The sequence below is a fragment of the Hyaloscypha bicolor genome, assembly GCF_002865645.1.
Source record: "Hyaloscypha bicolor E unplaced genomic scaffold K444scaffold_182, whole genome shotgun sequence".
Classification (NCBI taxonomy): domain Eukaryota; kingdom Fungi; phylum Ascomycota; class Leotiomycetes; order Helotiales; family Hyaloscyphaceae; genus Hyaloscypha; species Hyaloscypha bicolor.
Window position 1 is genome coordinate 3497524 of NW_020194684.1, and position 136099 is coordinate 3633622.

Consider the following 136099-nt stretch of genomic DNA (forward strand, 5'->3'; position numbering starts at 1 on the left):
TTAGTTTACCACAACGCTTTAAATAGCTTTTTTAATTGAAATAACATCGAGTTCTCAATTGATACTACGTATTGCTTCAGTTTTATTATAATCCATTAAGTGGTTATTAAATGCTAATTTTTGGAAATTTCGGGGAATCTCGTCAATTCATGTGCTTTTGGTGGGGTCGTGCTTTTGGTAGGGAGTTCGGTTACACCGACAAATAGAAAAATCAATGATAACTCAGCCTTAAGCCACAGGACAGAACAACAAGCCAAAGGGCCTATCCTCAGCCCTGATTGGGAAAACAACTTGCATAATAGAAGTAAACATTTCCAGTCACGGCCGCGATTCCCTCGCAAATGAAAGCCTCAACTGCAAGCCGCGTGACTGTGCAGGTACGTGGTTACGATGTATTGGTGTTCGGGTGTCCGGCCGTTCGATTAACAGGGATTACGTCCATCGATAGGGTGATATTTCGTTTCCATCGCCTATTTTTTCCTACTTCAACTCCCACCAAAACGCCCAGCTGAGGACCCATGCAGCGAGGCTGTGATGTATTCGTGAAAAGATATCGTCCCATTTAAAAGCTAAGCTTCCTGCTCTAATCGAGCCAACTGCTGGGGCCACACGCTTTACCCGTTCGTACCTTCCACAAGTTACCACTGGTGGTTCGTGAAAGCGACTGGGCCAAGTATTTCACATAGTAAATTTGTATGGGAGGTACTTCTAGCTAGTCTCTACTGGTCACTGGTCTGTGCTACAAATTTAGCGAGGAACACCAAATTTGCGGGTGGCCCAGTCGCTAGTATGGCCCAGTCGCTTTCACGAACCACCAGTGGTAACTTGTGGAAGGTACGAACGGGTACACGGTTTTGGGAGGCCTGCGGAACAAAATGTCGATCGTAATGACTCCCCGGAAAGGAGAGCACGTGGGAAGCAGCCTTGAGAATCGACGTGAGGACATGGGAATCCGATCGTAACTATGACGAGCTGGAGGACTTCCCCTTCTCAAACGATGTCTTATATCTTGATAACGAGTGGTGGGCTGACTCGGATAATGAGGAATTTGAGCCCTCACATTTTCGTGACCTTGTCGCTCTGGCACTCTGTCGCCTCGTTCAAAATCCGTACTGGACTTGCCTGTAGATAATTCAGGAACTAGCCGTTAGCCCGACCGCTTCGACGCTTGACGAGGGCAATTAAAGCGTGTCCTTTTACATAGTTCTAATACTTGCCGATATCTTTTGCAAGGTCTTAGATAGTAGCACTTTGAGTTCCCGCATAATAAACGAAAATTCGCTGTATCTATATTATTAAACTTTATTAGGCAAAAGCAGAGGTCAAGGGTCCCCGACTGTAAGCGAAGCGAACGGAGAAGGGAGACCGACTATTATCACTATGTGTAAACCTTTTTGGTATTATACCTATTCGCCTTTTTAGCTTTACTTGCCCACCAGTAGCCTACTCTTTTGTGCTATATAAGCATAAGTAATTTGAAGAAAATATACTCCCTGGGCAATAATTGCGCCAGTCCTTGGATATACACATGAGTTATTCAATATCGCAGGTCATCTCTGTAGCCTAGATCTCCAGAATACAAACTTTCTCAAATTGCTTGACCATCTCTTCTTCTTCGGAATAATCAATACTGCGGGCTTCTCTTCCGGAGTTTGCGGAAGACTCTCACTCTCCTCCCAAGGAAACTTTATAATCATCACTGGCTCTTGATCGATGCCACTAAAGATATCGTCCTCCTTCGCTGTGGGTCTGATTTTCTTCCCATACAGCACGGCTAATTCTTCAGCCTGTTCCTCTTTCAGCTGTGCATCTCTCACCCTCTTCTCTTTCTCCATCTGATCTAATCGCTCTGCCTGTCTCCGAAGTTCTTGGGGCGTCTGCTCCCAGTGCTTCTCTATTTCGTTTGCTCGCCTCCTCCCAACCTTCGCCTCGAGTTTCTAGCGTATTAATTGCTTGACCTCCAAGGCCTCTTCTGGGAACTTTCGCCCGAATGTCTCGTCGATAACGGTTACCGCTGGAATCTGCTAGCCGTTCCAAGAAAGTCGAGCTTCGGGATTCGCTCCAGCACTTACGAGGAGTTTCATGGTTTCTAGCACAGGTAGAAACAGCTCTTGCCTGTCGCCGGACTTCAGTGGACGTAAGCCGTCGTTTTCGTAGCAGTATTGTAAGACGTCTGTCCATGTCGTATTATTTCCAAACTCAAGATTAGGATCTGCACCGTATTTAAGAAGTATCGCAATGAGCTTCGGGTTCCTAGGCCGCGAACCCCAGATTTCTCGAGGTTTGGGAGCTGCAGCATAGTTGAGTAGTGGGCGTCCAAGTCGAGTTTTCACTGGTTGTGCATCCTGATCCAGCTTCCATTCCACATAGAGATCCAACCCGTAGGAGACCGCTAACGACAGGAATGATGGCTGGGAGTCGTACACAAATTGGTGAACGTGAGGCACGACTTTAACCCAAGCATAGCTACCCTCTTTGTGATATACAGTTCTGTTGCTGGTGACGGTCCAGTTGAACCACAGGTCGGTCGCGGTCTGGCAGAAGTTTTCCATCAAAGAAGCTTGCACCTGACCGGAAGTTCTCTCAGCTTGCGCTGCGTATTCCATGAACTCCCCGGCTAGTAAGCCAAAGGTTCCAACGTCCCATTGCAAAGTGTTGAGGACTTTCATCTGAACCAAGTAGGAACGCATCAGGGAGATATCTGGATTGAAACTAGGATCGGATTGAGAGGCGATTGTCTTCCAGATATCTGGGGTGTCCAGGAAGTCTTTAACAGTTCGATGCAGGAAATCGACTTTCGAATCTACCAGACGCTCTTTGTCGCTTGATACTCGAACTTCCAGAAGGCCTTTGCAACGGCTGTTTACCCGTCGTACCGTCTCCTCATATCTCCATGACAACTCTTTTTCATCCAAAGGATCCAATTTCGCTCTGATAGCGAACTCCGGGTCTTCATCATCATCGGCGAACGAGAGCGAGAGCACGGATAATGGGAGTCGTGCTCGATGGACTATTTGAAAAAGTTGTGAAGCTTGCTGCTGGTAGAACTTGTCCAGTGTGTTCATCATCAGGAGATACAAGTCTTCGAGACCTGCTGGAAGGGCTCGTAGGCGTTTCTGGAGATCCGATATTCTGTCCGAGTTTTGTAAACCCTCGAGCAATGATTTGACAACAAGTGTCACCCACAGAAACACGCCTGCTGATTTGTCGACAATCTCTGTAACGAGTTCTGGGGCACGCTTTGGCTCTCTCATTTTGAGGATCTCGAATCTGGGACTTTTCGCAAGCTCGATATCGGTGTAAAGTTTAATGTCGTTTTGCGTCAAATTCTGAAGCTTCAGGTTCGGATATTTCCCAAAACCGTCTTCAAAAGCTAGGAGAGGCCTACTAGAAAGGCACATTTTGACGTTGGAAGAAGCGGCTACCCTGTTGCATGGCAACTGTGCTCCAGTCACGTGCAGGCCCACGTGACCACATTCACTGTATTTAAGCTCTGGCCACCCGTGCCATACCTCCTTTCCTCTCTTTATCGAATATATACTACTTACACCCGCATTTACTGCAACATACCCCTTGGAACAGCTTGACAACTTCTGTGTTATTACCCTCATAATCTCAGACGACAAGTGACTTCACTAAAGTCCATTTCCGTCTTTGGACCTGAGCAGTCGCTGCTCTAACCTGAGCTAAGCCCTGAGTCCTGAGCACGCTAGTGAGCCAGCTGGATTTTGTTCAAGGGTCCCATTCCGGTTCCTTGCGGATCGGCTATAGTTTCTATTATTTTGAGGTGATCGTTCTAGACCCCCAGGTCTATTTTGATATTCGGAGTACTACAATTACGAGTGTATCGGTTTAGAATACTATAGCTCGTAGTACTTGCCTTTACAGTATAACACTTACGCATATTACAAAATGGATCATGCGCCTTACTTTTACTTTAAGCCAGAGTAGTCAGGGTAATCGATCGCAGTTTTGTGATAATCTACCTAAATTTCGGCTCCTTCATTTAGGTGAACAGCCGCATATGGACATAAAATATAAACTCGTCGAAACTCCCTTTATTACTACTAAAATGATGCCCTACATTATGATCTCCTATCACTGGAATTATAGGAACAAAGTGGAACCCTTTTGACAGGGGAATATAAAGTTCCTGTCTCAGAAGGCGTCTTTTCCATGCTCAATTCCCTATCGGAGGCCGAACGCTGTCACCTGTGGTATTGCCCTGGGTATTCTTAGGTTAACGCTATTTACTTATATATCAATCAATACCAAAGGAAATCCCACGCAAACTCGAGGTCTGGCCTTCCATATTCTGAGGGGTTTCGTTCCAGGCATTTGAGCAGTGGATAATCACTAGCGAACAGATGCGCCAGCGTCAGGGGCGCCGAAGCAGATCCTTGTCAGAAAAGTTCACCGGCTAATAAATGCCCACACCACTTAGACGCCCAAAAATCCATTTAACTACAATAATGACAAACACACAGAGGAAAATAAATTGATGCTTGTGATCTGCAACCCAGTTATAGTAACTTTGCAATTTTTCAGAATTTTCTAAGCACGTTTAAAGAATCACGGGTTTCGGTGTTCTGCCAGGGGTACAAGTCGGCTGTTGCCTGGTGAAGTCTATTTCTGGAAATTTTCTACTTATCCCTTCGTCCGGTGAGACATGGTCCGTACGAGCAGGGGGACCTGGCTCAAGGCGAAAACGCGTCCCTTTACGCAGGTGCAGGCCCTAATGTTGGTTACGAGCCTGCGACCATGGGTCTGTGCGCACAGGGCATTTTCATCAAAAAATCACGAAAGTTAGGTATTAAAGTAGCGTTTAATTAGGAGTTGACTACCCATGCCGCTACTCTCCCCCCCCTAATTAAATGTAACAGTGGGTCCCCGCAAAACCAGCCTGGCACGGTCCAGTTGCCATACCAAAAAACCCCTGCACTTGGACCCACTGTTACATTTAATTAGGGGGGGGGGAGAGTACATAAGTACTTGTACCCAATGCTCTTGCTTTAAAATCAGCTTATTAGGGCGTCGTCATTCTGGGTAAGGGTAGCTAAGGATCTTGCGGACCGTGGTATCGCTGAGCTTGTATCGTACTATTAGGGCGCAAACGGGGACCTTTCCAAACCAGCGAAGCTGGCGCATAGCCTCCTTATGTTTCGTAGGGATCTCATAGCCTTTCTCGTGCTGAAAATTGAGCGGTGGGGGTGTGTTCAGGGCTATGGTGGGTTGTTTAGGGGGCTGGTTAAGTGAAGCCTGAAAAAGCGCCTGTGCGCACAGACCCATGGTCGCAGGCTCGTTACACCGCCTTTGCAGGGGTTGCGCTGAAATGCCCTGTAGTAATGCGCTGTAGCCGACTGTTGCTTACGAGCCTACGGACCAAAGTCCGTGTTTTTAGCGATATTTACAGGTATCGCAAAACCAAAGTCGCCACATTCACTTTACAATTTCTTAACAACTATAGATTGAAACTTTACATAATTCAAGAGGATACGATAAAGGAAGCTAGAATGAATTTAGAAAGCCTTAATAACTAATTTTGAATATAAAAGAAAAGCATCCAAAATAGTTATGGGGTTCGATTCTTAGCGAAATGCCCTAAAAACACAGACTTTGGTCCGCAGGCTCGTTAGCAGAACTCAAGGCGGTGTAACAAACATTAGGGCCTGCACCTGCGTAAAGGCACGCGTTTTCGCCTTGAGCCAGGTCCCCCTGCTCGTACGGACCATGTCTCACCGGACGAAGGGATACCATCCATTGAAAATGAGCGAAATCCGTGTCGAAAATCAGGGGCTGTGCCCCACTTTTAAGTGGAGATGTAATTTCCAGAGTTTTAAGGGAGCTTGAGCTTTCCCAAAAAACACCACAATCAAGATTCAGTTCAACAATCCGAATCCTCAAAATTCTGCCAGCCTTGACGAGGACCAATGAATTGGTCGCCTTATTTGACGCTTAGGTATCAACGAATGAGGATCCCTTTCCGGAATAGCGGCTGACTAGTTCTAGATCTTGACTCCAACCAACACTTTTGAACCAAAGCGCTTCATCTCCCCTACACTCTACAGACCCACGAAGGATCAGACCCGAATTCTCCACTATACAAGCATCCGCATTCATCTTCATAGTCTCAGAAACCATGTCCGGTCAAATTTATATTCCACTTCCTACCGCCAACTCAATACGTTTGCTGAGGCTAGCGCCTGGATCCAACGATGACCCTATTACTTGTGAGCTGGAGATTTTCTCGCTCAACGAAGCACCCACCTATGAAGCCCTATCTTATGTTTGGGGTAATCCGCAGCCTGCAGCATCAATCCTGAATCGTGGCCTTGCTCAAACGGTCACTCCTAATCTAGAGAAAGCTCTCAGGCGGCTTCGACTGCCAGACCTCGAACGGGTGGTCTGGGCTGATGCAATCTGCATCAACCAAGAGGATATACATGAACGAGAGTGTCAGGTTTTATTGATGCAAGCTATCTACAATCAAGCGTCAAAGGTTCTGGTATGGCTTGGGGATGATGAGTTTGGTCAAGCAGAGAAGGCCTTAAGAGTTATTGACTTAGCTTCGGGTTGGTGCATGACCGAGACAAACGCAAATTCCTTATCGGAAATTGATTTTGACTTGGTCAGTGAGCCGACCCTCATCCAACGAGCGGGCTATGGTTCGCTGCACGCTACCAGCTTTTTGAGCGGTTTTCTTGGTACTCCAATGTGGGAGTTCGACATAATGAGGGTCGAAGTAGAAAAATGGGCTTCCCTACGCTGGCTTTTGGAACGTCCTTGGTTTTCAAGGACGTGGATCATCCAGGAGGTTGCATTTGCAGATTCCATAATAATGATTGGCCAACATGAGCTCGAATGGGACCAGCTTGCCATTGCTACAGCCTGGCTTGATCGGAAAGCCTACCCCCCGAATCGTACTGGCCAGGATACACAAAATATGAGACGCATACGAGCAATTTATGCCTGCAGTCCAAGACGAAATATGGGGGTTCGCTTAGAGCTCGCAGAAGCATTGGAGCTATTACGAGGCTTCGATACATCCGAGATCCGGGACCGAGTATATGCCGCTGTTTGTTTGTCTAATCAAGAAAAACTAAACCACTCGCTACTCAAACCAAGCTACTCTAGGCCAATTCCGGAAATATTCACAAATGCAACAGAGTATGTAATACGCAATCCGGGTTCGAGACATGCCCAGTTGGATATTTTGTCATCTGTTACCGGAGAGCGCAATGTGCTGGATGGTTTTCCGTCCTGGGTTCCTCGTTGGGATGAGAAACCACGTACATCAGAACTGTGGGTCACGAATATCGGCTCTCGATGGAATGCATGCGCAAGCAAAACAAGCGAAAATGTCTCTGTGAGTGATCGAAAAGGTCTGGTTGTTGAAGGCATACGCCTCGGAACAATTCAATTCGTAGATGACCGGCTTTCTGGCTTGTCAAGTACCGAAGAAAACCTAGTACAACAGCTATTTGAAGAAAGAGTTGCCAATCTGAGGAGTTATGGACCCTTTGAGAACCTAGCTGAAGCATTTGCCCAGACGATTACTGCGGGTTCGAGCCGAAATTTTGATGCAGGCGGCGGAAAAGGAGAATCATTCCACTGGCAGGATCTAGTATCATATTTTGCGTGGCCGAGGTCAAAGGAAGAGAGAGACCGAATGTCAGAATCACATGCAGAGCGGATGAGGATAATGCAGGAGACGTCCAATTTCGAAATGTCGATTAAGACAAACCATTCGTTCTTTGTATTAAACAACGGATTGATGGGAATGGGTCATTGTAGTATCAAAGAAGGCGACGAAGTCTGGATACTCTTTGGAGGTCGGTTACCTTATGTACTGAGGAGTTTCAGGGACCACTACCAATTCCGACGTCAGTGCTATTTAGCTGGATGCATGGATGGGAGTCCCGTTACTGCTTGGGAATCTGGTTTGTATCCAGAAGACTTGGATAAAAAAGAGATTGAAATTTGTTAGTACATAGTTATCCTTTAGTCATTCACACAATTATATGCTGACTTTGAGCAACACCTGAGCAAAACTGAGTAGACCTTGAGTAGATCGGGAGTAGCCTGAGGCACAATGATTTTGACCATGAACAAGCCTGAGTAAGCCCGAGCAAGCGTGATTCAGGCTGAGCAAAATTAAGCTGAAGTTGAGCCGAGTAAGGTTTTGCCGATGTAATGGGCCAAAAGCAACTAACCCAGTTAGGTGTATGCCAAGAGTAGATTTGACTTGGAAATAGCGAAATATTATAATGACTTAAGAATAGTATATCAAGAAATGTAAAATAGAGAATAGAAGAGTATCGATTAGTTTATTAAAGTTATTTGACTGTTAGATACGAATATTATACGAAAGCTAGCCGCCGTATTGCAACGGCTGTAACAGAGTAGTCAAGGCATTGTAACCGCACGAAACACTCAGGGCTGCGTAGAGGCATATGAGAATGCAAATCGGAGACTTGTCAGAGTATATTCATAGGCTAGCTACGAAAGAAAATAAGAATATATAAAAGAAAATAGGGAGCTTAGCCCTAGGTTACTATTCTATAAGAGAAATAAGATTATCCTTCGACTAGTATCTGAATCGGCTCCGACCCTGTTTCCTAGAGATCCGCGCAGGGACTAATTCCATCTTCGCAGTCGTTATGGTGAACTTTCGGTAGGCTTGTCCTCACACGTATTACACCCTGAATTTGCGTCTTTCACACCAACCATTCTGTCACGTGCTGTGTACAGGCATATTTATAGCTTCTTCACCGCCATTAGGGCTCCATCATTCATGCACAAACATACCAATATACACCCATTTCCACCCCCGCAGCTTGTCCAGGCCGTGACACATTCGCAGTTTCGTATTTCGAACAGTCACAAGCACCGAGGACTCTTCTCTGCCAGGCTAATAGTGCGTTTGCATGTAAGTGACAACAACATGCCAAAAATTAAGTTGTCTACTGGAAAGGCAAGCAAATTCGGACTTGTAGATGGAGATAGAGTCTAGTAGAAGAAAGAATAGATTAAAAATATGAGAAGGAGCACGATGGCATATCCTCACTTGGAAAGACCCAAAGCGATTCCATATTGTAGGAAGAATCTGCCTCGAGACATAAAGAGGCCCTGTTTGGGTGCCCTAGGGAGCCGAATTCGTGCCCCTCAATACAGTCGTTTAGACTTGCCGACTTTTGTTCTGCATAACCGAGTATTAAATTATCGATTGGTAATTAGAGGCGAGAGCAAGAACGTGACTGAGCGACCTGAGCAGAGGGTGAGGCGAGGGTGAGTAGCGCCTGAGTAGAGCGGCGATGCTGACTAACCGAGACTGGAGAAAAAAGACAAAAACATCGTCTGGGATTACCATCGTATTCATCGAGCCCGTCAACAAAAAAGCAAAACTTTGCAGAGACGCCGTCTTGTTTAAGCAAGCGATCGAATCCTTTCATGAGCTCCATTCGACTCCAGGGATTCATGTCATCTCCGAAGAAATCGTAAGACCGCCAGCGATAGGGGAATATCAGAGGAATTAACTCTTCGCATTGAATGAGTGATTCGTAAAGGAGAGACTGAAGAAGACCAGTCTGAGACTTCTGCATTGACGTTCCAGAGTTCCAGAAGTAATAGCTCGCGGTGATGAGGGGCATATTTCCTGCCCAGCGTTCTAGTAGTAACCGAGACTTCGGGTTGTTGTATATGTACTTCATCAAGGTCGACTTTCCAGATCCAGCTTTTCCACTTACCCAATAGATCCCATTTCCCTGCCGAAGCCATGTTTTGAAACAGCTCCAGCTTTGGTCGGCGGTTACGTTATAAATCCAGTCAAAAGTCGCATTGTGAGCGGCAACTATCTCTTCTTGCCTGTCGGACATGCTCATAAAGCTAAGTCGGTGCAGGAATCTCTCTCGCAGGAAAGCAATCCTCTCCTGCTCCACCATATCTGTAATCCTGACTGAGAATTCCGCCACATGCATTGGATTATCCCCGTGCCATTGATGCTCCTTGATAGCCCTTATGATTGCTTGTTGGTTTGTCTTGTTGTCCGTGCGGATTTTGTCCAGAGTTTCGTGGATATCTTGCGTGTTTGAGTCGAGCGCCTTGAAGCCGTCGGACTGCTTCAAAGCCGCGTCGTTGATGCTAGTCCTATGCGCAATATCAGCGAGTGCAACTCTAATAGCTTGTTTGAAAGACTTTTCACCTCAAAGATATCAGAAGCTCAGTGTCTAGTGCTTTCCTGCACTCTGTGAGCTTAGACACTGCCTTTTGTATTTGATCCTCGTCCCAGACGGTCTTGAGTGCCATCCTGAAACTTTTCCATTTGTTGTTATTCCCTTCCACCTTGAACATTCTTAGAATGCTGATTAAGTCGCCTGCTACCTCGCCACATTTGGCATTGATTTCCCCAAGCTCTATCTCAGCACGATTTTCCGGGGTGTAATCTCGAAGTGTGAAAGCTCTCTCTCTCTCAGCTTGTTTGCTAGAGACATCGTCTCGGAGTTTGATGGCCTTGACGGGTGGGAGTAGATGGCGGTTCATGTCTGTTCGCAGTCTTTCGGTCAATCGATTCAAATTAGCTGCAATAGCTTCTAGATCCTTGTTCCCGACCAGAGCTCCATCTGTAGACTTATAGAGTTCATGACTTTTGGACATCAATTTGACGGTGAAGTCGACGAATTGCACGATATTGCCAGCCACACCCAATGCGGTGAGTGGATCGAGCATTTTGAAATGATCTCCCTCTCCAAATATTTTGAGAAGGGGGTTCTGGAGGCAGTTTGAGGCATGGGCCGAATGACTGAATTGAATAAATTGAAGCAATGTTTGAATGGTCGTCGTCGCGGGCGACAAGGCTGCCTTATCATTTTGAATGCCGCACCTATCTTGCCTGCGCCCACTAAGCCTCCACTGGTTGGCCTGATGCCGTTCTCTTTTGCTTCACCAAGACCCAAAGAAGGCGAGGCTAGATATACGAAGAGATTACTTTCTAACTCGGACACGTACCATTTAATTCCAGGATCGAGGATTGTTTGTACCTCCGGCACTCGCTATTAACTGCTCCGTTGCGGTCATCTTTGCTGCACCCTTTTTCTCTTAGTATTGTCAGTTCAATCTTCACCCCTTGAGTCTCCTTGAGCCATTTTTTCAATGGATGGTGGTGAAGGAGAGTACTTCAGCTTGGGTGAATGATTTGGTATACCTTGCTTGCCCAAGGACAACCATGCGACTGCTACACCAGACATAATCGCCAACACTGAGCTCTTCCACAGAAGCGACCAGGTATATGCACATCTCTTAGACACAGTCAGAGAGGCGGTGACGCCCTTCACAGAGAAGTACACAGTCTAGGCAATTACAACGATAAGAATTCATTAATTCAAGGAAACGGGTTTGAAGCGGGTGCTACTCGTACAAAATAATTCCCCTCGAAGAAGAACAAGAAAATATTAACCAGTTTCCTACCCCAGCGCTGAAATTTAAGACTGGATCGACAACTCAAACCACCCTCGTCCTCTTCCCGCTATCGTTCAAACTTGTCCCTGAGCTCCGTCTCCTCTTCTCACCCACCTTTCCCGACTCCTCGTCACGAATGAAAACCCCACTAGTCTGATTGATTCCCAACACCTTATACGCTTTATTCCTCTCTTCCGGTATCAGATTCTCAAACTTCTTCTTCGTACGTTCCTCGACTGCAGCATCGGCCGCTCTCCTCTTCGTGGCATAGTCATCCCACTGCCGCTGCACCTTGATTTGCTCGATCTCTCTTGGCGTGTGGTAATACTCGAAGATCTCTGGGTTCGGGAACTTTGGGGTCCTCTTGGCCATCTCGAGGACATGGGCACGCTTTTGGGAAATTGAGACGCTGTCTGGTACCCAATGCGCCGGGATTTTGGGGAGTGGGTATCTCTCTCTGCGGAGGTTTTGATCATCACCGCCCTTGCTCTTTCCAAAATGCCACCAGCTGCGGCGTTTTTTCTCTGGGATATGAAACTCGGGTACTGCATCACGTCAGTCATTGCTCGTTTTGGTGCCGGAAATACATACCATCTTTCAACTCCTGCTCCATTCCCCAACTCAGAAAAGCTCTCTCGAATGCTGACTCTCCAAGTGAGAAATATGGCTCTCGGCCCTTGATTTGTCTCACCTTCGTCTTTCGCTGATGCTTGGCATCAACATTGATGTCTGGCATGAGAACAGGTTCTGGCTTCTCCTGAATCGTGGGTCCGGATGTCTTGATAACAGCCTTCGTCGCGGTACTCTGACAACAAGGTGGATATCTCCGCATATGGAAGTATTGAGTGAGCTTGGATATTCCCTGAACAGGCCTGCCATTGATAATTCTGGTGGTAGTTTCCAATCTGTTGGAAGCGAAATCCCAAACACGTTCCTTTTCTGGGAACTTGAACTCCCAGTTATTGCTCGCCTCTTCGAGGATCTGCATTTGGAACAATGTTGCTGCTTGCTGCTCCGTAATTTCGGCCCCGGGGTTGATCTGGAAACCGGCCTCTTGAGCAAGATCCGGTGCAATCTTGTGTAAGTCTTGTGCCATCCTTTGAAGGGTGATGCTTCTAGGCGGCGGTTTCACTAGATTGGCTACCCAAGGCTCTTCTGAACGATCCGCAGGCAAAATGTTTTCCATTTCTGCTTCGGACACATCTCTTGACTTGACCTGATCCTCGACGCGTTTATCGGGTGGCGTTTCATTCGCAAGGACTTTGGCACTCTCTTTTAAATCACGGCCTAGTCGGAAAGCCAGCCGTTGCAAGTAGTGAAACTTGTTTGACTGAAGTATAGGAGGGCCTACTCTGCCGGAAGCGTCATAACGAACTTCAAGCTTCCCTTCTTCATTCGTATACACCCCTGGCGAAGTGGCGGCTGCTGCCCTCGAGACCACATACTTGTTCTCAGGGTGGCCACTGAGTGGAATTCTTGACACAAGAACGTCCCCGGTGGGCAGGCCATCGAGACTATCGCTGTTAACTCGAAACCCTAAATCATGAAGAATTACTTACTGTATCCTGCCCATTGATTCCATTGCTCTTAGATATCTGGTCACGCTCCTCAAATCCCAGAGATGAGGTGTTCCAGCACTTCCATCGGTCTTTGCCATGCGTCTATTTCCAGTAGTCTGCCTCACTTCATCTCCAGTCATCCCTTTCGTGCTCGGTATGGTCGGGCCGTGGGGAATCTGAGTAAATATTTCGAAAGAATCCTCTTCCATTGGGTCAGGGTCAGGCAAGGGTTCCCACAATGGCAGCTCTGCTATCTCTTCCATGTCTTTCTCAAACTCTTCGAGTCTACCACGCTCGTCGGACGTGTTTTGAATCCACGGAATATCTTCATCTTCTCCGAGTCTCCCCTCATCCCATGACTCCCCAGCTATCTCATCAAGCAGGTCAGGTCCGTCTGTTGTCAATCTCTCATCATCCTTTAATTCATGGGGACGGGTGTCATGATTCAGACCCGCATCAACAAGGAGGAGTAATTGCTCAAGAAGTGGTCGTGGAGCAGCCTTCTCAGCCTCAATTAGTCCTTTTTGAATTGACGCCAGAACAGCGAGTTGTGTTCTCGCAGCGGCATGAACATCATCGACTTTTGCAATTGAAGCAGGACCCTTGAAATTCTCTGGTGCAGGTAACGATTCATTCCGATCAACGCTTGTACGGATCCTGGAAAGACTGTAGTCATAGTCTTTCCATCGCCGGAATGCTAACATTTTCCTCGTGTACTCAAAAGGGTCCTGTTCGAGGGGCCTACCTTCCGGCTTCAGGGGCAAGCAAAGAGAGACTTCTTTTTCCGGTTGCTGTATTTTTGGGGGCAAGTCGACTATTCTGAAGCGATCTTTGGGTCGATGTTGCTCCTGATTGGTGACAAGAAGGTTTAAAGCCAGTTCTATAGCCGCTCTTTGGATACCTCGCCGTTCAGCTTTGGGAGTAAATTTAATTGGATCGTCTTGACCGCGTCTACCTTGACTTCGAAATTTTTGACGTTGTAAAGGCTATGACTTTCAGTGAGAATTAAAGCGGGCGTGCATTTTCAGACTTACCGTTAGTGAAGTGACCCACCCCACACACGATTTCATCAACTGGTCCTTCATTGTGTGCAGCATCATTGCGTTTGAGGTTTTCTCGGAGTCAGAGCCTTCTTGTACCAGTTGCGCCTGCGTCATTATCTGATGTATTTGGCTGGTGATCTCGGGGGGCACGAATCGCAGCAGCAGTTGGTCCATGACCTCAACTTGATCTTGGCATCCATTCTCTACAAAATGCCTCAGAGTAACATATATTTCCTGGCATATTTGGACGTTCACGTCTTCAAGTTGATTGCTGATGTTTCCAAAGTTGGTCGAACCAGCGGGTTTTGCCACGAATTCCTTCCACTGGCGTGCACGAGAGCAAGCCTCTGTAATTGCCTCAGGAGTAGACAGCCAACTGTCCAAGACAATTCCTAAGTCTGAGATACCTTGCTTCCACTTTTTAAACAGGGGTTCAAATTGATCTTGAGCATCTGCAAATTCCAGACTGTCCATCATATCAAGCCCAGCCGTCGCAAGATATTGTCCGTCGAGATTGTCGATCCGGTTCTTCAAGAATCGAAGACGAGGGGGTAATAAGGCCCTCAACAGATAATTTAACTTCTCTTGCTGCTCATTGGTGATTGTGTTGGTTTTCTCTCCTCTGATCAGGTTGTTGATTTCGATTTCCAGTTCGTGGACTTCGGCCTCGTCTGGGGGAGTCATAAGTGAAGGTGGAGCAAGTGGTGATGACCCTGAAAGCCTTCTTGCTACTAGCACTGGAGATTGGTTGGCAGGTACAGAATTGCCGAGAATATTCCATATCTTTTTAGCTTGATCCGGAAGCTTCATCAATTGTTTCCAACATAGCCTGACAAGAGCATCCGCTAATTCTTTCTGGGTCTGACTATCACTTACCCCTTCCTCTCCGCATGATAACAGGAGCTCTAAGACTCTACCTGCAAGGGTATCAACCTCCATCATTGAGATATCCGGGATGTTTTGCGTCAGAAAGTCAAATTCCTCCCCGTTCAAGTCCATCTCTGTCCTAAGACGAAAGGCTAAGTCATGGAACATTATCTTGCTATCTTCGAGATGAGGTGGACACAGTTGATCGAACAATTGATGCACGTTGGCGGCATATTCTATTTCTGGTACCGGGAAAATAACACCTCCTGTAAAGTCGACAGCCTCGATCGCATAGTCCCCTGGAACTCTCTCCAGGATATGAATTTTGCGTGTAGCTCTCGACTGAAAAATGCGCTCTTTCAAAATTGTTTGTCCTAAAGATATTATTGCCTCCATCAAGGCCTCGTCTTCGGAGTCTTTACCCGAGCGCTTACATATCCTCATTCGATTGTGATCCTGGACTAGATAGCGGAACCTTTCCAGTATCGGGCGAAATAACGAAGTAAGTACCTCACCAAAATGCGCCCTGTTCTTATCACTTATTCCAGCGGGGTCCGATGCCATTGTATTCATCAGATCCTCGCGACTTTGGAGGTGAAGTGGGAGATTCTTTGAGCGAGTTATTAGTTGCAGACTCGACGGATCTTCAATTCGCAACTTCAGTACTCCAGGTTCATTTCCAATTTGGTCTCCTTTATCGATGGCGATACAGTCGTGCGGAAATTCATCCAACCAGGAGTCGTACCCTTTACGCCAGGCGGTCGACATGTGGTACCAGTTGCCGAGCTCAGGCTCGGTCAACATCTCTCGCCTCGCCCTTTCATCTAATGCCCTAAATTCAGAGTCGAGTTTCGCCAAGGAAGGAGACATAAAAGCTCCGAGGTAACCCAGTAGTAGTTCGCTTTCATCCCAAGTCAATTCCGAGGATCTCCGCTTTTGCAGAAGGGCGTTGATCCGAGTTTCTTGGCCATTCAGATGCGCACGAAGCACGGTACTGTAGTTGACCGCTGTACTGGAAGGCGGCGTATTATATACGCTCCGGTACACAAGTTTGGATGTATGAATCTCAGATCTCGTGGTCGTTTCCGGAGTGAGAACACAAAATGCCGGCTCGGGATGTGTTTCAGTAGCTATGAGTGATGTGCCGGGTTGGAAAACCAGTATTGCCTTGTCCGTTGGATACGATTCTTCTAACGATGTTTTAATGTGAACTCCAGTTGACTTGATTTCTATTAACCACTTGTTATGTGCTTTTAGAAAGTCCTCATCATAGGCTGCAATGGTGTCCTCGTACTCCTTGGCGGATATCTCGTGTCCACTCCTTCTGAGAAAGCGGAAGACGGTCTTGTACTTTTCAGCTCTGTTCCACCTTTGATAAACTTGATTCGGCCAGAACTGCCGAAGCAATGTCGTCAATCTATTGTGCTCATCCAGATGGCGTAACGCAACCGCTAAAGCATTAGGGTCACCCAGGTAAAATGGCATGCCGCCCCCTCCAAACAATGCAAGGAGGCGATTGATCTCCGATTCGACAGTTCGGATTTCCGGCAATAAGGGGATGAGATCCACATTGAGTTGGGTTTCGATTCTCTGTTCTTGGCTCCAACGGCTCCAAAGAGGGCTCAATGAAGCTTGCGTTCCACTTCCGTTCCCGCAGGCATTGCCGTTGGCAGACACGACCCAAGTACTAGAAATTGGCGAGTGTGGGTCTGATCTATTTATGGTTGGGGAGAGAGGCTTAGGGGACGGCGGGGCATTCATAAATGCCTGAAGATGCCACTCAAGAACTGCTCTAGACTCGGGGGAATTCGATTTCTCGTGCGCTTCTATAAGACGCTGAAGTAATGGTGGTAACTCCGACCTCAAGTCTGCTGGAAAAGTGGGCAGGGAAGAATTTTGGACTGTCTGTATTCTTTTTCGGGTGTACTCGGACAACCCTTGACATTTTTCAGGGGTGAGGAGAGGTCCGCGGTAGTACACCACACTTGGATCATCGTCTAGGTCGATGCGCGGATTGGGAATTTTGATTCGTATGGTATGGCCCTTTTTGCTTTGTATCCAGTGTTTGAAGGCCACTTCCCATTGCCGGTGAAGCCTTTCTACCCCTTCCTCGTTTCCGTCATCATAACATTTCTGGTATTGCTCCTCTGTCTTCTTTAAGGCTGGATATTGAAGGTCCTTGCAGAGATCGTAGAGTTGATTGTAGTACTCCGTCGGCTCTGAGCCTGAAGTCGTCGAAGCAAACCGTGAAAGTACCTGGTTAATTGCAGCGGCTTTGCGCGTGAAGTAGGTATCTAGATCCTCGCCAATAGCTTTGTGCGGATTTCGACAGTACATGACCCCTGGATTCTTGTTTTGTTGCTCCGGTCTTGGCATTTTGATCGTGATCTTTGCTCCAAGGCCGTGCCACCATGCGTCCCACAAGGGGTGAACGACAGCTGCCAAAGTGACATATTGCAACGCCTCGTCACCGGTAAGCCGTCCACAAGCTGCCTCCTTCGTTCGGAGCGCAGAATAAGGCGTCAAAAGGTCTCGAAGATCGGGATACACCAGTTGTTCAAGTGTCCTCCGGAACTCCCAAGACCCTTGATCAATGCTGGGAAGATTGATATTTCGTGGAAGATCTCTATTAACATCTTCTTGTAGATTTTGAACGTGCGGAGGCAAATCCAGATCAGGACGGGCTTGTATTGGGACCTGAGGGATGACAGTGAGGTTCCAAGGGAGGTAGAGAATGTTGTTTTTGTCTTCCTTCATTTCAGCAGGTCGCAGGTAACGGAATTCAGCTCCACCAGATCGCTTCAACTCATCTTCCCACCCCAATTTTTGCTCTTGTTCCGTTTTCTCAAGCTCTATAACCTTGGCTTGGTTTTCCTGGTCCAGGACTGACACGCTGTTGGCACCCTGTACTTCCAAAATTTGAAGTATCTCATTTTGTACCTCCAGAATATCGCTTGGTAACGAGTACTGCATCAAGCTGTCCAATGCAGTGCTCTCATTTTCCGTGAGATCCATTCGGCCGTTTACCAACAATTTGTCGAGCAATGCCTGTGCCTTTTCAAGGGTCTCTAGGTGTTCAGGCGTCATGATCCCATCGTCAACATAGATTGCTCCTGGTTGAATAATCTCCGGATCTCCAGGCGTACGGATGATAAAGTACACTCCATTAGTAGCAAGACTATGCAGCCAAGATCTATATGTATCGTTGTACCTTGCTTTAATCTGATCTTGGGCAGATTTTTGGTTTGCGCTCAAACGACCCAGTAGCGCAGCCTCCGTGAAAGATTCATTTTGGGCGTGTAGGTTGTGGAGGTCCATCGGTTCGAAAGGGCACAGCAGCTCATGCAAACAAGCGAATTGTTTCGGGGAAGGAGCTGGAATACTCAACAACTCATTCATCTTAACCTCGGTAGCAGTGACATGGGCTGGGAGCCATCCTCTGGAAGGTCGTCGATTCTTCCCTGTGTTTGAGCCCGGAACCTGCAGTCTACTGGAATCTGTAGCTCTAATTCCTTTTGTTGGTATACCAGTTTTCGGATGCATCCAATACGGAATCAGGGCAGGGTCTCTCATTGCCCACAGATATGCTCGACTTTCCACCCAAAGAAGATTTGTATCATCTTCGACTTCATCCGGATTCTTCCTGGCATCCTCATTCATCCTCGCCAGGAAAGCGGCGTGGTCGTTCTCAAGGTTGACTGAAAAAGGAGCGTGATCAGCTCTCATCTGAGTGCCCAGACCTTGTGCTTCTCGTTCTTGACCGAGAGCAGCAGTCGTATCTGCGCTGATGAGACGTGAAGAGAAGGGTGCAATGAGAAGTGCTTCGCAGCATCCCGTGTCGTATGGCGTAGTTTTACGGTGAGCCTCCCAATCCCGATGGACATTAAGTTTGACTTTGACATCGCGAAAGAGTTCAGGATTACAGGAAACCTGGTCACTTTCGATCTGTGCGACCAATTCTTCAACCTGCGCGAGTTTCGTGTCGAAATTCAGACATCGGTCTGGATCCTCGTCAGCAAGAAAGTTCTTGGCAGCGAAGAGACGCTCATCGACCTGCGGTTGCGGATGACCTTCAAAGGTAAATGGCTTTGAGGCCGGTTGTGTAGGTTTGGGGTGCGTGGCAGCTTCAGAGTGTTTCGGTTGAGTAGAAGTTGGCTCGGTGTCAGTGGGTTGATTCTCCTGTGTACCAGTTCGAGCAGTCTTCTTCACCGGAGGCCTCTCTGAAGGGCTCCTCCTACTTGGGTATTAGCTTTGCTGACGAGAAATTCTATTCAATCTGCTTACGAGCCCAGAGCCCTCTTCGAACCCATGTTTCTCCAAGTCGTACACGACCATCAACCTCAAGTTTTGAAAATGGCGATGACGTGCAGGCGGTGTTGCAACTTAGTTTGTCTTCTTCGCCGTGAGCGGAATCTGCGTGCAGTTTTTCACACAAAATCGTGATGTTCGCATGCTCTCGAAGTGGGAAGGAGTGTCTCGCCTCGCTCCATTCTTCGCCAAAAGCGGACACATAACAACTTTGGAATGCATTGGCCACGCAAATTCCCGCCTTCCAATTAATCGGATTCCTGGTCATTGCGGTTGGCGCTTGCCGAACGGGTGCATTTATTGCAAATATGACATCCCAGGGGGCTGTGATCATATGATGAGACATTCCGCATTCACTCGGCTCTGCCCTTTCTCAATACCCTCAATACGAACCGAAGACAGCCCAAATGAGAATCCCAGAAGTATGAAATTCTCTATAAGAGAAAATCGCTGGTCCAGCATGGATTGTTCAATCATATCAAGCACCAGCAGATCGAATTGCTCGTCAACCTTTTCGTCTTCAACGTCAAGAACTGCACCAGAAAGGGTCATCAGATAGCGACCTAAATCTAACATTATGGTCTCGACGCGAACGCGCACTCTCTAGGGCAGGATTTTAGGCGGTGAAGGGTCAAAACACTCGAGCACCAGAACACTAAAATCATGGAATTCAAAGCTACGAATCGCATGGTACTTAAAATTAGGCTTGGAATTGCACTAAAATTATACTGAGACTCGTACTTACTTACTATTAATGGGAGCTCTTTACGTATCGCAGTGAGCTGCGCCCCAGGGAGCTCCCCCCCAGAAGCTGCCTCCCCGCCCCCGCCCCCCCCTCCCAAGAGCTGCCCTCTAGGGAGCTCTTTATATATTGCAGTGAGCTGCCCCCAAGAAGCCCTTTATATATTATAGTAAGCTGTCCCTAGGGAGCTCTTTACATATTGCGGTGAGCTGCCTCCCAGGGAGCTGTCTCCTAGGGAGCTTCCCCCAGAAAGCTGCTCCCTAAGAAGCTCTTTATGTATCGCATATAAAGAGCTTTCCAGGAATAGCTTACTGCAATGCGTAAAGAGCTCCCTCAGGGCGGGGGGGTCCCAGATAGATTCCTGAGGGGCAGCTTGCTAGGTAAAAGCTATAGTGCCTCAGGCAACTAAAGTGCAGAGCCTCATATATTCTCTTGAGGCATACCTTACCAAATTTATATTATCTTCCTTCTATATCTTTTCTCTGGGGGGCATCTTATTACAATATATAAAGAGCTCCGCAAGGGAGCAGCTTCTGGGGATAGCTCACTATAATATATAAAGAGCTCTCTGGGGGGCACCTTCTTGGGGGGCAGCTTCCTGCGGGGCAGCTCACTGCGATACGTAAAGAGCTCCTATTAATAGTAAGTACGAGTCTCAGTATAATTTTAGTGCAATTCCAAGCCTAATTTTAAGTACCATGCGATTCGTAGCTTTAAATTCCATGATTTTGGTGTTCTGGTGCTCGACTGCTCGACTGCTCGATTGGATTGACCCTTCACCGCCTAAAATCCTGCCCTACCTGCCCTACTGAATATTTAAATTGATGAAAACGTCAAGACAGCTCAGCATTCACGTTGCTGCGGCTGAACTTATTGGAACTTGCCGATGACCAGGGGTCGACGCCGCATTTCTAAAATGGGAACTCTGTCTTATTAGAAGGTTTCAACATCCACCAATCAATCGCTCAAAATCAAATTTAACCACAAAAGCAGGGGAATTTGAGTGAACCAGCATTAGATCTGAATATTTGGAGTTTTCTGCATAATCTACAAAGTTTTTAGAGTTTCTGATTGCTTTGAAAATTCCGAGACTTTGGTGTTCCACCTCCACCTGCGCCTCAGGTTTCGCGGGAATAGCGGGATGCAGGACTCCAACTTTGTTACTGGCCAACCCCCTTCTTACCCTCACCACTCCCCAGTTGTTATCAACCCCCACACGACATAGATGAACACCACAAGCCTGCTCTGTATCTATATAAAGTATATCAATTCAAAGAAAAGGCATATCCCTCACCTGTTCCAACTCCTTGAAAACTATTTCAAAGTTATCTCTCATCCCATCACTGAAAACGCCCAAATGTGCATTGGCAATTTGACAGAGAACGAACTCATTCCCTCGGCGTTGAACACCTACCACAATCAAGTCCAGAGCCACTCTCATTGTGAGAGCAGAACACCGGGTTGGAGCTTACGACGATTGGCCCAAACGCTTTCAAGGTGTGCAATGAAATGTCAGGTGCATAACCGAAGTCCCTATCAAAAGCACGACCCCACTAAAAGCACGTTTTACATAAAAATAGTTTAATTAATTAAAAGATAACCACTTTATAAAATAGTCTAATTTTTCAGATATGAGATCTTTCAAGTATATAAAATACACTTTATATATTATATAATCAAAATACTTAATATTTCTTAATATAAGTTTTATATTATATATTATTATAAAGTAAAAAAATTATAAATTTACTATTTTATAATATTTATATTAAGATATATATTAAAATTCTATATATTATAAGTATAAAAAGCGTAATTATAAAACCAATAATTTAAATTCTTAAATTTTTAATTTTAAATAAAAAGGTATTTATAAGATATAAAAATAATATAAAAAGTCATATATAATATTTTATATAAAAACTCTAATTATTAAAGCTCTATATAAATAAATATAATAAATATAATAAATATATATATTATTAATTATTTAATATTAAATTAATATATATAAGAGGTTCTTTATTATATTTATTTAATTATATCTTAAGTTTGTATTTATAATAAAAAGTTTATATTATTTTTATTAATATCTTATAAATTAATAGTAATTAAGAGCTTTATATATTAAAAAAAAAAAAGCTTATATAAAGTTATAATAAAAATATTATTCAAAGAATATTTAATTAAAAGCTATTAAAATAACTATTAGTTTAAAGACATTGTAATTATTATATAATATTATTAATAAAGTTAATATTATTAGTTTTTTATAATATATTGAAATAAGATATTTTTAAAATTATAAAGTTAAATATATAAAGAATTCTTAATAAAGATTAAGTAATAAATAAAATCCTTATATATAATTTTTATACTATTTTATATATTTATTATTAAAATATATTAAAAGTTAATAAATAAAATAAAATATATATCTTTTAAAATATTTTCTTTAATTATATAAAATACTTTATTATTATATTATTATTTTATTTTATTATATATAGAGAGCCTATGAAATGAAATCTTATATAAAACGGATTTATAGTTATCTAATTATTAAGAAATAAAAAATTCGCTAAATCGTGCTTTTGGTAGGGAGTTCGGTTACGTAACTCATAAGGCTCGTCACGTGCCACAAGTTCACTTCCCCAACCTAACTCGTACCTCGTGGAGAAGGATCCAAGACGGGCACACTCTCCCCAGAAAATACGCCCGTCGCGAGGCTCGCTGACGGCGAAGACGCCCTACAACAGGTTACCAAGCACTTTGGCAGCCTGGCGTGGGGTGGGGAGAGGAAGATTCAACGAATGAAACTATGCACACCTACACCCTCAGCTCACGTCGTGCTACTTGAATTTGAATCAAGAAACCGGTGCGGGCCGCACGCATGGTATCCCGCGCTTCCCGGATGTTAGTCCACTGTAGGCACCAGCATCCGCCTGCACATCTGTCCTTGCCAGCCTCACTGACAGCCTTACTTGATACCAGCTCTTTGGCTTATATCCTCCTCGTTTCACGTATTGCGCTTTTGCGCTTAATGCAAAACTCACCTCTCTCATTTTCTACGCCATCTGTGAAAGCAGCAATGATCATTGAGGTTTGAAACCACACGCGACGATTCGCCGCCACGCAGCACGCCTTTCACACGTATACAAGTTAAGATGTCGTCTGATGCTATGGGAAAGAAAGAAAAAGGGGAATCCAGCGGCCTAACGAGCTTGAAAGTTCCCCTTTTTCGTCGGCGCGCAAAGTCAGATAGCAATATCCACGAGCTCAGCGAGTCGCAGGACCAAACTCCCAACCGCTCGCGATCAAATTCCACTGCCGATAAGGATGGGAACGAGGTCGTTTCCATTCCCTTTGGAGGGAAGAAGCCCAACTTCGTCAAACGAAAGTCTGGGAAGGAAGCCGTTCGCAGTATGATTGAGAAGGTAACGCGGTTCTCGGATGACATCGCCGCAATGGCCATCGATATCAAGGAGGACACCATGGACATATCGAAGACGGTCGTCGAAGAACGTGGCTTCAAGCGCCAGAAGAGATTATGCAAAGACTGCTCTAAGATGAACTTTGAGGAATGTCTTCCTGGCGATGGACTTACACCGGGCCGAGAGATATACGAATACGTTCGACCACTTGAGCGAATTATTTTGCGACGCGAATGGTGTATATTTTGTCGTCTTATCTTCCAGGTCCTGTGTCGTGAAGAGAATGACCCTTTGCTCCATGACCACGTACAAGACTACATTCAGACCAGTCTCAAGGGAGTATCGTTTGGCGATTGGGTTGCAAAGGCGACCCTGCTGAAAAGAATGTTCAACAGCGAAGCAGTTTGGCCCTTTGGACTCAGCCGGGAAGTACCTGACGGCGAAGCCGAAGTACAGAAATTGTTCCACCCTGTTAATAAGAACGACGAGTCGGCATTGAACGCAACCAGTCCGATCATGGCCAAAAGCTCTCCGCTTTTAGATGATATTCCAGATAAGTTCCTTCTTGGTGCTTTGGCGGCGGCGAAGATCACAATATTTGGAGGCGCAGGTATGAGGGAGAGAGATATGAGGATACTTGAAGGAGTGGACGGAGCGTTGACAGCTGCAACGATTTTCTCCGGAAACAAAAGGAAGCGACTACCTTGCTGGGTATTAATCAAGTTGCATACACGAGCCAGTAGTGAAGCTGGGCTAATTGCAGTCCATGTCGCTGCACACAACCGGGAGCTCTTGTCGCCGCTTGCTGAAATAAGCAGGTTTCATCTTAGGGTTGCTACAGGAATAGTCGAGCAGTCTGAGTCTGGATCAACGCTGCGGTACGGCAGAATCCTAGAGAAGAAGATCGATCTCTCCCTTGGAGGAAAGTGGTTGAGTGCCTGCGAAAATCATCACAGGTGTGGCCCTTTTCCTCCCCGCGGAGAGCAGCGGGGATCTCAAGTCGCGTATCTTCGGGTTATTGACTTAAAGAAATATCGTCTCTATACGTGTACCTCGGAAGTTGTTCGATATGCCGCTCTGAGCTACGTTTGGGGTGACTATACATATGCCAAGCTGGATAACAGAACTATTAATAAATACTTCAACGAAGGAGCTCTTGCACCAGAAAAAGTCACTCTACCACAAGCTATTATAGATGCAATGGAGGTAGCCCGAGGGGTCGGCCTCTAATACTTATGGGTCGATGCCTTGTGTATAAAACAAGATGATAAAGGCGAGAAAGAGATACAGATTGGACAGATGGACAAGATATATGCGACCGCGGTTGTTGCCATCGTTGCAGCTGATGGCAAGAATGCCAATTCTCCCTTGCAAGGCGTTTCCACGGAACGCGAAATCGACCAGGTGGTGGCAGAGGTCCGACCTAATGTCAACGTCCTCATTCCGGTTCCTACTAGGAAAAGTCTAGCGTGGATGCTCCAAGCGAAACTACTCTCGAATCGTCTGATTGTATTCAGTGGAGGCAATATGATTTGGCATTGCCACGAGGTTGTTCATTTCGAGGACATGACTGCGAAGGATGCGGTGGCAATCTTGGACTCACACCTGGGCCATCCTCTATTGAAATCCTCAATCAGAACACTGACGAATACAGTGAGAAGTAGTACCGTTTCGGGGCCTCAGTCAACTGCTCCGACATCAATAATTGATGTCGTTCCATCAAATGGTCCCAAGGTTGTGGCATTGCAGCGACAAATTACGGAAGGCACTGCCTTACCTGCTATTAATGAGGATCTAGCGCAGGTGGTGACGCAAGATACCAATGGAGACGGCCAGTCGACGATTTCCTTCGTGACTATGCTACCTTCAGCTCAGAGGAAAGATATTGTCAGAAGGTTCACCGAGGCTATCCTGAAGTGCCTTCCTGGGCAATTACTCGGATCCCATAGCAGCCAACAATGGAGGGTTCCATTTCGGCATCGCTTTCAGCTTTTGCTCAAGAACTATTCCGTGCAAGTTAAGAACGATGCAGGCCAACGAAGCCAAAGACAAGCCGCGAAACAGATTAGACTTTTGCGCCGCGATATTTTAGAGAATTTCGAAGAAGCCCTGGAGGGTTGTGAAACGAGGCGAGCACAACAAAACCTCGCCAAAGAGAACTTGAAGGGACTCGCACCCGAGTCGACATGGGCGGAGAAAGTAGGATCATGGTATACAGTATTGCCCGACGAAGCCTCACTGGATGACGAACTTGCCGGCGCTCAACACGAGCGAATACCCAATCGCATAGACCTGGATGCTGAAGAAACGAAATGGGTTTCAAATTTCGGATCGCTATCCGATTTCGATTGCACAGACTCGAGCAATGGTAGCGAGATGGAAGAACTGATCTATAGAACCCTAGGACAGGACAAAGATATTGAGACGTTTCTTATCAATCACCACGCTTTCCAAGATCTCATCGCTGACATTCGGACTTTGCTCGAACATTATCACGAGAATCAGCTGAATCTTATTCGCAAGCGTATAATGCTTAGTCTTCGAAGACCAATGAAAAAATCTAAGTACGGCCAGTAAACCCTTTTCAAGACTTTCCGTTCCATTCTTCCTATCCGCTCGAACACCAAACCAACGCTAATCGGATGACAGCAACCGACAGCCAAAATGTCATGCCGCCATGTTTGATTTCGATTGGGATATAATTAGTTTCATCCAAGAGCAGTACCCCCTTGGTCTTGACCAGGAGGTGGATTCGATTCTGACAATCACTGGTCGGGGAACAGATGCATACATGTCCACGGTTCGCACTTATCTGCAGCGCACATGGCCTGCATACTCTATGCACTTGCTTAACTCGCTTCAAGGAGCGATCAATAGTTATCCACGACAGGATGACTCAGGAAGTAAGCATTTTTCTATTTCATACTCCATTGTGCTCAAGAACCATCACGCCAAGATTCGCAAACGTGGCGTATATTGAGCTCATTTCCTCCCGGTTCTTGACGACAACATAACAAGACGAGCTGATTTAACCAAATCTTCAACTGAAAGCGCAAGTGCTCTTACTACCAATGCCCAGGGTATCCTGTAACAGCATGATGCCCTGTCTTGTCTCTTACCTGTTCACCAACTATGGCGCTCATCTTCGACTCATTTCTTCCAGTGCCTGCTCCTTCCGCTAATTCTGCCATAGCTATCTTATTTACCGCCCCAGGAAGTGGTATCGTTGTCAATCTCGTTGAATAATCTCTCCTAGTCACCGGGAGTGAAGAGTTCATTGTCGCTATAGCACAGCAAATTGCCTGGATCACCTCTGCTTGTCGAGTATCACCACTTGGACTGGGATATTCTTACGTGACGTTTCAAGAAACTTCATCGAGATTCGATGTGCCTTTACGTACCTTTCACATAGCTAGCGAGCTGTGTCCCCTCACATCGGACGACCCTGGTAGTTGCTGGAATGAAATTGTCGGAAATTCCACCATAGCCACCGGATTCCCTATCCCAGAGCGTTCGAACAACGAGAAAGGATTAGAGCTTCCACTTGAGGTCATGGCTGGCCTTGGTGGAGTTCCCCTAGCTACACGGTTCCATAATGCCTACATCTTGACAGGCAGATGTATAGCATTTGTGCCAGTGGCGCGCAATGGTGACTCAGTTCAGTGGCATGTCTTGAAAAACGGACAAGCAACAATCAGATATGAAGACATCGCTTCTCTTTGTCCAGTTCGCTTGCCAGCTGAAATATTAAATGAAGAGGATTTACTGTCCACGAGGACGTTTCTAGGATGGTGTTCTGAATCGATGAATCATCTTGGTAAGCCATACGTACAAAGACATGGACCTGACTGTTCCGACAATCAACTGCATGTATCACGCTAACACTACTCCGTCTCCTAGGAGCATCCAGCTTGCAGTCCAATAGTATCGGATTTTCTAATGCAAAGTCGCCAGCGAAACTGAGCGTCAAGTTAACCTCGGGAAGTGTCGGGTTTGGAAAGATTGGTACAGGCCAGTTGACTTTCTCTTTTGGGAAGCATAGTGGTTCATTCACCTCCGAAAAGCCAAATTACTATTTGGAGACTCTCGACTATGCAAAACAGATCCACGTCATTCTCCAGGACACGGCACATCGACGTGCGTGGCTGACTGATGGTGAAAGGGCAATTCTTCACATCATCTTTCACGCCCAGAGGATGGGCTCATGTGGCATTGGAGGCAAGGATATTGAGCTACAAGGTGCAGATCCGAAGTCACAATCTTCTGTACGTGCAGCGATGGTTGCCAATGCCAATGTCGTTGTTAGGCGTGACTATTGTATGGGCAAGGATGAAGTCGGCACGCAACGTTTCAAAGATTTGGTTGGAGATCTATACAGTCGCCTTGAGGTCTGTCAAGCCAATGCCAAAGGTGAGACGGGGGCTGGAATAGAGCTCAAGATGTCGCGGAAAAGGCAGATTCGAGGCTACGAGTTCATGGATCTGGTTACGAAGAGACGAGAAATGTTTCTGAAGGAATTCAACTTGAGAAGAGCTGTGGAAATTGGCCTGAGTTCGCTCGAGACATTAACGCTCTCGTGCTTCTAGGGACAAACTTTGGGGAAGTCTTTCAGCCACATGATCCCGGCGCGCTGTGTGAAGTATTCAGAGAGATGCCGTCGGGCAGCGATTATCTTGCCGTAAGTCAAATTACTCCATCTGTACTATTTTCTCTAGATATGGCAATCAGAATATCTCCACTAAACTGGAGTATTGCAATCCCGCTCGTGAATTTTTCGAAAGGTATATACTGACTTTGCGGACATTATAGGTAGAGGTACCGACTCTGCAAGCCCTATACCTCCAATGTGGTTCCCAACAGACCCAGAAGGAGATCACTCCATCTGGTATACAGTGGCATCGTTCTGATCATCTTTTCGAACCTTGCCTTCGTCAGGGGCAAAAGCTAAAGGATGAGTGGTGCAAATGCGATCGTATACAACAATTTGCAACGAACAGCGTATTCCGACATGCTAGGAAACCGGGACGCTTGAAACAATCTGGTGCTGTGATATTTGGCCAGGGACAAGTTCAGTGTTTCAAAGAGTCAACTAGCGATGTGTCCGGGCTTGGCGAGTCTTCTCAGCAATATACCAGCCCGCAATCTATTAAGGAGGTGCCCGTCGATGATTGTCTTGCTGTAACATCTAAGGTATCACCCCAAGGGCTCGAGATGGATGAGTCGTTATTGTATACGGCAACAGCTGGCTCAACAATAACGTTTAACAACCTACAGAAGCTGGACTATGGCATTGGCGATTCAAGACCCGCCCCTCTGCACCCTCGCAATCCAACATCTCAACTTTCCGCTCGTACTAACTTGAGCACTGGGAGAAGGTAGAACGCCACGGACTCTTACAAAACACTAGGGACATTTTGTATTGGCTCAGAGGGCGGAGAATGGCTATCGGCCTCGGGCAATGTGGCTTGCTCTTCACAAAGTTCCCCCAACATTTTGCGAGAACAAAATGAACAGGAACTCTCGACTGTATCTGAATTACCTTTAGGGAGTTCTGCTAGCCGCAAGCAGGGGAACATCTCATACACCTACACTGCAAAATCAGGATCAAGATCGAAATCCCCAACCCCCTCATCTTTCATACCGGCCATGGCAGAGCCGTCGAAGATAAAACCGAATCTTAATATTCAGGGTCATGAGATGAGTAGCGAAGCTTCATTTCTCAAGTTCCACGACACACCCCAAAAGATACGCCCTCTAACTCGTAGCATCCCGGCATTGCCTCCTGTCTCAAGACAGCCGAGTTTGCAGTTTGGCAGGCCGGGAAACCATACTTTGCGTAGGATGCCGGGATTTCGTCGAGATTTGGTTGGCGGTTATGGGGCTGGGGATGGGAGGGTTGGGCAGGTAGCTGACAAGGGAATGGGGTTTGGAGATTTGACATTTGGCTGAGGCCGAAGTGAACTGTCATGTTTCGACGGATGGCATAAAGCAGCGCAGGGCATTCTGTGAGGCTGAATCCTCCTCACAGCTCTTTAAAATACTTCGTTTCCCGCTATTAGGCCGGTTACGTCAATTCCGTCATCACCTCAGGTTCAAGATCGTCAGTCCCACTTTCAGTCAGTAGCCACTCAATCTCGCAGAAATGGCAGAGGTACTAGGCGTCTTCGCTAGCGGTGTCGCCGTCGTCCAGATATCCACACAGGTCGGCGGCAGTATCCTTCAGCTCAAGCGGCTCTGGGACGACGTCAGGAACGTGCCTGACACGATCAACCTGTCCCTTTGCATCCGCTGGATGAACGTCTGAAAGGAATCTTGTCTTTCTGCCGGCTAGTCCTGACTCGGGAGCAGGTGCGGTCGGGAAGCGGCGTTCAAGGCGAGGAGGATGGGAGATCAGATGCAGGGGTGAAACGGGAAAATGTAAAACGACACCGTTCCCCTCCCCCCCCGGTGTCGATTAGGGGTGTCGATTACCAGGATTAGGGTGTCGATTGGGGCAGGGATATTTAATTGGCTATCTGAGCTCTTTAAAAATCTGAAATTAGATTTTTCAATACAAGTCTAAGCTAGTATATTATAACCATTGTATTATAATCACGTGCTTTCTAACTTATAATAAAAAGATACCTTAAAATAGTATTTTAATTTTAGGGAGTATATACTAATTAAATAAGTTCTAGTTTTTGAGCCCTATAAGGCCTTATAAATTATGGGTTTATAGGGCTCTTAAATCTGGTTTTAGGGACTTTTTCGCTAAATTTCTAGGCTTTCTTGAGCTTACTTATAGGTTATAAAATATAAAACTTTTAACGAGCCCACCCTCATAGGTCTGTGCACACAGGGCATTTTAGTGATAAATAAAATTTCAAACCTAGAAATCTTTAAAGATTAATTAATCAAATCGTACTTCGGTTCCTTTAGTCCCAAATTCCCGAATATGAAGTTGTAGTTATTCTTTATTATCTTCTAACTTTCTAGTAATTAAGAGGATTTTGGTTCTCGAAAGCCCCTAAGCGAATTCGTGAAGCCTGAAAATTCTCGCTTAATGCCCTGTGTGTACAGACCCATGAGGTTGGGCTCGTAACTTCTTTAATTTAAAGAGCTATTGCTAACCCAAAATTTATTAAAAAAAAATATATTTAAATAGCCTTTAATTAGCGCTATAAGGAAATAGAACAAGTATTAAATTATATTAATTCATTATAAAGTTAAATTAAAATAAAGAAAAAGCCAGAGTTTTGGTGTTCCTGTCCGAGCGCCTAGCCTGCTCCCAATCGACACCCCTAATCGACACCGGGGGGGGGGGGGTTTTACATTTTCCCCGCGTTTTGTCAACTAGCTCGCTAATGGCCTCGCCTCAGTAGCAGCCACGGCCATGAGGAAATATCCACCTGGCAGTCTGTCGAGTGTCGCTAGCTATTTGAGAATTCCGAGGGACTCAGTTCGTTACTCCTAAGCCCGTCACTTCACGATGCTCGGAGTCTTTTGGAAATAGCAAATATTCATCGGAGCGGATAGTTACGACGTGCCCCCATACAGACAGACATCATGATCTCACATCTGGAAGTCGTACGAAGCAAATTCATTCAGGATTGACTATGGACATATTCTCTGGACAGCAATCCTCGACTCTCTTCTCATCCCTCACCCAATATTTGGTGGATCCTTCTCCTACCGCTTCAGCCCTATCAGGCCTGCGATTGTATACTGTGCATCCCCTCTCAGGAATCCGGCCGTTCCGAAGCTGGATCATATTAGGAAGAGACTTTTGCAAGGGCAATGGCGTATCTAGACTGAAAATAATTTGTGGTATACGCAAGGCAATAGCCTTATTCTTTAAAAGACGGAAGTATTAGCCCGGGCAACTCATCTCGAGTTTTGTGTAATCTCTGTAAAACGTGGCAAAACAGACGGTTTTCATTCCTGTCCACGAACGAGCCCTTTAATGCTTGTAGGACTCTCGGAAGCCACACAATCGCCGCAGCTATATCAGGGAGGTTTTGTGTTAGCGGTGAGGCGACGTATGTTCCCTTTGCAACGTTTTCCGCGATGCGAGATAAACTATACCAGGAGGCACGAAGCGTGGACCGTAGGCTTCCAAGAGCCTTGCGAGCGTCAGAAAGAGGCAGAAGCCTCCCTCCCGAACCCGTTATTACAGAGCTTCGGGTATTACGAGACCCAACCTGCCCACAGTCTCCAAGACTACCTCCAAGCTTATTTAGAGGCTCTCAAGGATCTCGTCTATAACCTCATCCTCCGCCTTCTCCCGTTCATATTTGCTTTGCGATAAAGCTACAGCCATTCGAGCAAGGTAGTAAGGTGATTTTGACGAGATCATGCCAAATAGCGATAGGAAGTAATGTGAGCCGAGCCCCATCACTCGCAAGCATTTGGAATTGGGCCGATCTTGCTCACGGGAGCAGAAGATTTACTGGAGAGTGTCTCTTATCTCAGCCAATGGGCTTCGATTTATGGTTCGTTGCCATGTTCGTGAGATGAGATACGCACCTAATTAGCAGCCAGCTCACCTAGATAAACATTATTGACTGTGAGCAGAATACTAGAAAAGGATTCCTTAGCGATGTAACTCAAGAATATGATTAAATAGGGCTATTAGTATAATTTATGTGACCACGAAGATCGACAGAGTTCACCAAAATTGGATGACCCGCCGTCTAGAGCGACACATAGCCATCAATCACCCAACCCTCCTCGATCTCAGAACCCAGGCATATGGTCTGGGTTGAGAACTAGAGGAGCCTTGCCATCTCAAAAGCATCTTTATAGAATAATCCCTGCACCCTCTATACCCAATGTTGATCCGAAAATCCATCGAGCGGGTTCAATAAAGGTAGGTCTGTATCAAGCACAGTGACGAGAAATTGAATCACTTCCTGATACTCGTCTCCGAAAGTTCCCAGAACTGGCACAAATGAATACATCATGCGCTACTGTATTGCACAGTGAGAGATGAAAGTGGCGCCGAAGAAGCTGAGTCACCATGAAGGATTCAGAACGCAAGTTCTGCAAGTAGTGTACGAGTGATTCACCACTTCAAAGCCGCTGCGCTCGGGCAGCGTTGAAAGGTGACGTGCCGAAGCATAGAAATTCAAATTGACCTGTCATGTCTCGTATTCCCAAGAACCCAAAGGTTTAGGGACAATCTCGCCTTGCCCTCATTCCTATTCATAGAATGAAGCATTTCGCTCATCAGCTAGTCATGCTCTACTACCATCTCCGTCGGTAATCTCACAAGGAACACTTGAAAGTCTATCAAGAAGAATCTGTGGTCATTCGACTTGAGCAATTACCACACAACCTCTTCCCTTAACCAAGTCCACTCGCCATCCACCCCATTTTCCCTCCTCCCTGCCCTAATCTCCGTCTTCCTCCCTTTCAAATTCATCTCCCACCCATGGTCATGTAGTCTCAACCATTCCGGAACTCTGCTTCCACTCTCGCTCATTCCGCGATTCCCACCAATACCACGAATCTGCTCTTCTTCCATCTCGACGAACTTCTCCGCCATCGCGACCATCATCTCCGCATTCCACACCCCTTCTTGCCAAGTGATCTTTCTCAGCATACCAATCGCACGATGACGGATCGAGTGACAGCGGCACTTAATCGCAGTCCAAAACAGTGCTTCGATGATGCCCATATCAAAACTCAGTACCACCTTCTTTTTCTCCCTTTCCCCTCTACTCTTCCTCTCAAACCCGTTTGACAAGTAAATCAAATACTCCGCCAAACAAAGAATCTCTTCAAACTCTTGGTCAAACTGATCAAATAACGTTTCCTCGGCATAGAAACAAGTAATAGCTTTCATAAACGTAACTTTCTGCTGGATTGAAAGCACATTTGCGCCTTGCTGTTCTTGACGTGAGAGTTTTGTCGCTGGATCGGCGAGAAAGGCGGAGAATGAGACTTCCCATTCTTTGAGTCGTGCTTGGTGGAGATTGACTTCGGCGATGATGGGCAGAGGGATGGGGTCCATGTTGGTTTTATAGGCATCTTCCGTGGAACGCATGAAGGAGTGAAGTTGGCTAGTGAGACCGTAGAGGAGCTGGCGTGCTTGGGTGATGGAGGCGAAGGCTGTTGGTATTTCCAGTAAAGTTTCTGATACGCAGAGTCCTGGAGAGCGTTTGCCCAAAGTGCACGATGCTTCGATATCGAGACGTGCGAAGGCTTGTACGATGTCGCCATCGATCTGCATACTGTTGTCGGTGGTATGTGTGAGCCAGCTTCTTTCGCTTGGTAACAGTGACTGGAGGACCAGTAAACAGTTCTCTAGATGGACCTGTGAAGTTTCGAAGTTCGCTTGCAGAGCTTCGTAGTACATGCACAATAGAGCCCCAATCAGAGCAAGCTCAATTGATCGATGATCTGAGTTGGTGAGGAGGGAGCTGAGGAAGATCAAAGCTTGGGCATATTGTTGGGTTGCGTATTCGATATCCTTGTTTCCTTGAGGGGTGGAGTTGTCTGCAGAGGTTTTCCCACTTTCGAGATGTTCATGAAGTGCACCAATAGCAGCAGCTGCGTGTCGGAGTGCAGGTTCTGAGCTGCTGGCTTGGAGAACTAATCGAGTCCAGCGTGGAGAGCCGAAGTGAAGGGATATATTAGGGAGTGTGCAGGCACAGAAGAAATTAAAGCTTCGGCCCTGAGGTGTCTGGCTTGGGAGGCTGTTAATCGTCACGGCTGTCAAGTTTGGATCTGGTAGATTCGAGGGTGGACCTTGGCCGGCATAGCCGTCACATTTGCGACCGGTGCTTGTACATCGGAAACAGAGAGGCCTCGCCTCATCACATTTAATACGCCTAACTCTTTATAGATGGTCATCATCAAGTTTCTGATGCCCTTTCACTTGGCGCAGGGAAAGATATCAACGCTTACTTGCAGGTGAAACATCCTCTTCTAGATTTTGGAGCTCCCTTTCTCGGTACAAAAGCGCGTGTCATAGTGCTATTGGGCAGTTCCTGCTGTTCTATATTGCCTCTACTTTCGGCTAGTGATGGCTCTGGCCGTGGAAGCTGCCAGGTTTTCGGCCCCGAGGGAGCAAGGTGGAAAAGGGGGCGGGGTAGATCGTATTCGTATTCGTATTCAGGGGCTTCAAAGACGATGGAAAGCATAGAGATGGAGGGTGAAACAGCATTTCTGGGATTGAAAAGGTAGAGAACGTTGTTTAAGACGGTCGCTGGTCCCTGAAGAAATGAAACAGTGACGACTCGTTTAGGCACGGAATATTCTGCCCTTTCATTGGTTGGTTCGTATTCGCTTCGGACTTGAGGGAAGAACAGGCAGGGTCACGCGATTGAGGGTCAACGAAGGCAACATGAAAGCAGAACAGAAGTCGTGATAAGGGCGAGGATTGAATAAATAGATATTTCTTTCTTCACGCATCGCTGAATTAAACTGCTAACAGCGACCAGTTGATTCACCTCGGCCCTGGCGTGAGACAGCGTATCAACGCTTGATCATTACGCTTGGCGAGGGAAAGGAAGAGTCGTTTCCTCGTCGTCGGCGCTAAAATTGCAGTGACCTGACAAACGCATTAGCCACAGGGCGTTGCACCTCAACTTTGTAACTTATCTTCAAAACGTGGCTTCTGGAATTTTATTGGGTGCCACAGCTGTGGCTAATACGCTAGTAATGTCTCACCAGACGAGAGGATAGGATGAGAGGCATACTGCGTAGAGGTTCATGTTGGAAAACTCAACAGTAATTCACTCGTAATAACGATGCACTTTCTCTGCACGGCGCTTCAACTTGGCAACTTCCAACCACTTTCGAATTACACTCCGCGACCACAGAACCCCTTATTCTTGAGCTTGAAGTTTGCAGCATCCCAATATCCATGAAAAGCCATACCTGGATGCAAGATCGTGAGGCAAAGGCTTGCCAACGCAACCATTGTTCCATCACATACCACTGGTGAATATGAATTTAGCACGACTCATTAACAATAGCAAAAGCGAAAGATTTCCTTGAAGGTCACACTTACTGAAGTCCACTTCACTGTTCCAAAGCTTGCCATGGAACCCACCTTGCAATTCGAAAATTCTGTATGTTGAGCGCGTAAGGATGGCAAGTGTAGCAAAAAGGAGTCCTTTCTCCAGTCAGCCATCAAGTACGCAACCTCTCAAACTTTCACCAACTCACCACCAAGAAACGATCTAAACAACCCTTTTCGTCTGATCCTCTGATGGGCATCCACACTCGACAACACCTTCCCCATCCCCCTGCACCTCCTCACAAAATCCGCACACCCTAGTAACAACAGACCCAAACTTGCAACCTGCAAGCCGAGTCCCGCAACCGTAAGATGGATCCCAATCCTTTCCGTCGCGACGTCATTCGCAATTTCCACCACCGCGCCACCACCCGCTTGGAGAAGTAGTGAAAAGAAGTCCGAGACCATGAAGGAGATAGCAATTGTGCCAGGCAGGAGAAGAGAGAGGTGGGTCCCGTAAACGACGATGATGCGCGAGAGGCCGAGGTAGATAGCTGCGGTGAAGAAGACGGGGGCGATTGTTACGCAGATGAGTTGCCTGTCCTCCCTTTAATACCAGAACTCCAGAGCGAGGTGTAGTTGAAGGGAAAGGGGGAGGGAACTTACATCATGAAAGGCTGTTGGATGAAGGGATTGAAATGCATTTGCACTCGACCAATGTAGCCGATTATTTCGAGGATGAGGCCGCAGGACATGGCGATTGTGAAGCCAATTGTTCGGTAGTAGCTTCCGAGGATGAGTTGGAGGAGAAGGAGGAGGCTGAAAATGGAGGCAACGAAAGCGTTTCCGGTGAGGGAGGGGTCATATGTGTATTGGGCTTGAAGGAGGGAGCAGGTTGTGAGAGTGCATTCTTCTGAGCTATTGACGGTGTAGTTGTATGGGTGATCGCGGATCAGGAGACCGGGTGTGGTGTAGAGCGACATCTTGAATATAGTCAGTGGATTGGATTGGATGGTGCGTGAATGCTGATTTGGAAGTCTGTGAGAGAACAAGATAATGAAAAGACACCCGCATCAGAAAAAAGTGGTGGATTTATGTTCTCTTAAACCGAAGCACCGTCTGTAATTAAACAGTTGCCTAGAGACCGGTCGTCGTAGTGTTGTATCTGAATGAGGTCCCAATATCAAATTTATCCCCTTTGATCATTGGCCAGTTCGTATTCAGGGGTCGGAGGGAAGCGAATACTGTCCGCCATGAGATTGATCAACTTTGATGCTGGCTCACAGCGCCGTCTCAAGCCTACTTACGTATCCGGGCTGTGAACAATGCAGCGTTCCAAATATCCTCGCACCATGAAACCCTCGGGCGTAAAATGGTAGTGCCTTTGTAGCAAGAGTATGGGTTGTTTAATCCATTAACTAAAGATCGGTTAGAAATTAAGACAGTAGCGGGAAATTCCCGGGAAGATTGTCCAAACGACTGAACGCTCTTCCGTAGTCCTCTGTTCCTCTAATCCCCTTTGATCGCTGTATCGTAGTCATTGATCAAATCGAACCATCTCCCGTCATCCAGTGAGAGCAAGTTCAAGTAAACACCGCATTAACACAAGGACCTCCCACAGCACACTTCTTGTAGAGACTCAACCACGAATCTCCACCACAGTATTGCGTTGTGTCTCCTCCGCACTTGAAGCTACACCCAGCCAAACTAGCAACTGTCGTCCCTGGCTGTCTGCCAGGAGCGACGGAATTCCCACACCAACACTCCCTGCGGTACTCCGTGCCGGCAAATGCGTACCCTTTCGATGTACAGAAATCCATACACTTCCCGTTCGTCATGGCGTCGTCTGCGTAGAGGGCTCCACTGAGTGTTCGTCCGGGGCCGTCGGTGGCACGTCGTTGCTCTGGAGAGCAGCCTACAAAGGCGTAGCCTTTGGCGGTCATGTCTGTGTATGGAAGATTTGTTGCGGTCGATGTGGGGGCTGTTGTGGCGGTTGTAGGATTTGTGGTTGTCGGCTTTGTGGTTGTCGATGTGGCTGTGGTTGTCGGTATTGTCGTTTTTGTGGGAACAGTGGTGACAACACTGCCAGATGTCACCAAAACCATTGTCACCGGCATGCATGGATTCGTCGGGTCAAATGCTAAGAAACTTAGTGTCATGACCTTCAAGTTTCACTCTGTCGAATTCAATGACTTACCAGGATTATTCGGAGGGGAGTATCTAAACTCATACCCCCTGTTTCCTGAGGCTACACGAACGCAGATGAGCCCCCCGACGGGTGACTGTTCGCGAGTTACAAAAGCTAGCTGAACTTGTAAAGCGTCGTTATCCGGATTGCAGCCATACACTGGTTGAAAACTCGCCTTTGGATCACCACGCTCCGTCATGAACATCTTCGTTGTGTTGTCGACGGCAGAATACTACAATTCAACGTCAATAACTCAATTCGTGGTATTGGGTTCGCGTAGGGCAAGTTATGGCAAATCTTACCTCGCCGTTGATCACAGCGTGAATAATATTTTGTGCGAGGACACCGGCGTTGAGTACGAGGTTGAATGTACGGGCGCCAACAGGATCCAGGAACAAATGCTGGTCACCACCACCAGCGGCATCCAGATTCATATAACGGTCATGAATGACGGGGAATGCAGGATTCTGGACTAGAACGCCGAATCCGGTGGTAATGGTATTAGAGAGGGTGCCAGGAGGAATCACGCATGCTGTGGTAACAGCTGCCGCAGCCAGCAGGGTGCAGAAGAGCGAGTATAGCATTTCTCGTATTGAAACTTCAAGGTTGGAGGCTCAAATTTGCGTTCCGTTGCTAGAGCATCAGCAGATGGATTGCGGGGAAGCTGTCGCTTATCAAGATATCAGATTGTTGAAAGCATCTGGCCAGCCCCTCAGCTGAAAGTGCTCAGATGCACAATTGCTGTATTATGGCTCGTGATCTCGTAAGTTCAGCATGCATTGCCTTGCTTGGCGTGGTAGTTTCTTACCACGATACTGTTTCCGTACGCTGCTGTGAAGAAATTGGTCTTCGTGCGTCGAGGCAGCTGCAGTGAAGACCATTTGGGAATTCAGCTCGAGGGTCCCGCTTTCCGGCCAGGGGTAGAAACCAGTCGTGAGGGGGGAAGTGAGGGGTAAATGTTCAACCCGTGAACAGCTCATCTCTTGTGAGTCTTGGCAATCCTTCGTTCGGACGGCCTGGGCCGAAGAAATATTGGAAAATGGGCGCCACGTCGTCGCGCGGATCAGATTTGTGGATATGTCCTTTTTTCTTCTTTATTTCTTGGCCAATACCAAGTGATACTTCGTTTATCACAACCAATCGCTTCTGTGGGCAGGATTCGTGGGTCGTTGCAAAGCCATGATACTCCACGATCTCTTCCGATTGTGCAGATCAGATTATTGTACTACGGCTATACACCTTTGGTATTCGTTGTCTATTAAAAGACCCTCATCGGTACCTCGCCAATCTCACTCCCCCAACCCAGTTTGAGGCCTATTAAGTAGGAATTTCGATTAAGCATTCAAGCCTGCATACTCCCGTTTGTTCAAAATCCTCCGAGGTGTAAGCTTTCAATTATTTCTCTTAATTCTTCGTTTGCAGCTAGGATGTAACAGCAAGCGCATGTGAATTGCCCAATCATTCTCTGCGCTCCTCACTGCTATTAACAATCACATACAAGTAAATGATCCGCTAATTTTCTGGACGTTACTTCCAACACTTCAAAACTTCAGCGCTTCCTAGATGGGAACCTTCCATTTGTACAGGTCTGAATAAGGTTAAATACAGTTCGAACACACTACATCTCTATTTTTCATTCTTAAATCTATCTAGCCGTTGATTGGACCTTTAAAGTGTTCTTGACGTGTCAGCGAAATGTTCCGCGGTTCGCGGTGAACAGAAAAAGCTCTCAATGTCCGATGGCAAGCCGGACAATGCAAATACTTGCGCTATTGGACACTCAAAGTCTACTCTCATTGTGTACTCCTGGAAATTCTAGAAAATCTGTTTTCTCCCCTCTAGAATTTAAATAGATGTTCAAATTTGGCTTAGGACATTGAATGTGAGTCCCGCTTTTTCTGTCTACCAGGAGCGGTGGAGCTTGAGAGCTCGGCCCGAAGGCAATATGCTATCCACCTGCGAAAGAGGGAAGAGCAATAAGTAAAGTCAAATTTTCCGTTACGTTATTATTTGATTATTTCAACTATCAATAGTACCTGGACAGCGGCTTTAGTGTTCGGGAAGCACTTTCTGGCGAGTGCGGGGAAGCGAGCCGCTAAAACATTAGGCCCAACCTACGGAGGTACAGCCCATAATGATAGTAATAGCGCTAGCAGGGGTCCGAACTTTTCAACCTGGTATCGCAACAACAACGTATTGCAAAAACTTGAAAAAAGGTAGTACTACTATACGGCACTGTTATGGATATTTACAGCGTTTAAATGAACTTTTTATGTTTTGTGTAGCAAAAGTTATCGAGTATTGAAATCACGAGTTTTCTATTGACCCCTGCTAGCGCTATTACTATCATTATGGGCTGTACCTCCGTAAAACAACCCCGCCATCTCGACGCTCTTCCCTCACTCGATCACGACATCTCAACTCAACACCTCACTTCCTTCTCACCACGTCAACCTCCGCCCTTGAGCGCCACGAAACATGGGTTCAAATCCCGATGAACCATTGACTCACGAAGACGAGATCACAGTTCTCATAACGGGCTTCGGTGTAGGTCTCTCCCTAACCAGTCGCGTGCCAGGTCGCACAATCCACCAGCCTACAAAAATCCTCCTCTGTGCAACTGTTGGCCACACCAGAACCAGCTAACATAGGTCATCCTCTAGCCTTTCCGAGCCCAGTATCCCGTGAATCCTTCCTGGGAGATCGCGAAGTCTCTACCACCCTTCCTCCCCCCACCGGCATCGCCAACAGCTGATCTCTCAGCGATCGCAAGCAGTCCTCCCGTTCGAATACTGGTCCATACTGAACCCATAAAGGTCGCGTACAAGACGGTAAGGGAATTGGTGCCAAAGCTATGGGAGGGGAGGAAGATCGACTATGCAGTTCATATCGGGATGGCGTCAGGGAGGAGGTTCTACAGTGTAGAGAGGCGAGCACACCGGGACGGCTACGGCATGGAGGATGTGGATAACGAGCTCTTAGGAGATCATGTAAGGAAGAATATTGAGGGCCAGGAGTGGATCTGGCACGGATTGCCGGAAAAGCTGTTGACGGCTGTTGACGTCGATGACGTGTGGAGGAGATGGCGGATCGCAATGCCTGTGAGGGTGTTATACTGCGAGTAGAAGCTTATGCTAATGTGAGCCAGACAACTGATGTTAGAATATCCGAGGATGCGGGCAGATATCTTTGCGACTTCATATATTACTCAAGCCTGGCACACCTTACAAAGAAGGACGAGAAGCGGCGAGCGGTATTCCTCCACGTTCCTGTTGATAGCGACGCTGCTGCGGTCAAGACTGGGGTTGAGGTTACGATCGAGTTGATAAGAGCAATGGTGCGAAGTGGCAGATTGAAGAAGGCGACCAAAGAAGATTGAGATGTTTCTCTATTCATCATTTCCGAGGGAGCATACTAACATGGATCATGATTTACGATAGCGTTGCATATCAGCTGGTGGGTATATAAGAGAGGAAATTGCTTTCTTGAACATACTGCTCGTAACTAGTACGCTCGGAACAAGGCCATTTTGAGGAATATATTAATATGGGAGTCGATCGAAACGTTATGCATAGCGTATGGACCTAGGATCATTTTAATCGCATCATCCTTTCCTGTTACCTTTCCTTGGTGAAGTGTTCTCCCGTATCCATTATTTCACTTCCGCCACGGGACTACTCATTCCTGTTGAGCAGAGCTCATTTTGCAATAATGTTGTTGGCAGGAGTTTACAACAGTAACTCGATTCAAGTGCATCGCTCTACTTCAACCAATTTCAACCAATTGCAGGGATAGAAAGCACCTAGTCTGCCTTGTCGTTTTAGGGAATAGTAAAACGATAGGAAAACGACTCTTGCCCGGGAACTTGTCAAAGATTCACTCCCAAGACTTGCCCTCTTCTCTGTATGCCAGCAAGAGCCGCTTGTCCAGGTCAGACCATCGGCTCTGCTTGCTCGTGCTCAAACGGCCCTACTCGGCCTCGCTCGAACATCCATCATCGTCGCTGCTAGACTAGGGATGACCATCACCACTTCGTACATTTTTAATGGTCCTACGCGAAAGAAAAATCATTCCAATGGGGTTCATTATCGCTACATCATACTCAGAAGCTCAAAACTACGTTCAATCTTTCTATGACAATCCCGCAGCTAACTCAGTCAACAGAAGATAGCTTGCCTCCATGCCACGCATGCTACAGGTGCTCTGGATACTGCCCACCATTTCACTGATCGTGAATAACACCGGGGTTGAACCTTCAGGTGCCCACTTCTGGACCGACGCCGGTGGAAGCAGTTGCGCGACGTCAAAAACTGGCATTTGCCCCACTGGCGCATCGGGTAGTACAAGCGCCGGACTGGTAGTACCAGGCAACGGAACTGGCAGGCTGTCACGACCCGAATCCATAATGTCGTCCATAGGCTCATAGTTGAATAACACCCAGACACTGCGGTCGACGGGGTTGAGAACAGCGACGTAATTCGTGTCTTGCCAAGGAGTACTCGTATTCGTTGCTGCTCGGTCACCTGGTGGGAATAGCGTCGGTGATGTGACGACTAGCTTGCCAAGTTGGAGGCCGATTGACGGGGTTGAACTTTTCGACTTTCCAGCTTGTAACCGCGTTGTCAATTTCACGAGATACGGGGTGTAAAGTTGAGTGTCTTCTTGGCCAGCCTTAGTATCCCTCCTCTCGAAGATACCCTCGTCCATTGTTGGAGGTCCATTACTCTTCGCGTCGAGATCTTTGATGTCGAGCTGCGAAAACGAGGGCTGTATGGCGACGATATGAGTATCAGAGGAGCTGAGGACGAGAGTTGGGGCTTGATTGACGTAAAGGACATTGGTCAGAGCAATAATGGAGTCCTCAGAGGAGAAATTGGTTTTTTGCAGGGTCGAGATAACGTCGGTCGCCGTTGGTGGTTTGATTGCTGCCATTTCGACAGCATATTGCTTTTCTTTCCAATCGAGGTAGGCAGATGGGTTTCCACCGGTGGCATCACCTAGTGCATCACTGTAGGTAGCGGTATCTGTTCAAATTTTCTAGTTAGTTATGATCTAAGTCATGATGTTCTGCAAAGAAAGCGACAGACCTAAGGGGTCCACAGCGCTCATTCTCTTATCAATTTCCTCCATAGCGGCCTCAGTCACTTCGAAGATCTAAGATGCTTGATTTGGAAAATAGGTTCGTCGCGAGTCAAATGAAGAAAGTTTTATGTTCTGTTCATTTCTGACCGGGTGCAAAATCGAGGAAGGAATTCTCGAGACCTACTTCCCGTCGCGCTGATAAGTTTGCTGTGGTTTACTCTCTTATCCTCCCCGAAGAAACTGTTTTTAGCTGGTAGTTCATAAGACCTTTTTCTCGTGGTCTGTGATTGAATCCAGGTGCTGTTGCCGGTGGCGAGGCATCCGAAAATGTGGCTGCTTAAAAGCGGCATTGCGACGCTCTTCCGGTCCGTATATGCAAGCCTCAATTTATGTCTGAACTTGACTGACCGCCTCAATGTTAAATACAAATAGTCTATGCAGTAGCGAGGTCACCATATAGCCAGCCACAAAGAGGGGTCAATTGAAGTCTTGTTCTACGGATGATATTCCGTCCACATACGACCTTCGTGCAGGCCTTATCCGAAAAGAGGCTTGCAGCAATGCAGCATGGTTTCAACAAATTATCGTATCATGGCGGAACACGTTCGGGATGTTCTCAGGGACCAAAGCAACAGGTTGCTAAACTGTTGTGCTCTGCATGCACTGTGATCAGCTTACTTTATAGTCTCAGCTGTGGATGCGAAACACTTCGTGGAGGGTGTCATGGGTACAATCTCAGCTTCTAGATGCCTACAGGTCTCGATCAAATGAAAATTTCAGCTACCACCATTTTCCCTCTGTTCCGCTTTCTGTCTGTCCAATTTCGATGAAACATTCAGCTGAACTTGGCAGTGGAATCTCAGAGTCTCCCATACGGCGGTCATACCCAGCACAAGAGCTAGGAATGGAAGCACTTTCAACCCAGGTTCATCACAAAGTCCTCCCTTCAGTACTACTTCTTTTTTCCTTTGTTTGAGAGTCTGATTTGCTTCACTTTGAGGTCATATCATCCCCAGGCCCTATTTCCCATTCAACAATGGATTTCCAAAACACCAAATTCCGTATATGGGGCTTTTCTGAAAGGAGGACGGCCACAAAAGTGTACGATGTGGCGCATGTCCGAGATGCAACAGTCGCTTCAAGAGTGTTCAACGCAATCCTCAAAGACGCATTGGCATTGGATAATACCACGAGGTTTCGTTCACTTCGAACGGACCTTCTCGAAGTCATCTGGTACTATACACTGGGCTTCCTCAAAGACGTTGTAGAAGACACGGCCATCAACCGCAGCATCACGGACAAGGATCAACTCATAAAGGCTTGGGAAATATTGCAAAATACTTTATTAAAAGCGACAAATTGGGGAAATACTAGTATTAGCAACACATTGCAGGCGATGATCCCACAGAAACGTCTGCCGCCACATAGAGTGATTGAGGACAAGAGTCCTGTAAGAATCTCGGCACTTTCTCCCATCGAAATTCTTGCCAGAATTATTTTCCAATGGGGTAGTGGCGCGGAAACAGGAAAAATGAATGATGATCGTCTTTTCGAAACTATCGGTGAGCATACTTACCTTGCTTACAGACTCATGCTTGTAGATTCTTCGCTTTTAACAGATTGAAATCTTTCATTTCACCTCGAGTTCATTCTAATTTCTCCCAGAGGATTACATCGAAGTGTTTAAGAAATGCACACCCTTCACTCAAGCCATCATGACCGAGCTCCAGAAGCATCCCGGCCAGGTGATCACTGGAATCCCACTAGTTCTCTTCATCTGCTCGAGACACCGACCCTTCGTCATGGCCACCTCAGCCACCAAATGGGGCGCCCTCAAAGGAGCGGCAGACTGGACACTCATGGCGCGCGTCAGCCGATTCACCGAGCGCGAAGCAGATGAGAACAAGAGTATCATCCATGCCAACACCAAAGACTTTTACAGGCGCGTGATAGAGGACTACAACCACTCCAAGCAATCCAACTCTCCGGACATCGACAAAGATGACACCAAACTCTTCCGTAAACACAAACATCCCGACACGCACGCTGACTTCTTAGCGCTGCGCAGGGCCATGGACGACGGGTACTTCAGCCTTATGGCATCGCGCGAAGCAGTGGCAAAGCATAACGTCACAGACCCGAACCTTTATTTCAATCACATGACGGAAAAGGCGGCAGGGTTTGGCTTTCCGGAGTTTCAGATGAGGGCTAGGTGTTATAAGTGTGCCTCTATCTATCGTTATGATACGTTTGAGGGCGCGGATGTGTGGGAGGATAATCAGTATCCGCCGCTGGCGTGTGCGGAGGCACTGTGCCACTCATTTTGTGTACGGGAGGCGAAGAGGAATAACACGTAGGGATAAGGATGGTGATGCTGGTGGACCGTATCTTCTCGGCATGATATGCAGTGCTGTCTCAGTGCACGGGTTGAATTACTTGGGCTATAGTCGTGGGTATTTGTGTTATTTCTGTTAGAGTGCTGAATCTCGACGCGTTTCTAATTGAAGTTATTGCAGTAATTATCAGCGCTTTTGAAAATAATCAAGTCACTTGACTTCATGCTTGCTTCACTTCACCATTGTAACCGTCACTCACATACGAAATGGAAGGAGTAATCCACATTTGCAACTTGAAATCATGGTTGCATTACTAGCGAAGTTCTAAAGAAATATCGAAGCTCGTGCAGCAAGAAAACACAATCGCCAGGAAATCATTCCAAAGTAATACTAACAACCTCCACATCATCAAACCACAAATCCGTCGTAATCTCCCCCATCCCAACTCTCTGAAAGGTTTTCCCTTCATCAGTCGTGGCCTTCAACAAAAGCACATTGAAAGTAGGAGTGAACGTCGTCGTCGCATTAGCATCCGCCGTCGCATTACTGCTAGCAGCCCTCAACACCGGCGAGCTCGGGGCAGATGTAGGAGCCGACGACGACGGCGCAACCGGGACATTCTTACTCACGCAAAGGGCCCAAACATCCCTGGTATCAGTATCAACATGACTGAGATCCACCGTATCAAAGCTCCCCCACCCAACAGGCGTCCCATCATCCTGCACCAATGCACTCAACAGCTCTCGATCCTGGAAATACTCATGCATTTGCGTCGAGATTCTATTCCAGAACTTGTCGTCCGCAATTCCGCCTTCCATCTTCGTAACCGGCTTCATCTTGCCTGAGAGTTGGATGCTGCCAGTCACGGCTTTGCCATGTACGTCGTCTTTCTGGATACTGGTGTTCTCAGATACGATGGTGTATTTGTCGTCTTTGACGGCGTTGAAGAGGTAGGGGTCGTGGAAAATGGGACCATGGCGAGAAGCCCACGACCAAGTTGGCGCAAGTGGGTTGTCGGGGATTTGCAGACGGACAGACTTGGCTTGCCACAGGAGGCCGATTTGGAGGTAATCTTGCCAGTGGCCAGCGAGGTATGTGCCGCCTGTGCGGTTGGTAATTTCTGTTGCTATGCCGGCGAGAGCGTCAAGTTTGTCGTTAGCGTTGCTGAGGGTACGTTGAGTGAATTCTGCGACGAGGAGACACCAGCGTTGGTAGCAGAGCATCGCGTCTTGGCCAGCTGGGTCTTTAGTCTTGAGTAATTTGACTTGGTCCAGGGAGCCGTAGAAGAGACGTTTTGGATTGCCTTTTGGGACGACGACGCCGTCTTCAGAGCGGGTCATGGAAGCACATTCCCAGTAGAGTTGTTCTCGAGCGAAATGGAGGGTACGACGAGCGAGAATGCGTTCTTCGAGGAGCCAGCTGCGGGATGCCCAGATCCCCGCATCAGCATCTTGTGCGAGACTTCCAGCTTGCACCGTGATGTAGTAATGCGAAGCGGAACCATCCTCGTTTCTATTCGTAAATTGAACGGGCTTTTGCTTCGACTTGCTTCGTGAGAGATAGCATCCGACGTGATCGTTGGCTGCGCCTGTAGCGGCAATAACAACAGCTGCATTCTCGTAAATCTGCCCCATTCGAGCACACTCCGCATCATAGCCTGGGCCATCTTGTATGATGCACAGTGAATCAATCCACAGATATGGAATTCCGAGAGAGCGCGTAATGGACATGGCATCGTTCAATGTTGTGGACTCGATTGAATGCAGATCAATATTCTGTTGCATGTGTATCACATTGTTCATAGTCGTCTGAACTGTGTATTGTCCGTTTCCCCAGACGTGACTGAGTGCAGCATATTGTCCACTGATACCATTCTTTGTATGAAGGAGCTGTGGTCCTTGTTCCGGCAGATTGTTTCCGGCGGCTCTTCCCACATCAATCACATACGTTGGCATGATCGGCGCGCTATCGTCCATAATGCTGCCGGATATGAGCTGCCGGCAGTTTGAATGCCCGGCAATGCAATCACCAAGCCAAAACTTGGCAAGGTCGGTCACCTGCTTCGAGTTTGCGTTTGGTGCAACTGCACGGCCATCGATTGTATCTGCGGCTTGATCACCTGAAAATGTTAGAGAAAGCTTGAAAATAAGACAGATCTCTACTTACTCTCAGTAGTATATATAGAAAGCCAACCACGCATAAAAGCATTACCGGCCAGAATGCTTGACAGCTTTGCTGGAACTGCCTTTCCATCTGCATCAACTGTTGGAAGCGGGAATCCGACAAGACGAATGGTACTAGGATCATTGATTACATTCTCCTCTGGCAGTATAATTTGCCCTTTTGCTTGCATTGCAGTAACAACCGTCGCGCAGAGGGGACAAGTTGCCGCCGACGACAACACTTGCTTGAAGGCGCCATAATGCTCAAAGCCATACAGAATAACGCCGTCCCCCAAGTCTTGTCTATCCGACAGGTTGGATACCGTAATTTGGGAGCAAGTATTGCACAACTTAGACATAATGTAGAACTTTGGTTCTGTGATTTGGAGGGGTAATGGAATTGCTCAGGGCGCGGTGACTCGACACCTACTCTGAAATAACCTACTTCATCAAGCTCCTAGTCTAGACGGGAACCACATCAGAGAAACTGTCTTTGCCGAAATCGTGGCTCAAAGTCCCCTCACCCACATGAAATGCTCACAGCGCTTGAGTGGCTTAGCATTAGGTAGCTATTCGGGGAATCCAGCAGGGAAAGGGAGCTGTGCGCACGAGACAACGGCTGCCACCATCTTCTGGTTTCTTGCATGGTGGCCTTGGGTGGAAAAAAGACACGAATCGCCGCTAGATTAGAACGAATGTAATGTTCTTGGCAAAATCCATCATCTTGGTTTCCGGCCTTCTGTACGGTTGTGTATCTCCTGCAGCTATCCACATGCATCTTCTCGGATTTGAAATCAGCTCCTATCTGTGCATGTAAAGTCATCTTAATTTAGCAGTGCTTGTGATGATCCAGATTGATGCCGCAAGGCTGGCTGAATACTTTAATCATACGAATATTGCGGCATAAAGTCATGCGACTTCAGCGTATGTGCCCTGTAGTGGCCGTGGCTATAGCGCCACGCTGTTGGCCCAGTGACTGTAGCGCTCAGACGCTGGAACTTAGAGGTCTTAATAGGGCCCTTTAGCGATCAAGCCCCTATACTTGCAGGGGCATACCCTAGAATTGTCTTTCAATCCCTGAAACTCCTTACAGGGCTTCAGCCTATGGCATTAATAAACCTCGCTTTTACGGGGGCAGGTAGCCTATAATTTAGGTACGGACCCACTAAGCTACAGGTGCTTCCAGGGCACTTTAGCGGTGGTGGCTTTACAGGCTAGTTTCACTGATCACAGCGTGTGATTAGTGGCTGAGACATCATGTGCCCTGTAGTCGCATGACTTTATGCCGCAGTATTCGTATTGAGATATTTATCGGGGGGCGACTTGGTAGATCAGGATTGGACCAGAAGCAATCTGCTGCTTTACTATGCGGGTTGTGATTCATCGTTCAAAGGCTTGAGGAGCTCCAGCTCCAGCTTAAACCCCTTAGTAGGCCGCCACATTAGTAAATCAACGCTGAAGCTGTATAGCCGCCCTAGCTCGCAGCAACCTCCTCCGAAGCTTGGACCAATCACAGCTGTAGAATTAGGAGGCCCAAGCATTAAGCTAGATGCACTCCTGTCGGCAGTACTCAAAACTTTCGAGCCAATGCTTGACCCCGGAGCACAACGCATTTTCGTTCAGCTTCCGCCTTGGATACTGGCGCTGCCACTTGTGGCCCGGGTAATTTTCTTATTAGGGCTGAGCCGCAGGGTTGAGACGAAATGCCACAAAAGCGGAAGCGCCGTGCCGTCCTGCATTAGAGAAAATGGCCTGTCGCGCAACCAAACAGCCAATATTAATCGCTTGGTAAGGTTAGACTATTAGAAATAATGACAACACACCTGCATGCCAAGGAAGCGATCTCCAGATAAGCACCTTCAGCTTCAAATGTGAATGTTTAGGGCTTTTGAGGCTTTTCGCAACGTCGAAGTATCTATGGAGAGTGGTCCAGCACTGCAAAACTCCCTGTGGATTGTCCGTGAGTAACATCGAAATGGCAAGCCTAGGTGTGAGTCTTGATTCCGCTCGGTCTAGTAGCCATCGCTCAATCCGAAGCACCGTGCCCGCAAATACGATATGTATTTCGCGGACAAGATTTCGTTCTTAAACCTACCATTCTGCCCCTCTGTTAAGCTGGAAATCTTCATTCTATCCTTCATTCCATCAGACAACATTCCAAACATTCTAGCAATCTTTACTTACCAAAATGGCGACCTATACTCTGAATATTATTATCGACGATGCCATGCTAGCAGCTGGCTCGAGCGACTCTCTCTGTATTGCCAAGAAGGTATTAGCTTTCACAGACGAAATACAAGCACCACTCAGCTAATTTCCCACAGGTTAATGGATCATATAACGTTATCTTCCAAGGCGCTTCTCCGGTCCCCAAGCCTGACCAAAAGCTCCTGGTTACAAACAACACCTTCGAGTGGGAGGATGATTACCAAGTCTTCCTGACGACTTCTTTCGGTAATGGCGTCTTTGTAAGCTGCTCTGTTCATAACCTCATTCATTGTTCTAGCTGTCCACACATTTTCGACTCAGGAGGATTCGCGAGGGAAAAAATTCATCGTCCAAGAAATCCTCCACGTTGTTTTGGACTTCCTCCTGCGCATTGTTCGATAACTAACATGGAACATTATAGATCCATGCCTCAACCAACACTGTCCCCATCAAGTTTGGCGAGCTGGTTCAATTTGAAAAGGGAGTTCTCCAAGATGCTGTTGGCGCTGGTAGGCCATCTCGACAATCATCCTGCTCTTCATAAATCCTGACATATTTCTACTAGATACTTCCACGTAGGACTCTCAATCTGGAGCAACCAGCACCTTCGCTGTCGACGGCGGTCCAGTCCAATTTCACACTGCGGTGCAGCAATCCACTGGTGGCGGCTCTTTCAGCACCATCTACGTCGACCCCCACGTACACATGGGAGTTTCGCGCATCGAGCTGACTCCAATCAACAAATATCTTTTGTTCTGGAAGGAGATCCAAACAACTGAGGCTATGCTGGCTATCAGCACCGGCGCTGGCCATGAGTGGTCGTTCCCCACCGGGAAGACCGAGAAGACCATTCGTTTCGGGTATGCAAAACCCAACCAGCCTTCCTCTGCAACAGAAGCCCCTGGATGGTATGACCAGAAGAGCTCTTGAAGGGATTTTTGAACTACTTTTCTGTTGTTTGGCCGGAGATAAGGTGGATGACGAGGAGATTGTTTTGTCGAGCGAATATAATAGCAGAATCCAGCCCTCCTAGCTTAATTCCATTGCTTATGTTGAAGTTGAAGACCCTGAATAAAACACCTCAAATGCATCGCTTCTTAAATTCCAAAGATTTTGTTCGGTCTGATCATGATACTTGTTTTCTCCGGCGTTCTTATGGTCGGAAGTCTGATTGCGCTGTGCCTGCCGTCGATACCCTGGACAAATAGATGGCGACCTATCGCGGAGTGGAAACGAGATGGTGTGCTTGCATTTTGGAAAAGACGAGAGATGAGGTGAGAAATATCTTCTCTGAAGCGGGAGGCTTCGCAATGGAGCCCTATAACCCGCATCTTGTAAGCCCCGTCTGGAATATGCTCAATATGGATCTCTCAAATCTCCGGATATGAGGGCTAGAGAGTATTCCACAAGCGGTGGCTAGGAAACTTGGAAATTCCAGAAAAATTCTAACGCGAATAGCAGGGGGTACCTGAGATACGAGACCCGGACATCAAGTACTCCTTCATCGAGGTTGATAACAAGACTCAATCATCACGGCAGCTGGAGAAAGCAATATCGATCCCTTCCAGATGGTTCATTGAGAAGAATATCTTTGGTGGAAGTTGTGAAAGTTAGAGTTCGAGGCTTTGAAATAACATTCATAAAGCCAAGGCAAAACAATATATCAAGATTTCCAAGCAGCAAGGCAACAAACTCTATCTGACTGGTTGTGACACAGTTAACTCGCTATGTCACCGCAGAGTTTTGCTTACCTCCAGATGTGTCTTTTAACAAACAGACTTATACACTTGCTTCTCCAATTGCATCTCGCCCATCTAAGACATGGACGGAGAAATTTGGAATGGTTCTCAAGAGTCGTCTCAATTTCGCACCTCCGAAAGATTTTGCCGAAAGGCTGCTAATGTCCTAGACGAAAAGAAAAAGTACTAACCGCAATGGAAGTATGAGAAGTTATGTCAACCCCTTATTGCGCCAGTTGGCATGGAACAATGGTACCGTGTTTTTCGACGACTTTGTCAAGTCAAAAGCGATAATCGAGACGCGACTAGCGATTAGCAATTGAGCACTGCCAGCTAGTGCGCCTAGCCGAGTCCCAGTCATGTGATTCAATTTCTCTTTCAAAGCGGCTCACCAGTGAACATCTCTAGGGCGAGACCCTCTTGTCGAGAACTCGATCAGTGGATTCGTGTTTTGTTGCCTTTCTTCAGGGGCTTTAGCGAGAATTGAGCCCCTCAACCCCACATCGCGCAATTCTTCACCGCCTTTGACGCTGACAAATTGGTCTGCACCTCGGGGCAGAATTCCGAGATCTTTTATCTCCCCTCCCCTCCGTTCTCCACCTTCTCACTCCTTTTGTTACTGTTATTCCTTTAATGAATTTTTGATCCTTTACTCTAGAGTTTATACATATATTCATGTATCTGCCATTACAATGGGCTCTGTATCTGCACCCAGAAACGAGCCCGCACCCAACACTCCCTACTTCACGCCCATCCAGAACCCACCAGCAGGAACCGCTCTCTCCGAGAATCCACCCACACTCTTCACTCCCCTCAAGATCCGCGATGTAACATTCCAGAATCGTATCTGGGTGGCTCCAATGTGCATGTACTCCGCAGATAACGGACACCTCACAGACTTCCACCTAATCCACCTGTGCGTACTTTTCTCAACCCCTCTCCCAACTCCAATTACAAGCCGTCTCAATTCCCTCCCCAATCCCCCCTCTCTCCTGTTTCTCCCCACAATCTCCGCAGAGCATTTGCTAAAGTCCACCCACAGATCCGCATTCGCCTACCGCGGTGCTTCCTTAACAATCATCGAAGCCGCCTCCGTGCTCCCCAACGGCCGTATATCACCCGAAGATGCCGGTCTCTGGAGCGACTCCCAAATCGCGCCAATCCAGCGCATCTCTACCTTCCTGCACAGCCAGAATCAAAAACTCGGAATCCAGCTCGCACACGCGGGCCGCAAAGCCTCCACCTGCGCGCCCTGGCTCCTCGAACGCGGAAAAGCGATAACGGCTACCGAAGAAGTCGGGGGATGGCCGGACGATGTGATGGGCGCGAGCGCGATACGGTGGGGCGAGGGGTATGCGGTGCCGAGGGAGATGAGTAGGAGCGATATACAGGGGGTGGTGGAGGGGTTTAGGGAGGCTGCGAGGAGGGCCGTGCAGGCGGGCGTGGATGTTATTGAGATTCATGGCGCGCATGGATATCTCATTTCCTCTTTCTTGAGTCCGATAAGTAATCGACGGACGGATGAATATGGCGGGAGTTTTGAGAATCGGATAAGGTTGTTGGTGGATGTGGTTAAGGCGGTTAGGGAAGTGATACCTGAGGGAATGCCGTTGCTGGTTAGGGTTTCCAGTACGGAGTGGATGGAGAAGCAGGCGCAGGAGAGCTGGGACGTTGAAAGTACGATACGGCTGGCGAAGTTGCTTCCTGGATTGGGAGTGGATTTGTTGGATGTAAGCTCAGGAGGGAATAATGAGAAGCAGGCGGTCACTCCATTCAACAATTATCAGGTTGGAATTGCGGGACGTATTCGCGAGGAGCTTTACAAGGCAGGGATTAAGGATTTATTAATTGGTGCCGTGGGGATGATCACCGAAGCTGAAGCAGCGAAGGAAATCGTGGAGAAAGGGAAAGGGGATGGGCTGGTCGAAATCGAGGATGAGAATGGAGGGATCGCGAAGGCGGATGTGGTGTTGGTTGCGAGGCAATTTCTAAGGGAGCCGGAATGGGTGTTGAGGGTTGCGTATAGACTTGGTATCAAGGTGCAATGGCCTTCGCAATATGATCGGGGGCGGTTCGTGAAGGGCAGTAAGATATAGACGTCATTCAGATCTCCAGACATAGATCTCAGCAAATAGAAACAAACGACCCAGAGTAATTCACCGTTTTCATAGCTCAGCGCATAGATATTGCAATCCTCAGCTATGACTGGACCACTTCGCCAAATGGCTCAAACTATCAATCACACTCTTCACCGCGTGCCCAACACCAACACTGTTTTGCTCTCCCTCCTTCCCCAGATCATCGCCCTCCCCACCCCCCCTTCCGTCCTCTTTCTTCACCTTCTTTCCTTTAAAAAACAGCGAGTTATGGGTTACTCTTCGACATCGGCGGGTACTGCTTCCCGTCCTTCTCGACTTTGGGCTCACACTGCTCTTTGTCAGCTCACGGGTATCCATGGAAATTTGGAGCTGGGTAGGGATAGGGTGGGAGGGATATGAGGAGCGGCAAGAGGTGGGAGGGGAGGAACGTACGGTACATCGCTCGTCTTCCGAAACATTGTCCATGACGCTGGGAACGTGCTTGCCGCAGCCCCACCATGTTTTTTTGCCTGTATCGTATTATCAGCAATGGCCTGAGAGGAAAGGTAAAGTGAGAGCTCGGGGTGGCGAAGCTGAGATACATACTGCAAGTATCGCACGTTGCTGCTTTGCACATCTTGCTTGCTGTTTTAGTTGATAACGGGGTATTCTGGACTCCGATATTGGTTGTGCGTTCTTGATTGTTGATCACGGTTCCTGTGATATCGTTGTTGGGTCGAGGGTTGAGTGTGGTGAAGGGAAGAGTTTGTAATTGTATTCAAGATATGAGAGAATAGTTAGGCATCAGATGACGTAAAGACTACAGTCGGTCCGACACAACAACGACAAAATAAAACAAATCCACTACAATACTAGTTGATATTAATCGTATTAATCGGAATTATCGTATATCTTATAGTAATTAATTTCCCGTTCTCCGATTTTTAATATCTTTAATATTATGGGAGCTATAAAGTACGTGATTATTTTTATGCGGGCTTAAATAGAAATTTTGGTGTTCGGCGAATCGGGGGGCTAGTGGGGTCAATCGCCCGGCTCTGGCGCAGGGCGTCTCGCCTCGGCGATCGCGGGGTTGAGGTCGCCGAATAGGGGCTGCTGTTGGCCGAGGTTTGCAGGGAACCCCCGGCCTGATTCGTGATATCTACTATCCCCCCCCTTGAATACTTACGGTGGGTCCAATATTCGCCACACTCTCATGCTTCACTCACGCCACGCCTCACCCCATTTTTAGCCAATCAGAGCACGGAGAAGCTTCTAGCTCGCCTGCGCAGTGTACCATAAGTATGGCAGAATACACAGCTTCCACTGGCCTTACTTTACTTATTTATATCCTCAATTGCAATGGACTCACAAGATTCACGTTTCACTACACCACCACCTGATTATGGTAACCTTTATGACGCAGATACTCCACCGTCTGCGCAGCCTCGCTCTCCTCCTCTCTCTCTCCCTGATTCGCAAAAGACTACGCAGTCATGGGACTCCTATAATGGCCCTAGGCCTCGAATGAACGAATCACAGCAAACTATGCAATCTCAAATCTCACGTGACGATTATCGTCCCGTAACTCCAGAACTCCTTATACATTCTCAGCTTTTACCAGACTCTCTTATCGCATTACAGCCTTCTCCTTCTCTCTTCGTTCCCGACTCTCAAGCAGATTCCTCTCAAGAGAGTAATACCTCATCCGATTGGCGAAGGACCGATTATACCCGTGATAAGCGTCTCCAGATCCAAACGGCCCTCCTTTTCAAGATACCTTTACCCCAAATAAAGGAGACTCTCGATGTTACTAACGACCAAATCTACTATACAAAGTACCATCGCCTTACTCCACAAAAAACGAGAGCAGGGAGGCATGCAAAGCTCCATATTCCTGAGAAAATACAGCTTAAGGAGTGGTTACTTTCCTCTCCTTCTCACCGTCACGTGGCATACTCAAAGATTCCACACTTCCTTCCTCAATTAGGGGGTAAGCAGGCTATTCGCACAGCTATCGATGGAATTAATTACTGTCGTCGTATATCGCGAAAGAAGGGGTTCTCAGATGATCCTAAAGTCTGTCAGGAGAGGCTAGACTTAGCAGAGGATGGGAGTACATGGCCACGCTTACGCGTATAGCAGGTTTGCTTTACGGACGAGGTATGGGCATTTGGTAGAGCTTATACGAATTCGTATATTACCTGCTTAAAGGATGGAAGCGATCGCTTACTTCCTGAGTGTATGAGGCACAAGTACTCCAAGCTTCCTGTATAGATATTCTGGGGAAGTATAGTCGATAGGAAGAAGGGGCCTTCTCTCTTTTGGGAGAAGGAATGGGGCTCGATTAATTCCATATGATATAATCACAAAATTCTCTCAATAATGGAGCAGTTCTTTCGCAACCACCCACTTAGCCGGTATAGGTTTTGGCAAGACAATGCTTCTTCCCACCGCTCGTACGAGACAAAGCTAAACTTGCTCCTTCGCCATATCCCCACGATTCAAGCTCCTCGGTACTCACCGGACCTGAATCTCATTGAGCATATATGGAATTGGATAAAGAATTGGATAGAGGAGCACTATTGGAAAGCTCGCTACCAGCCGGATAAGATCCACTTGGATTAACTTCGCAAGATTATACAAGATGCATAGGACGTAGTACCAGACGAGTATATTCAGGGATTATATGATAGCTGGTGGAGACGCTGTGATGCTGTAAAGGAAGCGTATGGTGGGCCTACAAAGTACTGAGGTACAAACTGTATAGTAGAAAAGAAAGTGGGAATAGCTTCAATTGAACTGGAAAGCGGTGAAGACTCGATTGCGTGCCTTTAGTGGAGTGATGTGTGTGTGGAGATGGTGGCGAATATTGGACCCACCGTAAGTATTCAAGGGGGGGGATAGTAACTCCATCGCCTCCTCAAAGCTCTCCCTGCACCTCTTCACCTCGTTCCAAAACGAAAGACAATATCTATTCTGCATCTTCTCTGTCCACAGACACCTCGTCAAACATTTCTCCCCTCCGACCAATCCTCGACTGTCACGGGATAGACATCCCGGGGCCCTCAACGATGGCAAAAGCCAGAGTAGGGGCAGAAAGATGATGTATTCTTCTATGGGGAGTAGCTAGCTAAATAGTCCCTCTCTAGCCTCGGCTACTGACGTAATAACACCCCTCCCCCCGAATATGCCAACGCCCTCGTTAGCGAAAAAAAAGAAACAAGGAAAACTTGCTGAGAAACTGGTACCCTTATCGGTAATAACTAAAGAAGAAAAAAAGGAAAAAACAAAAAAAAATAAAACTATAAAAACATAAAAGTGCCCATTTATAATTGCTATAATCTCAGAGTCCTTTCTCGTTAGCGCTATTAACCCTTTCTTCCTTACTTTCCTCCTTTGCTAGTAGGGAACTGGGCTTCCGGGCTCTGGCCTTAGAAGCGGGCGGCTTCGGTATTGGCTTATGGTACTTGGAATAACAAGGCGAGATATTACTATTATTAGCAGGCTTGTTGGCAGGCTCTTCAGCGGCAGGCTCTTCGGCAGGCTCGTCAATAGGCTCTTCAGTAGTCCTGACCTGGAGATTAATGTCTCAGATACCGGGTATAGTAAGAAATTATTCGTTACTAAAGAGTACCGATTATAATATTGGAAAAGAGTTCAAAGTAATAATAGACTTATTAATAACCACTTCTTTCTTCTTAAATACCTTCTTAAAAGCTTTTATATCTGGTTTACTAGTTACTAGCAAGAAGTTTCTTATTATAACTAGTCTTTTTCTAGAAAAATAAATATTATTAATTAAGGAAATTGCGAAATTCCTCTCTTTTATTAGGCGGTTATAAGTATCTTATAGATATTGGACCTAATTCTCTAATATAATAACCTATATTATTAAATTTTTAATTACTTGAGATATTACTTTGTCTTTTTTAACTAGTAATAGGAAAGGTTTTATATTTTTATCTAAATATTGCATGGCAACTGCAGGCTAGTCACGTGTCCTTAGCGCACGTGACTATATATACTGTATTTAGCTCTGGCCGTTCGTACCATACCTCTCTCCTCTCAAAAATCTAATTATATTATAATACAACTACTTTTAATATAATACTAAAGATATAACTAAGGATATATTATATTTAAAAACTAATAGAAATATAATATTAAACTTGTTTTTAATTACTAAAGATATAATATTATATTTATCTTTAATTACTAAAAATATATTATTATATTTACTTTTAATAACTAGAAATATATTATTATACTTGCCTTTAATAATTAAAAAGTATTTTTATTTCCTGAATTACTTTCTAAAAAGCTTATAAATATATTTTTACTATTTCTATTAATCTTTTTTATTAGTTTATAATACTATTTCCGGCTATTATTAGTATCTTTAGTATTAAGAATAATTTTTAGCTATAAATAATAGTTTTTTATAAATTATGCTTTTATTATTTTTAATTTCTAATTATTTTTTAGGTTAAAAAATAATAAAGTATTATTAAATAAATATATATTTCTTTAAGAAATTATTAATTTAATATTTATATAATATTATGAGTATAAGATCTAGGGCCTAAAAAGTAGAATTAGACTATTTCTATTCTAATAATTCAAAGCTAAAAAAGAAAAGAGGATCTCAAAAAAGCCTCGGATCTAAATAATTACAAGCTATATACAGGCCTATATTTTAGCTAAATAGGGTTATAACACGTGACCTCGACTTATATTTCCTGATTTCGAATATCTAGCTAGTTCTAGTCTAATTCCTATTAATAATATATATTATAATAATTATAATATTATTTCTTTTCTTAAAATAAGCTTATTCTCGAGCTTTAAAAATCTCTATTAAATTTCCAAGTTATGAGTTATATATTAAAGGCCAGGGGCCTTTTATATATAATTTAAAGAATTTCCGTCTATATTATATAGTTCCGGTAATATATTATTCTTGGTATAGTTTAATTAATAAGAAAGGTTCTGGGGCAGTTCTAGCTATTTGAGGTTTTTATTATAGAAGTCCTAAAGAACTAGGGAACTATTACTTAATAAGGTTACCGGATATTATTCTAGATCTGAATTCTATTCTTTTTATTAGACTTAGTACTTGAGTTTTCTATAGAATAGCTTTATTACTAGTATTTCTTAAATTTTATATTTAGTTTCCCTGTTTTATAGTTCTAATAATAAAGGCTCCGGGTTTATTTGTCCAGAAAAGAGATTATCTGGGTTTTTATATAGCTTCTCTATATAGAAAACCGGATATATTCTTATTAATTCCGGAAGCTTAAGCCTAAAAGAATATCTAATTTATTTCAGAATCTTATATAATTCTTTTATTTAGTAAGCTAGCTTATAGCTCAAATAATTATTCTTCTAGTATTTAGTAGTAATTTATATCTTATTTCCTATTCCGAAATCTATTAATTAGTAATATTTATTAGCTTAGGTAATATAATATTCTTATATTTATATTATATTCTTTTATATCTTTTATTAGAATTTATAAAGCTATATTACTAAGGATTTTATTTTTTATTTATTTAGTTTTTCTTTTAGGATATCTAATTATATTTAGGTTTTCTAATTAAATAATATTTGCGGTTTATAGCCCTTTTTTATAAGAAATAAGAACTAGCTTATAGTTTTATAAACTAGAGCTATTTATTAATAATTAATTATTATTATCTATTTATTCTAATTATTCTAGTAATAGTTTATATAGAAATATAACTATTAGTTAAAATACTAGTTAATAATCTTTATCTAGCTATTAGTTTGGAAATAGTTAGTAATTAATAACTTAAGCTTTATATTAATATATTTATAAAACTCGCTCCAGAAATCTAATATAAACTAGGGGCCTTAATTAGATATTATAATTTCCGAAATACTAATCTAATAAATTATATAAATAAGAAATATTAATTCTTTAGTTATAATTATATTTCGAATAAGAATTATAATAAAATACTTATCTAAGTAATTAATAAAAATTATTATTATATTATATTTATTTCTACTTTCTAAATACTTTTTAAAATCTACTAATATATATTATTAGAGGTAATTAGGAACTAGTAATAGATATAAAAAACCTGGCTTCTTATTTCTGGAAATATAAGATTATTAGTAAATATAATAGTTATTTCTATACTAATTAATATTTATATCCTAGCCTAGCTAGTAATAGCGGGCCTAAAGAAGCTACTAAAGCTTGGTTTATTCTAGATATTTTATTAGAAGCTATATATATACTTCCTAAATAAGGGTAATATATAAGAATATTTCGAATATTATTATATTATTAAATATAAATAATTTATTATATTATAAGAAAAGGCTATCTTATAATATTTAAATATCTTTTTTCTTGTTTTTTTTATCTTATTCTATAGTTTTTCTAATTCTAGTAATTCTCGGTTCTTGCTTAATAGCTTATTTATAAACTAGATACTATTATATTAGGTTTCTTTCTAAGCCGGGTTTACTAAGGCCTTAATTAGAGCTAACTAGAGATCTTATATAATATTATTATTAATCTTTTATTATAGAAAAAAAAATGGATTTAATAAACTATTATTACCTTATTCTAAATAATTATATTCTTATATTTCCTATTTAGGGCATTTACTTATTTATTTAACTTATTTACCTAATATATAAGCTTAAAATAATAGTAGGAAAAATACTTTATCTAATAAGCTTATTTTACTAAAAGATTTTTTATAATTATAAAATATTCGAAAGCTTAGTAATCTAAATAAATTATAAAAGATATTTCTTATAGGCCTTCTAATTCTGCTTACTATTTAATTAAAAAGAAAATAATAGTAAGTATTTCTTTATTATAAATATTATAATTTAGCTTTATTAATTATATAATTTTAGAGAAAAATACTACTAGATATTAGAGTTCTATTTAGGAATTCTATTATAAAAAATACTAGCTATAAGTTTATTTAATATATTTGTTTTAATTATAATAAAAAGATTTAAATTATAATAATATAGAATTAGTATTAAGAATATAACTTGCTTTAGCTTATTAAAACCTTCTTAATACTAATTTATTTACTTATATAAGACTTTCTTATATATTAGAGCTATTAGGGACTTTATTATATAATTATATTTCGTATTAAAATACTAATAAAAATAATAAAAGCCTAAAAAGCTTTATATTTCTTTAATTATTATTAGTAATTATTAGTTCTTAATAATTACTATCTTATCTAGATCTATTTTAATAATTTTAATAGAAATAATAAAGTCTAAATACTTTATATAAGTAATCTTAAATTCTGATTTCTTAATATTTACTTAAAAGCTAGTATTTTATAGCTATTAAAGAACTTTTTATATATAGTCTTTATATTTAAGGGAATTATTTAAATAAATTAGAATATTATCTAAATAGGCTATATAAAAAATATTAAGATAATTAAAGAAAATATTATTTATATATCTTTAATATATAATAAAGCTATTAGTTAGATTCTTTCAAAAAACTTTATATTTATAAGCCTTATATCTTATATAAAATATTATAAGTTTTTCTAATTCCAGATTTATTTAAATCTAATAGAATATTTACTAAATATTTATATTACGGGCCAGGCCTTTATATAAAAAAGACTAGTAGTTTAATTAACTAAATAGAATTCTTTAAAGAAAAAAGAAAGAGAAAAATAAGAGAAGTAGAATTATATTCTTTAAGGTATTCGAGTTCCCTAAATAATATATAGTTATTCTATTAATCTAAAGAAATATATTATATAATAGGGGCTCTAGCCTTTATTATATAACTTAGTAAAGGCTACTAGCCAAGTATATAAATCGGGTCTTAACCTCTTATATTATTTCTTTTTTTATTTATAAATACTAACTTTATAAATATATAAATAAAACTTTTCTTTATTAAATAATTTCTTTCTAAGCTTCTAATACTATTATCTTTTTAAGTACGAAATATGATTCCTATATAGAATATATATAACTCTTTTATTTTATAAATAGCTTTTTTAAGAGCCTCTAACTATATCTTATATACTTCTTATTAAGGATTCATTTGATTTCATACTTGTTTTTATTACCTATAAGTTATAGTTATAATTATAAATTATCTTAGAACTAACTTAATAGCGGGTTTATTATACCTAGCTAAAAAAGCTTATTATAAAATATATTATATATTTCTAGAGAGATATTAAACTAAAAACTATAGCTCTCTATTACCTTAACTATTATATATTTAGTATACTTTATCTTAAGCTTTTTAGTTAGCCTATTTATCTGAATATTCTAGAGATTAAACCAGACTCTATTTCTAATTTTAAACTTTAAGGCCTGATTTCTCTTCCGGTTTACTATTTTTTTTTATAGAATTACTAGGCTATTATTATTATAGCTTATATATATTCTCGTATATTATAAAGCCTATATATAATATTATTTATTACTTAAATAAGTAATAATTCTCTGTTTTTTTTATTAACTTTATTTTAGAGCTATACTAGCTTAATATAGTATTTATAAAACAGAAAGAATAGGCTAATTTCTATAAATAAGGCATTTCGGTTATTAATTACTAGCTTAATATATAGTAAAAGAGTTACCTAGTTTATTTAATTATAATTTATAAAAGTATAAAGGAAGATCTTAATTATCTAGTTTATTCTTTTTATAGATCTATTTATTTCAGGATAATATATAATAAATAATTAATAAATAATACCTAATAGCTTATATATTCTAGTTTATAGTACTTTTATAAACTACCTTTCCCGGTTAGAGACTATTACTTTTAGAAGCCTATACTAGTAATAATAGGTTCTTATAAATCATTTCGCTACTATTTCTATTATAGTATTTACTATAGCCTCGAGTATTACTTCTTTTTCTAAATAGTTTATAATAACTATTATATTAGTATATTCTTTACTTAATAGAAGTTTTATTATAAAGTTAATTAAGATTTCCTACTAGATTTAACTCGGGATAAAGAGAGGCTTTAAAAATCCCTAATAGTAATTCCTTTATATTTTATTTCTCTTATAAGTATTATAGTTCTATATAAACTAGTATATTTATCTTAATATATTTGACTAGAAAAATTATTATATAAAAAGAGTATTTATAATATCTCGTCCTAGATAGCTATACTAAATCGAGTTATAGGTTTATTAAATTAGCTTTATATAAAGCTCTTTTAAGTTAGAAACTTATTATTATTTCTAGAAAAGAAATTATCCTAATTAGGATAATAAATATTTTCTTATTAATATCTTAATCTTTAAATTAGTTAGAAATATTCGTCTCTTTTCTTATATTACTTTAACTATAGCCTAATATAACTTGTTCTTTTTTAAGGTATTATTTCTTACTTATTACTTTATTTACCTATTACTATTATAGCTCTTATTCTATTCTTGGCTTTTTAAACCTGGCTCAGGAAAATCTTCTTATTCTAAAAGAAATCCTATTTTCTTTCTCTTATTTTCTTACTAATTCATATCTATAAGTTAGGCCTCTATATCCCGCTAGTTTTCTAGCTAGGTATTTCTTTCTTATTTTTAATTTTTCAGGCCAGGCTTAGGAAACTAAATAGACTTTTTCTTAATCTATTTTTTTTACTTATATTAGTATTATAAGAGTTATATTTTTAGAAAAATTACTAAGAATTTCTGGCTTTAATAGTTATAATATCCTAAACTAATAATAATTATTTCCTTTTCTACTAAAAAGGTCCTATTCTTATTTTAAGAATATATTTACTTATTTATTATTTTTTCCTAAAATATATAAGATCTTGAAATTATATTATAAGAGAATTAGAAATTATCTTATTTACTATTTAGTAAATTTCTATATTATTATAAAGTATTTCAGGTTTTTATAGTTTATTTAAATCTCGAAATAGTAAATACTTCTTAGTTCTATAATTTATTTCTCTAAACAATAAATAATTACAAGTATTTCCTTATTATAAATCTCGTAATTATATTTTATAAGATTTTTTTTAAAAGAAAATATAGGATTATAAGATTTCTTTTCTATTAATTTATATAAGAATACTATTTATACTTTATCTAAAGAAGTTTATTTCAAGAATTACTCCCTAGCTATAATTAAACTATACTAGTATTAGGGCTAAAATAAATATTTTCTTAAGCTTTTAGAAAATAGCCTTTACTTTATTTATTTATAAGAATATCTAGTTCTTATATATAAGGTTAGATAGTAATTAAATAATCTTTAAGAACTCTCGAATAAAATATTAGTAGAAATTAGTAAATTCTAGGAAACTTTATATATCTTTTACTAATTTCGGGGCTTTCTAACTTAGAATAGCTTTAATTTTTACTAAATCTATATAAATGCCCTTTCCGGCTTCTATAATAAATCCTAAGTATTTTATTAATTTAACTTCAAATTCGTACTTATTAATATCTAGCTATAGATCTATTTCTTGAAGTTATTAGAAAACTCTCTATATATACTTATAATATTCTTTCCTTAATTCTAATAAATAAACCAGAATATTATTTATATAGGCAGAATAGAATTCGTTTAGGAAATTCCTAAAAATCTAATTAATATATTTCTGAAATATATTCGGGATATTTACTAGGCTAAAAGAAGTTACTAACTACTTATAGAGTTTATATCTTATATAAAAGGCCGTTTTTTACTTATTTTCTTTAGTAATATAAATCTTATAAAAAGCTATTATAATATTAAGCTTTATAAATTATTTTGCTTTTCTAATATTTTAAAAAGTCTTATAAATTAATAAAAGTAAATACTAGTTCTTTTTTATAAGCTTATTTAAGCCCCGGTAGTTTATATAGAACCGTAATTCCCTATTAGATTTCCGTATAAAAAAATAAGAATAATAGTAAGAAAATAGCTTATTTAAATAAATTCTTTATTTAGTAATTTTATAAGCGTTTTCTATAATACTAAAAGCTTATCCTAAGATAGATTATATAATAAACTCTATAATATAATAGGTTCTTTTTTATTTACTTCTTCTAATTTAATTTAATAATTAATTTCTTAGCCCTAAATAAGTAATAATTTCTTTGCCTTAACTAGATAAAATATCTTTTAGAAGCTCTTATATTATTCCGGAGCTTTATATAAGAATTAGTTCTCTTTTTCCGAGTTAGGGCTTTTTAAATATTTACTAGACTAGCTAAGAAAACTTTTATATTTTTTCTTTTGTTTTTCTTTACTAGATAAGAGAATAAAGCTATTAAGACTTATATATAATTTACTATTTACGGGCTAAGAGCTAGTAACTTACTTATCTTATTTCGTACTAAGATCTCTAATAATAAAACAAATAACTCTAATCTCGAATTATGAATTTGTATATTTTATAAATAAAGCTACTATATATCTAAGATTATATTTAAGCTAGAGATCTTAGGAATTATATAAAGAAAAATACGAGATTTATAATAGCTATTAATATTTATATTAAATACTATTACTTTTCTAATTATATCCGGTATTACTTTATTAAAAGCCTCTATTTATTTAGAAATAATTAATATATACTAGAGGTTATATTAATTAGTAAAGCGAGAATTAATTATTTTATATAATATATATCTAGTATTAATAAGAGTTTATATAAAATATTTTTTATTAATTCTTACTAATATAAGAAAAAAGAGCCTAACTATATTCTTCCGAAATTACTTCTAAGTTAACTAATCTAACTTTATTTCTATATATTTTTAATAGTAACTTTTATTAGAAGCTAGTTTTTTCCCGAATTAAATAAATTTAAATTCTTTTTATTTTTATTTCTATTCTTATCTAAGATATTATTATTTTTTCCCCAAGCTACTTTTGCCTTTCTTAAGGCTATTCTTAATATTTTTATACTTTTTGCCTTTACTTTTAGCTATTTTTTCTTTTTTCTTCTTCTTTATTTACTAGCTTAGAAAAAGAAGCTTAAATATAGCTTTACCTAATAATTATATATAAAATAGTTATTTTAGCTATACTAAAAATAAAGTCTTTTCCTTTTTTACTAATTAATTTTGTCCGGAAAGGCCTAGTTAGAAGTATTTCTTAATTATTATCTTATATTACTTATAATAGGCTCTTACTTTATTAGCTAGATAGATAAGATAACTCTAGGCAGGAAAGGGCTCTTGGGCCATTTATTTAACTAGTTCGAGTAGTAGACTCTTATATTTTTAATTTTAGCTAGCTAGTTATTAATTATTTATAACTAAAAATAGTATTTCTTATATAATTCTTTTTTCTTTATTTCTATTATTTCTTTTATAAGCTTAGTTATAATAATAGCTTTAAAATATTCTTTCTTAATCTTATTTTATTATTTCTATTTTTCTATTTCTAGGATTAAATAATTAAAATTACTTAAGAATTTGCCTAAGAAAATTAACCTTTACTAAATTCGGTTTAATTTCTCTAGGGCCTTTTACTATTTCTATAAGTTATAGAATGCCAGGTTTATTTATTTAAATAGTTCTTTAACTATAAACTTTTCTTTTTTCTAGATATATTCAAGTTACAAGTATATTTAGCTTATTATTTCTTTAGATAAGTATTTGAACCCGTATTAAATCCTCTCTTTTTCTTTATTAATTACCTCTTTATTAATCTCTAGCTTTACTTATAAGAGTTCTTTAAACTAGGGATATAGGGCTAAGTTATTTCTATTAAACTTATTAGGGTTCGAGAGGCAGGCTTTTAGTTATTTTATAAAAGAAACCTAAAAAAATATATAGAATAAAAAGGATATTTATATTTATAAAAAGTTCGGAATTATTATATATTTATTAATTAAATTAATTCATATAGCTAGGTTTACTATCGAGTTTGCTTATTATATAGCTAGCTCTAATAGCTATTAGAACTATATTATAAAAGCTTCTTATAGCTATTAAAGGGCTTTATTTACTATCTTGGCTTTATATAACTATTTATTTATTTAACTAACTACCAGGAATCTTGCTTCTAAATCTTTATATAATAAGAGAATCTAGTAGTTTTCTTTTCTTGAATTAGGTTCAGGAAAACCCAAATAATTCCTGGTATTAACTAGTTAAGTTAGTACTCTGGCTTCTATATATAGTTTTAGATATTTTTTATTACTAGCTTTTATATACTCTAAAGTCTTATTAAGGTATTAGCTTTATAAGTAGTTTTAAATAGAGTCTATTTCTAGCTTTATTTATTCCGAGCTTTATTTTCTATATATAAGTTTAGGTACTTCTTATTTCTAGCTTTATATATATATAATCTCTAGTTAGTAAAGATAAAAAAAAGAGAATTCTAATATTATAGGCCAGGCCTTTATATAAAAAAGATTAGTAGTTTAATTAACTAAATAGAATTCTCTAAGAAAAAAAGAAAGAGAAAAACGAGAGAAGTAAAACTATATTCTTTAAGGTATTCGAGTTTCCTAAATAATATATAGTTATTCTATTAACCTAAGGAGACATATTATATAATAAGGGCTCTAGCCTTTATTATATAACTTAGTAAAGGCTATTAGCCGAGTATATAAATCGGATCTCGACTTATTATAATTTAGCTTTATATAGATTTTAGTTTAAGCTAGTTATATAAGAGTTTTATAAATAAGAAAAAGAGAATAATAATTTTTTTATATTAAGTTATTTAGCTTAGAATAATTAATATAGAATTATAAAGCTCTATTAGCCTTTTTTATAAAAAGAATTAGAAATATAAAAAGAAACTAGCTTTACTTAATAAAGCCTTATTAAAGGTTCTTTTTAAGAAAATATTTGATTTCTTATAACTTATAAGTTAATTATTAATAAAGCAGAAAATACCCTAGGCTTTCCGGGCTCTTAGAATTATTAATTTAAATCTTATAATTATAGAACTAATATAGAAATAAGATATTTAATATTTCTTTTAAAAAAACATTTATAAAATCCTTAAATTCTTTTAGTAAAACTTTTACTAGCTATTATAACTCTATTTCTTTTAGCTATTATTTACCCAAAATAAACTTATTTTCTTATTATAATTCTAGCTCTTTATTAATCTCAAAAAATAATATTATAAAGAAAAGGTTTTTCTTTTTTTATAGATTTATCTAGAAAATAGCTAATAAGATACTTATAATATTAACTATAGGCTTTAACTAGCTTTTATAGCTTTTTTTTTTAAATAATATAATTTTAATATTTCTATTTCTGGCTTAGAAGAAATTTCTATATTTTCTAAGGCTATTTATATTTCTCTATAGAATTAAGCTTAATTATTTTATTATATATGGCTTACTAAGCCCGGCTTAGAAAAAAAATAAGGGAGTTTCTTTTTTATAATTTGAAGTTTCTAGAACTTATCTATAGCTATAGCTTTATTTCTTCTATTTGCGTTTTCTTAATATTAATTACTTTTTCCAGATTTCAAGTTCTTATATATAATAGAATCTTATTCTAGTTCTTTTTTCTAGACTAATTATCTAGCTAGATTAATCTTTTATTCTTATAATTAATTAGAATACTAGTATTTATAAACTATTATTATCTCAAAATTATATTATATTTATCTAGTCCTATAACTAGTATAAATACTAGAACTTTCCATTTATTAATTAAGAATATAAGCTTAATATAATAAGTAATAAATATGGCCTATTTATTATTAAACTCTTTATATTATAGGATAATATTAATTAAATAGACTTAATATCTAGGAATTAATTAATTATTTTTATAAATTTGAAATTAATAAAAATATATTTATTTATTCTAGTATTAATAAAAAAAGAAATATTAATACCTAATTTATTATTACTAATTATATAAGAAAATATAAATACTTTATTTCCTAATAACTAGCTTAAATTAATTTCTATTATATTAATATAAAATAGCTCTAAAAAGAAAACTTTCTTTAGAAGTTCTTATTTCCTTATTTTATATTCTTAGATAGCTTAGTTATAGTAAGTATTACTAATTTAACTATTAAGACTTATTTTATATATTTTATTTTAGATTCTAGATAGTTCCTAGATATATAACTAAATCTATTATAGTTATAGTAATTAAGATTAGAAAATTCGGGCTTTGAAATAATAGGCTTATTTATTACTAGGGTTTTAAAAGTAGTCTTTATATAAGAAATACTTTCTAAACTTGGCTTATTTGGGCCTTTATTAGCTTTCTTAAATACCTAGTCTTTCTTTTTATAATAAGCTTGGATTTACTAGTTATTTATAGTCTAATACTATATAAATTCTATAATATAAATAATAAGATTATTATAATATATAGCTATAGTCTTTTAGAGCTTCTAGGTAAACTTATTATTTAGATTATTCTTAAGATCTTATAAGTTAATATTTCTATTTATTATATATTTCAGAAATAAAATATAGAATTTTTAGAAAGTCTAGTTCTTTTTTATAAATAGTTCCTTAAATACTTACTAAATATTATACTTTTTATTCGAGTTACTATATAGCTTTTTTAGATAAATATATAGTTCTCTAATAGTCTTATATATATATTAATTATCCTAATTCAAATAAAAGAAAATTAATATAAGAATATAGCTACTTATATAGCCAGATATATAAATAATCTTAAAGTTCTTTATCTAGTAAATATTAGAATTACTATAGAGCTTATTCTTAATTTAAACTAATTAATTATTAAAAGTAATACTATTCTTAGTTATATTTTTTAAAATAAAAGAATTAAAAAGTTTAACTAAATATCTATTTTCTAAAGCAAGAGAACTAGTTATTTTAGTAAGTAATATAATAAGCTTTTTAATAATAGCTTTATTCTTTTATAAGGCTTATTTAGTTTCTTTTAGCTAATTATAATAATTCTTACTATAGGCAAGAATATTATATACTTTTAAAATTAGCTTAATAATCTCTTTATATAAAGCTTTAGAATTCCGGAATAACTTTTGGAACTCTATTTTTAATAAAATAGATCTCTTTTCTTTTTCTATTTTCTAAAAGAAAGTATTTTTCCTATTATAAATATTAATGAATTATTTAGATTTCTTAGAAGACTTAATAAGAAACTCTAGTTTATTTTCTAGTAATATACTAGTAGTATCTTATATTATAGCTTCTTCTAACTTACCTAGTTATTTCAGGACTTACTTTCTTATATTTTCTTTAGTAATAAGATTACTAGTCTATTTATTTACCTGGCTAGTCTAGGGCTTTCTTTTATTCTAATATTAGTTAACTAGTACGGGAATAGCTATAGTATATTATATTTATACTTATTAAAAACTAATTAGATAAGTATTATTTAAATTCTCTATATGTTCACGCCCGTTTATTAATACGAGCGGTTTACTAATCGGGCGCTATAATTAGTTAATTGGCCTTCTAATTAATTAATTATAGCTCTTATTAATTAATAGGAAATGGAATATAATTCGCAAGCCATAGTGGGTCCCGATTAATTAATAAGGAGGCCAATTAATTAATTGAATAGCCGATTAACTAATCGGGTAATATTAGGATTTCGGGGCTAAGAAGGCTAAAACCCTTTAGTTCTTAGTATATAATAATATATCCTCAAGACTAATAGCTGAAATCCTTTAGTTCTCAGTATATAATAATATATCCTTAAGACTAATAGCTAAAACCCTTTAGTTCTTAATATATAATAATATATCCTTAAGACTAATAGCTAAAATCCTTTAGTTCTTAGTATATAATAGGGGTAAAGACACTTCTCTAGAGCTTCTAAATATATATAGGGCCTCTGCTTCCTTTTTATTACCTAGATATAGTTTATAGCATATAGTTTATAGTATATAGTTTATAGTATATAGTTTATAATATAAGTACCTACTTTCCAAGTATAATTACTAATTCTATATATCTCCTAATTAATTACCTTATTTCTAATATATCTCTTTTAATCCTTTATTTATCTCTAGCCCTATATATATCTCATTAACGTATCTATGGCCGAGCAGAGTAATATTTTAATATTACTATATCAGAAGTATATTTCTCTGGTATTTAGTTTTTGCCCTCTCCTATTATTAAAAACCCTACTAATAATTAGTCCGCTAAAGACGAAGCTACGTGGGATTAAAGGCTTGCAAAGGGTAGTAGTAGGAAAATTCTTATTACTAGGAAGCATATGGATATTAGATAGTAGTTGCAAAATCCTGATACTTTACTTCCTAGTAAAATAAAAGCAAAGAAGTACTACCAGGCTAATATTAAGTACGAATCCCAATTATACGAGCTTTAGGATAATCAGGTATATTATAAGGAATACTACGATACTTGCTATAATAAGATTATTCTAGCCCAATATACCCTTTACTATAATAATGCCTTTGAGGTTTTAATTACTATTTATGAGAAATTAATATATATAGGTAAATATCTCTTGAATTTACTAATTTTTATACTAATAATCTATATAATAGCCTTTAATACTATATTTGAGTATATAAGACGTATTTAGTATGGCTCATTCCGTAATGACTATACTTGGATAAGTGCCCGCTATACTTACTATAATAAGGAAAAGGCTCAGAAGAATCCTAAGGGAATTACACCTATCTAATCTTATTATTCTGGCGAGCATATGGTTCTGGATTTAATAGATTTTCGTATAAATGTCCCTTAAGTTATGTAATTTACCTCTATATTCCTGCATTTCCTGTATTTCCTATATTTCCTGCATTTCCTGTATTTCCTGCATTTTATACGTTTTTAAGCTTTTCCTGCGATTTTCGTAAATTCCGAACCTTTTTATCTACACTTCATTAATACTATTATAGTATAATCGGAACGGAGAATATACGTAGATCTGGCAATTGAAATGCCACTTTTCCAAGTTCGTATGGATCCGTGGGCTTAAGGCTAAGACTACAGATAAAGCTGCGGACGAGCTTATTAAATAACTAAATAATAATAGGTATATTTCTATTTTAGCCTGTAATAATGGGAGTAAGTTTAAGGGGAAAGTAATTAAGATTTATAAGAAAAGAGGAATAAAGATTATTTGCAGATAAGCTTATTACCCTTAATTTCAGGGCTTTATTAAAGTGGCTAATCGAATCTTCAAAAAACGATTACAGGCCGTACGAGCGAATACTAGTATCTAATTATAGATATAGTTACTTCCTTTAATCGCATGGGTAATTAATACCATAGCTATACTAGCTCTTCCTAAGAAAAATATACTATACGAGGTCTGGTTTGGACGAAAGCCACCTACTGATTTCCTAGACTATAAGGAAAGTACTTGCTATATATATATGGCCCTAGGGGCTATAGGGCCTATAGAAGGTATTACTGAGAGTAGCGCTTCTAGAGAGGATAAAGAGAATAGAGAGAATAGAGAGAATAGAGAGAATAGAGAGAATAGAGAGAATAGAGAGAATAGAGAGAATAAAGAGAATGGAAAGGATAGAGAGGATAGCTTTTTTATAGATAAGGAAGTAGAATAAGAGGAAGTAGCTAAGGAGATGATTTTATCTAAGCTAACTAGGAGGATTACAGAGTATATGAGAAAACAGAAGGAAAATATAGTAAAGAAAGCGAATTCCAAAGCTCTTAAATATAATATTTAAGAGATTATAATCCTCTAGATCCCAAAGTAATATAGATTTGGTATGGAAATGGCTAGAATTCTAGTAAGAGTTCTAGAAAAGACTCCAAAGATATATGGTTTATAAGCCTTACTTTTAATAAAAGCTAATTAAAATAGGGCTATCGCTTAGCTACTAAGTATGGCGAGCTTACTATTTTCTGGCCATATAGTGCCCTTAATAAAATCATTTCCTAATTGACTTATCCTGATTTACTTATTACTAGTATAACTTATAAGAGGAATAAAATCACCCTCCCTAAAGTAGTAGTAAAGGAGAATAATCGTGGTTTAATTATATTAGTTTAGAAGGCTAGAAGAGTATCTGAGAAAGTAAAGAAGAAAGTAGCTAAGGAGCAAGTATATAAGAATAGAGCTAGAGAAGAAGGAGAATCAGGTAATTAAGTAGAGGGGAAGGTACTAAAAAGGACTAGGGTAGCTATAGGAGCGCCTAGATATAGTAGGAGACATATATAGTAAAGCTTTTACTATTCCCGAGACCTTAATATTACCTGATTAGTTAATTAGTCATTCGATTAATTAATCGGCCCTCTTATTAATTAATCGGGACCTACTATAGCTTGCGAATTATATTCCATTTCCTATTAATTAATAGGAGCTATAATTAATTAATTGGAAGGCCGATTGACTAATTATAGTGCCCGATTAGTAAACCACTCGTATTAATAAACGGGCGTAAATATATAGAATTAAGAAATAAGTAAGCTTTAAATTATATTATAAATATAAGATCTAGGGCCTAGAAAGCAAAGTTAGACTATTTCTATTTTAATAATTTAGAGCTAAAGAAAAGAAAAGAATCTTAAAAAAGCCTCGGATCTATATAATTACAAGCTATATATAGGCCTATATATTAGCTAAGCAGGATTATAATATATAACCTCGATTTATACTTCCCGATTTTAAATATCTAGCTAGTTCTAGTCTAATATCTATTAGTAATATATACTATAATAACTATAATATATAATATATTTTAGATATTTTTTTTTATTATTAGTAAAATTCGCAAGCTAGTATTTATAATACTAATTATTAATAATAGTTTTTAATTATATAATATTAATTCAAGTAATAATTTAATTAAATAAGAAATAATATCTTAGGATTTTATTAATTATAATTAGTAATTAAAAGAAATTATAAACTATTTTTATTATTTATTATTATAAATTAGAATTATTACTAAAATATATTTTATTATTATTAGTCTATATTAATATTAAGCTATTATAAATATAATTTTAGTATTCTCGAATTTTTTATAATATTTCTAGTTTATAAATTATTATTATATATTATTAATAATATATATATATTATAAATAAAGTTATTAAAAATATATAAAGAAAATTATATAATTAATATTAGTAAATAATAATAAAAATAAATAATAAGGCTTTTAATTTTATAAATTATACTAGCTTAACTTTATTTAATAAAAAGATTCAAGTATTATTTTTATTAAATTTTTCTTTAGCTCTTAGCTTTACTTATTATAATTCTTTTATTTTATTAAATATTTTTTTTATTTTTTTAGTATTTTATATTAAGAATCTTATTAATTTTATAATAGTTATTTTCTTTAAAATATATTATCTAATATATTAGTTTATAATTATATTTATTAGTAACTAATATCTTTAATTTTAAATAAATTATAGAAATTACTAGATATATATAGCTTAAGTTTATTAGTAATTCTAATTCTTTCTAATATTAAAAAAAGCCCTTATTTAATTAAAAAGAAAACATTTATTTTTAGGATTTAGTATTCGGGTTTTCTAACTTTATATATTATTTATTAATATATTTATTAGCTAGTAATAAATATTAAAATTTAGTTTTATTTGAGCCTGGATTATTTTAATTATATCTAAAACTTCTTAGTAAATGTTTATTTAATATTAGATAAATTTTTTTATTTTTAGTATTTTGAAATAAAAAGAAAAAGCTAATTTTATTAATATTTTATAAAGGAATTTTATAGAAGTCTTATTACTAGTAAAGTAAAGTAAATAATTAAAAGCAAACTTTATTTCTAATTAATATTCTTATTAATATCTAATAGTAAATAGTAAATAATAAATTTTATTTATTAATTAGATTTCTTAAATTATTTATTTATTAATAAATAATATATAATTATTATAATTAATTGCGTTTTTAATAAATAAAAAAGCTCTTATTAAAAACTTTCTATAAATTCTTTATTATTATTAGAGATTATTATTACTAGTATTTTCTAGAAATAATATATTTATATTTATTTCTTTATTATTTATATTAATTTTCTAAATATTAAATAAATATATTTATTATAATAAAAAGTATATTAAAAAACTATTTTTAAATATTAATAATTCTATAATAAAATTAATATAAATTATAGCTAAAGATATAAAGAATATTTATATAGAATTTAGATTATTAAAGAATTTATATTATACCGGCTTTAATATCTTATAAATAAAATAATAATTAATATAATTCTCGATTTTCTTTATTTTTTTGCAAGAAATAAATATTATAATAAAAAAGCTTATATAGCTTTCTTTTCCTAATATATATATACGAGTTTAGGGCTGCTTTACTAAAATTATTACTAGCGGCTTTATATAAGCTCCGGGGCTAGTAATAATTTTGCCCTAAACTTATTTCGAATAGTTTTAAATAATACTTCTTAGTAATAAACTTCTTAAAAACTTTTAATAAATTATATAAGAAAGAAAATAAATTATAAATATATAAATTTATTTATAAATAAGCTAAAACTATTCTCTTAATTCATATTTTAATAATTAAGATTTAAAATTAATATATATATATATATATATATATATAATATTATTATAAAATTAAGTCTTTTTTAATTATTAAATTTTAATAATATAAGTATTTTAAATAAGTTTTAATAATGAAAGAATATTAATTTAAATTATATTTATATAATATTTTTATTTATTTTAATAAACTTTTAGTTTTTGTTTTAATTTCTTTCTAAAATTCTTTTATTAATAAGTATTATATAAAGAAAGGTTTTAATAAAAGTAATTTATTAATATTAAATAATATTTATATAAGTTTATTTTAAAAAAGTTTTTAAATATAAAATAAAAATTATATATATAAAAGACTTTAATTAAAAAAGCTCTTTAAAAACTTTATATTATTAAATATATTAAAAATATAAATTATTTTTAAAATCTTTCTTAAATTAAAATATTTAAAGATATATTATTTAATTTAAGAATTATTTTAATAAGAATTTTAATATTTTTATATTTTTATAAATTAAGAAAATTTAATTTAATATAATTTACTTTTAATAAAAGAATTCAATTTCTTATATCTCTTATTATTAGTATAGCTATTCCTTTGGGAGTCACGTGCGTAGTTACGGGATACGGGATACGGGATACGGGATATGAGTAATAGAACATGAGTAATAGGACATGGGATACGGGACATGGTTATGTAACCTCGCGTCTCATTAGTGACTCGACTAGTAGACTAGATCCCTTTAGGCTTAGCAGATTTAGAGATCGCATATTAATACCACGATATTATAATTCTTATTTCTAAATAATAATAATTTCACTAATCTTATATAAATAGTATTTCACGAATATATAATAGTATTATATATTACTAATAAACTAATACTTATATATTATATTATCTTATTAAGTTATAATAAACTTTCTTTTATTAATTTAATTTATAAAACTCATTTTTATATTATATAATATTTTTAAATAATTAATTTTATAAATTCTTAAACTTTAAACTTAATATAAGTTCTTTAAATTATTAAAATTATTTATATATATAAAACCTTAGATTTATAAACTTTTATTTAATATATTAAATTTGATTTATTTTAATTTTTTATTTCTAATCTTAATTATATAAAAAACTTAATTAAAATTTATAAAAAGCTTTTTTATTATAATAAGAAATAATAGTATTTTTATAAAGCTTTCTTAGCTTTTTCTTTTCTTTTATATTCTTTTTATATAAAATATTCTCTTAATTTATATTTTAATTAAATATATAATATTAATATTATAATTCCCAAATATCTAGCCAGATATTAGATATTTTCTAGATATATATAATAAGGCCGTTTTACTAGAGCAATATATTTGAAATATACTAGAGATATTTAGAAGACTAAGCTTCTTTAGAACTAGTATACTATAAAGTATATATACTTCTTTATAGTCTTTTATATTCTAGTTTTCTTTTCTTTAGCTTTGAATTATCTTTATAAGAGATCTTCTATTTTACTTTCTAAGCCCTAAATATTATACTTATAATAATATTTAAAGCTTTCTCTTTTTAATTTTATAAAGAATTTCAAATAAACTAATTTAGAACTATTAGAAATATAGGTATTACTAAGATAACGGAATCTTAGAAATACAAGTAATAAATTCTAGAATAATAAAAGTAAAAAGCTTTAGAACTATTAGAGAAATTAGATATTTATATCTTTATAAATATATACTAGTAATATATTAGAAACTTTTCTAAAAACCCGAAAATTAAAGAACCTCGAATAAAGGCTATTCTTTAATTAAGTTCTAAAGTAATAAATACCTATAGGCTAGTAATCTAACTATTATTCTTAAGCCCTATTCTATAATCTTATAGGCCCTATATATATACCGGTAATAAGATTACTAGAAAAAATATAATAAAGAAAAAGTATAATAAGTTAACTTTTTAGGATATTATATAATTTATAATAATATTAATTTCTTCTAAAGCTTTTATTAGTTCAAGTTATTCTATTAATAGTTCTTTTTAAACCAAATGCCCTATTAATATTTCTAGAAGTTTTTTTAGATAAATTTATAAAAGAAAAAACTTCTCTTTTTATTAAAAAGCTCCTATATACTAATTAGTTTATTATTACTAAAGAACTATATAAATAGGCCAAGAAAGCTAATTACTTGCTTTTAGATATTAATTTAATTATTACTAGTTATTAGAAAAATCTTAAAAAAGCTATTTTATATAAAACAAGTTATAAAGATATTAAGGGCCTTTTTAAAAATACTAAGCTTTATAATATTAAACTCGAGAATAATATTAAATATTATATAATTATAATAAATTAGTTTATAATAGTTTTAGTTATTTTTATTCTATTTACTCTTATTATTTCTATAGTTCCAGCTATTCTAAACCTTTTTTAAAAGAATTTCAAACTATTTCCTACTTATTTCTATTTAGAATTCTTTATATCTTATACTTTTTTTTTTTAGAAATACTAGAATTACTAAGCTTTTAAATCTAATTCTCTTTATTAGAAATTATACTATTTTTAATAACTAGCTAGTTTAGATTAAGAATAAGCTATAAGGAAATATTAATTCGTATTTCTTAAAGAATCTTAAAATTATCTATATTTCTAATAAACTTATAAATAATACTCTCGCTCTAGCTAATTTTTATATAAATAAAAATAGCCCGAATTAGTATTATTAGCTCTTAGAGCTATACCTTTATTTAAAGAAGCTATATTCTAATTCTAATAAGATATAAAATACTTACTATAACTTTAGTAAGCTTTAAATATATTTTAGTTAAGTATTTCAGGAGTTCTATATTCTTTTCTTATAATTATTTATAAAAGGCAATATTAGCTTTTAAGATATTAAATATAAACTAAATAAAAAGCTTTTACTAAAACCTTAGAAATTAGTATATATATATTATAATAATTCCTCTATTAATATTATTTGCTTTATTTAGTATTATATTACTAATAATTAGTAAATTAAGGCTATATATAAGAAGATTAAGAAATATAAGAAAATAAGAACTATTCTAGTCAAGTTTATTTCTGGTATTATATTCTTTTATATTTCTAAAAAATATATTTTTAAAAAGAAACCCAAAAAGCCTATATTAATTATTCTTATTAAGTATATATTTTCTTATAAATATAATTAATATCTTATAAAGACTAAAGATCTTTTAATTATTAAGTACTTTAACTATAACGAGTTTGGCTATTATATTTATTACTATCTAGTTAGATATAGTAAGGAAACTAAAATAGCTTTTTCTAGAATTAATATTATAATAATAATATATAAATAGATTAGAGGAAAAGAAGATATAGTATAAGTAACTAAAGCTTAAATATAAGAGTATAGTTATATAGGCCTATATATAACTACTAGTATATAATTACTATATAATAATTAAGCCAGGCTTAGTTTCTATTCTATTAAAGTACCTAGTTCCTATTTTAGTAAAATATTTAGAGAATTCAAGCTCTAATTCTAGTATAAAACCGGAAAACAAGTACTTTTAAAGAAAGTCTTTATTTTAGGAGCTTATAATATAGATTTAGTAAAAGTTAATTTAACTTATTTAATAAAAGGAAATACTTTTATAATATCTTATATTATTAGTATAAATAATTTAGGAATTAAGTTTTCTTTTTTTATTAATACTAGAGCTAATAGTTATACTTTTATTAATATAAAACTTATTTAGTTTATAAAGTAATTTCTTTCTTTATTTTATATTATATATAGTTTTAATAAAAAGCTAGCTAAGTTTACTAAAAAATAATAAATAAAGTATTAATATACTTATAATTATTCTAAACTTTAGAGATTATAATATTATTCTTAGTAGAAAATAGATTATATATATTAATATTCTAGTTAATTATAGAAGATATAGGCTTATATAGCTAAAGAATAAGCCTAAATCTATATAATTCAATTATATTATTAGTATTTCTTAATAATAGCTAGAGAAATAACCTAATAAAAAGTATTAAAAAAATACTAATTAATAAGATTTTATTATAAGCTATTTCTAGAAATCTCCTATTCTTAAATAGTTTTTTTTCTTTTAAACTAATTAAAGAAAATTATATAAAACTATAAAAAAGAAGCTTTTATAGCCTAATTAAAATATAATACCCAAGTAAAAGCTAAAGAAGTAAAAAGAAATCCTTAATAAAAAATAAATATTAGATCTAGCTATTTTTATTTCTATAGTATTTAATTATATAGCTAAGAAACAAAATAATATTATTAGTTAAATCTCTATTTATGAGATTAATAAAGAGCTTAAAGCTCGGAAAAAGAAGCTATTTCTAGTCTAGAGAATTAATAACCAGAAGAAATAAAGCTTTAATAGCTCTAGAAAATACTATTTTCGAAACTCAAGAAATATATCTTTATTTTTTCTAAGAAGAAATCTAATATTCTTTTTTCCTATAAACTATATAATTATAATATTTAGATTAAAGGCCTAAAGGAAACTAAGAATATTAGATATTAATTTCTCTAGTAATAGTTTATTTAAAAGCTTCTAGAAATTAAGTATTTCTTAAAAAATAATTTAGCTAAAGGCTTTATTAAAGCTAGTTAAACTTCTTTTACTTTACTAGTTCTTTTTATAAAAAAGCAAATAAAGGTTTATACTTTTATATTAATTTCTGCTATCTAAATAATATTACCCGGAAAAATTAATATCTTCTTTTATTTATTAATAAGACTTTAAGTTAATTATTTAAAACCAAGATTTATATTAGATTAGATATTTACTAAGGTTTTTATTATATAATTATAAACCCGGACTTTTAGGAACTAATAATATTCTATATTTGCTATAAAGTATATAAATATAATATTTTATAGAAAGGCTTTATAAATAGCCCGGTTATATATTAATACTATATAAATAATATATCTTTTAATTATCTAAATAACTTTTATATAATATATTTTAATAATATTCTATTAGTTTACTAGAAATATATAATATTATTATATAGTTATAGAATACTATTTATATAAGTTAGTAAAGTTATTATTATTTAGAAATAAGAATTATAATATTATAGTATTAATATATAATTCCTAAATCTACTAAGCCTAAAAGAAACTAGTTTACTAATTGAGTTATACCTATAATATAAGCTTATATAACTAGTTATATAACTAGGAAATTCGTAATATAGCTATTCTAATATATTCTTATTTATTTAGAGAATCTAATAAAATATAAATAATATATATAAAAAGTACTAGACTATTTATACTTTATTAGTCTCTAAATAAATATTAAGAAATCGGAATTTAAAGTTATATATATAAAGTATTTAGGTTTTATTATTTCTATATCTAGTATTAAAGTAAATTCTAATAAAGTTAAAATAATATATAACTAGTAATTCTTAAAAATAATTAAGGATATATAGTTCTTTTTTAACTTCTATAACTTCTATAAATACTTTATTAGAAAATACAAATAAATTACTAAATTTCTTATCTTATTTATAAAAAAGAATATTTCTTTTAAATAATTCAAATAATATTAAAAGGCTTTTAATTACCTAAAAAAAAGCTATAATTTCTATTCTAGTTCTATAATACTATAATTTAGATCTACTTATAATAATAAAAATAAATGTATCTAAAAAAGTAATTACTAGTTTATTCTTTTAATAAAATCCAGAAATAGGCCTTTTATTATAATTTCCAGATACCAGATATTAGATGCCTTCTAGATATATATAATACGGCCGCTTTACTAAAGAAATATACTTGAAATATACTAGAGATATTTAAAAAGCTAAGCTTTTTCGAGACTAGTATATTATAAGATATATATATTTCTTTATAGCTTCTTATATTTTAGTTTTCCCTTTCTTAGCTTTGAATTATCTTTATAAGAGACCTTTTATCTTACTTTCTAAGCCCAGAATACTATATTTATAATAGTATTTAAAGCTTTCTTTCTTTAATTTTATAGAGGATTTTAAATAAACTAATTCAGAACTATTAGAAATATAGGTATTACTAAGATAATAGAATTTCAGAAATATAAGTAATAGATTCTAGAATAATAAAAGTAAAAAGCTTTAGAACTATTAGAGGAATTAGGTATTTATATCTTTATAAATATATACTAGTAATATATTAGAAACTCTTTTAAAAACCCGAAAATCGAAGAATCTCGAATAAAGGCTATTTTTTAACTAAGTCCTAGAATAATAAGTATCTATAGGCTAGTAATCTGACTACTATTCTCAAGCCCTATTCTATAACCTTATAGGCCCTATATATATACCGGTAATAAGATTACTAGAGAAAATATAATAAAGGAAAAGTATAATAGATCGACTTTCTAGAATATTATATAATCCGGAATAATATTAACTTCTTTTAAGGCTTTTATTAGTTTAGATTATCCCGTTAATAGTTCTTTCTAAACCGAATATCCTATTAATATTTCTAGAAGTTTTTTTTAGATAAATTTATAGAAAAAGAGGCTTCTCTTTTTATTAAAAAGCTCCTATATACTAATTAGCTTATTGCTACTAAAGAATTATATAAATGGGCTAAGGAAACTAATTACTTATTCTCTAATATTAATTCGATTATTACTAGCTATTAAAAGAATCTCAAAAAGGCTATTTTATATAAGACAAGCTATAAAGATACTAAGGGCCTTCTTAAAAATACTAAGCTTTATAATATTAAGCTCGAGAATAATATTAAATACTATATAGCTATAATAGATTAGCTTATAGTAGCTCTAGCTACTTTTACTCTATCTACTTTTACTATTTCTATAATTCCGGCTACTTTAAACCCTTCTTAAAAGAATTCCGAATTCTTTCTAGCTTATTTCCGTTTAGAATCTCTTATATCTTATATCTTTTTTAGAAGTACTAGAATTACTAAACTCCCAGATCTAACTTTCTTTACTAGAGATTATACTTTCTTTAATAACTAGCTAGTCCAGATTAAGAATAAGCTATAAGGAAATACTAATTTATATCTATTTGAGAATTTCAAGATTATTTATATTTCTAGTAAACTTACTAGTAATATTCTTACTCTAATTAACTCTTATATAAATAAAGATAATTCGAATTATTACTATTAACTTTTAGAGTTCTATTCTTATCTAAAGAAGCTATATTCTAACTCTAATAAAATATAGAATACTTATTATAATTTTAGTAAGCTTTAAATATATTTTAGTTAAATATTTCAGGAGTTCTATATTCTTTTCTTATAATTATTTATAAAAGATAATATTAGTTTTTAAGATATTAAGTATAAACTAAATAAAAAGCTTTTACTAAAGCTCTAGAAATTAGTATATATATACTATAATAATTCTTTTATTAATATTATTTACTTTACTTAGTACTATATTACTAATAATTAGTAAATTAAAGCTATATATAAAAAGATTAAGGAATATAAGAAAATAGAAGCTATTTTAGTTAAGTTTACTTCTAGTATTATATTCCTATATATTCCTATTAAGAAGAAGCCTAAAGAGTATATATTAATTACTTTTATTAAATATATATTTTCTTATAAGTATAAATAATATCCTATAAAAAATAAAGATCTCTTAATTATTAAATATTATAATTATAACGAGTTCGGCTATTATATTAGATATTATTTAATTAGATATAGTAAGGAAACCAAGATAACTCTTTTTAGAATTAAGCCAGGCTTAGTTTCTATTTTACTAAAATATCTAATTATTATTCTAATAAAGTATTTAAAGAATTCGAGCTCTAATTCTAGTATAGAACCGGAAAACAAATACTTCTAAAAAAAAGTCTCTATTTTAGAGGCTTATAATATAGATTTAATAGAAATTAATTTAACTTATCTAATAGAAAAGAATACTCTTATAATATTCTATATTATTAGTATAAATAAATTAGGAATTAAGTTTTCTTTCCTTATTAATACTAGAGCTAATAGTTATATTTTTATTAATATAAAGCTTATTTAACTTATAAAATAATTCTTAGAAATAGAATTATAATTCTTTCTCTTATTCTATACTATATATAGTTTTTATAGAAAGCTAGCTAAGTCTATTAAGAAATATATAAAAGTTTTGCTTCTAATAAATAAATAAAGTATTAATATATTTATAATTATTCTAAACTTTAAAGATTATAATATTATTCTTAGTAGAAAATAGGCTATATATATATTAATATTCTAGTTAATTATAAAAGATATAGGCTTATATAGCCAAAGAATAAGCCTAAATTTATATAATTTAATTATATTATTAGTATTTCTTAGTAATAGCTAGAGAAGTAACCTAATAAGAAGTATTAAAAAAATACTAATTAATAAGATTTTATTATAAGCTATTTCTGGAAATCTTTTATTCTTAAGCGGTTTTCCTTCTTTTAAACTAATTAGAAGAAATTATATAAAACTATAGAAAAGAAGCTTTTATAGTCTAATTAAGATATAATATTTAAATAAAAGCTAAAGAAGTAAAAAGAGGTTCTTAATAAAAAGTAAATATTAGATCTAGCTATTCTTATTTCTATAATATTTAATTATATAACTAAAAGAAAAGATAAGATTATTAATTAAATCTCTATTTATAAAATTAATAAAAAGCTTAAAGCTCAAAAAAGAAAAGCTATTTCTGGCCCAGAAAATTAATAACTAGAAGAAATAAAGCTTTAGTAGCTTTAAAGAATATTACTTCCGGAATTTAAGAAATATGCCTCTGTTTTTTCTAAAAAGAAATCTAATACTTTTCTTTCTTATAAATTATATAATTACAAGATTTAGATTAAAGGCCTAAAGAAAACTAAAAGTATTAGATATTAATTCCTCTAGTAATAGTTTATTTAAAAGCTTTTAGAAATCAAGTATTTCTTAAAAGATAATCTGGCTAAAGGCTTTATTAAAGCTAGTTAAACTCTTTTTATTTTACTAGTTCTTTTTATAAAGAAAGTAAATAGAGGTTTATATTTTTATATTAATTTCTGCTATCTAAATATTATTACCCGAAAGAATTAATATTTTCTTTTATTTATTAATAAGATTTTAAATTAATTATCTAAAGCCAAGATTTATATTAAATTAGATATTTACTAAGCTTTCTATTATATAGTTATAGACTCAGACTCTTAGGAGCTAATAATATTTCATACCTGCTATAGAATATATAAATATAATATTCTCTAGAAAGGCCTTATAAATAACCTAGCTATATATTAATACTATATAAATAATATATTTTAATAATATTCTTATTTATTTAACGAATCTAGTAAAATATAAATAAATATTAAGAAATCGGAATTTAAAATTATATATATAAAATATTTAGGCTTTATTATTTTTATATCTAATATTAAAATAGATTCTAATAAAATCGAAATAATATATAACTAGTAATTTTTAAAAATAATTAAAAGTATATAGTTCTTTTTTGGCTTTTATAACTTTTATAAATACTTTATTAGAAGATATAAACGAATTACTAGATCTTTTATTTTATTTATAAAAAGGAATATTTCTTTTAAATAGTTTAAATAATATTAAAAAGCTTTTAATTATTTAAAAAAAAGCTATAATTTCTATTCTAGTTCTATAATATTATAATCCAGAGCTACTTATAATAGTAAAAATAAATATATCTAAAGAAATAATTACTAGTTTATTCTTTTAATAAGATCTATAAATAGGCCTTTAATATCCTATAGCTTATTTTTCTAAAACTATACTTCTAATAGAACTTAATTATAATATATATAATAAGGAAATACTTATTATAATATAAATATTAGAGGAATAGAAAACTAAACTAAAGGGCTTTTAGGATATTTCCTTTAAGGTTTATTCTAATTACTATACTTTAGAATATTTTATAATTACTAAGAAGCTCTTTTCTTAATAAGCTAAATAGGCTAAACTCTTATTTTACTATTATTTCAAGCTTATATATTATTCTGGAAAATTAAATAAGTAAATAGATATCTTATTATAAAAACAAAATAAAATAGATATTTAGAACCAGGTTAAAAAGAAACTATAAATTCAAGTACTTTTTCCCAGAAATAAGATTAATCCGGAGATTATTTATAACTTATAGCTTATAGTAATACTTTATAAAATCGGCTTATTTAATCCGGAATTCGGCCCTAAAAACCAAGTATATACTAAAGACTTTCCGGAAAAGAATATCCCTATTAAAAGTATAATTTCTCTAAAAAAAGATATTTTTTTAGAAGCTTTACTAGTAAACTTTATTATAATTACTTTTATAGAAGTACTATTAGAAGCTCTTATTAAATATAGTAGTTTATAACTTATAGATAAGATCCTATAAGATAATTATATATTACTAGATCTAGAAAAGCTATATATAATAGCCCAAACCAAAAGTAATATCTAAATATTATAAAATAGCCTTTTTTTATATTATAAAAGACTTTATATTATAGAGAATAAAATAATCCCCGGATTATCTTTATAGATTACCCTAATTTATAAAATATATAATAAATTTCTTTTTAGATATTCTAGATATATAAAGTTCTATTAGTTATTAAAGAAATAATATTACTAGCTATTTATAGATAAAGATATTAATTAATACTATAATAATTATTATATTTATAAGAAATTATATATATCTAGAAATAAAAAGCCTAGTTTACTTTATTTTCTTCTAGTTCCTAATTACTTCTAATAATATATTATTATAGATTTTAAGAGCGATCTAGAAAGCAAATCGAACTATAATATAATTATTATATTTATAGACTATTTATTTAAATACCTAATTATATTAGATCGAGAATTTTAATATATATCCGATTTTTGAAGCGAATTCTATACGAGAATTAGTATAAAGCTTAAGCTCTTTATAACTAATTATTTCTAAATAAATAGATAAATAAAAATTATTTATTAGTACTTTAATTAAAGATTATATTTATATATTAACTATTATTAGAATAACTAAAACAAATAGGTTATTATAATTAATTATTAATAAGCCTCTCTTTAATATAAAACTATTAGCTAGTCTCTATTTATAACTAAAAAAGCTATAAGCTTTATATTTCTCTAAACTAGAACTCTTTTATTAAAGCTAATTTACCTAAAGAGAAGCTAAATAGAAATAAAGCTAAAGTATTAGTAAATTAATTATATAAATTATAGTAATTTATCCAAGGCTATATAAAGTAAATATAGGAATAATATATAGTATAATCTAATAAATACTACTATTTAATTAATTTTAAAATCGGGAATAAAATATAAATTACTATAAAATACTAGAAATCCGATTATCTAAACCAGAAGCTAGGGAACTAAATAGAAGGCCTATTTGAGATTCTAGAATAATATAGTTATTTATTTATTTCTCTTAAAACTACCAGAAATTATAAAGATATATCTAGTTTTCTATATAGAGAAGCTATAAAAAGATCTCTAGAATTCTTTACTAGATTAAGTAAATCTGGAACTACTTTTATTAATACTAAAGAATAGTAAATAAAAATATAGTATTAAATAAATTATTATAATTAAGCTAGTAAGAAATAAACTAAAGTATAGAATTTAATAAATTAGTTAGAATAAAGATCTAGTTTAATATCTAGCTTTAGTACCAAATAATAGCCCTCTGGTTTTATAAAGCTTTTATAATAATAATATTAATATACTAGAATTCTTATAAAACCTATAATATTAGTTAGATTATATAAAAAATAATATTTATCTAGAATTATATAGAAATAATAATAAACTCTTCTAAATTATATAGTAAAGGCATTAGCCTTTTATATATAATATTTATATCTGAGATATTAGTTTATTTTAGGAAAGAAAATAATATAAAATTAAATAAATTAATAGCTTTTATAAAGCTCGGAAATAAGCTTATTTTAAAAAAGAAATTAATATTATAATTTCCAGATATTAGATACTAGATATCTTCTAGATATATATAATATAGCTACTTTATTAAGGAAATATACTTGAAATATACTAGAGATATTTAAAAGGCTAAGCCTCTTTAGGACTAGTATATTATAGGATATATATATTTTCTTATAGCCTTCTATATTCTAGTTTTTTCTTTTTTAGCTTTAAATTATTTTTATAAAAAACCTTTTATTTTATTTTCTAAACTCTAAATATTATACTTGTAATATTATTAGTAAATATAGCTAAAGTAATAGGTCTTTTACTAGTATTACTTTTATATTTATCTAGTTTTTTTTCTGCTTTTTTATATTAGTTATCTTTTTTAGTAATATATTATTAATATATATATTATTTATAAAACTACTTTATTTAATTAGCTTTATTTATACTAGTAAAATATTTATATAAATATATATATAAGATTTATAAATATTCTAATTTATAAAAATATTTATATAAGTAATATTAGTTATTATTTTATTTTCCTATTAAGTTTTATAAATAATAATTACTTTATATAATAGCTTTTTTAAGACTTAATAGCTATTATATAATACTTTAATAAACTAAACTTCTTTATTACTTTTATAGCTAACCTATATTAGCCTAAAATTATAGATTATTTCTTAAATAAGTAATAAGCTATTAATTATTCGGATTTTCTTTATTAGATCTTTATATTAAAAATAAAAGAGCTATTTATAAACCCAAAGAATTATCTTTTTAGACTATATATAGGCTATATATATATAATTAAATACTAGAAATATAGCCTCCTATATATATACCTGCTTTTATTTCTTAAGAAAAAAGCCGTTTTCTTAATTCCTGATTTAGCTAATAAAATTATTTATATTAAGTTTCTAGACTTATTATAAGATCTTATAGGCAAACTTATAATTATAGTAACTAGTTAGATATTTTATAGACTATATAGCCTTAAAAATAATTCAAAAACCCTATATATAGTTTATAAAACGCTTATAGCCCTATTTATATACTAGAAGAAATTTCCTAAAATATTTATAACTATAATAATAATTTACGAAAATAGGTATTGAAAATATTAGTACTAGAATAATAGCTATATATTTATAATTTATAAATCAGGTTTTCTAAATTAGGAAATTATTTATAATAATTATTATATTATTTTATATAACTTATATCTTTTCTAGAAATTCCGCTCTTATATTTCTATATAAGTAATTAAATATATTTATAAGAAAACGAATTATATAATTATTATTATTTCGGAAATAAATAATAAAATTATCTAATATTTCTAGGCTTAATATATAGGTCCTATAAAGGCTTTCTAGTATTTATTTAAATATTTAATATACTAGAAGTTTCTCCTAATTTAATATCTTATAATTTACTTTTCTAAATAATATATAATTTATTTTATAATTGATTTCTTACCTGAATAAGTTATAAATAAGGCTATAAATACCCGTTTAACCTTAATAGCTTTTTTTTAAATATAATATAATATATAAGAATAGCTACTAATATTTATATTACAAGTTCCTATAATACTTTATATAAGTTACTAAAACCCGGATATAGAAATACTATAAGCAAGAATATAGTATTAATTATATTTATTACTATAGTCTAGTTTTAAATAAGTAATTCTATTTATAGCTTTTATTAATAGTTATATATAATTCGTAATTTTTTAATAAACTTTATTTAATTAAAGATATTTATTATTTTATATATTATATTATCTATATTACTTATAGCTTAATAAAGAATAATTAGAAGTAATTCTAGTACTTTAATAAGGCTATTTTGTTAATAACTAGTTATGGTTTATAAATACTCTTTTTTATAGGTATTTACTAGTAGCTAATTATAAATATATAAGTAATCTAGAACTAATATAAGAAGTATTTCTATAATAACTTGGCCTATAAGCTAGCCTATAACTCATTAATTAATTTCCTGCTATCTTTAGTTAATTCTTACTATAATTATAGCCTTTTTTTATTTAGTTTTAGCCTTATAAATTTCTAGTAAATATTTATAAATATTATCTTACCTGAGAATATTTTTAACTAGATTATAAGCTATTATATAGCTAATTTATAAGTTAATTATATTTATAAGATATTACTAGTAATTATAATATAAGTCTAGCTAAATATAAACTAGTATTCTTGCTTTAGATAATTATAATAATAATTACAAATAATTTATAGGCTATTTATTTCTACTTATAAAGTCTAAATAATACTAGTAAAATATTTCTTTATAAGACTTTTTATTATTATTACTATAGCTAAGATAAGATAATTTTATATATAATATTAATAGGTATTATAGCTTTTATTTTTCTAATATAATAAGTATATATAATAGTATATAGATAGGTATTAGATATTATAGATCTAGTTCCCTATTTTGGGTAAAGCTTATAATTGGAATTATACGGATTATATTAGTTTATATTTCCTAGTTAAGTAAAGGGCTTCGTATACTTGGCTAAGTACTAGGGAATATATAGGGAGATATTTCTAGCTTTAGAAAAGGGTATTAATTAGTTTTTTATTAGAATTAATTCTTGGAATTAGTTATACTTATAAGTATTACTCTATAGCTTACTTACCTTAACTATTTATATATTACCCTGCTATTATATATCTTATATTCTAATTAATCTAACTTTTGGAAAGTAGTTTATTATAAGATAATTAAGCTATTAATAGATAAAATATTAATAGCTAGAATATTAACTAGAAGAAGCGCCTCTATTATTACTAGGATAACCTAACCGGATATCTAGGAAAGTATCTAGTTAAGTACTTTTTATATTACCTAATTAGGAAAAGGAAGTAGAACTCAGATATTCCCAGAACTAGTAAATAGAATAATAATAATAGAGAAATTAGTAATGGCTTACTATTATATTACTAAGTTAGAAATAGAGATATAATAGAGAGAAGATCTAGAGAAGCTAGAAGCTTAGATCTATTATCTTAAAGATATTTAGATACCCGGTATAGAACCCGTTATATCCCTAATAGTACCCTTGGTTTAGAGGGCTCTAAAAACCCGAGAACTACCTACTTACCGGGAAAAAAGTATTAAAGAAGCCCAGGACTTCTTCTATTAGGCAAAGTTAAAGTAGTATAAAGATAGTAGGATTACCTGGGCTATTAATATAGTAAAAATTATATATTATACTTCCTGTTTTAAGAATATAGCCAGGAATATCTAGAAATATAAGAAGTAATTAGTAGATATTAATATTATAGATTAGGAGATTTTTATTAAATTTATAAAGAATTCTATCTTAGATCCAGAGAACTATAATAATAATATTCTTACTAAGTTTAAGAATACTAAATAATAGCTAGGCCAGAGTATCTAAAGCTTTATATCTTATTTAGATAGCCTATTAGATAATTTGGAATATATAGGTTTATTATAAGAGTAAGATAACTTATTTAGTAATTTAAGGCAAGAGATTTAAGACGAGATTAATTATTAAGAGAATACTTTATAAGAAAGAAAAAAGCTTATTTTTATAGCCATAAAAGTTAAGAATAATTTAAACCTATTTACTTAATAAGAATATAATAATAAGCTAATAGGATAGTAAAAGAAAGGAAATAAAAGAAAAGAGAAAAGAAATAATAAAGAGAAATAGAAAAGAAATATATTCCTATTACGAGATTTACAAAACCAGAATAATAAAGATATAGTAATAAAGTCTAATATAATACCCGTATTAGGATTTATAAAACCGGATATAATTTACTTTATTTACTAGAAAAAGAATTACTATATTATTACTTACCCTAATTAAGGGAAACTAATTTACTATAATTATAATAAATCTGGCTATAAAATATATAAGTACCCAGAACTAAAGAAGCCGGGAAACGGGTATATCCCGTAATAGTTATACTCGTTTATATTATAGAAAGTAAGGCCCCTAAAATAAGAATAGTAATTAAGGTTATTATTAAGATAATAAAAAATAAGTAAAGGGTTAAAGTATTAGTAAACTCGGGTATAAAGGCTAATTATATAAAAAGAAAATTAGCTTTAGATATAGGTATTTTATTAATATTAAGGGCAATTCCCTTATTTTTACTAAAAAGAAAAAGAATTTATTTATATAAAGATTATATTTTTAGGGTTATTACTAAGGATATACTAGGGAATTAAAAAGAGACTAATATATACTTTATATTATGTGATTTTAATCTAAATTATATTAATATAATACTTAGATTCCTATAGCTTTATTAGGTTAATTCCCTGATTTCCTTTAGGAAAATAATATAAAAATACTAGATTTAATTATAAAAGATTAAAGTTCTAAATACTAGGAAGTTTACTAAAATAGTAAAATATAAGATATATGTTTTTCTATTAATTACTTATTCTATAATAAATAGCTAAAGAATTACTATTATTATTACTAATGGGATAATTATATTTCCCAAGAAGTATTAGGACCTTTTCTAAGTATTCTTTATAGAGGCTATAGGTATATTACCTAACTATTATATAATAAAGTATTATATAGATCTGAAACTAGAGTCCTAATTATTATATAGTCCTATATATACTTTATTAGAAAGAGAGCTTAAAGTTTTTCGGAAATATCTTAATACTAGCCTAGAAAAGAGATAGATTCATTATTTTACTAGCCTAACTAGTATTCCTATTATGTTTATTCTAAAGAAAAAAGGCGGCCTATATTTATATATTAATTACTAGAGTCTAAATAGGATTACTATTAAGAACTAAATACTATTACTATTTATTAGTAAGACTATAGATAGGCTTTATAGAGTAAAGATATATATGAAACTAGATTTAAAAAATACTTACTATTAATTATAAATATAGGAAAGTAATAAGTAAAAAATAGTATTCTAAATATATTATAAATATTTTAAGTATTATATTATACCCTTTAGATTATCTAATACTTTAGTAATATTTCAGGCATATATTAACTATATACTAGTAGGCCTTATAAATATTATTTATATAATTTATCTAAATAATATTTTAATTTATTTAGAGAACCCAGAATAATATATAATAGTAGTCTAATATATACTCGAGTAATTATAATAATACTAGCTCTTTATAAACTTGGTAAAATACGAGTTTAATATAGAGAGAATAAAGTTCCTAGGGTTTATAATTAGCCCAGATAATATGGAAATAGAAGCTAGTAGGGTTATAGTTATTAGGGAATAGCTAGCTCTAAAGAATAATATCCGAGAAATCCAAGTATTCCTGGGTTTTACTAATTTTTACTAGAGATTTATTTATAGATACTCTAGAATAGTAAAAGAATTAACTAATTTATTAAAAACTAGTAAAAACCCATAATATTATTTTAGCTAAATAGATAAGGCAGATAAGACTTTTAAAAAGTTATAAATTATATTTATAATAGTACTAATTCTTTATTATTTTAACCTAGTTTTAAAAATTTATATAGAAATAAATACTTTAGAATTTATAATTACAGATATAATTTCCTAGCTCTTTAGTAAGGGGGCAGAAGCCAGGTAATACCCTATTACCTTTTATTTAAAAAAAATAACTATAATTAAGAATAGATATAAGATATATAATTCTAAATTCTTAGTTATTATTCTAGTATTCCGTATTTAGTAGTATTATCTAATATATACCTGGTATACTATTATTATTAAGACAGATTATAATAACTTGAAATACTTTATAATTAAGAGAAAACTAAATAGTTAATAGATAAAATAAGTAAAGAAACTAGCTATTTTTGACTTTATCTTAGAATACTAGCCGGGATATAGTAATTCTGCTAATAGGCTATTAAGAAAACCAGATTTTATAATAAGAGTAAATAAAGATACTTTATTACTTATACTTTATAATAAGCTATAGAATATAGAATAGAGAGCCCTATAGGTAGTAATAATAAGATACTATACTATTTCTATAATACTGTAATTTAAGGCCCAGGAAAAAGGAAATAGGTATTCCTTAATTAGTGAAATACTAAGGAATTCCGAAAAGGAAGTCTATTTTAGTAATAAAATAATACCAGAGATACTACTACTTGAGCCTATTACTAGTATAGCTAGTTATAAATAGTATATACTACGGATTCTAGCTATATAAATAGCTAGATCTAAAATAGTATATAAAAAAAATAAAGAGATATTACTTGAATTACTATTATAGTACTAAAGGCTTAATTTATTAGTATAATACCGGTAGTATAAATAGTTCTTAAAGAGGACCTTTACTAGAGCTATTAAGACTTGGGAACTTAATATATCTGAGTTATTAAGATATCGGGGTACTATTTATATACTAAATAAGCCGGCTTTTAAAAAAGAATTACTATAAGCTAACTATAATAATCCTATAAGTAGGTATTTTGGTACTAGTAAGATACTAGAGATCCTCTAGAGAAAGTACTTCTAGTAAAGTATAAAAAAGGACGTGAAAAACTATATTAGAACTTGCCCTATATATTAATAAACTAAGGTAAAAAGATATCTACTATATAGTATACTTAGTTCGTTTTTCTTTCTCTCTAAGCTATAACAAGAAATTACTATAGACTTTATTACGAGACTACCTTCTTCTAGGTTTTATAATAAAGTATATAATTCTATACTTATTATTATTAATAGATATATAAAAATAGTATAATATATTCTAATTACTAAGGAAATCTCGGCTCCTGAGTTAGTAAAGCTATTTATATATTATATTATTAAAGACTTTAGTATACCTATAGGTATAACCTCTAATAAAGGATCTGTTTTTATAAGCAAGTTCTGGTTAAGTCTATACTTTTACTTAAAAGTTTAATAATAGCTAAGTATAGTATTCTATTTATAAACTAATAGATAAACGGAGAATCTAAACCAAACTCTAGAATAGTATTTAAGATACTATACTAGTTACTAGTAGGATAACTAGGTAATAAGGCTTATTCTTATAGAATTCATATATAATAACTTTATATATTTAATAATAAGAATTTCTCTATTTTATATATTATACGGATTTTATCCTAGTATTAAACTATATATTAAGAATAATATTTTAGAAAGAGAGATACTAGTAATATAAGAAAGAATATAGAGAATTTAAATAAAATAGGAAGTACTAGAAAAGTAATAGCAAGAAATAATAAATATATAGAAAAAGTACTATAATAAGAAATATATTAATAAGCAATTTAATATATATAATAAAGTTATGCTTTATATAAAGAATATTTAATAGCTATAACCTAATATAAAGCTAGTAGATAGATATCTTAGCCTTTTTAAAGTTTTAGAAATTATAGGAATATATAAATAAGTATATTATTTAAAATTACTATTATTATATTAGATCTATAATATTTTTTATGTTTTTTTTTGGAACTATAATACTTATAAGCTAATATTATAATAGAACTAGAACTAGTTAAGATTAAGGATAAAGAAGAATTTAAGGTAAAATCTATTATAATTTATAGGAAAAAAAAAAAAAAAAAAAGAATATCTTATTTATTAGAAAGGCTATTTACTAGTAAATAATATATAGGAATTACTAAATAATCTAGAGAATATAGCTTAAGAATTATAAGAATACTTGGAAAAGAGTAATATTATAATACTATTAGCTAAATAGAAATATAAAAAATAAATACTTTTATTAGGAAATTATTAAAAACTATATATTTATTCTTAGAAAAATTATATAAAAATTATTAAAAACTTTAAAAACTCTAATTTCTATATCTTATAAATATCTTACTTTTATAATTACTTTTTACTATTTTTATTATTATTCTTATTAGGATTCTCTCGAGAAATAGATAGTAAATTAGCCTATAAAGCTATTAGCTATTAGTAAGAAATAAGAAAGAAGTAAGCTTATTTAATACTAAAGAATATTAACTATATTATTAAGAGTACTTTATATTTATACTAAGCTAGTAAGAATTATTTAACTTATTTCTTGAATTATTAGGGGAATTCATTAGCCTCAAATAATAGCTTTAATACGAGAAGTATATATTATTTAGTATAGAAAAAGGGTAATAATAGTCTTTTTTCTTTTAGATAAAAAATAAGAAAGATACTTATATATATTAATAGCTTAAAAAAGGCGGTTTAATTATATTATATATATTTAAGAAACCTTAGATAGTATTAGAATAGGAAATAAAAGAAGAAATTTATAACTTATAGAATTATATTTCTTATTTTTAAAATAATAGTAATTATATACTAAGTAATTATTATTCTTAATATAAATAAGATCAAGAAACTTAGTAATATTCTTGGAATATTAAAAATAGTAAGGGTAAATTAAGAATATAGGAATATTAGCCAAATAAGTAGTAATAGGCTAATAAGTACTAAGAGAAGTATTTATCTTAATAAATAAAGAAATAGAAAAGGGAATTAGAAGAGGACTTAAATAAAGCTTAAATAAGGCTTAAAGAAGCTTAAAAAAGCTTAAAAAAGGCTTAAAAAAGAAAGGCAAGAAATAAGAAGAAGCTAGATATAATATTATAGTTAAGGAAAAGAAAGATTAGTTAGTAAGAAAAGAAAGGCCTTTTTATAATACCTTTTCCCTAAATAGTAATTATGAATTCAGAACCGGTTCTATATTAGGAATACCCAGAAAATTCTAAAGAAGAAATTTATAAATAAACTAGAAAATTAAATTAATATTTCTAAGCTTTTGGACCTATAAAGTAATAATTTATTTATAAATAAAAGCTAAGTTAGGATTTATAAACTAATTAGAAGACCGGAAGAGCTTTATATCTAATAATATATACTATACCTATATTACTTTTATAAGAGGGAATTACTAGAGATAATTTATAAGTTAACCGGGCAGGATTAGTAAACTATATCCTTAATTCTATTATCTGATATAATAATAGGATAATTATAGGAAGTCTTTAGGAAGAACTAGTAGCCGGGAAAGTTTTAGGGAATTATTTATAAAGCTATTTATAGTTTTCTCAGGCCTTTTGGGAATAAGGGCTTAGAAAGAGAATTAATATAATAGGTATATATAATAATATATAAATAGATATTAGATATTATAGATCTAGTTCCCTATTTTAGGTAAAGCTTATAATTAGAATTATACGGATTATATTAGCTTGTATTTCTTAGTTAAGTAAAGGGCTTTATATATTTGGCTAAGTACTAGGAAATATATAGGGAAATACTCTTAGCTTTAGAAAGAGGTATTAATTAGTCTTTTATTAGAATTAATTCTTGAAATTAGTTATACTTGCAAGCGTTACTCTATAGCTTACTTACCTTAACTACTTGTATATTACCCTACTATTACGTGCCTTATACTTTTATTTTTCTAAATAGATATATGTTTTATTTTTAGTTCTGGATTTTACTTGAACTTAATAAATTATTTATAAATATAATTACTAAAATAAGCCAATTCGGGGCTCTCTTATAATCTATAAATCTAATTATCTGAAATAAGGTATTTATATAATATAAGTATTACTTTAAAGTAATATACTAGCTAATAATCGATTTATAATTAGTAATAAATAATATTCTTTTTAGAAAAATACTTATAATTCTCGGGAAAATCTTTATTTAGATCTTATTAGTAATTTTATATAATTTATAAACTAATATAATACGGGCCTACTTATAATAAATATAAATCTAGCTATAATTCTATTAGTTATTATTATAGATTAATATACGGGTTTATAATAACCTATCTAAATAGGATTTTATAAACTAGATTAGTAATCTTTTATATAACCTGTTTTTAAATAAATAAATTATATTCTTATCTTTTATTTTATATATTTAGTTAGTTATAAATCTAATTAATTATATCTATTTATAAGAATAACTTTTATAGGCCTTATATAATTACCAGGCCTTTAGTAAATAAGTAATTCTATTAATTCTAAATAATATAGTCTATAAGCTTAATTAAAATAATTCTAGATATATTTCCTGGCTAGAAATAGATATATTTTATAATAGATTTAGCTAATATAAATAAGGCAAATCCTGAAATTATAGAATTATTTCTAGAGATCTTATAAAGTATTTATTTACTAGATCTATTTTTCTCTAAACTATAACTCAAGATTAATATATCTATAATACTTTTGCGAAATCTCTATTTATAGAAAAGGCTTTATAACGGATTATAGATATTAATTTATAACTTTAGGAGATTCTTAATTCGGGTATAATTACTAGATAATAACTTTAATAGCTAATTATAAATAATTTCACGAATCAAGTTCTAGTTTATAGATTAGTAATTATCTTTTATATTTTCTTATAAGTAGTTTCTACTTACTTTATTTTTTATAATAACTATTAATAAATTATAAAGCTAGTTATTTGAGATAATAGAAATGGATTTATAATTACTAGTTTTTTCTTATAGTCAGTTCTATATAGCAGCCTTATAAGTTATCTTATAAGCAGGACTTTATATATTTATAGGCTATTTTTCTTCTTATATTATTTATAAAAAGTTTGTATTTAATTTATATATTTAGCTAAAAGCCTTTATTATATTCTAATTCTATTCGAAATAACTTTAGGGCAAAATTATTATTAGCTCCGGAGCTTATATAGAACCGCTAGTAATAATTTTAGTAAAGCGGCCCTAAACTTATAGAATAATATAAAAAAGAAATATTATATATTTATTATATAATTATTAAAAGATATTTCTTAAGAATATATAATTACTTATATTTATATTTTAAATTTCTTAAATATATAAGCTTTATTTATTTATTAATATAATAATTCAAGAATATTATTTTAATTTTATTAATAATCTCTAATAATAACTTCTTTAATTTTTAGATTAAGTAATTATAAATCCTTTTTAAATTCTTATTAGTAATAAAATTCTTTATAATATTCTTTAATAACTTATTATTTATATTTATTATATTTATTATAAAAGAGAATTCATATATTATCTCTAGCTATTTCTTATTTTAATTAACTTTTTTATTAATTTCCTTTTTTAATAATAGTTCGGAAATTATAAATAGTCTTAATAAGCTATTTATATTATAGTATAATAAGCTATATTTTATTAAAATCGCTTTGTTTTACTAGTTTTAAGGTTTTAGTTATATAATAAAAACTAGGGCTTTTTATATATAATTTATAAGAATTATATAAGAAAATAATTCCTTTTTTATATTTAATTAATTAAATTCTTATATATTATATATTATTTATATCTTTATTATTTATATCTTTATTATTTATATCTTTATTATTTATATCTTTATTATTTATATCTTTATTATTTATATCTTTATTAAAAAAAAAATTATTAAAGAAATTATGAAATAATTTATATAATTTATTCTGAATTTTCTCTAAAGGAAATAAGATTCGAAGTTATATTATTTAGATTAATTTTTTTAGCGGTTAATTAAAATTCATTAAAGAATTAATTAATGAGAGCCTTAAAGGAAATTATATTCGCGAAATTTCTTGAAACTAAACGGATTATTCAAGGACTCAATAATTATATTAAGAAAGTCATATCGGAATTAGATTACAGAATATTTTATTCTCTTTATGTTATTCTATTAAAAGGAGAAAGGATTATAATAATTCTTATATTATTATAAAGATATATATAAGTATATGATAAAGTTCTTTATATCTTTATTAATGAAAAAGATTTTGATATCATAAAATCCTTGGAGGGATAATTCGTTATTCCGAAATTTTGAGTGGCTATGATCATATATAAATAAGAATCAATATTAATTAAAATTATTAAAGAAGAAATATTGATTAATATTTCAAAAAATATAAACTCTGAAAATAATTATTCTAAGGATTTCTTGATTAAAAAAATAAATTTATATAAAAAAGATCAAAATAAAGATAATGAATAAAAAGTTAAAAGATAAAATAATCAAATTATAGATATTATTATATTATTATTATTATATTATATTATTATTATTATTATTATTATTATTATTATTATATTATTATTATTATTATTATTATTATTATTATTATTATTATTATTATTATTATTATTATTATTTTTTTGGTAAAAAGATTAAAACGAGAAAAAAGATTAAAGAAATTTAGGAGAAATAAAATAAATAAATTATTAGAGAGAAAAAAGATTTCCGAAGAGATTAAATTAAATAATATATTAAAGAATAAAGGCTAAAGAAAAATTAAGAAAGATTAAAGATAAATAATAAAATAAATCTTTGTTCCCGTAAAGAATTAAATTTATCGAAAAAAAATTTAGAATTTCATTTCGAAATAATGATTCTAATTTTGATAAAGGATAAGGCCGGAAATGATATTGATTTTTATTATATATTTAATTATTATATTAAAATAAAGATATATGATTTTAGATAAAGATTGATTTCAGATTGAATATAATAAAATCATATTATAAAAGAATAAAAATAAAGAAAAAATGAAAAGAAAGAAAAAATATTAATCGGAGATAAGAATAATCAGAATATATAATATGATCATTAATATAGAATATTGATTGAATATAAATTTAATGATTTATATAATCTTTAATATATTCTATAATTTTAATTATAAATATATAGAAATTATAAAATCGAAATCCGAATTCCATAATATTATCGAAAAAAAGATCTTTAAATAATTCGATTATTAAGCGAAATATCTTTAGAAAATCTTGAAATATTTTTATAATGGAATTAATATTTCGAAATTAGAGGAATAAATGAATAATATTTTATATATTCTCTCTTTTGATATTATTTTATATTTATTATTTCTATATTTATTATTTCTATATTTATTATTTCTATATTTATTATTTCTATATTTATTATTTCTATATTTATTATTTCTATATTTATTATTTCTATATTTATTATTTCTATATTTATTATTTCTATATTTATTATTTCTATATTTATTATTTCTATATTTAAAAAAAAAAAAAAAAAAAAAAAAAAAGTTCAAATCAGAAAAACAATTATCTTTTTACTAATTCTTTATTATACCTTTTCTAAGCTATTATGAAAGTATAAAATACACAAAAAGGGGCCTAGCTAATTATAAACATATATATAAAGTAATATATAAGTAGTTAAGCATAAGTAAGCGATAAAGTATACTTATAAGGATCTAGGACGGTTTCTAAGAATTAATCTCTAATAAAGACCTAATAATGCCCCTTTTTAAAGCTAGGGCATTTCCTTATATATTCTCTAATACTTAGCCCAAGTTATAAAGCTTTATTTAATTAGGAAATATAATCTCATATAATTCATATAATTCTAATATGCTTCTATTTAAATGAGAAATAATCTATAATATGCTAATACGCCGTGTTATATATTACATATATATACTTTATATATATATATTTATATATATTTATTATATATATTTATTATATATATTTATTATATATATTTATTATATATATTTATTATATATATTTATTATATATATTTATTATACTAATAGCTAATTATATAAAGCCTATTAAAAGTAATAAACCCAAAAATAATAATATTAATTAGCTAGTAAAAAGCCGAAAGAAATTATTTATTATTATTATAACTAAAAAGAACTTATAAAAATAGTTTAATATAATTACTATTATAATTTAAAAAAATATCTATAGCTTATTTATATAAGCTAGCTAATTATATTATAAAAATAATAGAATTAATAATCTAATAAATATAATTCGGGGTTTTAAAAGAAATATATTAGAAGTTATAATAAAAATCGTGAAAAATACTATAATAACTATAATAAATAAATTAAAATAAATAGGAAATCTAAATAATTATATTTTAGAAAAAGTTAATCTCAAGTATAATTAAAGAATATTACTTAAGTTAATATAGCCTATAATATAGACCCAAAATTAAGAAAACGAATTTGCTATAAGTACTATAATAAAAATAAGAATATTAATATTAATTTAAAATATATTTATATTTCTTAATTTTATTATTTACTAATAAAAAAGCTTATAAATTATGAATATACTTATTAATTTAATAGAAAATAATATAAAGGCCTATTTAAGCTTAAATAAGAAAATATATCTTTTTTCTTTATTAATAAATACTAGTAATTTAACTAAATTTAAAAGAAAATATTTAATTATAATTTAAATATTTAATTTAAGAATATCTAAAGAATAATAGGAAATACCTAGTTTATTAAGCAAGAAAGAAATAAAAGAACTAGCTAATAAGAATTTATATATAAAAGTAAAAAAATTATATTTAGAGAATTTAAATAGCTGCTTTATTTTAGAAGAAATTATATTAAAATTACTAATATTTCAGGTTCTAAAATTAATAAATAATATTAAAATTTGGCTATAAATAGTATTTTTATTAATTCTATAATAGGTTCTTTATTAAAGAAAAAGAGAAAAGAAATAGAAATAACTAAAAAGGTTTTTCGAAAATAAGCTAAAACTAAAAAAAAGCTATTTTATATAAAAGTTCAGAAAAATACTATTTTAAGAAATAATAAATAAAGAAATAGCCTAGCCAAAAATATAAATATTAATACTTTCGGAAATAAATAAAATAAATAAAAAATCTAATATATTCTTAATTATAATAAATATAAAACTTTTAAAATTAATAATATTCTAATAAGATTATTAAAAAAAGTAATTATTTTATTTCTAAAAACTTAAAAAAAAATTATTAATATCTTAAAAATACTAGATCTAGCTATTATATTTTAAAATTAATAAATTAAAAATAATACTTTCTATTTTATTATTTTATAAATAAGAAATACTATTATAATAAATATAATTAGATAAATTAAAAGATTTATAGAACTAGTAGCTATAGTTTATATAATAAATAAAATATTTAAGGAATTCGAAATATTAGTTTAAATATCTAATATTAATAAAATTATTTAATTTAAAGGCAATAATATTAATATTCGGATATTATTAACCTATAAATATATTATATAATCTTTATATCTCTAATTCGTATTTCAAAAACTATAAAATAATATTAAATATAAAGAAATAATTAATATTAGAGCTAAAGTTAATATTTTTCCTAAAAAGATTTCTAGAAATACTAGTAAAATAATATATAATACTATAGATTATTAAATATTTATTACTACTAATACCAAATTTAGATTTATAGAAATAATAAAGCTTAAAACTAAAGTTATAAATAAAATAGAATATAAAGATATATTTTTCTTAATTAAAAAAGCTCTAAAAATCCTATTTAATTAATTATTCTTAATAAAAATAAAAATAAATATTATATATAGAAATAATAATTTATAAGATAAAAGGTTTACTAACTTTAAAAGTAACTAGAATATTTATATTATTATAATTATTTTATTTTTAAAAAATATCTAGAAATAGAAAAAAGTAATAATATAAGAATATTAAGTTTCTAGAATTAAAGAACTAAGTAATACGGAATTAGAATTTAAAGATAAAGAAGAAAAATAGTATCTAATATTATAATTAGTAGTAATATTAGAGGATATAAGAAAATGCCGGGATTTCTTATAGATTTTTTTATTTTGAGTTTAGAAGTTTAGGAAATAAATAATATTTTTAGAGAAACTAAAGCAGAAAAGGCTCTAGTTAGAGTATTATTAAGAATAATTCCGGATTTAATAGAAAAAGAAGTAAAAGAAATATTAAGTAAAAATATTTCTAAAGAGAAAATAAAGTAATATTTCCTAATAATAAGAAAATATATTCCCGAGGCTATAAAACTAGAAACCTAAAATTAGAAAGAATTCTGGAATTTATAAAAGCTTAAAAAAAGTATCTTAGAATACCGAATAAAAAGACGCTTTTTATATCTAAATAGAAAGAAGCTAAATAAGAAAATTATAAATTCTATAAATTAAATAAAAATAATATTAAAGAAAATAGCTATAGCTCTTAAAAATAAAGATAATAACTATAGTTTATTTCTAGTTATAAGAGTATATAAGATAAAAAATAAGAAGATTTAGTTAATAAATACTAATAATAGAACTAGAGAAGGCTTTAGCAAATATTTGAATTAGTTTAAAAGATTTAAGACTAGAAAATATAAAAACTATTTTTTATTAAGAATATTAGCTATTTTAAGAGATTTATAACTTATTTTAGAATATTTTGAATATCTAAATATTAGTAATTGGCTCTAGAAAAAGAAACTAGCTATATTTCGAAAATTAATAATTAATTAAGAAAATATAATTATATTTAATTAAAAAGAAATAAGAAAGATTTATAAGAATACTAATTTACTTATTCTAATTAAAACTATTAAGTATAAAGCCTAATAAAAGAAGAATTTCTTATATCTTAAAGCTCTAATATTAGTAATAATAAAAATACTATTAAAATACTTAGATTATAAAATATTTAAGAAATATAATAGGCCTTACTAGAATTTATAGTTCTTAGTTACTAAACAGGTTACTTGAACTTATAGGCTAATTAATACTACTATAAAAATAAGTTTAATAATTCTATAAAATATTAATTTATTTTCGTTTATTAATAAGATCTTAAAGAAATTTATTAAATATATTTATACTTTTTTATTTAATTTCTTTTTCGGGTATAATTAGCTTATATTAGATATTTATAATAGGGATTTAATTATATTTATAATACTTCTAAGGCTATTAAGAATATTATAGTAAATATAGGTATATATAATATAATATTAATCCCAGAGCTAAAGGCTCGGATGTGTTTAGTAAACTAAGTAAATATAGGTCACGTGAGACTAATATATAATAAAGAATAATTATATTATTTTAGGGAATTACTAATTTTATTATATAGTTTATATGAATTATTATACTTATTCTAAAAAATTATTTCCTAAAATCGCTATATTATTTATTAATAATATTAAAATAAAGGAACTTTATATAAATTATAATAAATAATTTATTTTATTTAATATTTGGTATTTTATATTCGAATATCTTTAAAACTTGAATATAATCTTAGATAAAATTAATAAGCCAAAGCTAATATTAGAAAAAAGTTATAGTTTTATTATAATAAAATAATTATTATTAGTTTTATTTATAAAGTATTTAAAAGAAGTCTTTTAAATTCAGGAATTACTAAAATCTTAAAATAGAAATATTATAATAATATAATTAAAGGCAAGGTATTTATTAAAATTATTATATATTATTATATTTGAATTAAAGGCTTTATAATTATTACTAAACCCATTTATTACTTAATAAAAAAAGATATAATATAGAAATAAGGTAATAAATAAATATAAGCTATATAAATTCTTTAAAAGAAGCTTATTATTATTTTAATATTCTATAAGTTATATTATAATTTATTAAAAGATTAAAGAATAATTATATTAGTAATAAATATTAGCCTAAATAAATAAGACAGAGTTTTGAGCTAATATAATAATAAAAGGAAAAAGAAAATTACCTAATATAAGTTTGAAATTTGAAATAATATTAAATAAAGATATAATATTATTAAAAGAAAATATTAAGGGCTAGTAAAGTATTTATAGAAAATATAATTCTGGCTATATGAAATTTATTTTATTCTTGAACTAGATATTAATATATTTATTATATAGCTAAATAAAACAGCTATAGATTTTTCTAGAGCTCTAATTATTTATTAGCTAATATGAATTTAATTATTTAATTTCAAAGTTAAGTATATTAAAGAAACTAAATATATTATTATTAATGAATTATTAAGATACTTATAGTAAAAAAGTAATACTAAAAATAATAAGAATATTAATAAATAGCTAATAATAGAACTTAATATTATTAGAATAGTATTTATTAAATAAAAAGCTTAATTAAAAAAAGTAGTTTTTATTTAGTTATATAATATTATTTTAAGAAATTAGATTCTTAAAACCCTTATTAAATATTTAAATAATAGTATTTAGTTACTAAAAATTAATAATTGAAGCCTTATTATATCTAGAAATAAATTAGTAATATTAATAAATAATAATATCCGGAAGTTATATAGTAAAAGCTATAGCCTTTTATATATAATATCTAATAAAATAGTAACTAATAATACTAATTCTTATACTTTATTTAATAACTCGATTATTTTATTAAATCCTTTAAATAATAGCTATTTCGAATAATATTAGAATATTATATAATATCTTATAATATTCTTTAAACTAGAAGAAATATTAAGAACCGAGTTTTATAAATTAAATAAAAAAGCTTTAAATTATAATATAAGAAATTAATTACTATAAAGAGTTATATTTAAAGTATATTTATTTCGGCTTATTATTAATAATCAAGAATATAAGAAGATTATTATTAAAGAACTATATAATAAGATTAGATATACTAGAAAAAAGAATACTTTTTATTTAATAGCTAGTTATTATTATTAGAAAAATTACTATAATTATATATAAAAATATATTAGCGCCTATAAAATCTATTAATATAAAAGTAAAAGAAGATAAAAAGAAGTTCTATATTTAATAAAAGCTATATTTCTTTTTTATTATTTTAGAATTAATATAATTAAATTACTAGATTATAAAAGATATAACTTAATAGTTATTACTAGAGACGATTTTTTAGAATAAGTTAAAGCCAGATCTTTAAAGAACCCAATTAGTAAAAAGATTATTAAGTTTATTTAAGAAGAAATTATTTATAAATATAATTTATTTAAGTAACTTAAAATAAATAGCGAATTAGAATTTAAAGAAGTAATAATTCAGGAACTTAATAAACTAGAAATTAATAGAATTATTATTTCAGCCTATAATTTCAAGAGTAATAATATAATTAAAAGAAAATATTAATTAATTATTTAAATATTTATTACCCTTATAATAAGTAAAAAGAAGCCTTAAATAGATTTATTATTATATATTCTATTTATTAATTAAGTTATTATATATAAACTAACTGAATTTATTTTCTTTTATATAATTTATAATAGAGAAGTTATATTATTTATAGAAATACACTTTCTAATCTAAAGAATACTTGAATAAACCGAAATCTATAATAAAGAAATACTTTTAGAGATATATATAAAATAAATATAAATAAAAAATAAAAATATTAAAGAAGCTAGAATAAAAAAGAATTAAAAATATTAAAAAGAAAAAGAATAATTTAGTATTATTTATTAGATTTATTTAAAGTCTATTTCCGAAAAGAATCTAGTTTTTATATATAATATTAAATTAATAAATTAGAATAAGTTATGAAATATAAAGCTATTATATTACTAATTAGGTTTATATAAAATAAAGTATATGAATTAATTAAAGAAATATTATATACTAGAAAAACTTAATAGTATTATATTTTAATAAATATATACCGGGAATTAATATAAATAATTTATTAAAAGAAATAAATTCTAGTATTTCTCTAAAAACCAAATTAATAATAAGTATATATTTATAAACGAATATTTTAAAAAGGAAATAATTATAAAATACTATAAGTAAAATAGTATTTATGATTAAAAAAGCTATTAATAATATTATATATATTCCAGAATTACCGGAATTAGAAAAAGTAAAATATATTTCTTTTATAGAGAATTAAATAGAAATATCTAATAATAAAAGCTTTTTTTTAATTTAAAAGAAAGTTTATTATCTTTAATTTTTTATATATCTTTTATTTCTTTTTTCCGACTATTATTTATAGCTTTTAGAGAATATTATTACTAGTTATTATTCTAGAAATTAGACAAGTTTTATTATTACTTATTTCTTATTATTATTTAGTTATTACTATTATTATATACTTTACTAAATAGTATTACTAAAGCTTTAAGAACTAGAAATAAGGCTTTTATTTTAATATAAAAATAAATAGAAAACTACGGAATTACCTTATAAATTTATAATTCCGAAATATTATTCTTTTTTAAAAATCTTAGTAATATAAATAATTAATAAATTAGAAAAAGAAAAAAAAGAAAATCTTTTATATATTTCTAAAAAGAAAAAAATATTAAACTAAAAGCCTTTTAAGAGCCCTATTTAATTTCTATTAATTACATTTATAGTTTATACTAGTTTAAAGCTTAATTATAATATTTATAGATCTTGATTTTAATCTAAATTATTATTATAAGCTTATTTATAATATTTAAATAAACTTCCTAATTAGAAGTTATATATAAATAAAATATCTAATAAGAAGTCTTATAAGAGAAAAGAGAAACTTTATTAAACTCAATAATTATTTTAGAAAATATTTAATAATATGTGATTTTGGGAATTTCTTAAATATTAAATAAGCTAAACCTGCCTATTTAAAGCCTATTTTATATTAGAAAACCTATTTTCTTTTTAATATAATTATAGCTACTTTAAAAGCATATACTAAGGCTTTACTAATATATTATATGTTTTTATTTCTATATTAAAGGAACTTCTTTTATATAGAATTCATTCTCTAATTATAATATTATTTCTTTATCGAGAATTTATTATTTCTTTAAAAAGCCGAAATAATTTATTAATTCTTACTATTACTTTATTTCTTATTATTAAATATTATCTAAATAATTAAAAGAATACCTTTAATTCTTATATTATTAATACTAATTTGAAATATTTAATTTTTTTATATATTATATTAATTTCTATATTAATTATTTCAAACTTAAAAATAATATTATAAACCTTATTTATATTATTTTATAGCTTTTCTTTTTATAATCTTAGAACCTTTTAATATTACTTTCTTTAATATAAATATTATTTTAAGTCCTAATTAACTAAATAGTTTTTTATTATATAAAATCAATTTTAATAAATATTAAATATATTATAATTAGCTTTTAGAAGAAATAAAAATTAGTTTTAGAAAAAGTATAAGGTATTTATTAGTAGATAATAAAACAATAGAATAAATTAGTAAGTTATAAAACTATAGTATTAAATTCAGTATAGAACTAATCTCTGTCCCTTCTATAAGGTTCAGGAAAGCCCTCTCTAAATAGAAGGCCCCGATAACTTATATATAATTAGTAATTTATAAGCCTAATACTTATAATATAAATAGTAGTTAGTTATAATATTAAAGGGCCTTTAATTTCCCTAATTAATACCTATAATATCCGAGATTTATTATATATTCTTAAGTTACATATAATCTTATATATATTATAACTATACCTTTCTTCTAGAATCTTATTCCCAAGATCTATTAATCTATCCTAGTAAAATATTTAATTAATTATATATTTAATTAAAGTAAACTTCTAGTATCTTGGGAAGTGGATTTACTAATATAATCTAGGTAATAGACATAAAAATCGTCTAATTAGATCAGGGCTAAGTAAGCGAGAAGGAAGAGTAATTATACCCCAAATATAGGGGCTAGCCGGTAATTATGATTTCGTTTAGGATCTGAGTATTCTAATTAGCTCAATCCAAAGTACTAAGGCACTATCCTACAAAATTAATACTACCTATTAGATCTCGTATTAGAATAATCTAAATAGCTATATAGAAAGAATTTAATAAATATTTATATAAAAAACTTATATAAATATTTCTGAGATTCTAGAGATTATTTATAGGCTCCTAGAAATATATATTAATTAGTTATACTAGTTTCTAATTAGGACTAGCTCGAAAACTAGTAATTAATCCAGGTAATTCTCTATCTTTATAAAAGAATCTCTTTATATTACTATATATTCTTTTCCTTTCTAATAACTATATATATAATAACTTTTTCTATTATTACTTTCTAGTCTCTTCTTTTACTCTTCTCTAAATTTTCTTTAATTATTTTTAATTAATTTTATAATATCTTCTTCTGGCTTTATTATCTATTTATATAATAATAAATATAAAGATAACCTTATAGCCTCTTTTTCTATTACTAGTAGATACTTAAAATATTTTAAGTATTTACTTATTAATTTCTTTATCTTATATACTATAGTACCTAGTAAGAAGAATTATAATTATTATAATAAGAGTTCTAAGTCTTATATATTAGTAAGTTCTTTAGCTTTAATATCTATTAAAGCTAATATAATTTCAGATTCCTTATTATTTATTAGAGGCTTACCGGTTCTAGGAAAATACTATTATAACCTTTAAGAAATTTCTTAAAGTATATCCTAAATAGTATTATACTAATAAGAATAATACTATTAATTAGGTTTTTAAAAACTAGAAAAATACTAATAAGCTTTGGAATTCTTTTTCCTATTTTAATAAGGCAAATAATAATATTACTTGAGTTAGTATCCTAAAAATAAGTTTTTTCTAATATATTTAGATACTTACTAATTTCTTAAAGAAATACTATAATATTTATCTTTAAGATATTAACTTTATTACTAAGCTTATTACTAAGATTACTAAGTAATTTATTACTAGTACTTCAAATACTAATAATATAATACTTATAGTTATTTGGGACCTAATTTTAGAAGTTCGGGCTTTCTATAAGGTATATATAATTATTATAAGTTCCTTACTTACTTCTCTTAATATTCTTAATACTAATATTATTATAATATAACTATATCTTATTAAAAAATAAGCAAATTCCGGAAAGTATTAGCTAATTCTTTATTAAATCCTAAATAGGGCTAGTATTTAGTATTTTTATTTTGGGAATTAGAAATTTATAGGAATTAGAGTTTATTTATTTAAAATACTTATAGCTAGTTTACTTATAATAAATCTTTCTTAATCCTAAATCTTTTTCTAATAATTTAAATATAATTCTTATAAGCTTTAATAAAACCCTAAAAAACCTTTATAAATAAAAAAATCCCAGAAAAAAAATATTTTTATTATTATTCTGGGCCTTTTCTTAGCTATCTAGATTTTTTCTTTCTTTTAAATAGTCTTTTTCTTAGTAATTTAGAATTCTTTTTAATCTTAAGAGATTATTAAAAAATGGTTTCGGATTTTAAATTATAATTTTAATTATATAATTTTAGAAATTCCTTAAAATTTTTAAAGTTAGAGAAAATAAGTAATTAGGTATTATAATCTTTAGGCCAGGCTTTTTATTTAATTAAATACTATTACTTCTTATTTCTATTATCTTATTAATAATTAATAATAGCTTTTATTTCCTATTTTTATTCTTTATTATTATTTACTAATTCCGGAAGTTCTCTAAAGAAATATAGATATAGTTTCTAATTCTTTTTTACTATATACTTTTTAAGAAGAAAAATATAGAAAGTTAAATATAAATAATTATATATATTTAGTAATTCTAACTTATATACTAAATTACTAATATATTTAAGAATCCTAAATAGATTTATAAATTTTAGCTTAAGCTTTCTTATCTTAAGTTTAATATTTTTTATTTATAGTATTATCTAGGCTTTTTTAGAATAGTATTTAGCTAACTAGTACTTATTATAGTAGATTTCCTGGTTATTTTATATATAATATTATAAATCCTCGAGCTTTCTCTGCTTTATTTTAAGAATTTCTAGTCTCCTATATATAGCTAGTACTTTTCCTATAATTCTATTCTCAGGATTCTATAGAAGTTAAGAATAGTATTCATAATATATATAGAAAGATATATTTTATAAAATCTAATATTTTAAGTTATTATATATAAATTTTATAAAAGACAATTTTTTAAACTAGTTATTCTTTTAGATATTATAATAATATTTCAGATAATATTCTAGGGCCTGATTCTACTTTTCTATCTAATTATTTATTTAAGAATAGTAAACTATACTCAAATACTATTTATATATTAAATAAAAGTAAAAAGTAGACTAGAACTAGCTAGTAAATACTATTTCTTAATCGGAAATAATTTTATTAGGGAAGCTAAAGATTAAGAAAATATATTTCTATATAATTTTAGTAAGCTCTAGAAAGTTAATAGTTTTATAATATATAATATACCTTACTATTTTAGAGTACTAGTTAATAATTACAAGAATTATATTAAAATTAGGACTTTTTACCAGGTTCTTATATAGTAGTAAACCTATAATAAAATCTATAGAGATATTATTCTAGGATTTCTCAGGCTATAATAAATTACTAAATAGACTATATAATAAATATCTCTTTGCCTTAATTCTCTAGTAAATATTATATTCTTAATAATAATTATAAATGTCTTTTTCTATATTCTCCTAATACTAGGACCTTCTAAGAAGCTCGAGAGTCTTTTTTACTTTATAGTATCTAGTTATTAGGTTATTATAATAAAGTTTTATAACTTTTTAATATAAAGCAAAATTATTAGATATAATAATTCTGAAATAATATCTAAATAGGCCTGAATTATTTTCCTAGATTTCTTTTCTTTTAGTATCTTTCTTACTAAGTCTTTATTTTATAATATTCTAATATTAAGAATTATTTCTCTAAGTTACCTGAATAATATCTAGAAAGAATTTAGATAGAGGAGCTAGTACTATAGCTCTTTTAGTAGCTATATATATTTATATATAGGGAATTAGGTATTTATAATTATTTAATTTAAAAACTCGGGAGATTAAGAAATCTTTAGTTTTATTAAATAATATAATCATAAATATTTCTATTATCTTAGCTATAGTAGTAAAGCTTTTAAGACATTTCCCTATATCTTATTTTTTAACTAATTCTATAATTAAGAGATTTATAAAATAATCTATTTACTTGTCTTATAATAAATATTTCTTCTTAGCTATTATAAATATAGCAAGTATTAAATAATACTTATTCTAAAAAGGGAACTTTTTAAATATTTATAAGAATCTCTGAATTATAATTATAAAAGCTTCTTTTAACTTATTCTAAAAGATTAAAAGTCAAATTATATTAATAGGACCTTTTTTATAATTAGGTTTTTTACTAGGTCCGTTTACTAGATTCAAGGCACTTTTATAATAAATAATATTAAAATTATATATTATAAGATATATTATCTAATATACTTAATAGCTTTCTAGATACTTTATTTCTATAAAGTATTAGAGATTATTATAGTCTATAATTAATCTCGATTATAAATCTGGACCTTTTAAGATATAAGTAGGTAATAATATATAAGCCTTTAATAATAATTACAAGTAGTTTCCTATTATAGGGTATACTATAAGTATATTGGCTCTAGAGAGTTTCCGGACTAGAATAGTTACAAACTAATTATATTATTTTTTCGGGCTATTACTAGAATTAAACTTATTAAAATCGTTATTTAGTAATTACAATTTAAATATATTAGTATTTTAAATATAAATCTTCTTAGACAAAGGTGTAAAATTAAACTAGGATATATATTATAGTAAAAGCTTTTTTTTAAAAGTTTTAACGCTTTTAAGCTACTTTATTTATTTATATAAAAAGACCGGATTTCCGGCTCTTTTCTATTTCTTTTAAGAGATCTATTAAGCCTATAATTCCTGAAATAATATAGTAAAAAACCTATAATAGAAATTAGTAAATCCAAGAAATATTTGAATATTATAGAATAATTCTGGTTCTGGCTATTTAATAATATTAGACCTATTTAGGATTTATATAAATATTTTCTATTCTAATAAGGAAGCCCAAAAATTCGACTTTCTTAATATTAAACTCGTATTTACTAAATTTATAAAACAGGTTATTTTTATATAGCCTAGTAAATATCTAGTAAATATAATTATAGTATTTACTTTTATTTCGGAAGTAAATAAGAATATTATCTAAATAAATAATTATAAAATAATCTAGGAGCCCTATAAATATAGTATTAATATATACTTAAAATATAGCAGGTATATTAGCTAGCCTAAAAGGTATTATAAGATATTTAAAATAGCTATAGTAAGTTCTAAAAGCCGTTTTTTACTTATATTCTTTACGAATTCTTACCTAATAATATATATTCTTAAGATCTAGCTTTATAAAGATCTTGGCTCCTCGGAGCTAGTTAAAGGTCTTATTAATAAGAGAAAGCAAATACTAATTCTTGATTATAACTTAATTAAGTCTATAATAATTAATATAAAGATATAGTCTTCTATTCTTCTTAGGAATAAAAAGAATAGGTATTCCTACTAGGCTTTTACTAGGCCTTATCTAATATTTATAAAACACATCTTATAAATATAGATATAATACTTCTAGTTAGGTCTCTAATAGATTATATAAAGGCCTATACGGGATTATATTATCTGTATTAATAGAGTATTTAATATTACTAAGATTAGGAAGTTCCGAAACTTTATTAGAATTAAAAACCTCTGAGAAGTCTTTATATTTATTATTCCGGAAGTAAATAGATATTTCTAAGGCTCCTTTCTAGAGAATATTAATTTGCCGTATTAAAAACTCTTATTTAGTATTACTAGAACTATATAATAAAGCAAAGATCTAGTAATTATTATAAATATATAAAGCCTATTATCTGGGATAATTATATTTGCTTTTAATTAAGAATAAGACTTAAGGTACTAGCTCAGGATACTAGTTAAGCTTCTTACTAAATTCTTTTAGTATTAGGATCTTAATATTATTAGGCTATATAGATATATATATTTATTATTTCTTAATATAGTTTATATATTATATAAGGGTTATTTTATAAAATTTCATATTAAAAACGAGGCTATAAGAGCTAATATTCTTATACTTATAGAACCGGAGCTTAAAAGAATGCATTTTACTATAATTATCTATAATAAATATCTTAAGATTATAGGCTTAATAGCTCTTAAATTTATTTTTATAAAAGATTATAAATTCTTTATTATATTTAGCTAAGGTAATAAAATCCCGGCTTTAAGCCTAATTATTATTAAGAAAGTTATAGTCTGACTTAATATTACTGAGTTTATTATATATTTCTAAAATACTTATTTCTGGCTATATTAATCTTACTTAAATAATTATATAAAATAATATATCTTTTTTATTATAGCTAAAATTATTAATATTTAAGATTTGGCCTTTCCTTTTCCCTATTTTTTAGGAGAGTTTCCTTTAAAGTACTTCTTTATAATAATAGTATTAACCTGCTTTTATAAATACCTTAATTATTTTATAATTTTGGCCTTATTAGGGTTTTACTAAGCCTATTTAGTATACTTGAAATACTTTATATTTCCTGAGAAATACTTTTTCTATTTATAAATCTAATAAACTATACCTAAAAAGGAAGTAGTACTTTATTAAAGCCTTAAAAAGGCCAAAATACTACTTAAAGGTTTCTTATATAATTTTCGGAACTTATTCTTTCTTTTTTAATAGCCTTATAAATCAGAATTCACTAAGTTAAAGTCTTTAGGAGCAGAGTTGCCCTTACTAAATTCCCTTGCCTTTACTTTCCTTAATTTGGGATAATAATATATTCTGTTTTCTAAGCTTTCTTAAATTACTCGGAAATAGATATTGCTTTACTTCCTAAGAAAATAGATATAAATATCTGGTAAGTCTTATAGTTAGATAAAGTAGTATTAAGAGTCCGGACCCGGTTTCTTTTAGGATATAGGTCCTAGTTAACTTTAAAACTAATTATTTAAATATATAACTTAGTAACTATCTTACTATTCTTCTAATAAAGATCTTGAAGCTTCTTAAAAGTATCTTATTAATAGGTTTAAGATACTTGAAATATATTAGCTAAATAGGCCTTAAATTACTTCTAATAAACCTTATATAATAATAGGCTTTGCTTTATTATAGCTTCCTAAATATTATAAGGTTCGTCTTTAAAAGCACTTATAATAGAGTTAATTCTAGAAGAGTATTTATTATAAGTCTAAGATTAGGTCTTAAAGACTACTTTTTAGGAAAATATAAATATTCTCTATTTTTTAAGGAACTTTCTATAATATAAGTCAGGTATCCGGACTTTAAAAAGCTTCTTTTAGTCCAAATATATCTTTAGGATATTATATAGTAGCTCCTAATAAATAGTATTAAGATTACTCTTAAAGCTTATTATATTAGGAAAGGGAATTAGTTCTAATCTTATTTTAGAAAGTTCCCTAATAGGAATTACTAATGAAGATAGGATATATTTATAAATAGAGTTTCTATAAAATATAGTAAACTATAAGATATTCCTAAGAATACTCTTATATTATTCTAACTATAGGATATATTAGTTAATAGTATTTACTAATTCTTGCTTTTATTAGAGCGCTTTAATATTAGTATATAATCTCTATTCTATAGTTTAGGTAATAGTAATTTGGGTATTAATCTCAATATCTTAATTATTACCGGAATTATTTCTATTATTATTACTGGCTCTCGGAGGCTCCTAAGGGGCCCTATTAAAAGTATTAGACAAGCCTTTACTATTACTTATATTAGGATTAATCTGGTTAATTTCTTTTATAGAAATAGCTCTAATAAAAAATCATATATTTCGCAGATTTTGAGATATAATTACTTATTAAACTACCTTCTTTAAGAATAGAGAGATTAGCTTATAAGGTATTTATTAGTAAGTAATAAGATAATAGAATAAATTAGTAAGTTATAAAACTATAGTATTAAATTCAGTATAGAACTAATCTCTATTTCTTCTATAAGGTCCAGGGAAGCTCTCTTTAAATAAGAGGCCCCAATAACTTATATATAATTAGTAATTTATAAGCCTAATACTTATAATATAAATAGTAGTTAGTTATAATATTAAAGAGCCTTTAATCTCTCTAATTAATACTCGTAATATCCGAGGTTCATTACATGCCCTTAAATCACGTATAATTCTATATATATTATAAAAAGTAATATCTTATTTTAAGTTATTTTTTAATTCTATTATCCTAAATTCTTTTTTATTAATACTTATTTTATATTTTCTTAATATCTTTAATATAGTTATATATTTTATCTTTTATATTATTTTTAAGTTAATAAAGACATTTCTAAATAAATAAAGAATTAAAATATTTTTATATTATAAAATTTATATTATTTTCTTTTATATTTTAATACTTTAAATATTATTACTATTATATTTATATTTCTATTATATTACTTTCTTATTTTTTATTATTCTTATTTAGTTTAATTTACTTTAATTATTTTCCAAATTATATTTTCTTAAATATATATATTAATATTCTTTTTTATAATAAAGAATTAATTCTATATTTTATTTTTTATAATTATTTCTAATTTATAATTATATTATTTTAAATGTATTTAATTATTATATTTACTTTTCTTATTATATATATTACTATTTTAGCTTTATTTCTTTATTTAAAAAAAAGAAAACTCGAATATATATAATACTTTTATATAATTCAAGTTTATTTTAATTAATTTTTTATTTTTAAAAGTATTTAAAAGAAATTCTTATAATCTCAAAAACCTTTAATTCTATAACCTATAATTATTATACTAATATTACTTATATAATTCTTTTAAGAATAGTAAAATGGCTAAAGAATAGATTCCTTAAGTTAATAAAGTATAATAGCTAGTTCTTATAAGCTATAATATTACCGAAAGCCTATAAATTAATAATATTAAAATTTAGAGTATTAAAGAAACTTAAATAGTTATAAAAGGCCTACTAATACTGGAAAAAATAACCATAATTATTGAATTTAATATAAATATTCTTAGTAAGCTAAGTAATATTATATATAATAAATTCTTAAAATAGAAAACCTTTATTAGAAATGGAACTAGACTAGAATTAACTAAAAAGAAGCTAAAGAATTCGAGAATAATATTAAAGGCATTACTAAAAGTAAATAAAAGAAGTTTAATAAAATTAAAACTATAGTAAATAGTCTAAAAACTAAGAATTAGAATAAAATCATATTATATAATAAAGCCTTTAGCTAATATATTAATAATATCTATAATAATCTTAATAAAAATATTTATAAGAAGTTATATTTTCTTTTTAAGATAAAAGCTTTAGTATATAAGGCTATTTAATTAATTAATAAAGCTACTTTGAAATATATTAAGAATAAGAAATATTAAAATACTAATATATTTACTAAATTAAATATTATTAAGGTATTTAAGTATATTAAAGCTATTTTAGAACCTAAAGAATTGGGTTTTAAGCTACTATTAGCTAATAATCTTAAGGCTAGATAATATACCTTTAATACTTCCGGAATTCTTATTAAAAAATATTATAATAATAAATCTTTTTTAGTCTTTTATAATAAGCCTAAAGAATAAGCTCTTATTATAATCTCAGCTATAATTTAATTAGATCTAGCTAGTAAAACTAGAACTAATTTAATAAAACCTACTAATAATACTATTAGTAAGACTAGTAGAACTAGTATAGCTAATTAAGAACCTAGTAAAAAGAGAAATTAAACTAAGCCTAAAACTTCTATTAAATAATAAAGATCTGGATACTAGTTTAAGTATAAAATTAGTAAGATATTAAAAAATAAAGTAAAGGAAAACAAAAAAGAGATATTATTTAAAAAGACTTTAAAAAGCATGCCTAGAACTAAGAAAAAAAAACTAATAATATTTACGAAATACTTAAATACTATACTTATAAGATATTAGCTAAATAAAAGCTAATATTTAGTTATTAAGATAATTATATCTTTAAAAAGTTATATAATAGTATTTTGGGATTTATTTATAAGCGAGAATATTATAGAATTACTAATAAATTCCTTAAAGCTTCTTATAAAGCATATCTTTAGTAATTTATTAATACTTTCTTTATTAATATAATAAATATTAAGCTTATAGATATCTTAAAAGTAATTATTAAGATTTACGAAATTACTAAGAATAAGAAATATATTTCTATTACTTAAATATAGAGATTATAAATTATAAATACAAGTATTAGATTTCTAATTAATTTCGCTTAAATCTATAGCTTTAATTTAATATTATAGCTCTTATTACTAAGTCTAGTACTTCTAATTTAAATAAATAGTTATATTTATAAAAAAGATTATTTAAAATAGACTAAAAAGCTTAATACCCGAAAGCTTTTAATAAATGAAATAAAGATACTATAACTTTATCTTTAAAAAAATAATATATTAAAGTAAATAGTTATATTTATAAAAAAGATTACTTAAAATAGACTAAGAAGCTTAATATTTAAAAGCTCTTAATAAAGGAAATAAAGATACTATAATTTTATCTTTAAAAAAATAATATATTAAAATCTAGAAATCTAGGTAATAGTTATTTTATTTTAGTCTCTTAATTCCTAATAGCGAATTCCTTAATATAGCTTGGATTTTATAAGGTATTAGCTAAGTATCCTATTTATCTAATTACTTATCCTTAATTAATTTAATATTATATTCCTGAAAATATTAATTATTATTAATATAAAGGTAATACTAATAATCTAACTATTACTAAAGCTCTAAATAATAAGTTCTTTCTTAATAAGGAAAATCGAAATATTAGCTATATTTTCTTTATAAATTATAAAAAGGCAGCTTCTTTTAGTAAAAAAGTTCTTAAGAATATTAATTACTTCTCTATTTATAATAATTTTGATTTGAAAGATATTAAAAAATTAAGTATATATTTAGTAAAGGAAATAAGAGGAAGTATTTAAGTATAATTTACTTAGCTAAATAAATAAATATCTTTAGCTAGATAATTTATAAGTCTGGAATTATAATTAAGTAATAATTTTTAAATAAAATAGTAATTAAAAAATAGCTTAATAATAATTTATTATTTAAAAAGCATTTTACTATAATCTTAATAAATCTAGTTATTATTTAGAATAGAATATATAGAAATAGAGTCTCTTATAAAATTATTAAAGCTTTTTACTAAAAGCTTTTTTCTCTTACTAAAGACAAATTTAAGAATATTATAAATAATACGAAATTCAAAGAAGCTATTTATTTAAAATATATTAGTATAATTTATAATATGGTTTATTATAATAAGCCACCCTAATACCTAGCTATAAAGGCTGAGATTAACTAATAATTAAACGCAAATACTAAGTAATAAGGAGAATTGTATTATATTTAGTATAAGAATGTAATTAAGCGGGTTTAGATTACCTTTAAGTAAGTTTGGAAGTATGAAATAAGATTATTTGAGGGTAATAAATTATATTTTAGATATATTAAGGAGAAATTAGAATTATTAATAGAAGAAGATCCTAATTATTTCGTTATTTTATATTCTAAATAGGGATTTTCTATTAGTTTTTGGTACTTAGGGAACAAGTACAAATGAATAGGGGGTCGGATGTAGTATAGCAAGCCGTACTCTATTAAAATTGCTTTATTTTAATAGTTTTAAGGTTTTAGTTATATAATAAAGGCTAGGGCCTTTTATATGTGACTTGCGGGAATTATATAAGAAAGCTGGCTTTTCTGTAGTTCTAGAGAATAATCCCTTCTTTATATTTAATTAATTAAGCTTTTACATATCGTATACCATTTATGCTTTACTATTTATGCCTTTATTCCTATTATTTTACTATTAAGTTACGTTTTGTACTCTGGTATACTTTATGTGGGTTTTTGTCTTATTACAGTTTCCCTCCCACACTATTTAGTATTAGCCTAGTTCCGAAATTACTGGAATCCAAGAGATAAAGTTTTCGGTATATTGGGGGTATATAATAGTAAGGGTATTGGGGAATTTAAGGTTAATTATTCGAAATCTTTCAAGTATATATCCAGAGATACGGTTCGATATTTAACTTAAAGGAACCAAAATCTGGATGTTTTATTAGCATGCAAATACTTTAATAAGGACGAAATCATTATTGGGCATTTTCGGGGAGAGTTTGAATGGCTTAGGAACGAGTCTGTATTGGGACAAAATAAGTTCGACCAGGCCCGTGCATTGTTCTCCCGCAGGAAAGAGTGGCTACTGGGAATTGAAGCCCAGCTTTATCCTCATGGGTATATTCCGTCTCTGGACAAGTTAGAGGTTAAGGTGCACAAGACGTGGCAATCGGCTTCAACGAGTCAGTATATAATCTCGAGAACATGAACTGGAGCTTACTATTCGCCACATTTCCAGACAAGCTGTCGGCTTCTATATGAGATATGATCACCTTGTCTTTCTATATCATATCGGTCTTATTCGTGGCATTTCCATCCTTCAATCGACATACGATACGATAGAAATCATGTATAATATCTTTATCGACGTACATTATTTCACCCTAATTCTAACCAGGAAGTGCTAGCAAGGAATCTCCACTATGCTTGCCTTCTTTATTATCCAAAAGACTTGATGTCTGACCATTGTTTTTCCATCAATCTGATCTTTGTAGGTTTCTTGACCAACATGCAGTGGGTTGTTCTAATCATATGGCACATCACACATAATGCCGTAAGATGCCGGGAATATCCGGCCAACCAAAATATTCTTTCTCGTCTTGATGTTCTGCATTCGATCAATGATGAGGCCTCTGCAGACAGCTAATTGGCTGTTGAGTTTCATCGTTAACACTTCAACTACCAATCCGATATCTATACTTACGGCTCAGCAGACACTAGAATCTCGGGATTTGGTGCATGGAGATGCGTGTACCGTACAAATTCTTGGTAGAGTCGGGAAAAAAGGTATGATGAACTCCCAAGGCCACCTGAGAGAATGAGATATTTCTGAAAAGATTAGTTCCGGATACCACAAGAAGATTCACGTGCTGGAAAGTAGAGAAGGTCTAGACGCCTAGATACGATTGCAGTGTTTCGGGTGGGGGAAATGGGAGAAGCCAGAAAAGCGAGGAGAAGGAGGATTTTAAAGAATAGGAGACGCGACAGAGGACGTTGCCCTTCGCGTCCTCATCTGCGATAGCGCGATAAGCTTGCTCTGCCGTCCTTCAGGGGGAAGCGAGCCCCACGCGAGGTCCGCACCCTTTTTCTTCCTTCAGTTATTGACTTACAAATTGAAACCTCTCTTTCATATCGCCCGAATCCATTTATCATGAAGTATCTCTTGGTCTAATTACTATGAAATGTTCTGCATGGGCTATCTTATATTCCATCGACTGCAGAGTACTGCAAAAGCTTCTATGAAGAAGATCGTCAACACTTGACATCGCGTCCTAACTTGCAGCTTCACACCTGACACACAATACTCCGGGGCAAAAGCCCCTTGCATATGTGCTCTTAACACTTTCAAGTATAGCAGCAGAAGTGTGAACAGAATTTAGCCCTCCGAACTCGGCAACCTCCAGCCACCACGAATCTCCTTTCTCACCGGCTATGGAGGTGTATATCTCAATAGCCACTTAATTATGTTGCCCTGCCACTATGATTTCTGGCATGTGAGGATGGTTGCCTGAATTTCAGCTCAGGTGCTGAGGGTAGGCGAACACCACGACGTATCATTTACACGATGCTTTGGTACTGGCTGCCCCACGTGTGCGCTGCCCAATGCGATGCATGATTCAACAGTGGCGCTCAGCCCCCCCGAAACTGGTAGCTTACAAGCCACCACTAACGTGGAGCAAACGGAATCTTCATAGCCCAATCAGTCGGGCACTGTCGCAGCCACTACCCGATCGTCTTGACACGTCCGCGGGGGCCCGAATCTTCGGTGTTGGCTCAGGCACTGATGTGTTGGAGCATTTTCCCTGTCGCCCTGATATTCACGGCAGCCTTTGCTGTCAGTTCGCTTCATTTCTTCCGACCTACGTCCAACCAAACCCTCCTCAGCTAATGCAAGATCCATCGACATAATTGGGCGAACTTGGAAATTTATTCGAAAACCTTGAAATCGCTAAATCCAGCCTCGTTCTTCAAGACTTCTTCAGGCAACAAGCGCTCTGTATTCTTGTGGGTTCAAGTGATAATTGCCTGATCATTCTTTGTTGAGTCGTTCCCAAGTTCCCAGCCTACATTAATGTCAGAGCCTCAGAGGCGTCTGCCAACGCACAATATCGATCCAACAATACCACAAAAGAGTTTGCCTTTTGCCCTACAAGGCTACGTGTCTGTTAAGCCTCATCCTCACTCAAATAGAACGAAAAAGAAAGGATGCCATGAGACCAGACAACCCACCGATGTCGCTACAATGTCGCAAATTTAATGTTTGAGACACCCAGGCAGCCCGAAGCCATGCTCCAGTAGCTTTTGCTTCTTGTTAACCAACTACCTCCCACAGTACAGCCATGGCGGACTCTTCTAGAGATTCCACTACTACTCTCCATGAAGAGCCCGAGGGGATTGCGCTCGATAGCGTATTCAGATCTGCATCCACAATTCCAGGCTATAATCTCGTGGATCCGAGAGTGCAATCTTCCAGTACGACTCAGGCCATGTGCTTGGACATAAACAACCCGGAAAAAACGAATGAGACCCTAGATGAATCTAGCCTGCTGCAAAAACTAGAGACCATTGTGAGTTTTCACTGTCGCCTTCTCTGGAGTTTCTGCTCACTCGAGGTCGTAGGACTTCACTCTGGCAACAGCTCCCGCTGAAAAGCCTCAATTCTTCCTGATGTTAGCCCTCTTATTGGGATAAAACTTCAAATCACTTTTGAATTCAAGGAAGCATTTGCTTACCAGTTCGGTGACCAGAACATCGATGGGAGATCCCTCTGTCGAATGCAACTTTCTCGAGATTTCTCCCAATTCTCTTGAAAAACTCTATCATACACTCCGATTCCGCAATGACTACAGCTCATTCTATACTACTCGACTTTTCCATTGTTCCTATCATTCTCACTATGATATAGACGCCGATCCAAGTGGGCCTCCCACATCCATTAGTAAGTCCGCTTCTCTTTTAATAAACAGATTATCTCCGTTTACACGTTCTCTCTTCTAGTTATCGTTTTTCGATGTCCACGAAATAGCCGATGTATTTCTTGCATCATGCGAGTCCAGCTTGCCGATCGCAGCTCCGTAATATTCCTCTGTGGACCAAATCCCCACGACTTGGACGAGATGCGAACTCTGTGCATTCAGAAATCGGACCTCCTAAGAGTACACCCATTGTATTTTCTTACATTGATCAGCGATCAGAGATATCCACTTTGGGCTAGTTCATTCGCGGGCCTCTGGCTAGAGGTGGTAGTGGCCGAAACAGCAACAGGAATGAACCGGCCAGATTGGATGACCACGGTTCTGAAGCAACAGATCCCAGATCGAATTCAGGCCTTATCAGACACTGACATTCTCCTGTACCAACTTCATGCAACGAACACAGAACTATGTCAATGTGATACCGTCATGTCCTTTGCAGTAAAATATGGCAATTTCTGTCTACAGGCTTTTGACGTCGTGGAAAGCTCTAGAGAACGCAGAGGACATCTTCCATTGCCAGTTAGATACAAGTCGGATTTGAAAGACAAAATAGGGTTTTATATTGAGATGTATGAGGGGGTAAGGAGTAAGCTTTCAGAAGTGAAAGAGAGAATTCGAGGACAAATAAATGTGGTAAGTACCTCCCTCCGCTTCAACCCGATTGAGAGACGACGAAAGTGTACTAAAATATTATTAGTCTATCAGTCTCATCGCTCAGAGAGACAGTAAGACCAATCTCGAGAATAGCAGAAGTATGAAGACTATTGCAGTAATGACACTAGCCTTTCTCCCACTAACGCTCGTGAATGTAAGTGGTATTTCGAAGTATAGTAGAGAGCGTCCAAACTCACAACTCTTTAGTCAATATGGTCGGCAAATCTTTTCCATCTTGATAACGCAACAAACTGGAAGCTGTTTGTCGGATTGTCAGTTGCTCTCACCATCATCGTCTTCTCCTGTTGGTGGCTATACATATACATTTCTAGAAGACGCCGGGATGCAAGGTTACCTCGACTCGTGAAGGATCTCGAGTTCGAATTGTCTGACGTCGGCAGCGTGCAAAATCTTGTTTGAACTATTAGTCTAATGCTTAGATTTTATCTATAAACCCTCCTTTTCATGTCTCAATTTGTAATTCTTAAGCTCCTTACGAGGCAGTAATTAAGAGAAGCGAGATTACTACTTAATAGATCTTTAACCTTTTATTTAATACTTAAGTCTATTCTTTATTAACTATATAATAGTAATCTTAGTCGTAGTGTTTATTCCCTTAGGTTTAGCGCCTGCCGCGTTAGGTAAGGCGTATATACAAGCCGGCTGCCGCTTTTAACGTTTATAAAAGATGCGTTCTCCTTACTACTTAACTATCTTCCTCTTTAATCTTTTCCTAACTCTTTCCTCGCTCTGTTTATATACTCTTGAAACTAACCTTAGTATACGCGTTGAGAGGACCTAGGCGATTAGAGATCTTGATATAAAGAAGGCGGCCAAGAAAACCTACGGATCCCGTATAAGAGGCGTGGTAATTTAGTCTTCCCCTTATATACTTTACTCCTATCTTCTATAAAGATATACTCCGGCCCAACCGTGTCAAATGACAGGAAGACCACGTGCTCTAAGTCTTGTTCTAAATATGCCTTAGAATACATTCCTTTCCGGTCGGGAAGCTTCTCAAGGAATATGAGCGATGACTTATAATTCCAGCCTATTACCCCCTAGATCATTACCGTGAACCGTCCCGACCTATATACCGACCGTATATACGTAGAATACTTCTTTTCGTTTATCCGGCGTGTGACTCACGTCCGTCCTTCCCTTCCTGTCTCCCATGTGCATTCGTCTGAGAATGTGACTTTCCCTCTAGTCCCCTCCTCCTTCCCTTATAGCTACGTAGTCGGAAGATCCCGATCACTGGTGGACGCGTGCAAAAGGCAGTCTCTTCTTTGCTTGCTCGCGCGAGATAAAGGGCCGAGGACACGAAATATAACGTCGGTAGCTAAGCTTACGTAGTTCTTGTCATATAATACTGTAATGGGGATTTGATTATTATATGGTTTTCGGACCATATATAGGCGTTTGGATGCGTGGAAGAGGGTAAAGGGGAAGTAATAAACTAAGCACTCAAAAGTGATACTTTCAATAGTAGTAAGAAGTAAAGCAAAGGTCAAAAATAAGGGGCTCCAAAGTGTGATGTATTGGGAAGGCTAATCGTACGTATGGGCGGAAGTCTTATATAACCCTTAAACTAGCTCTAGCATGCCTGGGAAGCAGGACACGTGACGGTAGTTACGGGACAAGAGAGAAAAACCCCCATTATATAGCTTTTCCCCATTATTCGTAATTATTCCCTAATTATAGCAAAGAAAATACCAAGCTTATACGAGTATAAAACCCATTAGAACCTAGAAACTTAAATAGTTTTCAAAGGAACCCGTAGCCCATATTCTCAAGACTTTTCTTGCTCTTTTTTGTTACGGTTATTACGATACGCGATACTAGTAGGGGTTAGACTAGAACTAGCTGGGCATACGAAGTTGAGTTGGGAGGCATAAGTCGAGGTTACAAGTTACGAGCTTAAGCTAGCATGTGGGCCCGTATATAGCTTGCGATTATTTAGATCCGAGACTCCTTCGAGATCCTCTTCTCTTCTTTAGCTTTGAATTATCGGAATAAAGACAGTCTAACCTTGCCTTCCAGGCCCTAGATCTTGTACTCGTAACATAATTTAAAGCTCTCCCACTTCTCAATCCTGCGGAGGATTTAAATAATATCCACCCGATTAGTTTTCGACGGGTGCAAATGCGATATGCCGTGGCTACTCCCGTACCGGTTAACCAATATCAGAACGAAAGAAAGCCCTAGAACGACTAGGCAAGAAAGCCCTGGACCGGCCAAGCAAGCAAATAAGCCAGTAACCTTACTACTAAAGAAGACATAAGGAAGTAAGTTCCGGAGTAACTGGGCAAGTCAGAAGGAGCTATAATACGATACGCTACTAGTATATTACCAGAAAGTAAACCAGAGCCTCTTATTAAGTCTCCTGAGGGATCCGAGTATCCCGTTAATATTTATAGTAAAAGAAATACTCTCTTTTAGAGAATAGAAGAAGAAAAGGAACCTGCTTTATTAAAGGCAAAGGTCCAAGAATTACTTTAGAACTCAGAGGCTTTATATAAAGAGATTATTAAGCTAATTCTAAAGATATATAATATTCTTGCCTATAGCGAGAATTATTATAATTAGTTAAAAGAAACCAAGCAAGTCTTATTAAAGAATAAAGCTATTATTAAAAAGTTTATTATATAGCTTATTAAGATAACTAGTTCTTTTACTTTAGAAAATAAATACTTGATTAAATTCTCTAATTCTTTTATTTTTAAAGATATAATTAAGAATAATATTACTTTTAATAATTAATTAGTTTAGATTAAAAATAAGCTTTATAGTAATTCTAATATTTATTAAATAAAGAATCTCAAGATTATTTATATATCCGGCTATATAAATAGCTATATTCTTATATTAATTTTCTTTTACCTAAATTAGAATAATTAATATATATAAGATTATTAGAGAATTATATATTTATTTAAAGAAGCTAATAGTAATTCAAATAAGAAATATAATATTTAATAAGTATTTAAGGAACTATTTATAAAAAAGAGCTAAACTTTTTAGAAGTTCTATATTTTATTTCTAAGATATATAATAAATAGAAATATTAACTTATAAGACCTTAAGAATAACTTAAATAATAAGCTTACCTAAAAGCTCTAAAAGGCTATAGCTATATATTATAATAACTCGGTTATTTATATTATAAAGTTTATATAATATTATATTATAAATAATTAATAAATCTAAGCTTATTATAAAAAGAAAAATTAAATATTTAAGAAAGTTAATAAAAATATAAATAAGCCAAGCTTAAGAAGTATTCTTTATATAAAGCTTGCTTTTAGGACTTTAGTAATAAGTAAGCTAGTTACCCTAAAAGCCCGAATTCTCTAATTTCAAGTATTATAATTATAATAAATTTAATTATATATTTAGGAATTATTTAAAGCTTAAAATAAAATATATAAAGCAAATTTTAGTAATTAAGCTAGTAATTCTTACTATAAATAAGGAAATAATAATTCCTAAAGAAAGTTTTCTTTTTAGAGCCATATTATATTAATATAATAAAAATTAATTTAAGCTAGCTATTTAAAAATAATATATTTATATTTCCTTATAAAGTTAGTAATAATAGATTAGGTATTAAGACTTCTTTTTTTTTATTAATACTAGAGTAATAAATATACTTTTATTAATTTCAAGTTTATAAGAATAATTAAATAAATTCTAGATATTAAGTTTATTTATTTAATATTATTCTATAATATAAGAGAATTTAATAATAAGTAAGCTATATTTATTATTTATTATATTAAGCTAATACTTTTAATTAATAAATAAAAAGTTCTAATATTTATATTAGTTATAGAACTAAATAAATATAATATAATTTTGGGATAATAATAATTTATAAATACTAGTATTCTAATTAATTATAAAAATAGAAAGTTAATTTAATTAAATAATTAGCTTAGAAAAAAGAATTAAAATAAGGTTCTAATTATTATTTATAATAACTAATACTAAGAAAATATAAATTAAATAAATAAATCTATAGCTATAAATAAGTTCTAAAGACTTTAGATTATAAAAAGGAAACCCTCTAATTCTCTTTATAAGCCCGGTTTAGAAAGCCATATATAATAAAAGAATTAAGCTTAACTTTATAGAGAAATATAATTAGTCTTAAAAAATATAAAAGTTTCTTTTAAGCTAAAAATAGGAATATTAAAGTTATATTATTTAAAGAAAAGCCATAAGAGCTAGTTAAGACCTATAATTAATATTATAGAAATCTTACTAATTACTTTTTAGATAAATTTATAAAAAAAAGAAAAATCTTTTCTTTGTAATATTATTTTTCGAAATTAATAAAAAGCTAGAATTATAATAAGAAAATAAGTTTATTTCAAGTAAATAATAACTAAAAGAAATAGAATTATAATAGCTAGTAAGGGTTTTACTAAAAGAGTTTAAGAACTTTATAAATATCTTATTTTTATATTAGTTCTATAATTATAAGATTTAAATTAATAATTTCAAGAGCCCGAAAAGCCTAATATATTTCCTGCTTTATTAATAATTAATCTATAAGCTATAAGAAATTAAGTATTTCCTTAAAGGAAACCTTTAATAAAGCTTTATTAAGCCAAGTTAGTTCCTTTTTATATCTCTAATTCTCTTTATTAAAAAGGCTAATAAAGCTCTCTAATTTTATATTAATTATTATAAGTTAAATAACTTAATATAAGGGAATTATTATTCTCTTTCCTTTATTTATAAGACTCTTATATAGCTAATTTAAGCCAAGGTTTATATAAAGTTAAATATTTAATAAGTATTTTATTAGATTTAAATAAATCTAGAATTTAAAGAACTTATAATATTCTATATAAAATATAAGGCCTATAAATATAAAGTTCTTTAGAAAAGCCTAATTAATAGCCTTATTATTTACTAAAGATATATAAATAATATTCTTTTTAATTATCTTAATATCTTTTATATAGCTTATCTAAATAATATTCTAATTTATTTAAATAATTCCCTTAAATATAAAAACTATATATAAAAAGTTCTTTAGTAATTATAGAATATTAGCCTTTAAATAAATATTAAGAAATTAGAGTTTAAAGTTATTTATATAAAATACTTAGGCTTTATTATTTTTATTAAGGGTATTAAAATAGATTTAAAATAAGATAATAATTATTTAGAACTAGTAATTACTAATAGTAATTAAGGAAATATAAGGCTTTCTAGGCTTTTATAATTTTTATTAATATTTTATTACTAAATATAGCTATATAATAAAGTTCCTAATAGCTTTAATATATAAGGAAATATTATATAAGTAAATAAATTAATATTAAAAAGATTTTAATAAGCTGAAACAAGTTATATTCTTAATACTAATTCTATATTACTATAATTTAAATCTTTTTATTATAATTAAAATAAATATATTAAATAGAATTATAACTAGTATTCTTTTATAATAAGACCTTTAAATAAGACTTTAGTATCTAATAGTATTCTTTTCTAAGATTATATAATTAGTAAAGCTAAATTATAATATTTATAATAAAGAAATACTTGCTATTATTTTTTTCTTAACTAAATAATAAATAAAGCTAAAAGGCTTATAAGAAATACTTCTTGTAATTTATTTAAATTATTAAGCTCTTAATAAAATAAGCTTATTAAATAAAATATCTTCTCTACTATTATTTCAAGCTTATATATTAGGTAAATAAATTAAATAAATAAGCAAATGCCCTAAATAAGAAATATAAGAATATAATTATTTAGAATAAAATAATAATAGTTTATTAAACCTAAATCCTTTTCCTATAATAAAAGATTAATAATATTATTATATAAGATCTTTAATTAGCCCTAATTAAGGCTTTAATAAGTCTAGCTTAAAAAGAAACCCGATATAATAATATTTAGCTTATAAATAAGCTATTAAATAAGAATTGAGAATTACTAAAGCTAGAAAAACTATAAAATAAGGCAAGAAATAAGAAGAAAAATACTTAAATATTATAAAATAGTTTTTTCTTATATATTATTCTTATTTAGGAAATATATATATAGTTTCTAATAAAATATTTAGGGCAAGCCAAGCTTTAATAGCTTCTTTAGGCCTATTATTATTAACTAGGCCAAGATATAAATATTAATTAATATAAGAATAATTATTATATTTATTAATAATTTCATATTTTTAGAAATAAAAAGCTAGGTTTCTTGTATTTATTATTAGTTCCTAATTACTTCTAGTAATATATATTAGTAAATTTCAAGAAATACCTAGAAAATAAATATAAATATAATATAATAGCGATTTTTATTAATTATTTAGATAAGTATCTTATTATAATTCTTGTTCGAAATATAATTATAATTAAAGAGTTAATATTTCTATTTCTTATTTATATAATTTACTAAATTAATATCCTAGAAACTATAATATTTAATTAAGGCCTCTAGTTTATATTAGTTTTCTAGAACAAGTTTTATAAGTATATTAGTATAAAGCTCAAGTTATTAATTATTAATTATTCTCAAATTAATAACTAAATAAAAATTATTAATTAATATTTTAATTAATGGCTTTATTCTTATATAAATTATTACTAGAATAATTAGATATAATAGATATATATAATAGTACCTAAACAAGTATTAAATATTATAGATCTAGTTTCCTATTTTGGGTAAAGTTTATATTAAAATTATATGAATTATATAGAATTATATTTCTTAATTAAGTAAAGGGCTTTATATACTTTACTAAATACTAGGAAATATATAAAGAGATGCTTCTAGCTCTAGAAAAGAATATTAATTAGTCTTTTATTAGAATTAATTCTTGGAAATTAGTTATACTTATAAGTATTACTTTATAGCTTATTTACCTTAATTATTTATATATTACTTTATTATTATATATCTTATATTCTAATTAATCTAACTTTCGGGAAGCAGTTTATTATAAGGTAATTAAGCTATTAATAAATAAAATTACTAATAGCTAAAGTATTAATTAAAAGAAGCGCCTCTATTATTACTAGAGTAATCTAATTAAATATCCAGGAAAATACCTAGTTAGGTACTCTAGCTATTACCTAATTAAGAGAAGGAAATAGAATTCAGACACTTCTAGAACTAGCTAATAAAATAATAATAACGGAAAAGCTAATAGCGGCTTATTATTATATTATTGAATTAGAAGCAGAAATATAATAAAGAAAAGATCTAGAGAAACTAGAAGCTTAGATTTATTATCTTAAGAATATTTAGGTACTTATTATAGAACTTATAATATTACTAGTAATATATTTGGTTTATAGGACTTTAAAAACCCGAGAATTACTAACTTATAAAATAAAGAATATTAAAGAAGTTTAGGACTTCTTTTATTAGGCAAAGCTAAAATAGTATAAAAACGGCGGAATTATTTGAATTATAGATATAATAAAGGTTACATATTATATTTTTTGTTTTAAGAATATAGCTAAAGCTATTTAGAAATATAAGAAGTAATTAGTAAGTATTAATATTACGAATTAGGAAACCTTTATTAAGTTTATAAAGAATTTTATCTTGGATTTAAAGAATTATAATAATAATACCTTTATTAAATTCAAGGATATAAAATAGTAATTAAGATAAAGTATTTAAAGCTTTATATTTACTTAAATAGCCTATTAAATAACTTAGGACATACGGATTTACTATAAGAATAAAATAACTTATTTAGCGGCTTGAGATAAGAGATTCGGAACGAGATTAATAATTAAAAGAATGTTTTATAAAAGAGGAAAAAGCTTATTTCTATAGCTATAAGAGTCGAGAATAATTTAAGCTTATTTATTTAATAGAAATATAATAATAAGCTAATAGAATAATAAAAGAAAAGAAATTAGAAAAAAGAGAAAAGAAATAATAAAAAGAAATAAAAGAAAAATATATTCATATTATAAGGTTTATATAATCGGAATAATAAAGATATAGTAATAAAATTCAATATAGTATTTATATTAGAATTTATAAAATCGAATATAATTTGCTTTATTTATTAGAAAAAGAGTTATTATATTATTACTTACCTAAATCGGGAGAAACTAACTTGATATAACTATAATAAGTTTGGCTATAAAGTATATAAATACCTAAAGCTAAAAAAGCCGAGAAATAAATATATCCTATAATAATTATACTTATTTATATTATAAAAGGCAAAGCTTTTAAAACGAGAATAATAATTGAGGTTATTATTAAAATAAGAAAAAATAAATATAGGATTAAAGTATTAGTTAATTCGGGTATAGAAATTAATTATATAAAGAGAAAGCTAGCTTTAAATATAAGTATTTTATTAATATTAAAAGTAATTTCTTTGGCTTTATTAGAAAAGAAAAGAATTTACTTATATAGAGATTATATTCTTAAGATTATTATTAAGATTATACTAGGGAATTAAAGAGAGGCTAATATATACTTTATTTCTTATAATTTTAATCTAAATTATATTAATATACTACTTGAATTCCTATAGCTTTATTAGATTAATTCCCTAATTTCCTTTAATAAAATAATATAAAAATACTAGATTTAATTATAGAAAATTAAAGTTCTAAATATTAGAAGGTTTACTAAAGTAATAAAATATAAAGCATATATTTTTTTATTAATTACTTATCCTATAATAAATAAATAAATAAATAAAGAATTATTACTATTATTATAAATGAAATAATTTTATTTCTTAAGAAATATTAGAATCTTTTTCGGGTATTCTTTATAGAAGCTATAAATATATTACTCGATTATTATATAATAAAATATTATATAGAGCTAAAATCAGAATTCTAATTACTATATAGTTTTATATATATTTTATTAAAAGAAGAGCTTAAAGTTCTTTAGGAATATCTTAATACTAGTTTAAAGAAAAAATGAATTTATTATTTTATTAGTCTAATAAGTATTCTAATTATATTTGTTTTAAAGAAAAGAGGCAGCCTATATTTATATATTAATCATTGAGATTTAAATAGAATTACTATTAAGAACCGAATATTATTATTATTTATTAGTAAAATAATAAATAGGCTTTATAAAATAAAGGTATATATAAAGCTAAATTTAAAAAATACTTATTATTAGTTACGAATTCGGGAAGATAATAAATCAAAAACAATATTTCGAATATATTATAGATATTTTAAATATTATATTATGCCTTTTAAATTCTTTAATACTTTAGTAATATTTTAGATATATATTAACTATATACTAATAAGCCTTATAAATAATATTTTAATTTATTCTAAAAACCAAAAATAGTATATAATAATAGTCTAATATATATTCGAAGAATTATAATAATACTAGCTCTTTATAAACTTAGTAAAATGCGAGTTTAATATAAAAAAAATAAAGTTCTTAGATTTATAATTAGCCCAAATAATATAGAAATAAAATCTAGCCAAGTTATAATTACTAGAGAATAGCTAGTTTCAAAAAATAATATTCGAGAAGTTTAAATATTTCTGGGTTTTATTAACTTTTATTAAATATTTATTTATAGATATTTTAAAATAATAGAGGAATTAATTAATTTATTAAAAATTAATAAAAAATCGGAATACTATTTTAATTAGACAAATAAAGCAAATAAGGCTTTTAAGAAACTAAAAGTTATATTTATAATAGTATTAATACTTTATTATTTCAAATTAGTCTTAAAGATTTATATAGAAATAAATATTTCCGGATTTATAATTATAGATATAATTTCTTAGTTCTTTAGTAAAAATATAAAAGCCTAATAGTACCTTATTATCCTTTATTTAAAAAAGATAACTATAATTAAAAATAAATATAAAATATATAATTTTGAATTCTTAGCTATTATTTTAGTATTTTATACTTAGTAATATTACTTAATATATACTCGATATATTATTATTATTAAAACAAATTATAATAACTTGAAATACTTTATAATTAAGAGAAAATTAAATAATTAATAAGTAAGATAAATAAAGAAGCTAATTGCCTTTAACTTTATTTTAGAATATTACCCAAAATATAGTAATTTTACTAATAAATTATTAAGAAAGCTAGATTTTATAGCAGGTATAAATAAAGATACTTTATTATTTACGCTTTATAATAGATTATAAAATATAGAATAAAGAGTCCTATAAATAATAATAATAGAATACTATATTATTTTTATAATATTATAATATAAGGCTTAAAAGAAAAAAGATAAATATTCTTTAATTAATAAAATACTATGGAATTTTAAAGAAGAAATTCATTTTAGTAATAAAATAATACCGGAATTATTACTATTTAAGCCTATTACTAATATAGCTAGTTATAAATAATATATATTATAAATTCTAGTTATATAAATAATTAGATCCGAACTAATATATAAGGAAAATAAAGAAATATTACTTAAATTATTATTATAATACTAAATACTTAATTTCTTAGTATAATACTAGTAATATAAATAGTTCTTAAAAGAGATTTTTACTAAAGTTATTAAAACTTGAGAACTTAATATATTTGAATTATTAAAATATTACAATATTATATATATACTAAATAAATCGGCTCTTAAAAAAGAATTACTATAAATAAACTATAATAATCTTATAAGTAGCTATTTTAATACTAATAAGATATTAGAGATTTTTTAAAGGAAATACTTTTAATAAAATATAAGAAAAAATATAAAAGATTATATTAGAACTTGTTTTATATATTAATAAACTAAGATTAAAAGATATTTACTATATAGTATATTTAATTTATTTCTTATTTCTTTAAAACTATAGCAAGAAATTACTATAGACTTTATTATAAGATTATTCTTTTTTAGGTTTTATAATAAGATATATAATTCTATATTTATTATTATTAATAAATATATGAAAATAATATAATATATTCTAATTATTAAGGAAATCTCGGCTCTTGAATTAGTAGAACTATTTATATATTATATTATTAAAGACTTTAGTATATTTATAAATATAATCTTTAATAAGGAATTTGTTTTTATAAATAAGTTCTAATTAAGTTTATATTTTTATTTAAAGATTTAATAATAGCTAAATATAGTATTTTACTTATAAATTAATAAATAAATAGAGAATTTAAATTAAATTCTAGAATAATACTTGAGGTATTATATTAGTTATTAGTAAAATAATTAAATAATAAAGCTTATTTTTATAAAATTCACATATAATAACTTTATATATTTAATAATAAAAATATTTCTATTTTATATATTATATGAATTTTATTCTAATATTAAATTATATATTAATAATAATATTCTAGAAAGAAAAACATTAGTAATATAAGAAAGAATATAAAGAATTTAAATAAAATAAAAAGTACTAGAGAATTATTAGTAAGAAATAATAAATATATAGAAAAAGTACTATAATAAAAAAATATATTAATATAAAGTTTAAGATATATAATAAAGTTATATTTTATATAAAGAATATTTAATAGCTATATCCTAGTATAAAGCTAGTAAATAAATATCTTAGTTTCTTTAAAATTCCAGAAATTATAGAAATATATAAATAGATATATTATTTAAACTTATTATTATTATATTAGATCTATAATATTTTTTATATTTCTTTCTTAAAACCATAGTATTTATAGGCTAATATTATAATAGAACTAGAACCGGTCGAGATTAAGGGCAAAAAGAAATTTAAGATAAAATTTATTATAGCCTATAAAAAAAGAAAAAAAGAAAAAAAGTATTTCATTTATTAGAAAGGCTATTTACTAGTAAATAATATAGAGAAATTATTAAATAATCTAGAGAATATAGCTTAAGAATTATAAGAATATTTAAAAAAGAGTAATATTATAATATTATTAGCTAAATAAAGATATAAAAAATAAATGCTTTTATTAAAAAACTATTAAAAAGACTATATATTTATTTTTAGAAAAACTATATAAAAATTATTAAAAACTTTAATTTTTATATCTTATATATATCTTATTTCTATAATTATTTCTCTTTATTATTATTATTTTTATTAAGATTCTTTCGAGAAACAAGTAATAAATTAGCCTAAAAGGCTATTAGTTATTAATAAGAAATATGGAAAAAATAAGATAATTTAATATTAAAGATTTATATTTTTAAAAATACTTTATATTTATACTAAACTTATATCTTGAATTATTAAAAGAATTTATTAGTTTTAAATAATAGCTTTAATATAAGAAATATATAAAGATTAGTATAAATAAAGAATAAAAATACTCTTTTTTTATTCGAGTAAAGATTTAAGAAAATACTTATTATAAGAGGGAAACTATAATAAGACAAAAACTCATATAAAGTATATTAGAGTATAAAATATAACTTAATAGTAAAATAATAAATTAAAAGCATAAATAGTAAAGTATAAATAGTATATAGTATATAAAAGCTTAATTAATTAAATACTTATAAAGAATTATTCTCTAAGTCTATAAAAAAACTAGCTTTCTTATATAATTTCCGTAAGTTATATATAAAAGACTATGGCTTTTACTATATAATCTAAACCTTAAAACTATTAAAATAATATGATTTTTAATAAGTATAGCCTGCCATACTATATATAACTCTCTATTTTCTCGGAAAAGAGAAAATAATTTTTAATTAAGTTCTTATATATAATCTTCATATAAATTCTATATATTTATATTATTATTATATTAATAGCGGTATTATTTTATTCTCGGAGGAATTTATTGATGTGTGATTATTATCTTCCGCCTTTAATTATATTATTCAATTTTCGTTTATGAATTTTATATTTATATTTCTTTGTATATAGCTACTTAAATTATTATTTTCTTTATTATCGGATTCTCGCCTTAAGCCTATTATAATATTCGTTCAAGCCTTATAACTTTATTCTGTGATAAATTCTCATTTATTCAATTAATTAAATTCCTATATTATCTCTTCTTTAATCTAATTTAATATATTTCTTCTTAGGATTTTATAAAAATAATTAAAATCTGAAGTATTTATCTTTTTAAAAAGATAATAAAAATTCATGTAATTTTTTTATTTCATATTTATT

The 136099-nt window shown here is 31.8% G+C and overlaps 19 protein-coding genes across 19 annotated transcripts; 10 read left to right on the forward strand and 9 right to left on the reverse strand.

The window, feature by feature from the left end:
- Positions 1–1443: 1443 nt before the first annotated feature.
- K444DRAFT_636826 (uncharacterized protein) lies at positions 1444–3401 on the reverse strand (the record flags this gene model as incomplete). Its single annotated transcript, XM_024884052.1, has 3 exons — positions 1444–1456; positions 1585–1937; positions 2073–3401. The coding sequence occupies 3 exons, from the start codon at positions 3399–3401 to the stop codon at positions 1444–1446; spliced, it is 1695 nt and encodes a 564-aa protein (XP_024728448.1).
- A 2484-nt stretch (positions 3402–5885) lies between these two features.
- On the forward strand, positions 5886–8013 carry K444DRAFT_574129 (HET-domain-containing protein). The gene is made up of 2 exons (XM_024877423.1): positions 5886–5959; positions 6010–8013. Exon 2 carries the CDS (start codon positions 6140–6142, stop codon positions 7985–7987), a length of 1848 nt encoding a protein of 615 aa, XP_024728449.1. The 5' UTR covers positions 5886–5959; positions 6010–6139; the 3' UTR covers positions 7988–8013.
- Positions 8014–9532: 1519 nt separating this feature from the next.
- On the reverse strand, positions 9533–10725 carry K444DRAFT_636828 (uncharacterized protein; the record flags this gene model as incomplete). The annotated part of the gene is made up of 3 exons (XM_024884053.1): positions 9533–9655; positions 9747–10146; positions 10202–10725. The coding sequence occupies 3 exons, from the start codon at positions 10723–10725 to the stop codon at positions 9533–9535; spliced, it is 1047 nt and encodes a 348-aa protein (XP_024728450.1).
- Positions 10726–11386: 661 nt separating this feature from the next.
- On the reverse strand, positions 11387–12129 carry K444DRAFT_620644 (uncharacterized protein). Its single transcript, XM_024881750.1, has 2 exons — positions 12046–12129; positions 11387–11999 (listed from the first exon to the last, which is right to left on the reverse strand). The coding sequence occupies exons 1-2, from the start codon at positions 12065–12067 to the stop codon at positions 11497–11499; spliced, it is 525 nt and encodes a 174-aa protein (XP_024728451.1). The 5' UTR covers positions 12068–12129; the 3' UTR covers positions 11387–11496.
- An 11011-nt stretch (positions 12130–23140) lies between these two features.
- K444DRAFT_636830 (uncharacterized protein) lies at positions 23141–24637 on the forward strand (the record flags this gene model as incomplete). The annotated part of the gene is made up of 1 exon (XM_024884054.1): positions 23141–24637. The coding sequence occupies one exon, from the start codon at positions 23141–23143 to the stop codon at positions 24635–24637; it is 1497 nt and encodes a 498-aa protein (XP_024728452.1).
- A 69-nt stretch (positions 24638–24706) lies between these two features.
- On the forward strand, positions 24707–29356 carry K444DRAFT_636831 (uncharacterized protein; the record flags this gene model as incomplete). The annotated part of the gene is made up of 7 exons (XM_024884055.1): positions 24707–25971; positions 26057–26310; positions 26664–27224; positions 27308–27958; positions 27994–28085; positions 28217–28782; positions 28888–29356. 7 exons carry the CDS (start codon positions 24707–24709, stop codon positions 29354–29356), a joined length of 3858 nt encoding a protein of 1285 aa, XP_024728453.1.
- Positions 29357–32711: 3355 nt separating this feature from the next.
- On the reverse strand, positions 32712–34362 carry K444DRAFT_545740 (uncharacterized protein; the record flags this gene model as incomplete). Its single annotated transcript, XM_024876162.1, has 2 exons — positions 32712–34227; positions 34298–34362. The coding sequence occupies 2 exons, from the start codon at positions 34360–34362 to the stop codon at positions 32712–32714; spliced, it is 1581 nt and encodes a 526-aa protein (XP_024728454.1).
- An 833-nt stretch (positions 34363–35195) lies between these two features.
- Positions 35196–36337, reverse strand: K444DRAFT_708021 (RTA1-domain-containing protein; the record flags this gene model as incomplete). Its single annotated transcript, XM_024888173.1, has 4 exons — positions 35196–35332; positions 35406–35514; positions 35550–35952; positions 36021–36337. The coding sequence occupies 4 exons, from the start codon at positions 36335–36337 to the stop codon at positions 35196–35198; spliced, it is 966 nt and encodes a 321-aa protein (XP_024728455.1).
- Positions 36338–36937: 600 nt separating this feature from the next.
- On the reverse strand, positions 36938–38126 carry K444DRAFT_647630 (WSC-domain-containing protein; the record flags this gene model as incomplete). The annotated part of the gene is made up of 4 exons (XM_024885365.1): positions 36938–37389; positions 37438–37494; positions 37552–37732; positions 37845–38126. The coding sequence occupies 4 exons, from the start codon at positions 38124–38126 to the stop codon at positions 36938–36940; spliced, it is 972 nt and encodes a 323-aa protein (XP_024728456.1).
- A 1818-nt stretch (positions 38127–39944) lies between these two features.
- On the forward strand, positions 39945–41152 carry K444DRAFT_620647 (pyroglutamyl peptidase-like protein type I). Its single transcript, XM_024881751.1, has 3 exons — positions 39945–40089; positions 40206–40643; positions 40691–41152. Exons 1-3 carry the CDS (start codon positions 40021–40023, stop codon positions 40919–40921), a joined length of 738 nt encoding a protein of 245 aa, XP_024728457.1. The 5' UTR covers positions 39945–40020; the 3' UTR covers positions 40922–41152.
- Positions 41153–41522: 370 nt separating this feature from the next.
- On the reverse strand, positions 41523–42974 carry K444DRAFT_708029 (uncharacterized protein; the record flags this gene model as incomplete). Its single annotated transcript, XM_024888174.1, has 2 exons — positions 41523–42566; positions 42809–42974. 2 exons carry the CDS (start codon positions 42972–42974, stop codon positions 41674–41676), a joined length of 1059 nt encoding a protein of 352 aa, XP_024728458.1. The 3' UTR covers positions 41523–41673.
- A 686-nt stretch (positions 42975–43660) lies between these two features.
- On the forward strand, positions 43661–44248 carry K444DRAFT_636836 (uncharacterized protein; the record flags this gene model as incomplete). Its single annotated transcript, XM_024884056.1, has 2 exons — positions 43661–44186; positions 44226–44248. 2 exons carry the CDS (start codon positions 43661–43663, stop codon positions 44246–44248), a joined length of 549 nt encoding a protein of 182 aa, XP_024728459.1.
- A 1683-nt stretch (positions 44249–45931) lies between these two features.
- Positions 45932–46915, reverse strand: K444DRAFT_545663 (HET-domain-containing protein; the record flags this gene model as incomplete). The annotated part of the gene is made up of 1 exon (XM_024876151.1): positions 45932–46915. A coding segment is annotated over one exon (984 nt), but the record flags the coding sequence as incomplete, so codon positions are not given.
- Positions 46916–49272: 2357 nt separating this feature from the next.
- Positions 49273–50260, forward strand: K444DRAFT_708039 (uncharacterized protein; the record flags this gene model as incomplete). The annotated part of the gene is made up of 4 exons (XM_024888175.1): positions 49273–49394; positions 49447–49590; positions 49752–49839; positions 49926–50260. The coding sequence occupies exons 1-4, from the start codon at positions 49311–49313 to the stop codon at positions 50258–50260; spliced, it is 651 nt and encodes a 216-aa protein (XP_024728461.1). The 5' UTR covers positions 49273–49310.
- Positions 50261–51761: 1501 nt separating this feature from the next.
- On the forward strand, positions 51762–53165 carry K444DRAFT_545176 (NADH-dependent flavin oxidoreductase-like protein; the record flags this gene model as incomplete). The annotated part of the gene is made up of 2 exons (XM_024876116.1): positions 51762–51985; positions 52112–53165. The coding sequence occupies 2 exons, from the start codon at positions 51762–51764 to the stop codon at positions 53163–53165; spliced, it is 1278 nt and encodes a 425-aa protein (XP_024728462.1).
- A 268-nt stretch (positions 53166–53433) lies between these two features.
- On the reverse strand, positions 53434–53784 carry K444DRAFT_544022 (uncharacterized protein; the record flags this gene model as incomplete). The annotated part of the gene is made up of 3 exons (XM_024876018.1): positions 53434–53496; positions 53601–53677; positions 53754–53784. 3 exons carry the CDS (start codon positions 53782–53784, stop codon positions 53434–53436), a joined length of 171 nt encoding a protein of 56 aa, XP_024728463.1.
- A 726-nt stretch (positions 53785–54510) lies between these two features.
- K444DRAFT_234229 (uncharacterized protein) lies at positions 54511–55411 on the forward strand. Its single transcript, XM_024871258.1, has one exon. It carries the CDS (start codon positions 54675–54677, stop codon positions 55287–55289), a length of 615 nt encoding a protein of 204 aa, XP_024728464.1. The 5' UTR covers positions 54511–54674; the 3' UTR covers positions 55290–55411.
- K444DRAFT_234230 (uncharacterized protein) lies at positions 55412–55858 on the forward strand. Its single transcript, XM_024871259.1, has one exon. The coding sequence runs from the start codon at positions 55533–55535 to the stop codon at positions 55773–55775; it is 243 nt and encodes an 80-aa protein (XP_024728465.1). The 5' UTR covers positions 55412–55532; the 3' UTR covers positions 55776–55858.
- Positions 55859–121232: 65374 nt separating this feature from the next.
- On the forward strand, positions 121233–123433 carry K444DRAFT_620652 (uncharacterized protein). The gene is made up of 6 exons (XM_024881752.1): positions 121233–121916; positions 121969–122018; positions 122097–122287; positions 122347–122957; positions 123022–123132; positions 123186–123433. Exons 1-6 carry the CDS (start codon positions 121689–121691, stop codon positions 123396–123398), a joined length of 1404 nt encoding a protein of 467 aa, XP_024728466.1. The 5' UTR covers positions 121233–121688; the 3' UTR covers positions 123399–123433.
- Positions 123434–136099: the final 12666 nt, after the last annotated feature.

Coding starts and splice junctions, on each gene's coding strand:
- K444DRAFT_574129 (XM_024877423.1), top strand. CDS start 6,140: ATGTCCGGTCAAATTTATATTCCACTTCCTACCGCCAACTCAATACGT.
- K444DRAFT_620644 (XM_024881750.1), bottom strand. CDS start 12,067: ATGGAGCAGGAGTTGAAAGATG. Junction 12,000..12,045: donor GGAGCAGGAGTTGAAAGATG/GTATGTATTTCC, acceptor GACGTGATGCAG/TACCCGAGTTTCATATCCCA.
- K444DRAFT_620647 (XM_024881751.1), top strand. CDS start 40,021: ATGGGTTCAAATCCCGATGAACCATTGACTCACGAAGACGAGATCACA. Junction 40,090..40,205: donor TTCTCATAACGGGCTTCGGT/GTAGGTCTCTCC, acceptor GTCATCCTCTAG/CCTTTCCGAGCCCAGTATCC. Junction 40,644..40,690: donor GATGGCGGATCGCAATGCCT/GTGAGGGTGTTA, acceptor AATGTGAGCCAG/ACAACTGATGTTAGAATATC.
- K444DRAFT_234229 (XM_024871258.1), top strand. CDS start 54,675: ATGAACGAATCACAGCAAACTATGCAATCTCAAATCTCACGTGACGAT.
- K444DRAFT_234230 (XM_024871259.1), top strand. CDS start 55,533: ATGGAGCAGTTCTTTCGCAACCACCCACTTAGCCGGTATAGGTTTTGG.
- K444DRAFT_620652 (XM_024881752.1), top strand. CDS start 121,689: ATGGCGGACTCTTCTAGAGATTCCACTACTACTCTCCATGAAGAGCCC. Junction 121,917..121,968: donor TGCAAAAACTAGAGACCATT/GTGAGTTTTCAC, acceptor TCGAGGTCGTAG/GACTTCACTCTGGCAACAGC. Junction 122,958..123,021: donor TTCGAGGACAAATAAATGTG/GTAAGTACCTCC, acceptor AAATATTATTAG/TCTATCAGTCTCATCGCTCA.